Consider the following 144,179-nt stretch of genomic DNA (forward strand, 5'->3'; position numbering starts at 1 on the left):
GTCTTTTCCATCATCAGCTGATTTATTGTTAGTGGGTGGGAACGAGAGGAGGGGAGACGTTTCAGGTGCTTTTTGTTTTGAGGAGCATTTTCGGGTCTGCTCCAACCGCCACGGAAATCAATGGACTTTGCTGGATGTAGTCCTAGTACAACTTTCTACTCTGCAGCCGGCAGTTCAGGAACTCAGCCAAACAGGACGGCTGATGTGGCTTCAAGGACAGTGCTTTGGCTGGTGAGCTGGGTATGTGCATGTGACGCAAGGCCTCAGGAACAGTGTGGCCTGCTACATGCTCAGGATGCACTGGGTTAAGGCTGCCACTACCGATTACCCATGGACACAGAGTTTGTGTTAGGGCGAAATCCACAGGGTCACTTTGTAATTTCCTGCGCTGGGCTCCCAGATATGCTGGTTTCCTCCTCCAGCTTCCCAGGCACTCCCCTTCATATCCTTGTTCTGTTCCAGGCCTCCCCATCTCTCCTTTGAAGTCATCCATTCTACTTCTAAAAGAAAGGGAGACCTCATCAGCTACAGCCCTGTCTCTGTGCTCCTGCTCTAGGCACTTCCCCGCCCTCCACCCGCACTGGCAGCAGCATGATACTTGTAAGCCAGCGGCCACACTATAAGGGCCTGTTATTTTGTCAGATCTTGCTGGCTAAGCAGGTTCAAACTCAGTCAGTGCGTCAAAAGGGAAAACAGGTGCTATGAGAACTAACAGTAACAATTCAGTAGGCAACATTCCTCCTTTTCAGTGCCTTTGTCCAGTGGTCGAGCCAGGTGTTGGGGGCACTCGGGGGACAGATGAACCATCAAGTAGGTGTGAAGACGATCACTTGTCCCTTCTGGAGCTCACAGCACTTTTCACAAGGGTGGAGGCGCTAATCCTCACATCTGGCCAAACTCCGGTGGTGGAATAGAATTCTGCCTACCTAAAGTGTTCTCTGTATCTTCATTGGGCAAGGTTCTCTGCTGCTCTTGGCCTGCTGCTCTCTGTTAGATAGCCTTGGCCAAAACTTCATTTTTGGGGCAGGTGATGAGGTAAAGGTGAGCGGAATAAGATCTTCGGGTAAACACTATTCTGTAAAGGTCAGTCTTTGGTATTGTTAGGCAGTGGGATATGAATCAGGTTATGTCTAGACTGCTGCTTTTTTTCAGAAAAAGGTATGGAAATTGCGCTCCGCAATTTGCGTACCTTTTTCCTATTGTTTTTTGGAAGAGGCTTTTCCAAAATTTGGCCCGTCTGTACTGGGCCAAATTTTGGGAAAAACTCCTCTTTCGGAAGAGCCCTTCTTCCTCATAAAATGAGGAATATAGGGCTTCTGAAAGAGTGTGTCTGCTCTTCCGCAAAAAATGTTGGAAGAGCAGATGCCGTCCCTGGACATGGTGGAGTTTTTCCGGGATACCTCCCGTATCCCGGAAAAACTCCATAGTCTAAACATAGCCTCAGTTTCCCTTTGCATCCAGAGTGGTTCGAAAATAAACACAACGGGAGGAAAATAAAGAATAGTACATAGCGCCTCTGCGAGTGATCTGAACATGAAACTGCCCAGCCCAACGGCGAGGCTGGGATTATCCTTTCTCTATCAGCAAAATGGAAACTGAGGTTCAGAGAAATGGAGGCGCTTGCCCGAGGGGGCACAGCAAGCAGTTGTGGCCAGGACCATCCCTAGGGGAATGTGGGGCCCGGGGCAGTTCTGCCCCACCCCTTTCTGTCCCTGATCCAGTCTTTCCTGTGCTCCCTGAGGCCATCTCCCCAGAGCTACGCTACGTGGGGAATTCTTGGAGGGAGGGAGCGGCAGCAGGAGCTGTTCCCCTCCACTCACCATGGAAATGGAAGCCCGGGAAGCACCATGAAGATGGGAGCCTGCTCTACTCTGCTGGCCTCTCCCAGCTGGGTTGCTCCTTCAGGGGAGCGCAGTCGAGGTGCTCTAGGGTCGGCACAGCAGAGCAACCCAGCTAGGAGAGATGCAGGCTGATGCATTGCTTTCCTTTGAGGGCTCCTGCTGCCACAGTGTGTGTGTGTGTGGGCGACTCCCCCCCAGGTAATCCCCCAGGCTGCCCTGAGCCCCACCGCCTCCCATCCAAAGCATGGGGCTCAGAGCAGCCACCACGTTCCGTGGCCGGGCAGCTCTGGTGGCAGATCAGGTTACACTGGTCAGAATCCTTGAGGACATTGGCTGCAGCAGGAGTCAGGGTTAAATGACCCTGCCTTTGCCAGAGAGTTGCTGTCTGTGCGGAAGTGTGTTTCCGGTAGTGTGGGGATTATACTCCCTCCCTACCACACGGGGCTGGTAGGTGGGCAAAGTGGTCTGAGATCCATCAGTGGGGCAGACAGCAATAGATCACACTCCAGTTAGTTTCAGGCAAGCGGTGTGTTTCTGCCCTGGCACTGCTACACTTGCCGGTGTCAGACCATCTCTGACAATGTCTTCCAGGAAACGGACTCTATCAGGGGCATATTGTCAACCTATCAGAAATTGGACCTATTACACTAATTGGCTGCCTCCTGCAGCTACTTCTTTGCTCGCCATGATTATGCCGAGCGCCTCTCCAAGGAAACTAAATATGAGCCAATGATTTGATGAAGTTGCGCAAAAAAAAAAAAAGGCTAACCTCGTTTTGGGGTGTTTTGACAGGAGTGTCGCAGGCAAGACCCGAGAGGCTCTGTTACGCGCTGGTGAGGGTCCTCGGCTGGAGCCGTGTCCATTCTGGGCACTGCACTTTTGGAAAGATGCGAACAAATTAGAATCCAGCAAAGAGAAAAAAAAAAGAGAGAGAGACTGCGAAAACAAGACTCATGAGGCAAGGTTAAAACACCGGGCAAGGTGAGTGGTAAGAAACAGAGACTGAAGGAGCAGTGGTAAGGGCTGACCTGTGAAGGGCCTGTGATCATTGTTCTCTATGTCCAGGGGAGGCCCAACAAGAGGTATTGGGCTTGTTCTGCAGCCAGGGAGGTTAGATATTCGGAAACACTTTTTGACTCTAGGCCCTGAAAAGCACTGGAACCGGCTTCCAAAGGACATGGCGGAATCTTGGTCACTGGGAGTTTTTCAGAGCAGGTTGGACAGACACCTCCCAATGATGCTCTAGGCTTACCTGCTCCTGTTACAGTGCAGGAGGCGGGAACAGATGACGTCTGTCTTCCTGGGCCTGCAGACAGCAGGGGGGGAGGAGGGAGCAAGGGCACAGTTGCCTGGGGGCCCAGCAATTCAAAAGGACCGAGGGGTTTTGGCTGCTCCCACTGCTACTGCAGGAGCCTCTGGAGTTCCTGGCCCTGTAAATCACTGCTGGACTACAACATGGCCATACACAACATGACACAACATGGCCATGCACAACGTGGCAGTGATAAGGGCTGCCTGGGAGGGAACGCAGGGCGGGGGAGTGGGAGGAGGAGGCCAGTGCAACATGCTCCAGACATCAAGGTGGGCTGCCCCAGTCTTGCCCCTTCCACCCAAGGCCTTGCCCCAGCCTGGAGCATAGAGCCAGGCTCTGCACTTACCTTGCCCAGAGGCCCAGCAAGTCTATCAGCCCCCTATCCCTTCCAGCCCTACCTTTCCATGAGTGTGTGAAATTTAATAGTGACTGCTTTGTGTAGCACTCTTAGGACTCAGTGCGTTATGTGGAGCGCCACCTAGTGTCTAACATGGAAATAACCATTTTCTTTTAGGAGCACTTAAGCACTTCTGTGTTTCACTCCGCAGGCCACCCAGAGAAGGTAGCTTATCTGAATGCACAGCCATTCCAATATGAACGAGTTAGAGTTGCCCAATTACAATAGCTTCCAAGCTACACATTAACAAATGACAAATCCAGAGGAACATTATGTCAAAGACACGACATAGCAACCAGACAACACTTTATGGAGAGTGAACTCTTCCTGTGGCCCTATCCAGAACTGATGGATGTTGCCTTACATGCATAAATGGGGCATGGACATAGGCCTTGCCTATTTGGGGCATTATATACGTAGTCAGAACTGATTAGGGTAAGCACACTGTGAATATAACAGGACTTTCCAGCCAGGTCTGTATGTGCTATCTGGGCTGAATTAGACTGTAAAGCCCTCACAGGACACTTGTATCACTCTAGCTCTAGACAAGTAAAAATGTGCATGAGAAAGAGAGGTGATGATGGGCCCGGCCATTGCGAATATCTAACAGGGTTTCCTTTCGTTCCAGGCTTGTGTTTTTTAAGCTGAAAGTCCCTGGTTCCAGTCCTTGCTCCTCAGGCTAGGGATGTAAAGGAGTAGTGGAGTATACAATTAACTGATAAGCCTAGGCTTATCAATTAATCTTCTCCACTACTCGCCTTTCCCCCCATTGCTGCCTCTATATCAGAGGTGCTGGAGGAAGCTGGTTTAAAAGCTTTGTGGCAGCTTCCCCTGCCCCCCTCCCCGCAGCAGCCTCTGTTCGTGGGGAGTTCGGACCCCTCGCAGACAGGGATTGCTGCCATCCTAGGCCTGTATCAGAGGCAGCAGCGTGGGACGGCCGGCAGCCAGTGTGCAGAGAGCTGGTTTTTAAACTGGCTCCCCTTGCAGACCGGCTCCTGCCTGGCACCCTGTGCTGCTGTCCCTGGTACAGAGGTAGCAGGGCAGGGAGGCAGGGGGCTCCCTGGGAGTGGGGCCAGACCACACTGGCTGCTGGTCCTCCCCCGGGGACTATAGAATAGCCGAGTAACCGTTAGGAATGAATGCAGTTACTCCACTATTCAGTTAACCGATATCGAACATCCCTACCGCAAGCCGGGGGATATGTGGATATTTTCCCACAGTCAGAGCCATCCCATCCTTAGGACAGTTCAGGGTGGCCACCCCAGGCCTTCTATTTTGAGGGTCCCCACAGCAGCTGCTCCAATCGTCCTATGGATGGGACAGTCCCCCATTTTGAGTTTAATCTTCAGGGCCTAAGGTGGCCTCAGGGGATTATCTGAGGGGGGCCTGGAGCAGGGTGATAGCAAGGGTCAGGCCTCACTGCACTCACTGCACACGGCTGGAGACATGAGCGACTTCTCCCTTCCTGGGCCTGCCGACAGTGGGGGGAAGGGGAAAGTGCAGCTCCGCTCCAGTCCTCCCCAAGCTGGGTCGTTCCGATTCACCAGGCCCTGGCTCTGGCCTCAGCCCACTCTGTGGGCTCAGGGGACTAGAGCGGAGTGGGCTGGGGCCAGGCATGCACTCCACTTCCTGTCGCCACAGAGAAGCAGAGCAGCCCAGCTTGGAGATGGGCAGCAAGACGGAGCAGGCTGCTGGTTGCTCCACTTCCTGTGGGTTTCTGCCACCATGGCGAGTAGGGGGGGAGAGGCCCAACCCCTGTTGCCACCTGTGCCGAGCCCCCCAGTAATCATCCAGGTCACATCCCTTGGGGGAGGAGGATTCCGGGAAGGGGTGAAATGGGGGAAGGAGGAGTGGAGTGGGGGGGGGGGGAAAGGTGGGGCAGCGCTAGATCAGGGGTGGCACTTGGGGCAAAGGATAGAGTGGGGAAGTTGTGTAGGGGAGAGCAGGGACTGAAAGAGGTGGGGGGGGGGGTGGAGGATTACCTGGGGGGTGGGACCTAAGGCAAGAGAGTCTTGCCTTGGGACTCACACCTCAGGGATGAGGGTTGCCACAGGCCCTATGTGACGTAGTGCGGGTGCTGTCTGCTCTGTAACCCGGTGCCCCCCTGTGTTGTGATGTGTGATTCCCACTGACTCATCCACATGTTGTGATGCAGTGTCAGTTCCTTGTTGGTTGCTATGCTGTGGGCTGTGGGCTGTGGGCTGTGGGCTGTGGGCTGTGGATGACCCCTACTGGCCTCTGTCTGTGAGCGCTGCCCAGCAGGTGAGCTGCCTAGGTCACGGAGACAAAGACCCAACCGGTCAGACCGGTTGAGGGCAGCAAGGGAACTAAGGAAGTGAGTGTGTGGGGGAAGGGGCAGTCTTGGGCTGGAACCATGAAGGAGACAGACTAAGGAGGGGGCTAGAAATATAAGGGCCTAGGCACCCCATCTCAAGGGGGTCTGAGGCATCCTGGCCCAGACTCCTGTAGCCACATCACATCTATGCTGTGCTGTATCCTGGAGAAGCAATAAACCCTCTCTATTCTACTGGCTGGCGGAGTCTGTTCTTGCTGCTACGGGGCTGCAGGATCGGAGGAACCCCAACTCGCCATCATACCCTACACCCTGTTAGGGACAGTCACACCCACGGTATATAACTATTGCATTAATCCAATGGGATAAATGAGCCATAACCAAATCACTGTCCAAAATTAAACACTGCCTTTTGGGAAAAAGAGGGGGTGTCAGCTAAAATGGGCTGGAGCTGTTGGTAAAGTGCCATGGTAATCTCTCTTAAACACTGAATTGATAGTTTGAAGTTAATCACAGTGGGTATGTCTACACTACAGCACTAATTCAAACTAACTTAATTTGAATTAGTTAATTCGAACTAAGCTAATTCGAACTAGTGCATTTAGACCTAAAAACTAATTCGAATTAGCGTTTTGCTAATTCGAACTAGCATGTCCACATTGAGTGGACCCTGAACCAAACTTAAGGCTGGCCGGAACCAGTGTTGGCAGGGCATCAGTTTAGGACTTAGAGCGTGGAGCTGCTGCCTCGGGCTAGCCGAAGGCTGTGCTTAAAGGGACCCAAACCCCACTACGGACAGACAGTTCTCAGGGTTCCCCGCTTGCTTGTCTACCTCAGTGAGGGACAGCAAAGAAGTCCTGTCTTGGAGTGCCCCAAGTGCCCGCACTCGGCACATCACAGCACTCAGCCATCAGCCCAGCTGCACTTGCTGCAGGCTGCCATCCAGGGTGTGTGTGTTAATCGGGGGGCTGTCAGGATCCAGGAGGCCCTGCAGGAGAGCTTCCACCCCGAGGAGCCCACAGAGCCACCCCAGTCCTCCCCATCGGGGGCTTGTACCCCATTCCTCTCTCACTTCCTTCCACTTACCCCTCCCTACCCCCCTTCCTGATGTAAAGAATAAAGGACACGTGTGTTCAAAAATAGAAACTCTCTTTATTTAACAAAACTGAGGGGGGGGAGAGATTAACCTCCGGGGAGACTGGGAAAAGGAGGTGGGAGAGGGGAAGAGAGAGGGTGGGAAAGGGGAGGGGGAAACCTGGGAGGAGGGAGCTGGAAGGGGGAAGCCAGGGGAAGAAGGAGGAGGGGAAGTATAAAACTATGATACGCCATATCTTCAGTACTGTGTACAGATGTGGTCTTCTCATCTCAAAAGAGATGTTTTGGCATTGGAAAGGGTTCAGAAAAGGGCATCTACAATGATTAGGGGTTTGGAAGAGGTCCCATATGAATAGATGCTAAAAAGACTGGGACTTTTCAGCTTACAAAAGAGGAGACTGAGGAGGGATATGATAGAGGTCTATAAAATCATGAGTGATGTGGAGAGGGTGCATAAAGAAAAGTTCTTCACTAGTTCCCATAATAGAAGGACTAGAGGACACCAAATGAAATGAATGGGTAGCAGGCTTCAAACTAATAAAAGAAAGTTCTTCTTCACAAAGCAAATAGTCAACCTGTGGAACTACTTGCTGCAGGAGGCTGTGAAGGCTAGAACTATAACAGAGTTTAAAGAGAAGTTAGATAAAGTCATGGAGGTTGGGTCCATGGGGTGATATTAGCCAGGGGGTAGAAATGGTTTCCCTGGCTTCTGTTTGTGGAAGGCTGGAGATGGATGGCACGAGACAAATGGCTTGGTCATTGTCTTCGGTTCATCCCCTCCGGGGTAGCTGGTGTTGGCCACTGTCGGCAGACAGGCTACTGGGCTAGACGGACCTTTGGTCTGACCCAATACGGCCAGTTCTGACCCAGTTCTTATGTTCTTATGTTCTAAGCTCAGGGTCTGGGGTCTCACTGGACCAACCTTGATTTTCATGCAAACCTGCTCCTGGGTTCTCATGTGGCCTTTGGTGGCCAGGCTGGCAGCTACCCGGCCCTAGACGGCCACTTTCCTGTGCCTAGTGCGGAGATTGTGGACGTTGGAGGCCTCCTCCCAAACTTGGATGAAGTTCACAATCTCCACACTAGACCAGGCGGGCGCCCGCCTCTTGCAGCCTCGGGCAGGCTCCTGGGAGCCGTCAGCCTGGTCCTGGGAAGAGGCAGAGGGCTGGGTGGCAGCGGGTGGCTGGCTCATGCCGTGCCAGGTGCAGGGTCTGCTGGCTGGGTGCTGGCAGGCTTGCACCTGGCACGGGCACCGTAGCCAGACCGTGCCCCTTTAAGGGCTCCGGGGCCCGGAGGGGGGCAGAAGAGTTTCCCTGGCTTGGTCCAGAGTGGCCACCAGGGCAAACTGGGAAGGGGTAGCCTTCAACTAGTTCGAATTAAGTGGCTACACAGCCCTTACTTCGAACTACTTAATTCGAACTAGGTGTTAGTCCTTGTAGAATGAGGTTTACCTAGTTCGAATTAAGCGCTCTGCTAGTTCGAATTAAGTTCGAACTAGCAGTTTGCATGTGTAGCGCCTATGAAAGTTAATTCAAACTAACGGCTGTTAGTCCAAATTAACTTTGTAGTGTAGCCATACCCAGTGTCTTTAGTGAGTGAGTCTGGCTCCTGTGTGGCTACAGTTTTACCTCAACAGGATGAAAGTTACCCTCACCTTATTGGATTGGGAGGCTCTAGGAGCTCACAAGAAATAAGGACAGTGACCACAAACACAGTTACAAGTAAGAAAGCTTGTGTGTGTTATAAGTTATACTCACATACACATCTACAAAACCTGAGGGAGTGCATGCACTAGCCAACGCAGTATTCATACTCACAGGCCCAAAGTTACCACGGAATCTGGCAGCTCTCTCAACAAACGGCCATTGTTGAACCCTGGTCCTTAGGTTCCCCACCCCTGCTTTACAGTAATCTTGTAACCTGGCTGTTTCCTGGGTCACTACTTATGTTAAGCCTTCATAAGCCTGAAGCCTGGTATGGCTAAGCTGAAATCTTACAGGCCTCAGCCTGTAGGCCTTGCATTATCACTTTACTTCTATACTTAATACACAATCATCCCTATTAAATATTTACCAGTCTTACGCTTCTTACCACATCTTCTATGTTTGCACAGTCCCATGCTCGCTTCTGATGCTCCAGACAGAATACTCAGATGTTTTAATGTTAAACTGGTGGCTTTATTTGCGGCTTGTTGCCCTTTGGTAAATATTATTCTTGGTTGTTTTTTTGGCAAATGCTCATAGGTAGGAGGCACCAAATCTGCAAACGTGTGTTTGTAGTTACAGGGAATTTCTCGAGTGCCTTGGAAACGGAAAGTCTGACTGTGCCAGGGACAGCTTTGGAGCGGTGGCTCTTTGCCCAGAGCACAATGTTAATTCATCTCCACTTTCACAGATAAAAAAAGCCTGTATTAATTAAAGGATGGAATGGGAATCACTTTGATTTCCAGCACAGCCAACGCTCCTCATTATAACAGCTCCCACAAGTGTCTCTCTAACTAAGTGGCTAGCAGTGTTTCCAATTGTAAACCTGGTTTTTGGAGGAATTTATAAACGAGCAATAAACTGTTTGGTAGACTAGGGTCCAGATTCTGAACTCGCTTATATCTTTGTAAATTAGGGGAATGCCATGAAACAGCTTCACCTGTTAGAAATCCACAGGGTCCAAGGGCAGCATGCTGCAGACAGTGTCTGCTCTCTAGTTATAAGCTGACACCCCCACCTACAGAGTCTTGCAGCCAGTGTGTGGAGGGGCTGAGTACCAAACTGCAGAGAAGGGGGAGGGGGGAGGTGAGACATGCACATCTTGGGACTGGTGGCTCCCCTGTCTCACCACTCTTTGCGGTTCCACTCCACCTGTGTAAATGCAGAGGAACACAGGCCCCCGAGTCAGATGTGTAGCTGAGGGGTAACCCTCCACCCTGTTCCCACCCTGTTCTACTTCTTTCCCACCCTGCTCCGCCCCCGCTCTGCCCTCTTGTCCTCTCCCATGAGCAATGTGGCCTGAGAGTTTATGGGGACTTGGTGCGGCGGCAACACGGGTCACCCCCATCACCATGCGGACGGCAAGAGCCAGAGCGGCCCCTTAGCCTGCTCCGTGCTGTTGCACTGCCCTCTCCTGGCCCGCTGCACCCCACTTCTCTGTGGTGGCAGGAAGCAGAGACTCCTAAGGCTGGGGCGCTCTGTTTCCCATCTTTGCAGGGCAGCCGAGTGTAGCGGGCTGGGTGGGTGGTGCGGTGGGGTGGAGCACGCCCTCAGCTCACTCCAGCTCCCACCACCCGCATGGTAAATGGGGACGAGGGTGATTCCTGCTGCTGCCCCACACCATGCCCCCGTAATCCACGGGGGCCCTCTTGTCCAAAGGAGAGTTGGGGCAGTTTCCACGGGGCCCCCAAAATCATGGGGCCTGAGACAGCCACCCCGATTTGTCCTATGGACAGGACAGCTCTGCCTGCAGTTGAAAAAAGCTTACAAATGATTGGGAACCCTTAGGAAAGGGATAGACAACAAGACTGAAAATATAATATCACAATTTAAAGTCATAATATGCCCACAGCTTAGATACTGTATGTAGTTATGGTCTCCCCATTTAAAAAAAGATATATGAGAATTGGAAAAGGTAGGGCGACAAAAATGATTAAGGGAACTCGGAGGGAGAAGAACCGGTTGCAGGAGAGAAAAGTTTGGAGGAGGCACTAGAAAGTCACTCTTTGTGCACATGGCTGGAATGCTAGCTAGTTTTCTTCAGAAAGCTCCAGTTTAGTTTCAGAAATGTGAGGTCCTTCCATGTTACTGCTCAACACATGGCACTTGAAACACTGTGGCGATTGGATAGCAAGCGTGAAAACATCAGGATGGAAGGCAATAAGGGAGGTACCAAAAGACTGTCCTTGCCTTGCCTAGAAATGTGAGCTCCATGTCCACTAAAAACTGCAAGCACACAATTAGAAACCACTTGAAAAAATGTTTAAAAATGTATATTATACACAGGGCTCTAGTTTATGAATAGAGAAGAGTAAAAATAAATAATCCATCTTTTAATAAACAGTTTAAGGCCTTATAGAAGCTGCCAAGTTCTTGGCAATTTGGTCACAGTGCAGTAAATCAAAACCAGGGAGATTCATTTGGGACTTTTTGCAAAACAGAGGGAAGTTAGCTTTCCTTTAATTCCGTGATGACTTATCAAGGCAGAAGGCTTCTAGATGTGCACCTATATTTGAGTTTCGGGGTCTATTTAAACAACTCTCATTGCACTTGGGTAGCCATAGCTGCCATATGTTAATTAGATGCATTCATCCAATAGAAAATAGATTCCACCTCTAACCCTCTTTAGTCTTATTATTTATATGTACATGATGCAAATTATATCCAGATAAAGTTTTGCTGTCACCACTGAACTTCTGAAAAGTGCCCCACAGAGCCGTTAGAATTGGAATACTAGAATGACAGTTTGATCTCTCCCAGAAGATGGTCTTTTTAAAGCAATATATCTTCCAATTAAAAAAAAAATAAAGGGACAAATACGAAATTGGTCTCTGCTCTGAATTTGCAATGCAGAGAAGCAAAGGAAGTTAAGAAGATCACAGACAATTGAATTTAATTGAAAAAGAAGATTACATAAAATGAGACTTGCATATGAAGAGCTAATTTGAATGAAAGAAACAAGCCACTTGCCTGAAGAAAGAAATCAGAGACTGAAAATGATTTTATTTCACATCTGGATGTTAGTGTTGTTTCGATCACTACGGGTGAGATAATCTCCCCAGAAAGGGTTCTTTTTACATTTGAATTGTAATGTTTGGAACAGCATTATAAACTGCAGGTAGCAGGCAGTGTTCCCTCTAACTTTTTTCATCCATGTGTGGAATAAATTTTGTTATGTGCATTGAGGTATGTGTAGATGTGTGCCACTAGTAGAAACACATGCTGCCCTCTGTAGGTGCTGTGGGCACTCTTCTAATCAGCAGGGTGGCACCTGAATCTCTCCTGATTGGCTGCCCAAAGGAACACTGGGTAGAGATCTGCTTTGACTTGTTAGGGTGAGGAGATATTTCAAACACACATATAGTGGCATGGGAGGGCATGATCCAAGGCCTAAGATGTTCTCAACATTGTTCCATATGTGTCAGAGCCTGTGAGAGAATGTCATTTAGTTTCTAACAAAATAGTAGGAGTTGGGCATTTTGATTAAATATATTGGGGAAGCAGGGAAACATTGAGTTCTAAATTCTCTGTACATGCAGGGCAGATATTGCAGTGATGGTAGCTAGGTCAGTGTAGGCAGATGCGAGGGTTCTGTTTTTCTGTCTGCTGGGGAACAGGGCTGAGGAAATTCAAAATGGAAGGTGAAGTTTTCAGAAGTGCCCAAGTCATTTAGAAGCCTAAATTCTACTTTAAGAAGTAACGTAAGGCTTGATTTTTAAAGGGGCATCATTGATTTCAGTGGGAGTTAGACACCTAAATACCTATAAAGACCAGGCCCGTAGATAATTTAGGAGTCCAATGAGACTTAAATTCATAGGTGTCCAAGTCACTTTTTGAAAATGAGACATGCTTCTGAATTACTTAGGTACTTTTGAAAATGGTCTCTGGCAAAAAATAAAATGGAAAAAAAAAGTTGAAGCAAAGAATTATATTTCCAGGATCATTTTCTTATGTGCGTGCCGTTCCCCAACTCCCATATACACATTTCTGACACACATGCAATATAGAAAGGCCACATAAACGTCGAGGAGGCATTGTCAACACAGAGGAGGATCTGAATATCAGACTGGAGGAACTGGATAATCTTGAGGACTGAAGTTGCAAAATGAGATGAAATTAATAGTACAAAGTACAATGCCATGCACTGAAGGACTAATAAAAAGAATTTCTACTACAGGCTGGCTGCTCATCAGTTGGAAGTGACAGTGGAGAAGAAAGATGGGGGTGCATTAATTGATCACAGGGTTACTGTGAACTACAAATGTGATGCAGCTGGGAAAAAGGCAAATGCAACCCTAGGATATATATCACGTGAAACCAAGTCAAACATCTTATAGAAGTCTAGTACCTCAATCTTTTTCATCCAAACTTGTAATGCCATCAAAGTAAAAAATCAAGTTAGTTTGACAGGATGAATTTTCCATAAACCCATGTTGATTTGCATTAATTATATTACCCTTCTTTAGGCCATTATTAATTGAATCCTGCATCAGCCACTTAATTATCTTGCCTGTGAGCAATGTAGGTTTGGTAGCCCAATATTTATCCATGTCATTCCATTTACTCTTTTTTAAAACAGGCAAAACTTTTGCTTTCTTCCAGTCTTCTGGAACTTCCCCAGTGATTCAAAACTAACATTAAACGGTCTAGTGATTTCCTCAACCACCTCTTTTAAAACTCTTGGCTTCCATAGAGTTCTCCATGTATCCTTTGGCTTTCCTTATCAATTATCTACAGAGTCCTAACTTCTGATTAATATTCATGACTATCAACTTCCTCGTTTTTCAATTTGTATACATATATTTCACTTCTCCTTTAATGAGTGTAGCCTTTTTGTCAATTGGGGTTTGTAGCTTTTGGGACATCTAGTAAAGCAGTGTTTCCCAAATGATGTTCCGCGGAATCCCGGGGTTCCACAAAGTGAAAATAAGGGTTCTACAGGAAAATTCAATTACAATAACATTTTATGCTTTAAAAAAATAATAATTAATATTTAACCATTTATGAATTTTATTGAAAACAATTTTCATTTGTGTTTGTCACGATAAGTGTCCCTGTGTAATGCCAGCCTAGCCATTGGGACAATGATGTCAGTACTCAGTGCTGTGCACTCAGTCAATCAGTGGTGTGATCACCTGTTATCTACCACCGTAAATCACCGTACTCACACTCAGGGAGCGTGGATCACATGGGTGTCTGAATATGATAATATTAGCACTCTGTCGGACAAAGTCAAAGCTTCAGCTGTAAACCAATTGATCATATATATGACTGCTATTAGGAGTTCCGCAAAATTCTTTTGAGTTTAAAAGGGTTCTGTGGCTAAATAAAATTCGGAAACACTATAGTAAGATGATCTGAAATGATTCCCAATTATTCACATTTTTCTGAGTAAACTCTTCCTCCCGGTGGATTTGGCTCATAATTGTTTTCACCTTTGTCACACTGGCCCTATTAAAGCATCAAGTATGTATATTTCTGATATTCTGCTGACACATTATAAATGTGTGCAGGGCATGATCACTTGTACCGAAGCTATCACAAATGTTTGGTTCTGTGATCAATTCCTCTTTCTCTGTTAGGACTTGGTCTATAGAATTCCTGCATATTGGCCGTGACACTTTGTGAGTTAGAAACATTTCACTTATAATGTTTAGAAATTCTAAGGATGTTGTAGTACTGGCACCAGGAGATCTCCAGCATGTGTCACTCAAACTGAAGTCCCCCATGATCACACAGGTTTTTTTCCCTACACATTTTAGACAAGCTGTGTAAGGAGGCAGCTGTCCTGTTTATTCCCTAGTAGGATTTGGTGCTTTGTAGCCAGGGCCCCCAGATGGGGAGGAGCAAGGGCAGGAGGGCACACTTTACTAGGGCCTAATGGCAAGGCTGGCTCTAGGTTTTTGCCGCCCCAAGCAAAAAATGTTTGGGCTGACCCTCCCCCCTTTTTGTTGGCTTTTACACACGTTTGCACTTTGGCCCACCCAGGCTGCAAACTGTGGTGTGTTGGAGAGGGCCCATGTTACAAAATTGTAGTGGGCCCGAAAAAATTATGCTTGGGCTTAGTAGCAAACATCAAGTAATACTGTGCTCCAGCCTAAGCCCAAAAGTCTACACAGCAACAAACAGCCCAGCAGTCTGAGTCTCACAAGCTCAAGTCAGATGGCACTCGTGTGTCTCATTGCTGTGCAGACCTAATCAAGGAGTCAGACTTCCTGGGTGCTCTTATCAGATCCTCTACTGAGATGTTATGTGACATTGTTCTAATGTAGCTTAGATCTGCAGGAGCCAATCTGGCTTGGGAGCAGAGATATAACCTGGAGATAAAAATCACACGAAATAATGGATATTAAATCATAGCATTGCATCATATTCTTCAAGGCTAAGTTATAGTTTGGGTTTAAACAATTTTACATTGGCTCTTCAAATGGTCTTTGGATAAAAAACACAGGGCAGTAGACAACCTGGATTTCTATCAGTCCCTTCTCTTGTGTAGAACAAAACTCACCATTGAATCCTGCATCTGCAAAGCAAAATTCTTTTTGCACATGTTCTTCATAATGAGGTTTTTTTTAATCCACATGTATGGAATGAGGGATGAGGAGAAGTGATAGCATAAGATATCCAGGACTGGGGTGTCTCACTGCATAATCTTTACATTTATCATTCTATTTTGCCTGTGTAATAAACAAATCCGTGTGTTCTGAATTATCAATTCAAGGGCTGAAATCTATGGATTGTAGGACTGGGCTTATATTCATTACAAAATGGTCTTGACTGGCTGCCTTCTCTGGTTTTCATTTCCTGAGGGGGTGGAGCCAAAAAGAACCCACAAGCCAGAATTTGCTCTGTTATGCCTAGGCAATCCCATTGAATAGAGATGGATGGGTGTAAATGAGCAGAATCTGGTTTAATGTTCTCATTCGTGCAATACTGGGATGGCACTAGATGAGAAGGGGTCTGTTCTCTTTTGATATGGAAGAAAGGACACACAAACCAGTGGTTAGGGTACTAGTCTGAGTCTGGGGCTCAAGTCTGGGCTCTTGCATGACCTTGGGCAAGTCACTTAGCAGGCCTGGCCAAAGAGTTGTGGGGCCCAAAGCAGCACACTGTGTTTGGCTGAGCCGCACAGCCGTGTGGCTCCCAGTCTGGGCAGCGAGTGAGCCGCTGGGTGGGCGGGGTTGGGAGGTGGGCAACGCAGGGCCCTGAATGCAGGGCCGCCTTGCTCACCTTGCCCAAAGGCTGGGCCTGTCACTTAGCCTCTGTGTCTCAGTTCCCCATGTGTAAAATGTGGGAAGACTGTGAGATGCGCAGATACTACACAAATAAGGGCCAGATAGATACTGTAGATTGACTGTTTTTCTCCCGAGATGCACAGTGGGGTTTACACAAATACACAGCAGCTATATCAACGCTTGAAGGGGGATTCCCAGCTTCCCTAGATATACTCGCGCTAGCTTTTATCAACAGGTGTGCTAAAGATAGCAGTGCAGCTAGCAGCAGTGACCCAGGCTAGCATACATACCTATGGAGCCAGTGGCTTTTACTTAGGGTGGCTAATCTGTGCTGCTGCACACTGTAACCCCTGCTATGTGGCTACACTGCTATTTTTAGGGTGTGAGTTTCTTGAGAGCTAGCACGAGAGTGTCTACACGAGCTGGGAATCACACCCCTAACTCCCAATGCAGATTTAGCCAGAGGGTGGAACAGACCCCTATGACTTCATATGGGGGCTAGTGAGAGCAGCCCAGGAGAGGTAATCAGCATGGCTACGTCTACACTGGCATGATTTTCCGAAAATGCTTTTAACGGAAAACTTTTCCGTTAAAAGCATTTTCGGAAAAATCATGTCTAGATTGGCAGGATGCTTTCCACAAAAGCACTTTTTGCAGAAAAGCATCCGTGGCCAATCTAGACACAGTTTTCCACAAAAAAGCCCCGATTGCCATTTTCGCGATCGGGGCTTTTTTGCGCAAAACAGTACTGTGCTGTTTACACTGGCCCTCTGGCGCAAATGATTTGCGCAAAGGGCTTTTGCCCGAACGGGAGCAGCACAGTATTTCCGCAAGAACACTGACGATCTTACATGAGATCGTCAGTGTTCTTGCGGAAATTCAAATGGCCAGTGCAGACAGCTAGACTTGCCAGTCTAGACACAGCCCACCTGTTTAGTTCTGACCCAGACGCACACAAATACCCATGTTGGCTCAGGGCTTCCGAAGGACAGTAAAGAGTTAAGTGCACATGTCCCCCTGAATCGCACTTGGCCTCTCTGGCTTCAGTTTTCCCACCTCAGGGCTAATGATTGCAACTTGAGCAAACGCAGGGATATTTTTTCATGATTATTTCCTTGACTCAAATGCCAAAGGCCAGGTTGTATCTCTCCCTTCCAGGGAACTGCACCCCTGTCTGGCACTAAGGACAGTTATGACCAACCAAAGGATGGTCAAACAAGGGAGATTTCTTCCTTCTCAGGATTCTCCCCAGCTAACGGGAAAGGAAATTAGGGCAGTGGTAGGAATGGAAGCCTTACTCAATGCTTCACATTTCAAACACTTCACTGTTTTTCCTGTGTTAGAAAAAGCTAAAAGGGATTTAGACTAGTGCTAAGCAGCCTGAAGCCTCTACACCAAACTTCAAACCTTGTGTAACAATAATTAATATTGGGCAGTGGTGGGGACCATATTAACTCCTTCGACTCGTTAGGGGCAGATATTCAATCCAAATTAATACCACAGCAGTTCAGGAACAGGGGAAACGAGATTTTGCACAATCTATCACATTTTGTGCACATTAGACCCTCAGAGGTCCGAACACTTCGGGAATGGAGGTTGTTTGAAACTTGGAACAAAACCTTATGATGGTTCTTTCAAAGGTTTACAACTGAGCACTGATTTAATACAGCTTTGAAACTTTACCAGGCAGAAGATGTTTTACCATCTTAGTTGAAATGAAACAAGCACAGAAACAGTTTCCTTACCCTATCAAAGCTTTTTTTTTAAACTTTCCCTTTGTTTTTTAGTAGTTTCTGTTAAGCTATGTTGCTGTACTGTATTTGCCTTGTGTGTGCGCGTCTCTGCTGCTTCCTGATTGTGTACTTCCAGTTCTGAATGAGGTGTGTGTTTGGCCAGTCAGTTTGTAACTGGTGTTCTTAATTCTGAGGTTCTAACAGCAAAGATCAGCTTTGTCTAACAGCAAAGATCCTGACTTTTGTTGTAACCCTCTCAGCCCCGTTCATCTGTCCAACTTTTACACTGCACTTGCCATTAGATTGTTAGCTCCTGAGAGCAGGGCTTGCTTGCGTGTTCTGCAAGGCAGCTTTTCTCAGTGCCTGCCCCAACTCTGGTTTGCCCTGAGGCTGCCCCACTCTGCCCGGTTCCCAAGGCCACACCCTCACTCCGTCTCTTCTATCCCCCACCACCTCCTCTCTACTGCTCGCTGCTCACTGCCATCCCTCAAGCACCTCCCACCAGCAGCCAAACAGCAGATCAGAGGCTTCACCAAACAGCTGTGGTTGGTGGGTGATGAGGACCCTTTTTTCCCAGGGGTGCTGAAGCTCCAGAGCCCCCCAGAGATGGTGTCTGTGCTGTGGGCAATGGTGACAATACACTAGACCCAATTATACCTCAACCCAGAATAAATCTGTCAGTGCTGAAGCGGAATCTTTGTTTCCTGAGCCCCAAGTGGTCATGAAAATGTCTGGGGGAGAACCAGGAAAGAGGTGATAAAATATGTGAATCAATGTGCCCTGAGCAGAAAAATTGCCCATGCAAATTAGCAACATGTGAAGTAATGAAGGGGAAAGCTGAAAAGAAAGGAGAAGAGAGACACTGTATTTCAGAATGAATTTTGCCTAAGTCAGGAATATGCAGTGGGGCTGTGATCCAGCAGAGAACTGAAGCACATGTGTAACATTAAACATGTAAGCAGCCCCACTGACTCTGAAAGGGCTAAGCACATGCATAACTTTGAGCATGTGCTTAAGTGCTTTGCATTATGGTCTGGGAACAATTTCAGTGTGATGCCTTTATACCTATGGTGATGGGAACTATGGAGGTATATGTTGTATTGATTTTTATTAGTGAATTTCTCTCCCTACACACAAATCCTTATCTTACTATATATTAGAAATGCGCATCTATCTGCCTATCTGTCTGTCCATCTATGAGTCCATTTGTTTAAGAACTCCTACAAAACAGTAAGAGCTAGGACCGCCAGATTTCTTATGTAGTTTCCTCTTATCATAACTTAAAAGCAAGGTTAGGATTTGGTTGTGCCAGGACAATGGGATGTGCCAGGAATGTGATTGTTTCTCATAAAATGGAAAGGGAGGGATCTGGCCGGATGGACAGTTATACTGTAGAATGACCACATGGGGGCAGCAAGGGGCCAGAGAGGGGGACCAGGACATCTATAACCCCATAGGGCCAGCAGGGGGCAGGGGTGAAGAAAGGGGCAGTTATCTACTATATATTTCAGAGAGTTTGTCTATTTGTGCATTTGTTTGTCTGTGTGTCTGTCTGTCCCCAGCCCAGGGGACACTCACCCATTCCCCAGCTGTGCCCGCTACATCTGCAGTGGCCTGAGACAGGCACATTCCACCTGGCCCCAAGCTGCTGTGGTGAAAGAGGGCTGGGGGTGTCCTCTTTCCTCAGGGCAGCCTGAATACTGAACCCCTCCTCCCCAGCTCCACCCCAGAACAGTGATTTTAAATGAAGAAAAACAAAACTTATTTGAGTTAAGGACCTGAGCAACTCTGAGTTAATCTTCTAGTAAAAATAATAATGGAAGAAACATGTCAGTTCATGATAACTTATCTTGCAGTTGCTTAAAATGTGGCAGAAGGACAGTAAACTTAGCAGACTATATGAATGTTAAATAAGAGCTATTAAATATCATTTTGAATATGATATATAGATATATAGATATATAGATAGACAGATAGATAGATAGATTCCTTGGTATTAGCAGTTGCTATTTTTCAATTTATATGCATCCTGTCATATCAAATTTGGCCTGGAGTTAAGATTTGGTAACATATAAGCCATCATGACAAAACTGAAAACAAATAGGAATATTTCCATGATTTTAAAATGCCACTGTAAACAATTTTGAAAACAAATGATCATGTCCCTGCAGCGTCTGCAATCTATACACTGCTTTTTTTTTTCTAAAGCTAGTGCCTGCATTTCTGAAAGTGAAATTTATGAGAAACTGGTTGCAAACCAAGAGTGGAGCTGCAGGCTTTGCTTTCATTGTGTAAGATGAGAGAAATGTAATAAGGAATCAAAAAAGTATAAATAAATGGAAAGTAGTTTTTAAAAACAGCTTTAATTGAAGGTGTTTTTTGTAACATAGGAAAATGATTTTTAAAGAGATTCTGATTTCAATTTTTCTATAAAATAGTGAAGTACTTAAGTACAGCATGGAAAAAAACTATTCCTTTTAGTTTCAGGTATTATGCTCTTCTGTGGTACTTGTGTCCCTTTGAGAAACTTGAAGTAAATTGTATTGATATTGAATATATAAAGGAGGGTTATTAGAACCAGGAATGTTTTGTAATCTCTGACTTTGTCCTATTTTTCCATGACTGTTGCTCACTCCATGGGCATGTCTAGACTACAACCCTCTGTCACCAGAGGGATGTAAATTAGACATACCGAAATTGCTAATGAAGCAGGGATTTAAATATCCCGTGCTTCATTAGAATAAAAATGGCCATCGCTTTTTGCTGATGCGGCAATTTGCTGGCAAAAAGCAGCAGTCTAGACGGAGATCGGTCGACAAGGAAAGCCTTTTCTGACTGATCCTGTAAACCTCGTTGCATGAGGCATAAGGGATCGGTTGGAAAAGGCTTTCCTTGTTGACTGATCACCTTCTAGACTGCCGCTTTTTGCCGGCAAATTGCTGCGTCGGCAAAAAGCGGCGGCCATTTTTATTCTAATGAAGCGCGGGATATTTAAATCCCCGCTTCATCAGCAATTTCGGTATGTCAAATTTACATCCCTCTGGCGACAGAGGGAAGTAGTCTAGACATACCCCATGTGTACATGAACAATAGCACCTAAGGAAACATGCAGAGAGGGTGTGAATGGGTCCCAGGGAGAAATGTAAGAAGCAAATCTCATTCTATGACATGATAAGAACACAACACATGTAGTAAAGGCAGGGTTGGTTTTCTGAACTTGCACAGAAGCTGGCTGTTGTCTACACCAGGTAAAATGCATGTGATGTTCCTGGTATGCTGTGCTAAACATAGTATTTCTCTGTTGTAGGGTGTGTAGCGCAACATGCAGAATATGGAGACAAAACAGCAAAAAGGTCATTTCCAAGTCATGACTCTTAACAGCATTTAATCCCTTGAGCCTGTCACTGTGTGATTTAGGGAAAAAAAACAAGTCACTGACACACTGGAGGCCTGTCAGTGTAATAGCCTTTGCCTACCTTTCAGGAATATTTTGAGGCTTGGTGAATGTGTGAGGCCTTTGAGCCAATATGAAAACTAGTTGTTGATAAAGCTGGTCAAGAAAAAAAAGTTTTTTCCCCCCAAAGCTAGAATTTTGAAATATTGTCAATGTTAAAAAAAAAAGTCCAGTCTAATCGTTAGTGTTGGTGTCACTAGTGGGCCAGAGTCTATCTTAGTGTAAATGAAGGGCAAAAAATTAGTGCATCATCTTCCTTATACTAGCTAGCCTGGAGCTACAGTCATGCTGCGTGTAGTGAGTAATGGTATAATTTTGGTGCACCCCTTCCCTTTCCTCATCCATTCCTCTCCTCTCTTTATCTTCTTCCTGTTCTCTGACTCACACTAATTTGTGCCATTCATGTGTATGCTGGGCCCACCAAACAGCTATCTTGTACACTTATCATGGCCAGGCCGGCTGTACCTTGGATCTGCCTGGACTGTCTGCTCCCCCTGAGGCTGCGCTGGTCGCCATGATGGAGGAGTGGCTGCTGAATGATGCAGCACCCCCATGCACCGGGTCACAATGCCATTGATCCAGATCTTGCTGGGCTGCCTCTCTGCCATGCTGAGCAGCACAGAATGGCCAGCCCGGCTGCAGCGAGTGTGCTCTCTGGCTAATGGTTCTTATCCACGAGAAGAGAGTGCCGAGGCCAGAGGTGCGTGTTTACATACAGCGGAGCTGACAGCCACTGGGGGGCGCCAGGGCAAGGTGCGCTGTGCCCCCACAAGGGGCGGGGCCAAAAGCAGTCAGTCCTTAGCACCTCCCAGATTATGGAGCATCTCTCTCCCCCCAGCTCTCAGAGTTCCCTGGCATGATGCTCTGGTGGTGATTCAAAGGGGCCTGGGATTCTGGCTGCTGATGTAATAATGGTGGAGGCTGCCAGGAGCTCCGGCCCCCTTTGAATCGCTAGTTCCCAGGGTAATTGTCCCCTTTCCTCCCCTTCTCAGCGGGCCTGTTTGCATAGGACCCAGGGGCAGGTTAATCTGGCCCTGCCTCTCCCTGCAGTTAAAAAAAAAAACAGACCCCCATCGTGTGAATGACAACACGGTTCTCGTCCTCGCTGCACTCCTCTGCCGCTGGGCAGGGTTATATTCCCATCCCTGCCCCCCTGTCTGCCAGTGACTTTGGACGTCTCTTCAGTGGGCCCTTGAGTGCCTGAGGATGTAGCTTCGCCGCATGCTAAGCACAGGCAAGGAATTATAGAGTCAGCTAAGCTGTGGTAGCCTAGCTTGGCTTGTGAGAGGTTGGCCCCTTCCTGTGCTGCCAAGCCCTGTGTTCAGACTGCTGCTCTCTGTGGCCCTGGCAAGCCATACATCTCTCTGGGCACCTATCCCAAGATTCACAGTGCTCCCACCTGCTTAGCCTCTCTGTGTGCATGTTTACTGGATAGCCTATCTGCTTTCCACAGGCAAGGCTCATCCACGCACTCACTCCTGGGATCCAGTTACCCAGTGCCAGGTGGAACATGCCCTCTCTGGCATCTGTCATTGTCCGTGAGCTGCCTGTGTGACCACCACCAGCCAAATTCAAACCTGGGACCTCTAGAGCTTAGTGTAGGAGCCGCTATAGCTTGAGCTATAAAACCAGCTGGCTCTCAAATTAGGCTGTAGAGCTCACTTGTTCTTATCTCTTACTGTAAGTAGGCTAAGTGCCACTACATGGGACAGTGAATCACACCCACTAGGTGTGTGGGTTACACATGCATCTGAGAGAAAGAATCTCCCCTTTCTGGGATAACTCTATGTTCCTTCCCCAGAGACAGATTGCTCTCTGTCCTACTTCTGTGTGGGCTGTGAGTCAGGGTCCCTTGAGTGAGGTGTCTCCTATATCTATAGCCAACCTTTGAAAAAGGATCTTTTACTATAGGCAGTGGCCTAGTGGCTACTGCATTCATATCTGGGGCTACTTAAGTTTGCAGATGACACCAAACTGGGTGGGGTTGCAACTTCTTTGGAGGATAGGGACATAATTCAAAATGACCTTAGCAAGTTAGAGAAATGGTCAGAGGTAAACAGGATGAGGTTTAATAAAGAGAAATGCAAAGTGCTCCACTTAGGAAGGAACAATCAGTTCCATACATACAAGATGGGAAGCGACTGTCTAGGAAGGAGCATGGCGGAAAGGGATCTAGGGGTCATAGTGGACCACAAGTTGAATATGAGTCAACAGTGTGATGCTGTTGCAAAAAAAGCAAATATGATTGTAGGTGTGTTGTAAGCAAAACTCGTGAAGTCATTCTGCTGCTCTACTCTGCACTAGTTAGGCCTCAGCTGGAGTACTGTGTCCAGTTCTGGGCGCCACATTTCAAGAAAGATGTGGAGAAATTGGAAAGGGTACAGAGAAGAGCAACAAGAATGATTAAAGGCCTAGAGAACATGACCTATGAAGCCAGGCTTCATGAACTGGGCTTGTTTAGTTTGGAAAAAAGAAGATTAAGGGGGGACATGATAGTGGTTTTCAAATATCTAAAAGGGTGTCACAAGGAGGAAGGAGAAAATTTGTTCCTCTTGGTTTCTGAGGACAGGACAAGGAGTAATGGGCTTAAAGTGCAGCAGGGGAGGTTTAGATTGGACATTAGGAAAAAAATCCTAACTGTCAGGGTGATCAAATATTGGAATAAATTGCCAAGGGAGGTGGTGGAATCTCCATCTCTGGAGATATTTAAGAACAGGTTAGATAGAACATCTGTCAGGGATGGTGTAGATGGAGCTGGGTCCTGCCTTGAGGGCGGGGGGCTGGACTCGATGACCTCTCGAGGTCCCTTCCAGTCCTATTATTCTATGATTCTATGATTCCCATCCTTAGGTAAGAACTGCACTGCACGGTAACTTCTTACTGCCAGTTTCCCCTTTTCAAGATGGGGTCTTAGCAGGGCCAAATTAAGACATCCTGGGGCCTTAAACGATATCAGATTTAAGAGGTTCCATAGCATTACCAAAAAACCGTGTGTTAGTCTAACAGAAAGGACAATAAAAACAGAAATAATAAAGTTTTATATTTGCATATGTACTGGTACAGAGGTGAGGATGCAACTAAAAACTAGTCATTTTTTTTATATTTAGAGGCCTCTCGTAATCTGAGGCCCTAGAATGTAATTTACTGCACTTGTGCATAAACCTGGCACTGGCCCCTAAGCTGCAGCAATACTGAGCTGTACCTCAGTTTGCCCAGTTTCAGCTGCCCCTTCAGCAGAGGGGAAATCTTTGCTGACGCACCCCTATCCTTCATGCCCTGCTACCCTCCCTGCACAGCCCCTGTTGCAAAGTTTATATGGCCTTGCATGAGTGATCAGCACCTCAAATGAACAGTGGGTGGAAACATACCCAGGCTGAAAGGAACATCTCCATGAGCAAGCAAAATAGCATGTTTCTGGGGTGATACGGCAATCCGTCCCATGACGTGGGATTCTAATCTGACCCTAATACTGTATATGTGGGTTTGGAATGAAGCAAAATTATGCTGTAATTTACTTACCAAGGATCCGATTTCCTTGTGCTCAACATTTAATTCAGTGTGTGTGTGTGTGTTGTAAGTTCAGGGTGTTGATTAAGCATGACTCCAAGGAGGAAATTATTAATGTAAAAAAAGTGCAGTCAGTGCTTCCCGATAAAGAATAATTGAGCTCACAGTTGACATATGGCATCGTGTGGGCAAACTAATTAAATTTTACATCTTCCCAAGCATTTGTGAATTTTAGACGCAGTTGCTCTATGTATTAATTACACCTCAGAGCGCAAGGAAGGGGCTGTAACTATTTATACACGAATGTGTCTCTCAATAGGAAGTGCTTTGGTGTATTTAGAATCACGCACAAAAATAACTTCATGAAATCCTGGGGGTCAAACCTGCCTCTGCAGCATACAGCTGGGGACCCACCCAGGACAATTCATCACGGGGCAGGATCTCTCTGTTGCAGCTGGCAAGCTGTGCTGATCGTGGCTTTTCACTGGGCTTGTGCTTACAGAATGCAGACGGCATGGCGCATGTAATCATATGGTTGGTATCATGTGATTAATATGGAACTGATTCTGTTAAGCCTTTGAGTGCATTCAGGATGAATTAAGCATTTCCAGAAACCTGTAGACGTGTCCTGATGCTAAAAAAGAAAATGCTGTCCCTTCTCGCTGTCTCTCCTGGCGCCTGAATGGTCAGCACACCCCCAGTAGGGCCACCCTTTTCAGGTGATGGTGTTACCTGTTGCTGTATGGTGCATGTCCGGCTTTCTTGAATGGCTGCAGCACACAGCACACTTTTTTTGCTCTGGCTCTTTCCCCCGCATTATATGACAAAGTGACCACGTCTGTTCTCCTGCACTCTTCTGCATTATCCCCTTCCAGGACAGGGTAATGTCTTAAACCCGTTTTAAAAATAGAGCGATCACTGGGACACCAACCAGGAACATCAGCATTCTTATCTAAGCTCTGCCACTGATGAGCTGTGACCTTGAGCAAGTCACTTGACTGCTCGTCCCACTTTCATCACCTGTAAAAGGGGGGCTAATGTGACTTACTTAGCTAGCTCATGGAAGTGTTGTGAGGCTCAGCTGGGTAATGTCGCTCCAGTGCTTTGAAAAGTGCTACGTGAGAGCGGAACACTGTGATTGCATGGATCTGGGTGCATTGCATGTAGCTAATGCAGCATTTAATAGGCAGTTTAAATATTTATCTATCCCCTTAGTGAGGCCTTAGAAACAGTTTCGGATTGTCTTGGGTGAGCTGCCTGTGAGATATTAGGAGGCCTTCTAAACTGTCCTATTAGTGTGATTTCATCACTAAAGGGAACATCTATTGTGTCTGTTTAACAGCTGAATGGAAGAGCATGCAGAATGTTTGGTGATTAGGAAAATCGTTTTCTGCCTGATTGCTGCTCTGACAGAGAGAATTTCCTCAGATGATGGCAGTGGTCTCCAAACTCTTTACCTCACCCCCCTTTCTGCTGTCTGTGCCTCCCCTTACCCCTCAGAGCCAGGGCCAGGAACATGGCTCCGAAATTGAGGGACACAGACAGAGGTAAGGGGGCTGAAGCTGGGACCCTAACTGCAGGTGGGACAGGAGTCTCAGTTGGGGGTCTTGGCCAGCAGCTTGGGCCCTGTGTGTGGGACTAGCAGCTGCAGCAGGAAGTGGATCCCCGGGAGCAGGGGCGGTAGCTGGGACTGGGGCCAAGGAAGAGGGCTGAGGGATGTTCCCTCCTGGGCCAGACCTCAGCTGCACCCCGTGAACATTTCTCCATGCCCCCAGCAGTGCACGGATTTGAGACCTCTGGATTATGGACTCTGTTCTGCCCCCTAGGAGCATGCACGGTGATCTCTGACCTGGACCTCTAGCCAGCCCCCAACAAATGCGTCCACTGGGGTGCGAAGAACCGAGGAGGCCACGCAGCAGGCAGCCCAGAAGCGCTAAGGAGGAGCGAGAATACCCAGCAGCTCCTCAGCAAAGTCGCAGGCCAGCAGTGATCTGGTCCTCTCTTGGGGTACGTCTACACTACAACGTTAATTCGAACAAAGCTAATTCGTACTAACGCATCCAGACTAAAAAACTAGTTCGAATTAGCATTTTGCTAATTCGAACTAGCATGTCCACATTAAGTGGACCCTGAACCGGGCTTAAGGATGGCCGGAAGCAGTGCCGGCAGGGCATCAGATGAGGACTTAGAGCGTGGAGATGCTGCCTCAGGCTAGCCGAGGGCTGTGCTTAAAGGGTCCCGACCCCCACCCCGGACAGACAGTTCTCAGGGGTGTCCCGCTTGCAAACCAGTCCTGGCTTGGAGTGCTCAAAGTACCCACACTGGGCACATCACAGCACTCGGCCATCAGCCCGGCTGCATTTGCCGCAGGCTGCCATCTGGGGAGAGGGGGCAATTGGGGGGCTGCAGGAGAGCTTCCGCCCGCAGAGCCAGCCCAGTCCTCCCCATTGGGGGCTCGTGCCCCATTCCTCCCTCACCTCCTTCCACTTACCCTTCCCTAGCCCCTCTTCTTGATGTACAAAATTAAGATAATGTGTCTTCCAAAATGGAATCTGTCTTTATTGAACAAAACTGGGGGAGACTGGGAAAAAGAGGTGGGAGAGGGGAAGAGCGAGGCTGGGAGAGGGGAGGGCAACTAAAATGATCAGGGGTTAGGAACAGGTCCCATATGAAGAGAGGCTAAAGAGACTGGGACTTTTCAGTTTAGAAAAGAGGAGACAGAGGGGGGACAGGATGGCGGTCTCTAAAAGCAGGAGTTGGGTGGAAAGGGTGCATACAGAAAAGTTCTTCATTAGTTCCCATAAAGAAGGACTAGAGGACACCAAAGGAAAGGAATGGGTAGCAGGCTTCAAACTAGTAACAGAAAGTTCTTCTTCACAAAGCAAAGAGTCAACCTGTGGAACTCCTTGCTGCAGGAGGCTGTGAAGGCTAGAACTACAACAGAGTTTAAAGGGAAGTGAGGTAAAGTGATGGAGGTTGGGTCCATGGAGTGGTATTAGCCAGGGGGTAGGAGTGGTGTCCCTGGCCAAAGTTTGTGGAAGGCTGGAGAGGGATGGCATGAGACAAATGGCTTGGTCACTGTCTTCGGTCCATCCCCTCCAGGGTCCCTAGGGTTGGCTGCTGTCGGCAGACAGGCTACTGGGCTAGATGGACCTTTGGTCTGACCCAGGATGGCCATTGTAAGCTCAGGGCTCAGGGTTGGGGGTCTCAGTGGACCCCCTTGATTCTCTTGCACACCTGCTCCTGGGTGGCCAGGCTGGCAACTCTCCTGCCCTAGCTGGCCACTTTCCTGTGTCTAGTGCGGAGATCGTGGACGAGGTCCCGGGAAGAGGGGGAGGGCTGGGTCATCGGGTGGGTGGCTCTATCCGTGCCAGGTGCAGGGTCTGCTGGCTGGGTGCTGGCAGGCTTGCACCTGGCACGGGCACCGTAGCCAGCCTGTGCCCCTTTAAGGGGTCCGGGGCCGGGAGGGGGGCATAGAGTTTCCCTGGTGTTGGCCAGAGTGGCCACCAGGGAAACCTGGGGAGGGCTAGCCTCCCACTAGTTCGAATTAACGGGCTACACAGCCCTTAATTCTAACTAGCTAGTTCGGACTAGGCTTAATCCTCGTAAAATGAGGTTTTCCTAGTTCGAACTAAGTGCTCCGCTAGTTCGAATTAAGTTCGAAGTAGCGGAGCGCTAATGTAGCACCTATTAAAGTTAATTCGAACTAGCGTCCGTTACCAAGATTTTGGTAAGTGGTCAAGGAACACACTTTTCTATGGAGAAGTTGTGGGGTCTGGGATGGAGGTTCGGCTCAGAAAGAATCTTGGGGTAGGGAATTGGGGTGCAGGAGAGGGTGTGAGGTCCGAGAGGGAGTTTGGGTAAAGGAGGGGGCTGTGACTTGGGGCAGGGGACTGGAGTGCAGGGTCCAGGAGGGGGTATGAGTGCAGAAGAGGATTCTGGCTTGGGGGAGGGGTGTAGGGTCTGGGAGGAAGTTGTGACCTGGGGCAGTGAGCTGGGTTGTGGGAGGGGGTGGGGTACCAGATGCAGGCTTTGGCCAGGAGGCGCTCCCCCAGGCAGCCCCCAGCTAGCAGCCAAGCGGGACCCTCCAGTAGACTCCCTGCCTATCCTCAAAGTGGCTGGCTGCTCCATGTGCCACTCTGTGCCACATGCACTGACTTCACCCCCAGCACAATCTCTCAACTCCCATTGGGTGGTTCTGGCAGCTGAGCGATTGAGCTGGGGTGAAGTCAGTGTGTGATGCCTCTCCTGCCCCCGCTTCCCCCAGTGTGCAGCACAGAGAGGCACATGGCACCGACAGCTGCTTTGAACGGCTTAGGGCTGTTTCCTATCTGAGGATCCCAGCAGGGTGGGACAGATTTATAGGCTTTGCGGGACGGATCTGGCCCACAGGCTGTTTCTTGCCCACCCCTGTGCTAGTGGAAGTCCCCGTCTCTGTGGGTCTCAGGCGGAGAGGCTAATTACAGACATAGGTCATAGCAGACATCTCCTTTACTATGTAATGAACCATGGGAGCTGGCTTTGGGTCGTGGGGGGTAAGCCTGGGGGCTGCTGCTGGGTGCAGGAGCATGGCGGTTCAGAGGGTTGTGGCTGCCAGATGCAGAGGAGCAGTGCTGGGGGATCAGAATGTTTTCTAATCACTGGTGCTAGACCAGCGCTCGCTGCTCCTGAAACCGGTTGTGCTGGTCTGCCAGTGTTCCTTGTGTGGGCAAGTCCCACACTACAGAATGTGGCTGCAAGGATGCCATCCGATATGTGGCATTGCTTGTCCCCACCTGCTTATTTCCAGGTTATTTATTGTGATTATACAACTTCAGTAGTTTCACAAAATAGAAAGAAATACTAGTATTTGCTATTCTGGTGTTACTCCTTCTCCCAGCAAAGTCTGAAGGCTCAGGTAGGTCCCACATCTTCTGTATCCATAGTAATGCTCCAGCAGCCTGATGAAGTTAAAATATGGAGCTAGTCTTTATTTTCTAATTCCAGTCTTTTCTCTTCTGAACATCACTGGCCGCTTTGGAGCATCTCTCAAATGAGGAATGGCTATGACATGAGACTGAGGGTGTGTCTACACTGAAGCATTTTTCTGGAAAAATATCTGTTTTTCCAGAAAAACAATACTTGCGTCTACACTGCTATTGAGTTCTTTGTGTGTGTGTGTGCTCACCATCAGAAATTAGGGGCCGCTTTTAGAAATGCTGACAGAACTCATTGTAGTGTGCAGGGAGGAGCAGCACTCAGGGAATTAATGATCCCATCATTATTTGTCTTGAAAAAACTTGGAATAAATGCAGACTCACTAAAGATAAGGTTACAATCCAGAAAAACAAAACCATGTCAATATCACATATAGCAGAGCCTCAGAATTTTGAAAACCAGAGTTGTGAATTGACCCAGTCAACCACACACCTCATTTGGAACTAACCTTTAATCGGGCGCAGCAGAGACAATCCCCCAACAAAACAAAACAAACCACCCCAAATACAGTTCTCTGTTAAAAAATAAAGGGAAGGCGTATAAAAGGATTGGCAGGGCAAGGAAACTTCCTGTGCTTGTTTCATTTAATAAAGATAGTTACAAGCAGTGTTTTTATTTTGCATAGCTGTATTTTCCTCCAGGGTAGATTGGCAGAGGCCCTGGAGGTTTTTCTCCTTCCTCTGTAGCATGGGGTACAGATCACAGCTGGAGGATTCTCTGCATCTTGGGGTCTTTAAACTATTTGAAGGCTTCAATAGCTGAGATATAGGCGAGAGGATTATTCCAAGAGTGGGTGGGTGAGATTCTATACCTGAATTGTGTAGGGGGTCAGACTAGATGATCATAATGGTCCCTTCTGACCTTAAAGTCTATGAGTCTATTGGATTGCATTGCAAAACTGTATTAAGTCCACGTGAAATTGTAAACTTGTGAAAGAACAACCATAATGATTTGTTCAGCGTTACAAACATTGCAGAGTTACAAACCACTATCATTCCTGAGGTGTTTGTAACTCTGAGTTTTTACTGTATATGATTCCAAGAGAAATTAGAAAACAACTGTCTTCTCCCCCTCCCCCAGTTCAACCTGGAGTCTAACTATGAACTCAGCTGAGGACAAACGCAATTATTTTACATTGTATTATATTTTATTGGCATTTTAGTTACAATGTACAATGCCCCATCAATTTGTGCATTTTCCATGTGTAAATCAATGTTGTTAATACAGTGCCCAGCAGCTTATCCTAGATGGCTCTTGTTGTTTTGCTGACAGTGCAAATATATTTGCATTTAGAAATGTATCCAATATAATGCATTTTAATATAATGTAATAATGGGACTACTGCAGATCTCCTTGGTGCATGGATTAGAATGCAGCATTAGAATACAAAGCTATTAAAATAGCAATACAGTGTGCTTTGCAGAAGCATATGGAACGGATCACCTTCAAATGGATCTAATTTAGTGCTATTGGCATAACAGAAATTATCCTAACAGCTCTGAAGTCTGTTGAAAACCAATGGCAAATAGTGATAGAAATGTAGCCGTGTTAGTCTGGTGTAGCTGAAACAAAATATAGGACTATGTAGCACTTTAAAGACTAACAAGATGGTTTATTAGATGATGAGCTTTCGTGGGCCAGACCCACTTCCTCAGATCAAATAGTGGAAGAAAATAGTCACAATCATATACACCAAGGAGTGTATCCTTTGGTATATATGGTTGTGACAATTTTCTTCCACTATTTGATCTGAGGAAGTGGGTCTGGCCCACGAAAGCTCATCATCTAATAAACCATCTTGGTAGTCTCTAAAGTGCTACATAGTCCTGCATTTTGTTTCAATGGCAAATAGGGACCCATACTGAACACAGAGAATTAAATATAGAACATAGTGCAAATTCTTGGACAAAACCGATCACTTCAAACCTGAACTGCATCAGTGGTTTGGAGGGGGATATGCAAGGCTGCTCCTTGAGTTTTCTCCATTCTAGCCACCTTGCTTACCATTGGTTGTACCCAAAGTGACCATGTGACCAGGTACCTCCTGAGCTGGGTGTTCGGCAGTTAAGTGATTTAGGTCAATACCAACAGGTCATACCAAAGGGATGCTTCTATCTTTTGTTTCTCCTACCCTAGGATGACATTCCTTCAACTTCCTAGCATTCCTTCAGCAATGCCTCACTGATGTAGACCAGGTCGATGCCGGAGGAGAAATTCGATATAAACATGCAACACCAGCTATGAGAATAGTGAAGCTGGAGTGGCTGAACATTAAATCAGATTTCTGCAGTAGTCCCATTTCTAGAAGTTGACGGGAAAAGCTCTCCCGTTGACTTCCCTTACTCCTCACAGCGTTGTGGAATACTGGGGTTAACAGGGGCACAATCAGCATTTCATTTAGCAAGTCCTGACTAGACTCACTAAATCAAACCCCAGGAGGTAATCTCTGGAGTGTTGATTTCCAGAATGTTGATCTCTGGTAAGTATAGGCAAAGCCTGAAAGTAAATGACAAAACAGACCTTTGGAGCCACATAGCTTGCACCATTCTGGTACAATTAGATGTAAATGAGAAGTGCTAAACTTACTACAGAATAAATTTTCCCTGCAGCAAACTTAATGTAAATGATAAAGGACCAAGGTTAAGAAGATATTTCCTGGATGATGATCAGATTTTTTTCGGGGGAGGAGGTGTCTCATGACCTCATCTAACCTCTTTGATTTGTTTTCTCTCTGGATTTTGATGATGGAATTGTCAGACATCATTTATCTAGATGTCTACTGTGCAATTTTAAAAATGGTACTGACTTCCCCCATGTCCACGCTGTATCGTCTTCAAATTTGCAGTATATTTTTGTGTTTTATAAATTTGTCTTTCAGCCTAGATCATATATAGAGTACATCTTGCTATTGATATGTTGGATAGCCCTGGCAGTCTTTAGTAAATTTATGAACTAGTCCTGGCACATTTGACAGATAACACTCGAAATACAAATGTCAAAACATATTTAGATTTTTCCCTTTTCCTAACTAGCCCTGAAGAAAATACAAACCCTTCTTGACAGAATCAGTTCAGTCATCTCCTCTAGGTCATGCCTTAAGTGTTTGGGAGAATCTGCCTCTTAGAGCCATATAGATCCATCACTGCTATATTAAAAAAAAAAAAAAAAAAAAAGCTCTGTATCCCGAGGCAGAATTATTTAAGAAAATCTCAACAAGGTTAGATAGTGCTGTATATTGAGGACACTTTTAAAACATAAAAGGAAATTGGCAATATTTGAATTAATTTATACTACATTCTTGGATTGTACTATGTGATGGGGGAAGCCAGTTACTTTGATTTTTCTGAGTTATAGTCTAGTCTGTTAATTTACACTTATGTTTATTCACTGCAGCGTGAAAATGCTGTCAGTTAAAGCTAATATTTATAGCTGCTCTCTAAATGGTAATGTCAGTGTGGGGTATATTTAGGACCTTGTTCAATAAAATACACAAGTTTAATCCCATTGACTTGAATTATCATTATTGTTATGGGTTAGGCTAAACCTTCTTTAAACTGGTGAGTGTATCAGCTACTATTTATTACAGATACATGTAAGAAACAATTAAGGTCCTATAAGAGACCAGATAGCTGACGCAGCAGCAGCTTCCCCTCAGATAGAGCCACATGTCACTCTGCAAACCAAACACCCATGCAAATCTTATGTCTGAAGAGAGGTTTTGCTGGCTATTGTTTGAATATAAATGCATGGAAGTGTGTGTGTGTGTGTGAGAGAGAGACAAAGAGTGTGTGCATGCCCATACACATACACCCCCCCCAACACTAAAAAGGAACTGCAAGTCAATGATGCAGCCAGAATAAGCACTGGGTGCATGGCCTTTAGCAAAAGAGAGAACTAGTTTTTTGGGACTAAGTACTGTCTAAGGAGGCTTGGAACTGTGAGCAAAGAAACTATCTCCTGCTGTTTGATGTCTGCTGTGTTTAGGGAAACGTGGTTTTATAATAAACAAGATTGTCTCAAACATACCCAACTCCAACATCAGTTTCTTCTCTTAACTGAAATCATAGGACCCCAAATGTCCACTAACCTGCTGGGTCACAAAGGGGTAACATTTACTATATATAATGCAGTATCCTGTAGGGCAGTAGTGCCCAAATTTTTCGGCATCATGCCCCCTTTTTGATTTTTGAAAACCCTCATGCCCCACCCCTCGCAAAAATAGCAGCAAAACTTGTTGAGCCCCTCTCCCCCAAAAAGGAGGGACTGACCAGGGCAGCAAAACTTGTTGGGGAGCGGGGAGGCTGGATCGCCTTGTGCCCCCCTGGAATTTCTTCACACCTCCCCCAGGGGAACATGCCCCCCAATTTGAGAACCCATGCTCTAGGGACTCTGAATTAGAGAGCCGGACCCCACTGTGAGTGGCCTTGTAAACACACAGAGTAAAACATCAGTCCCTGCCCCAAGTATCTTACACTTTAGGTATAAATGAATAAGACTGCTCACAGGCTTGACGTTATCCTCATATTCAAAAGCTTTAGAGGGGTAGCCAAATTAGTCTGTAACTGGAAAAACTTAAAAGACAAAAACAGTCTTGCAGCACCTTAGAGACTAATAAAACATGTAGATGGTATCATGAGCTTTCGTGGGCACAACCCACTTCTTCAGATGAAATTATAGTCATGCATCATTTATACTAAAAGATGCTTGAGGCATGGACTGTCTTTTCCTTTGGGGCTGTGTCTAGACTACATGCCTCTGTCGGCAGAGGCATGTAGATTAGGGTTGTAGGCAAAGGTAAATGAAGCCACGATTTAAATGATTGCGGCTTCATTTACATTTACATGGCTGCCGCGCTGAGCTGACAAACAGCTGATCAGCTGTTTGTCGGCTCGCTGCTAGTCTGGACGTTCCCCCTGTCGACATCAAAGCCCTTTGTCGGCAGCCCCGTTATTCCTCGTGGAATGAGGTTTACCGGGGATGCCTACAAAGGGCTTTGATGTCGACAGGGGGAACGTCCAGACTAGCGGCGAGCCGACAAACAGCTGATCAGCTGTTTGTCGGCTCAGTGCGGCAGCCATGTAAATGTAAATGAAGCCGCGATCATTTAAATCGCGGCTTCATTTACCTTTGCTGAATAAACAAATCTACATGCCTCTGCCGACAGAGGCATGTAGTGTAGACGTACCCTGGGTGTTTACAGTGTTGCTGGTCCTAGATCATAAATTAAGCATATGCCTAAGGGTCTGTGTAGTTATAGCGTTATTCTGCAATCTATTTAGGCATGATCTTAACTTTATTAAATCAATAGAATTTCAGCAGATGCTTAAATGCTTTGCTTACTCAGGGCTCTAGTCAGAGATGTAGCTGAGATTATAGACTCTCTACGTGATTGCAAATTATTTTTAAAAATGAGAACTTTAAGTCTCAATATAATATAGTGGGTGTTCAAATAATGCTTTTGAAAGAGAAATAATATTGTGTATTTGTCTCTCTATTGCATGCCAACACTGTAGACTTATTTATCGAAAGTCTACATCATTTAGCCTTTAACAAATATCAGGCATAAAAGACCAAAGCTGCCTTTCTTGAACACTCTAAATTCCCACTGACTTCAGTGGCTGTTTTGGGAACACTGGGATTATAGCATTGGACTCAAAGGCTATGTCTACATAGCAGCATTATTTTAGTATAACTGATGTTATTCTGAAATAATATAGTCACACAAGCAGTTATTTTGACATAATGTTGTTGAGCTGGAAGACTGCTTACTCTGACTCCTGTAACCCTCATTGTACGAGGAGTAAGGGAAGTCGGGAGAAAAGTGCTCTATCTCAAAATAACTGCAGTGTAGACAGCGCAAAAAGTTGAAATAAGCTATTTCGACTTAAGCTACATAATTAGTGTAGCTCAAGTTGCATAGCTTATTTCGAGTTTAGCCATGCTGTGTAGATATACCCCTGAGTGTGACTGTGGCTAAAGAGGCATCAGATTTCACATCAAAGCAGATCTGATAGCTCCAGGGAAAACATACCTGTGATTAACCAGTACAGCCACAATATGTCACCAGTACTCCACACAAGTTATATTGCTAATGCAGAGTGAATAAAATCTTTGTGCTGGTGAAGGAAAAAAACATCATGCAGACAAGTGAGAAGAAAGTAAGTGGAGTGAAGGAGAGAAGAGGAGAAAGAAATTCCTGCTAAGCCAAGAGTGGAGACATGATCCCTAGATGGTGACAGTAAGGAATCAGATTTCACAATGCTCTTGCTATGAGAATTAGCAGTTGAAGACTCTGTTCTCTATCAAGCATGTTTAGCCACAGTAATCAGGGAATGGTGTGTAGGCAGGGCCAGTCATTGGAAATGCACCTAGACATTATTGGACTTATCTGAATATATTGCCCTGCTACTTTGAAGAGGTGGTCGCATTCTCCAGGCGTGTGCATCAGTCGGGACTGAAAATCATGCATTCATGTGCCCCCACTCTAGGGATCTTTCCGCAGCACTGTCTTGAGACATTTCCTTAACAGCACGGTGGGTTGATTCTGTTCTTTCCAGCAGCAGCAGCTGCAGGGAGTAACGGAGCGAGTAACATGCAGTAGGTACAGTGAACTTACTAGCAAAACAACATTGTCAAAAATGAAACGAATGGCAGTAACCGCACCTTAGCCACTGTTTATAAGTGAAAAGAAAACAAATCCAAAGGAAAAGGGTGGGGAAATGCGATAACCAGCCAGTGATGTAGGTCATTGTCTATCACTCCTGGAAGAGTTTGCTTGTGGATTGAGACTCCTGTGCAGTCTATTAACCTGGACTGCTCTGGTTCTTCCTGACTGAGCACTGTAAGCCTGGAATAGCCACAGAAGTCCAAGCAGTTATTTGGTTCATGTGTCAAGCCTCTAAGTGCTGCTGGGGATCATGCTATCTGACCAGGGTTTTCAGTCAAGGTCCTTACAGTGTCCATCAATGACCACAGCTCTTGGCTCATTCTACCCACGTCCAATTTCATTTCCTACATATTGTGCAGAAGATGTTCCTGGAGAGGCGTTTTTAGCTGCTTATAGAATCATAGAAATATGTCTGGAAAAATCCTTAAGAGGTCATCTAGCTTAGCAACCTGTGGTGAGGCAGGACCAAGTAAACCTAGATTATCCCCGGCAAGTATCTGTCCCACTTGTTCTTCAAAACTTCCAGCGATGGGGCTTCAACAACCTCCCTTGGTAACGTATTCTAGTACTTAGCTGGTCTTATAGATAGAAAGTTTTCCTAATTTCCAACCTAAATCTCTCTTGCTGCTTATGAAGTCAATTACTGTTTGTTCTACTTTCCATGGACTTGACTCCAATCGATCACTGTCTTCTTTAATAACAGCCCGTTACTTATTTGAAGATGATGATCAGGTCCCTTCAAGTTTCTTTTCCTGAGATTAAACCTTCCAGGTTTTAAAACTTTTCCTCATAGGTCAGGTTTTCTAAACCTGTTATTATTTTTATTGCTCTCTTCTGGACTCACTCCATTTTATCCACATCTTTCTTAATGGGTGGTGCTCTTAACCGTGCATGGTGTTCCAGGTGAGGCCTCACCAGTGCTAAGCAGAATGCAACAATTACGTCCTGTGTCCAGAGGTCCCTGTGAGCTGTGCACTTGTGTGGCCACTCAGGAGAGATTGAAATGCTGCCCAGCTTATTAGCAGAAAGACCACAGCTAGGTCTGTGTTTCTGTCGGTCATGCACATTTGCACATGCCTCAGTGCACACAAAAATTATTCCACACATGGATGGAAAAGATCTGCATGTGGATGGAAAAGATTAGAGGGAGCATTGCTCATGTCTTACATCTGACATTCCTAATAATACACCCCAGAATGATGTCAAGTATCAGCGGGATAGCCATGTTAGTCTGGATCTGCAAAAGCGACAAGGAGTCCCTGTGGCATCTTATAGACTAACAGATGTATTGGAGCATAAGCTTTCATGGGCAAAGACCCACTTCGTCAGATGCATCTGACGAAGTGGGTCTTTGCCCACAAAAGCTTATGCTCCAGAATGATATTAGCCTTTTTGGTGACTGCATCACACTGTAGGTTCATACTCAATTTGTGGTCCACCAGCTCTTTTTCTGCACTGCTACTACCTAGCCACTTATCCCCAATTTTGTAGTTTTGCACTGATTTGAGTTTTCCCTTCCAAAGTGTAGTACTTTGCATATGTCTTTACTGAATTTCATCTTGTTAATTTCAGACCAGTTTTCCAATTTAGCAAGGGTCTCTTTGAATTCTAATCCTGTTCTCCAAAGTGTTTGCAACACTGGCCAGGTTCGTGTCATCTGCAAATTTAATAAACAAACTTTTTACTCCCTCATCTAAGTCATTAATGAAAATATTGAATAGTACCAGTCAGAACCCTTTGGAACATAATTAGGTATGGTCTCCTACTTTGAGAGTGAACCATTGATAACTACTCTTACTTTCTCCATACCAATCATGATTTTATAGACATCTATCATATCCACCCTTAGTCTCCTCTTTTCTAAGATGAAAAGTCCCAGTTTTATTAATCTTTCCTCATACGGCAGCTGTTCCAAACCCCTAATCATTTTTGTTGCCCTTTTCTGAACTTTTTCCAATGCCAAAATATGTTTTTTGAGATGAGGTGACCACATCTGCATGCAGTATTCAAGATGTGTGTGTTCCATGGATTTATACAGAGGCAATAAAATATTCTCTGTCTTAATCCCTATCCCTTTTTTAATGATTCCTAACATTTTGTTTGCTTTTCTGACTGCTGCTGCACATTGAGTGGATGTTTTTAGAGAACTATCTACAATGACTCCAAGATCTCTCTCTTACATGGTTATAGCTAATTTAGTCCCCATCATTTTGTACGTATAAATTGGGATTATGTTTTCCAATATGCATTTATCAACATTAAAATTAATCTGCCATTTTTTGTTGCCCAGGCACCTTGAACTTTTGAACTTAAGTCTGCTTTCGACTTAACTATTGTGAGCAGTTTACTATAACCTGCAATTTTGCCACCTCAGCCCTTGTCTACACTAGGGAGTTATTTCAAAATAACTCCCCTTATTTTGAAATAACAAGCAGAGTGTTCACACTGCCAAGCCTGTTATTTCAAAATAAGGGGCTGGTTATTTTGAAATAATAACTCCTGCTTTCCTTGGGGTACGTCTTGACAGCGGGGCTATTTTGGGATATGTCTGGTATCCTGAAATAGTGTTTTCCACATCTTAACAGCACTCCTGTTATTCCGAAATGCAATTGAAATAATGGGCTTGTTGATATCCCAGTAAACCTTGTTCTATGAGGATTAAGGGACTTGTCGGAATAGGGTTAATTCAAAATTAAAATAGACTATCTCAAAATAAGCTCGAAATAAGTAAATTTTGTCATTAGCTTAATTTGAGCTAGTACCACTATGTAGACACACCTTTGGAGAATAAGCTTATTTTGAAACAGTTATTTTGGGAGTTATTATTTCAAAATAAGTTCTTTCAAAATAATTAACCTCACGATTAATCCCTTTCTCCAGATCATTTATGAATATGTTGAATAGGACTGGTCCCAGTACAGACCTTTGTGGGACAACATTAGTTATCTCTCTCCATTCTGAAAACTGACTATTTATTCCTACCCTTTCTTATCTTTTAACCAGTTATTAATCCATGAGAGGACCTTCCCTTTTATTCCACAGTAGCTTACCTTGCTGAAAAGCCTTTGGCGAGGAACCTTGTCAAAGGCTTTCTGGAAATCTAAGTACACTGGATTCCTGTTGTCCACATGCTTCTTAACCCTTTCAAAGAATTCTAGTAGATTCGTGAGGCACAATTTCTCTTTACAGAAACCATATTGACTTTTCCCCAACAAATGATGCTCATCTACGTGTCTGGCAATTCTGTTCTTTATCAGAGTTTCAAGTCATGTTTCACATGCCCACTGTGTTTGCGGCGAAGGGGAAGGTTCCCAGTGAAAATCGAGACATTTTTACAGGGAAATAGTTTGGCTGCAGTATGTTCCAAAAGGCACCTAACGACCTGGAAAAGCAGTGCATTGGAGAGGCAATGCAATGTAAACTGTTCAGGCTTAGCACCACATCTGAGGCCAGGCTATATCTGAAAAAAGGCATCCACATTTGCAATGGATAAGATGCCCTGAGCCAATAAGTGTCACTGATAGATCCAGGGCACAGTTCTGTGCACAAATGGCTCCACAGGGTTTAGCAAGGTGGATGCTGAACTCCTCTACTACACTAAACCCGGCAGCTCGGCTTAAGGTATGCAACTCCAGCTATGTAGAATAGGTAGCTGGAGTTGGCTTTCCTTAAGCTGAGCTTGGCACCATCCCCACAGCAGGAGACAGCAGACACTCCCATCGGCTTCCCTTATTCCTTGCAGAAGGAGGAGGGTTGGATACCAGCGGGAGCTGCTCTCAGTGTTCGATTTAGTGAGTCTTGACTAGATTCACTCAATTGAACTCCAGAAGATCAATCGCAGCAGCGGTGATCTTCCTTTTAGTGTAGACAAGGCCTCATCAGTTGCCTTGTCTTGCCCCCAGCCAGAGGAAGGAGACATCTGCCAAGGTTCAGCCCTATATCTGGCCAAACTGAGTCAAAGTTAAATGGAAAAGGTGCTGAACTCTGATCCACCAGGTCCAGTTTGGGTGTACAAAGGCAGTTTGCCTCTTAGAAGCAAACCCTGTAAGTAAGCAAGTAAGTAGTATTCACCACCTGACTGGCTGACCCCCATTTCATTTGACATAACAACGAAGCATTAGGCGAAGAGCAAAGCCAGCTTATGGTTCTGAATGACTGCAAAGTAAAACCAGTACTTTATCTGATTGTATGTACAGTACTCCAGGGCCAATTAACTTGGAAAAGGATTACACTGAGCAGCCTTTGATACATTCAGGAAGCAATGTACTTTCTGAAGGTCATTGATTAAAAGTCTGGTTTTGGGGTTACACAGGTTGAAATATGCCAATATCTGGAAAGTCCATAAATTCTCACTAGCTCAGTAAAACAGTGGGTGAGGATGCTAGTGATTTAGATGTTCTAAAGCAATGTAAAGTTAAGGAAACCATCCCCTCTTATAAGCAACCAAGGAAGGGGAAGGAAAGGTGACAGCTTAGTTTGATACGTAGCCATGGCAGGGGTCCTACTGAGAATGGACTTATAGATGTAGGAAGGCGCATTGCCCTGTAGGCAGTGACTCCCACTTCTTTAATTCCTTAGGGGAACTTTGCTTATGGCAACTGGAAAATTTACTTTGTTCTACTTTTGGGTCCAGATTGTGCAAAGAGCTGTGTGAACATAAAGAGAAGCAAGACAGTGCTTCTCCGTGGCCTCCCTGAAACTCGAGTCTGGGAATGCAGGAGTAAGCAGGTGCTGGGATCCTGCTACTCCCCACCAGGAGTGGGTGTGTGAGGAACGGGATAGAGTATTGGCTAGTGTGGTATGTTGAAAACTGTGTTTAAATTAGGAGCTAGCGTTTTAAACTCCCAGGGGCTGTCCTGGCCCTGCTTACAGGCTAGAGGCTCTGTAGAGAAGGATCCAAAGAGCCAGCCTAGCGCAAGAGAGTGAGTGAGCCTGTCAGCGGGCTCCAGGCAAGGTGTGTGTGAGAGGGCTGAGAGGGGAAGAGGCACTCACTGAGGGTTGTGAGCCTTTAGCACTGCCCAGATCACAGCGCCCTCCCCCCTCCCCTTCAGCTACCACAGTAGTAGCAGCAGCCGGGAATCCCAGCCCTTTTGAATTGTTGGGCCCCGAGTCGGTGGGCCCTGTTGCTCTCTGCCAAGGACCCCTGCAGGGATCAGTTCTGTCCCTAAAGCCTTCCTCAATTTGCCTACCTCAGACCCTTCCCTTACCTCAGACGTCCTTCCCTGCCTCTTGTTTTGCTCAGCTCAGCTCTGTTTGAGTCTCCCTTTGCCGCTGAGGTCCGTCACTCGAACTCTGTTACACCTGATTATGGTTCTAAATGGCCCCTATGTGACTATATCAGGGGCAAGGCAGAGGGGTAGCTGCTAGATCTCGGCCCATCTTGCCTTCAAGGTTTCGCCAGCCAGCCTGTGACAGACAGTGACAAAGCTGAAGCACTGTGTTTACCTTTTCCTGTCTGTGTTGACAATGTCTCGTGCAAGTTATTTCTTCATTGTAGGCCTGTCACTCAAAGACAAACGGAGCATTCCTTGCACCACTTTTTATACAGGGTAGCTGACACAAGCACCTGTCACTTGCGTGCAGCTTTGAGACGCATTAAAGCCTCTCTGCACAGCGTACATCACTGTTTGGTTTTAAAGTCTGCTTAAGTTCAATGCAAATTCTTCAGCTCTGACTCATTAATAAATAACAACATTTTGTATTTCTCTTGTACCTTCCATCTGAATATCTCACAGGGTTCTTATAGATATTAATTGATGCCTCATAACACGGCCATGAATTAGGTGTGATCTGCAATTTGTATATGGAGAAATGGAGGCACAGAGCGGTGAATTGACGAATTCCAAGTTGCACAGGAAATCTGTGATCCATCTGTTGCCTCTTGTTTTATACTTAGCTTGCAAGCTCTTTGGAGGGCAAGAACCATATGTTTGCTCTGTGTTTGTAGCACTTTTGCCCACAACCGGGGCTCCTAGGCACTACAATAATGCAAATAAGGCATAACAATAATGATTCTTAGATGATAAGGGACCATTGTAATTATCTGGTCAGACCTTCTTTAAGGCTCAGATTACAGGAGACTCCCTAAATTAGTTCCTGTTTGGACTGCAGTGTGTGTTTTAGAAAAAGAGCCAATCTTGATATAAAAATTGCCAAGGATGGAGAATCCATCAAAATCCTCAGTAAATTGTGCCGAAAGTTAACTAACATCACTGTGAAAAATATGTGACTTATTTCTAGTCTGAATTTGTCTAGGTTGACTTCTAGCCATTGAATCATGTGTTCCTTTGCCTGCCCTCCAGTATCGTTTTTCTGTTCCCTACAGAACATGAACACCGATGGGGGCGGGCAGAGGGAGGCAAAGGAGGTAGTTTCCCCAGGGCCTGGCAATTCAAAGAGACCCCAGGCTACCAGCCACCGCCACTGTTACTGTGGCAACAGTGACAGCCAGAGCCCGGGCCCTTAATCACCACCTGGAGCATTGGGCAGCGCACTCTGGGCGGGGGGTGCACCACGCTCTGGGTGGTGCTGAGGACTGGCTGCCTCCACCTCCACCTCTTCTAGCCGAGGCAGGCCCCACGTTTTATGGGAGCGCGGAGTCAGCCCCCCCCCCTTACCCAGGAGCCCATGGAAGCTCTTGGTGCCCTTGTAAGTGGATTTAGCAAGGGTCTCTTTGAATTCTAATCCTGTTCTCCAAAGTGTTTGCAACCCTGGCCAGGTTGGTGTCATCTGCAAATTTGATGAACAAACTTTTTACTCTTGGTGCCCTTGTAAGTGGATAAGTCTGGACTGTAATCAAGTCATCCCATAACCTTCTTTTGTTAAATGAAGCACACTGCCTGCCTCCAGCCTTACACTTTAAGGGATGTTTTAGAATCTTTTAAGCATTCTTGCTCTTCTCTGCCCCTTCTCCATGAAACCATCTTTTGTCTTTTAATTTAAGGCTGTGTATTGCTTGATTTGCCATCCAAATAGGGTGCTAGAGGAAAATGCTGAAAGTTCTTGACAGTGCGGTGGAATTTAACCCATTTTCTTCCTCTGTCTTTTTTTTTCTTGCCATAAAGAGATTTATAGGCCAGGAGATTTTTTTAAAAAAAGGCAAAAATCACTGCTTAAAAGTACTGTTTTGGAAATAATCATGATCAATTTATAGTTTTCTCTGCTTTTTCCTCTCTCCAAAATATAAATAAATAAAGCTGTTCCTCACTTTTTGAGCTGTCATGTGAAACTCACCATGTGCAGTGAGCTAAAGCAAGGTCTGTGCACAACACAAGTCCCGTGTAAGCCCTATTTTGAGATCTTTAATAATGCATAGGCTATTTGTTTTCCCTATGCACAAGGCTGAATTTCACCCTTAGTATCCTCTTCAGCTTTAACTCTGCACACAGTATGTCTGGTAGAACATATTACTGAGATTTGGTCAGCAAAGTATCATTTTTCTTTCATTGTGAGGATATTCTTGTGTAGATTGTTTCTTTCTGTTCTTTTCTCTTCCTAGAGAAGCAGCAGTATTTAAGGCTGCAAGCCCAAAGAAACGGGTCACTATCAGTTCGGAAATAAACATGTGTTTGCAACAACTGGCAAACATGGAGTGCCTGCAGGACTGGATCAGCTGGTGCAGAAGACATCGCAGACAGGAATTTGACAGCAAATCAAAACAGTGTGATCATAATGAAATCTAGTAGACAGGGGCTTGGCAAACGGGAAGCTGAACAGCAGAGCATTTGAATATTACAATAAGATGCAGGGCAAACCATGTAGATTCATAGATGCCTGTCTGATTAATCTGGTGGTGGCCAAAGACATCATTTAAAAACTCTTTGGAAAATGTTGTTATTTTCACTGTAGCGATGTATTACATTCACATTGCTCCACTCAGTTGTTGTTGTAGATGCCCTCCAATGTGATAATAATGACTGAGACAAATCCTGGTGCCTCGCTTGGTTTTTGTAGTGCTTATTCAGACAAGTTGGGAAACTCAGGCTTCAGTTAAGAACCGATGTCATGTCTACACTACTGGCAAAATGGGCACTGCTGTGATCAATGCAGCGGTTTCGATTTAGAGGTTTGGTGAAAACACGCTAAGTGGATGGGAAAGTGTTTTCTCTTCAACCTCTGTATCCACCTCCCCAAAAGGCGGAAGTTATGTCAATGAGAGAGCATCTCCCATCAAGAGCGCAGTATAGAGAAGGCTGTAAATTAACTTACATTATGCTGATTTCTAAGATCAATTTATAGAATCCATGTAGACCAGCCCTGAGTGATGTCTTTAGGATTTGGCCTATTAGTAGTGTAGAACATTGACATTTACCCAGTACATAACAGAACATGGGCAAGACATGTTCCCTGCTCTGTAGAGATTAACAGTCTAAATAAAAGCAGACAAACAAAAATAAAGCCTAAGTTCAAGAATACAGCAAAGCCTAGTTGTGCAGCTTTCGAGCACTCACGCAGTCTCATTGGAATCACTGGGACAAGTAGCATAAACAATGTGAGCAAGGCCCTCAGTTTTAACTTAAGCAAACTCCTAAGGTGTGTCTACACAGCACGGCTATTTCGGGATACCAGAGGTATCCCAAAATAGCTATCCCCTGTCTTAACAAGCCACTAGTTATTTTGAAATATTTTTCGAAATAACTGGCATGCTATTTCAGCATCCCTGTAACCCACGTTCCACGAGGGTTAAGGGATGTCTCGAATTAGTGCATTATTTTGAAATTTGGCGCTGTGTAGATGCACCAAATTTCAAAATGAGCTATTTTGAAATAGAATTGAAATAAGATATACAAATTGCATATCTTATTTCAAGTTTAGGGTGCTGTGCAGGTGCACCAAGTAAGTCAACAGAAGTTCCCCTGAATGAAAATGGAGTAAAGCCCTCAGGATTTGGCCCAATGAGAAGGAGGCATCAGGAATTTCCTGGGGAAACAGGATGAAAGGAGGAGAGAGAAGGAGCATGCCATATGAAGACCATGAGAATGGCAGAAGGAGGCAAAATAGAGAGTAATGTGTGGGGATGGGACATAGGAACCAGTAGCGATGGGGACCAATGAGAGAGGAGAAATATGTAAAGCCTTGTTTATTGTCTTGCTGGAAGGAAGCATTGGTGGAGAGATTTAAAAGGAAGAAAACCATCTTACTCAGACTGTGTCTACACTACAAATTTCTGTTGGAACTACAATTTGTGTATCTTTTTCCACTTTTCTTCTGAAAGAGGCTTTTCCAACAATTGGCCCGTCTACAGTGGGCCAAATGTCGGGAAAAAACATCTTTTGGAACATCCCTTCTTCCTCATAGAACGAGGTTTACAGGGACGCCGAAAAAACGTATCTGCTTTTCCAAATTTTTTTTTGGAAAAGCAGACGTATTCCTTGGACATGGCAGAGCTTTTCTGGGTTAGTTCCAGTATCCCGGAAAAACTCTGCAGTCTAGACATACCCTGAGAGTAGCCTTTTTTTTAGCAGCTTATCTTTATCAAATCCCAGCATTGCTTATTTTATGTATACCAGTTCTCAAGTGTAGACCTAGTGATGTTGCTTCTCATTTGTTTTGTCTAACTTTAAAGAGCTTTACAAAGAGTTAATAACACTGAGAACTGGTTAAGATGTCCCTTGTGGGCTTGATCTTGCAGTAACAGTGCAGCCAAAACAGCCATTGAAGTCAATGGCAGTACTAGCTGTGTTAGGATGACAGGATCAGGCCCTATGTAAGGGTCCAGTCCTGTTCCATTGAAATCAACAGGAAAATTCAGTAGGCACAGGACTGGGCCTTTAAGGTGTTACAGTGTTTAGTACGTAAACCTCAGATTGTTTCTCAAGCAAAGCTTGGTATATCCACTCTGTATTTTGTTACATGCGCTTCTCTTTTAATGGGGACAGGGATTCAAAATGGATTTCACAAAGGCTCCACAGAGCTCATTGACTTGGCTTCTGCAGTAACAAAAATGTACTGTCTCTGAGCAGCCACCAGATGTGATGTGCAAACAATTAAAAACCCACAGTAGTGCTGCTGGATTGCTGATATTATTTCCTACCATCTTCTCCTCTCCTGTTTCTAGTAGGCAAAAGCAGATTTTGCAGAAGTCCTTTTGTGGGAGGCTTGAAAAAGCCATCTGGCCTGCACACCTGTTTAGCTGGGTTTGTAGTGAATCTGCCTCTAGTGCTTCTTGTTTGAATGGGAATCCTCTAGGCAACTTCCACTAAATGGCATTTTCAAAGGCATACATACAAGCACATCACATCCAGCATCTGGTAATCAGGACTCTCGGAACATAGGGTTGTCTAGCAGCCATCGATGGGCCTATTTTCCACAAACTTATATAATTATTTTTTCATAGTCACCTTCACAACATCCTGTGGCAATGAGTTCCACAGGTTGACTGTGCCCATGAGAAAATGAGTAATTCTGTAATCAATGGAGCGTTTGGATGGGGTACGGAATAGCGAGGAGAAAATAAACACTGCATGGCTTCCCAAAAGGTGAGCATCATTACTTCTGTGACCTGAGGGTATGTCTACACTACCCCGCTAGTTCGAACTAGCGGGGTAGTGTAGACATATCCTGAGTGAGTAAGAGCTACTGAGCAAGTACGTAACCATGTAATTAAAAACTATATGGTAAAGCATACACACAGACCCTTAATTCTGGCATTTCTGAGCGTTTGGCTGTGCATCATTAAGGATCTTTTAATGTAGACAGGTTTTTTTGATGTGATATGAATTAAGGGGCCTGGACTTGATGACCTCTCGAGGTCCCTTCCAGTTCTAGAGTTCTATGATTCTGTGACTTCAGTGGAGTTATTCCTGATGAACACCAATGTAAGTGAGAGGAGAATCAGGCCATGCCAGTGTGTGAATAACATGGAAATTGGATCAGACTGCATTTATAGTATTTTTCTGGCATTTGCACTGCATGAGTTAAGACATTTCCATAAATAAAAAGAAAGCTTAATAACCCTCAGCAAGATTAACTGGCTTCCACTGGATTTTGTATGTCTGTTGAGCAAATCCTCCAAAGTAATGAAGGCAATCTATTTTACACCAGAAATTTCATTGCCATTCTCATGTCATACATGAAGTATATTTAAAACAAGTAACATCTTGTATTCTGGCAAATCACAGACACACATTTGCCCTTCCTGAATCTAGTTGGGATGGGACCAATAACCTAACACGGTGCTAGGAGGCGCTGCACTGATCCGATGCAAAGCTCAACTCTACCTTGGACATGGTCACTGCATCTCTGGTAGCACAGCGGATCTCAGGATACGGGCTGCCAAGCACTCGCTCTCGCTCCATGGAGAATGGGAGAGTCATGCTGGCTGCTCCTCATTTCTAGCTACTAGTAAGACATAAACTGACATTACAGAGTTGCTTTTCCATAGGAGTAATTGCTGCAGTTGCCATGGGGATGCTAGGTGAGGATGGGAAAATTGATCTTTGTGGTCTTGAGTGTGATGCCAAGTTGGGGTTAAACACCCCCCAGAGAGGGTATGGGCTATGGGCCTGCTATGCTGTGGCCGCAACCCTCCCTGGGGTGGCAGTGGATGTGGCCTCTTTTATGTACCATCTGCTGAGCTGATGGATAATCACTACCACCCATCCCCTAGATCACCAGTCCCAGACTTCAGGCAGCCTGGGCTCCATCCCAAAGGTGGGAGGTCTCAGCCCATCCATGCAAGCAGAGCAGTCTGTGTGTAGGAACCCCTGCTGTTATGAGACCATTGGAGCTGCGATGGGGTAGCTGGAGTGAATCCCCTTTACCCAGCTCCCTGCCCGGCACGCACACAAAGTCCCCTGCAGGAGTGCTACTAATGAAGGGACCCCGGAGCAGCAGCTATCTGAGTCAACGATCCAGTTTCACTCCAGCAGTGACGGATGAAAGGATCCTTATTTCAGTGGCGGATGAAATGATCCTTATCCACGCCCCTCAGAATGATTTCTTAGCATGACTGCCTACAGCACCGAGCACAGTGGGGCCTGGCGGTGCCAATGTAATGTGAAACTTGCAGAGAGAGCTATATTCAGAAAGTTGCTTGTCTGGGAGAAGATAAAATGCATCTTAAAAAATTAAGACCAGGATCCCAGTTGTCAAATTCCTGTATGTATGTGTGGGCCCCCGTTCCATATTTTGGCACCCGCATTGCACTTAAGCGCCTAAAATGGCTATTTGGGCACCTAAGTGCCTAGCTGAATGTCAAAACAGGTGCCAGATTTTGAAAATTGGGCCTTAATGTGCCAACTCAGAGGTTCCAGAGGCTAGAACCATGCAACTTTATTTGGCCAACCAAAACCAGACCCCCTCGTTCTAGGTGCTCCGGAAAAACACAGAGCTTGTCTACATGGCATGGCCAAGCATGCCAGAGGTGTGAAGTGCGCTAATGTGCTGCTCTTTAAATGCCAGAGGTGAAAGGAAGCAGATGTGCCCAGGTGTGCAGCTCCGGCAAGAGCTGTCTGAGCTGCAGCAAAAGCCGGCAGGGAGCTATTTAAAGAGCTGGCAGGGACCTGGGTTGCAATAGGACAGTCCCTGTAAGAAATTTTAAGTTACTTTTGCTGCTGCTAGATGCCCAGTGTAGACCCTGCTAGTGCGTTCTGAAAGGTACCTAGTTTGCATTAACTTCAGGCTCGTTGGCCATCCCCTGTCTTTGTCAAGCACCTCTCTTCCTGTTTGAGCACAGTATCCAGGCAGCACAGTTCTCTGACTTAACTGTGCGTTTACAGCAAAAGGCAGATGACCTACGTAGGCCTGCTTTGCTTCTCTCCGCAGAGATGGAACCCAGGGAAACTGCCCACAGTGAAGCTATCATGCAGCTCTTCCTAAGCAAGTACATTTATTTATTCTTACAGTAAAAGCTTTACAGAGAAAACATATGAACCCTGGTAAACACTGGCTAACCCTGTTTATAAAACAAAGAATAAATAAAAGGAATCTGTACCCAGAGTGGACAATCAGTAGTCCACAGGCTGGACACAGTTCACCAGGGTCAGCCCCTGGCAGGCCTCCAGATGCTTTATTAACCAGTACTCACAGCTCCCATTGGCTGTGGCTCTTAGCCAATGGGAACTCTGGGAAGTGGAAGCCTGGCCCACACCGCTTCCCACGGCTCCCAATGGCCGGGAACGGTGAACCACGGCCAATGGGAACAGTGATTGGCTGGATCTGTGGAGGTGCAGGTAAATAAAGCTTCTGGAGGCCTGCCAGGGGCTAACCCTAGTGAACTGCATCCAACCCTTGGGACGCTTTTTGCCCACCCCAATCTACACCCCTGCTAACAAGCTTAGCAGAGACACCTCCCCCACAGCTCCAACAAGGGCTCTGGCTGGTGAACAGTCCTTCAGACCCCACTACTGGGCTTTTCTGCAGCCACGAGTAGTTTGTCTTGGAACTGTCCTCCTGTAAGAGGAGACAAAAGATCCCTCTCTCGGGGTGGAGCTTCCGAGGCTGAGTCTGTAGGTGGGAGTGCAGGACTCCCTGGCAATCCCACGGCCTTTAGTGTGCACGAGGCACCTTGTGGCGCATGCCAGCAGGGTCTGCATGGGGCAGTTGGAGCGCAGCACCATAGAGCACTTTACAAAATGCACCCTTCTACGGTGCTTTGCCAGTGCCGTGCAGATAAGCCGTAAGAGATGGCTCCTGGCCAGAAGTGTTTACAATCTAAAGGCATTCTCCTTTCTGTCTGAAAATCGAAATGCTGTAAAAGATGATCAAGCTTCATAACTCATCCCTAGCGCTGCCATGACTGAATGCCTTTTGAAAGTGGTTTACAAAACGGACAGCGCACCCTTCCAAGCTCTCAATTGCTCTGCCTTGCAGTCTCATGTGTGAGACTCCTTTCTCATTCACTTCACATAGCTATAGTCTTGCCATTTTTCCCCCCTTTTGGACAGCGTTCTCAGCGTTCAGCCTGTTCCCAGCAGCCCCTGCAGTGTTTATGTCACCACGAGACGTGTCACTCATACAGGAAACAGTCAGGCTTGGAAATCCGGGAGCTAGATGACTTGCATCTTAGGAGGAACAGACAGTGAGCAGACAACAAAGCTTATATAGAGATATGAGATCGCCTTGCCTTCAGCCAGGCTTAATGTGGGCAGAAATCGAGAACTGCATAGAGCTCTAAAAGGCACCTCTGGCACGACACATGGTTTTAAGCTCCTGTTTGAAAAGAGGTGTCATCCAAGTTTTGTAGTGACAAAGCTTTTTACAGGGAATACTTTGCCTCTTCTAGAGAGCAGGTATTGAGTCTAGTCTAGTGGGAGTTGGTATTTCATTAGAAGAAAAATGTGGGCTATTTAGATTGTCAGATCTGAGGCAGGGATGGGGGATAGGTACAGAAACAAGCACAATGAGGCTACAACTCAGTGTGGGCCACTAGGAGCTGCATTCATTCAAAATAATCAGAATAATGAAAGAAAGTGGCCAAGGTCCTGTGACAAAGCCTTTTCTGTCCAATATGAATTGGATGGGGGGGGGGATTTATTATCAAACTCAGAAAGTTTTGATAGATGACAGCCTGGGAAAAGGGGCTAGACCTGTTTATGTGATACGACAGTCAACAGTCTAGTGAGATGTTTGGGCATCTCCCAAATGTCTTCTGGTGGAGGGGAGAGAAGTCCCTCTTTCAATACACATTATTGTAAATATTGTGACAGAGACAGGAACTGAAAAGTTCGCTTTTGCCTAGGTTTGGAGGAAAGAAATGTTTGAGTTTATTGTTCAATATTTAAGGCATTAGTCCTGAGTCCTGGCTACAGATGATGCCCTAAGTCAGTGGTCTCCAACCTGTTTAACCACAAGAGCACTTTTTCAACTGAAGTGCAATGTAAGATCTACCTCAAGCCTAAATACTCTGGCCCCTCTTCCTTCCGGCCCCTTCTTTGAGGCCTTGCCCCTGCTCCAACCCTTCTCCGAGGCCTCACCCTGCTCACTCCATGCCCCTTCCTCCCCCATCCTCACTCACTTTCACCAGGCTGGAGTAGGGTTTGGGGTCCAGGCTCTGGTTTTGGGCCAAAGGGTTTGGAGTGTGGAAGGAGCTCAGGGCAGGGGATTGGGGCCCAGGAGGGGTTTCAGGGTCCAAGCTCTAGGAAGGAATTTGGGTGCAGAGGGGACTCACATCTGGGCAGGAGGTTGGGTGCAGGAGAGGGTTCAGGGCTGGGCAGGGATTTAGGAAACAGGCTCTGGCTGGGCACCATTTAACTGAGACAGCTTCTGGGTGGTGGAGCAGTGGGGTTAAGGCAGGCTTACTCCTGCCCTGGCCTTGCAACGCTCCTGAAAGCAGCTGGCATGTACAGCAATGGCTCCATGGTGCCATGTCTGCCCCTCATCTACAGGCGCAGAGCCCACAGCTTCTCCTGGCCATGGTTCCTCATTACTAATCAATGGGAGCTGCAGGACTGGTGTCTGCAGGCAAGGACAGCATGTGGAGACCCGCAGCAGTTACCACAGGGATAATGACTCCAGCCACGACAGGTTAGGATTTTAGAACTCACTCCTCAAAGAATTAAATGGAAGCATAAGAGACAAGTGAAAATGATGAAATGCACAGACCAGGCAAAACCCAAAATGAACCCACTTTGCAAGAGGTAAAAGAAGTAACAACAACCCCTCACGTATGTGTTGGGTCAGGAGATGAGAGTGAAGGACAGTTTGTGTTTGTGAGAATGACAGAGACACGCACAGTGTGTGAGGGTATGTCTACACTACAAAGTTAATTCGAACTAACGGACATTAGTTCGAACTAACTTTCCTAGGCGCTACACTAGCGCTCCGCTAGTTCGAACTTAATTCGAACTAGCGGAGCGCTTAGTTTGAACTAGGTAAACCTCATTCCACGAGGACTAAGCCTAGTTCAAACTTACTAGTTCGAATTAAGGGGTGTGTAGCCCCTTAATTCGAACTAGTGGGAGGCTAGCCCTCCCCAGCTTTCCCTGGTGGCCACTCTGGCCAACACCAGGGAAACTCTATTGCCCCCCTCCCGGCCCCGGCCCCCTTAAAGGGGCACGGACTGGCTACAGTGCCCATGCTAGGTGCAAACCTGCCAGCACCCAGCCAGCAGACCCTGCACCTGGCACGGCTCGAGCCAGCCACCCGATGCCCCCCAGCCCTTCCCTCTTCCCGGGACCAGGCTGGCGGCTCCCGGGAGCTTGCCCAGGACCGCAAGAGGCGGGCACCCGCCTGGTCCAGTGCAGACATCGTGGACCTCGTCCACGACCTCCGCACTAGGCACAGGAAAGCGGCTGTCTAGGGCAGGAGAGCTGCCAGCCTGGCCACCCAGGAGCAGGTGTGCATGAAAATCAAGGTGGTCCACTGAGACCCCCGACCCTGAGCTTAGAATGGCCGTACTGGGTCAGACCAAAGGTCCATCTAGCCCAGTAGCCTGTCTTCTGACAGTGGCCAACACTAGGGACCCTGGAGGGCATGGACCAAAGACAGTGACCAAGCCATTTGTCTCATGCCATCCATCTCCAGCCTTCCACAAACTTCGGGCAGGGACACCACTCCTACCCCCTGGCTAATACCACTCCATGAACCCAACCTCCATGAATTGATCTCACTTCTCTTTAAACTCTGTTCTAGTTCTAGCCTTCACAGCCTCCTGCAGCAAGGAGTTCCACAGGTTGACTATTTGCTTTGTGAAGAAGAACTTTCTGTTATTCGTTTGAAGCCTGCTACCCATTCCTTTCCTTTGGTGTCCTCTAGTCCTTCTATTATGGGAACTAATGAAGAACTTTTCTTGATCCACCCTCTCCACCCCACTCATGCTTTTATAGACCTCTATCATATCCCCCCTCTGTCTCCTCTTTTCTAAGCTGAAAAGTCCCAGTCTCTTTAGCCTCTCTTCATATGGGACCTGTTCCAAACTCCTCATCATTGTAGTTGCCCTCCCCTCTCCCAGCCTCTCTCTTCCCCTCTCCCACCTCCTTTTCCCAGTCTCCCCCAGTTTTGTTCAATAAAGAGATTCTATTTTTGAACACAATTGTCCTTTATTTTGTACATCAGGAAGGGGGGCTAGGGAGGGGTAAGTGGAAGGAGGTGAGGGAGGAATGGGGTACGAGCCCCTGATGGGGAGGACTGGGCTGGCTCTGCGGGCTTCTGGGGGTGGAACCTCTCCTGCAGCCCCCCAATTGCCCCCTCACCCCAGATGGCAGCCTGCGGCAAGTGCAGCCGGGCTGATGGCCGAGTGCTGTGATGTGCCCAGTGTGGGCACTCTGGGCACTCCAAGCCAGGACTGCTTTGCAAGCGGGGCACCCCTGAGAACTGTCTGTCCGGGGTGGGGGTCGGGACCCTTTAAGCACAGCCCTCGGCTAGCCTGAGACAGTCCTCCTCTGATGCCCTGCCGGCACTGCTTCCGGCCATCCTTAAGCCTGGTTTAGGGTCCACTTAATGTCGACATGCTAGTTCGAATTAGCAAAACGCTAATTTGAACTAGTTTTTTAGTCTGGATGCGTTAGTTCGAATTAGCGCTGTAGTGTAGACATATCCTGAGTGACAGAAATCTGCATTGGCAAGCTCCCTCCATCCTCTTCTGTCTCTGTGGAGATAGGGTACAGGAGTGGGAGGAGGAGGGACACCCTGGCATCCACGCCCTCCTTCTTCCTCCCATGTCCTGCACACAAGCAGGAGGCTCCCAAGGGAGCAGCTCCAAGGCAGAGGCCGGGAGCAGCATGACAGTGGGTGGAGGGACAACTGAAGTGCCGGCATGTGATAGCTTCCTGGCCAAACCAGTCAGGATCCCCTGTCAGAGGCTCCAAGATCTACTGATTGATCCCCATCTACTGGTTGGTGACCACTTGCCCTAATTTCTATCTGCATATTGGCCAGGAACATGAACACAGGGCTCATAGGAGAATTACTAATTTAGAGTAAAATTTGCCTCTTTATAAATACCGTGCCAATCATGTTCTTCACTTACATCTTATTCTGAAAATTTACAAGGTGCATAAACTTCTGTGTAGGGATGAATGTGACCCTGAGGGGATGTTTAAGTACTACTTAATAAGGATTAAGGAAGGAGGCAGATTGGGTTTTTCAGGCTATCTATAATGTTGCAATTTTTAGCCATTGTTTTAAATAGGAGGGTCTAATTTACCACTTCTGCTCCAAATGTACACCTATGCCACTCCGCTATCAATGTTTGAAACAAAGCAGAGTTGAATCAAGTTCAAATTCTCAGTTCATTTTTGGCTTCCAGATTTTTTCAGAATTTTCAGTTTGCAATTTTCAAGGCCAAATTCTATTCCTATTCCACCACCTTTTCAGAAACCTGTTGTTTAATGCAGTGGTTTTCAACCTGTGGGCATGGTCGCTTGGGGGAGGAAGGTCTGCAGACTCCGTCTATAATTTCCAAAGGGGCTTGCACCTCCATTTGAATTTTTTTAGCGGTCCACAAATGAAACAAGGCTGAAAACCACTGGTTTAATGTGTACCTCTCTGGGTTTGAAATGTTACCCCTCCTGCGCTCATCTTCTGGCTTACTGCAGACCAGAGGGGTTCAGATCCAAAAGCCACTTCAGTCAATGGAAAGACGTGTGGGTAACAGGATGAAACCACATTGTCTGGGAGCATTTCCCTAGTTTGGGAATCCCACCTGTATTACCAGTTATTCCTTCAACCACAGCGTCACACAGTGAATACAATCTAAGACGTAAACAACTCTCGGTGCCACCTCAGCACTGGCCATTCTTTGCTCTGGGAGGCAGCCTTTGAAGGTTAATTCACATGGGCCATGTCTTACATCAGTAATTACTCCCAAACGCAGCCAGGACAGAATAGGATTTAAAGCTTGGGTGAGGCGTTGCTTCTTCTCTGCTGCTCACAGAGGGAAGTGACCAGCCATTCTTTATATTGATTGTCTTTACCAGCCCCTTATTCCAGTTCTCTGCAACTGGCTCTGTGCCTCCAGTTTTTGGAGGGGAACATTGACCTGCCTCTCATCTTCCTTTCACTTTTTCACCCCCCAACTCTGCTGCTCACTGTCTTTACCCTGGAAGTGGTGATATGAAGGCTGAGTCATAGACATACCACCTGGCCGCTGTCAGCATCAATCTCGCTTAGAAGAATCCTACAAGAAAGAAATAGAAAAGACTTGTAAGGGCTTCTCATCTGTCTTCATGCTTGTGTGGGATTGATCCCTGCGGTAAACTCGCTCTAATGCTTTGCTCAGCATAGTTTAAATCTCCCAATGTGGCTTCCATTGCTTCCCTTGAGAATCCACTCCACAGCCTAATAAATCTGTCCTTCTGGAAGGTTTTCCTGGTATTATTTAGCCTAAACTTTCCTTGCCTTTCCTTAGTTCTATCCCCTTGTACCGACCAATAGACATGCTCCTACCACTGAAGTCACTAGGGCTAGATGCAGAGGAAGGGCCCGCCTATCAGCTACTCATCGCAGGATTGGGGTCTACACTGTAATTTGTATGTTGTTTATCCCACTTCCAAAAGCTCTTCAAAAAAGTGGGGGAAAAAAAAAGATTTTTCCATGTCTTGAAGAGCTTCTACGCTGCATTTTAAGAGGCAGTGACAAGGAATGGAAAGGAAAAGGGTTGGATATGAGAGAGAGTTTACGGAGTTACTAAGTGAAGCTCTTAATCATGTTTTTAATTTAACATCTCATCGATGCTTATCTATTTTTGGAAGATTAACAGTGTGGTAATTCAATATTTATTAAATAAATGAATACCAAATTATGGATTAATCAACAACAGGTACATCATGTGATGAGGGGCAAGCTAAGGGGACTCACACCAAGGGTCATCTATTGAACAAAAACCTTAGGAGCAGACTGAATAAGGTGCTCTCTCCCCCGAGATCTATGCATGCTTACTGGTATGTTTGTCTCTTGGCTGGGATGACATGCATGCAAGAGGAGGAGGCTACTATACCCATTGGGTATTTTTCAGTTTTTCACTGGAACTTGCATTTTTTCTGTCAGTTTAAAGCTTCTATCCACTCCTCTCCTGGGTCAACCATGAATTTCAAAAATAATTGGCAATGATCCAGAACGTTTGTTAGCTAATTCCCTGGAGAGCTGGCGAGGCGTAGTGAGTGCATGTTATCTGGACCATCTGTGCAAGGATTGGCTTAACTTGACTCTAGGCCTCAGTTTCCCCAGTGTCAATACTATCAAATATGCATAGTCCATATGTTGTACATGGGGCTGTTTACTGGAACATACAAGAATGAACAGTCCAACTCAACTCCATACACATTTTCCAGCTCTCTTCTTCCAGGTGATCAGTTCCTTCCATGTGAGCTTCCGCAGTTCTTTACACCAGCTTCCTTCTTGACCTTCCCTGAACACTTTCCAAGCTGAGGCATCTGTCCCTGATTCTGACCTGGCTGGTGCATACAAGCCCCTCCTGGCTCAAGGTCTCCTTTCTCTGTATCAACTGGCTCCCTCTTCCATGTCTGTGGGACACTATCAGGTGATGCATGGTCATTCACACAAACTTTTGGTCCAGAGCCTTGAAAGGGGGCTCAGGAACATGTACATGTGGCCCAGGAGAATGTAACTGCCCATGTACCCAGCACCCACCCTTTGATAATAGCGATTTGAAGTTTTTTTACCCATATGTCTCATTGGATTACAAGGCGCAGCAGGAGCTGGGGCCCGTAGAACACCATGGGGCACTGTAAACAGACCCCTGGATCACCAGTGGAAGCTGGGGCAGTCAGGTGTCAGGGCAGCTCCATTGTTGTGCAGGCACAGTTTAGCCATCCTGCTCTTCCCATTCACTGCCACCTTCCACCCGACCCTGCTGCCGGGCTCTGGGTGTAAACAGAGGGTGGGTGGGAGTTCTGGCCCAGGGTGAGTACCTGTGTGCAGAGCCCCCAGATCAGCTTTCTGGATTTCCTGAAGTGCTGCAGTGGGGGAACTTTTTGCACAGCATGTCCCTTCCAGGAGCGCGAGATGAAGTACGGACAAGGAATGCCTGGAGTGGGATCCCATTTGGCCACGTCATGCATGTGTCTCAAGATGGGAACCAGCTGGTGTGAGCTCAGCACTTCCTCAGTGTCAGTTCTGCCACCAGCACCTGGAAACAATCCCGGACCCTCCCAGGGCCCCATGACTGCTCCCATCCTGAGTGAGCTGAGTTGTTTTCACACCTGACCCTAATCAGACACTTGGAGTTGGGCCTCATTGGGTTCCATTGGCCTTCAAGTCTCTAATATAAAGGTACGACTGTTTCTGTTCCAATTAGACGGAGACCCAATAAACGTCTGTTCTGGCTTGTGGCTAGATAGCTTTATCAGCAGCCCCACACTGGTGATCTGTTTCCCCCATCTCTCTGGGACAGAGCCATGTCTTTTATTTGTCAGGTGCCATGCACCACTATGGGGCTGTGTGGTTAATGATAATAAGAGAACATTTATTCATACAAAAGTTAGATACAGTTCAGCAATGTGAAAGAAAATAGTACATCGGATGCCCGGATACAGCCATCTGTTACCCTGTAGATGTAATTTTTTAAATAACGTTGTGGGACTCAAGGGGAAAATTGTGGTTGGCACATGAATACAGGTGTAGAGAACTCCCATATGGAAGCAAATATACACTACAAAAAGAATTACTCTGTATGCCTGATTTCTGGCTAAACCCAGCCATTCCTGCACGGCATCCCCCTGCAGCAGCATATACCTATTGCTAGCAGAAAGAATCCTCCTAGGAACTGTGTGTAGCAGCTTGACTAAATCAGGGGAAAGAATGGAAATAAATATACTGGTTGTGTGTCTCGACCCCAAAGCCAGATCTCAGGACTACCTTCCGATGGTCCCAAGAAGAAGATTCTCCAAGACATTTCAGAGGGATAGGAAGAAAGATTCCTAATTGCCTGCCTGAGTCTCTGTCATGAGTTTCCTAGCACAAATATACCCACAATGCCAACCACACTAGCCAAATATAAATCCAGTTTGTTCTGATGGTAATAGGTGAATCCTACTTTATCTCTATGAGCAAAAATGCTGTTAGCTCAAAAGCAGCTACTGTGCTATGTAATTGAGTAGCTAGGGTTTTCGTCTTACACTGAAATTGAGCTCAGACTTTTAGAGGGTGACTCATTCATTGAAAATCACTATTATGTTTTCCATAAGTGCACTTGCATTCACATTGACCATTTTTGTAGCAAAATCTCCCCACCCCAATTAGAAAATTGTTGTTGTTCAATCATGTAAGAGCCAGCTCAAGAGACACATTTAGAAAAGGGTAAGTTGTCTGAATAAGCAAATTGAACCAGACAAAGATAGGGCTAGCCGTTTCCCCCCACCCAATTATTCATAAATGCACGTGTTTGGGCATTGGATTTGGAAAGAGGACCCTAACTGTGGCCTAAATTCTGCAGTCTTGCCTTGATTAACAACTGCAGAATTTGGTTCAGTGTCTTGCTTTAATTCCCCATTTAATCATCAAACCTTCTCTAAGCCAGAAGTTGCCACAGGAATCATGGCTCAGATCCTGCCCTCTACTAAGGCAGCTTTCCACCACCTGAGTGGCACTACAGCACTGAAACTAGTCTAGTTGTGCACTGAAGAGTCCTTTTGCACATGAGAATTCCTCAGGAAGTACTAAGCTGCTATAGCAGCTCCTTTATTTCCCCACAATTGCCAGTTTAGGAGGCATGGCCAGAGGTCCTTTATAATGCCTTGGGGTGGTTGGCAGCTTGCATAAATTTATGCCAGGGATCAGGCCAATGCCAGGACATCCCTAGGCTCAGAGGACCAAAGAAGTGACTTAGAGCCACATTTGCACATGCTCCCCTTAGCCCTGAGCTATGCTTGTGAGAGCTGAGCCGTGCTCAGTGCTTTTCACCCGCAGCTGAGGATCTGGGGCTGTAGCAGAACTGTTCTTTTTTTTCCCTTGTGAAACATTTTGGATCAATTATTAACAACTAATGTCTATGTAAAGAAAACCTATCTACAGTCCTGTGAGGCTTGACTGCTCTTATGCTGTATTTCATGCCCTCTGGTTATTTCATTTGGCACAAGCTTTAACAATTATGTAATATCTATTCCCCTTATTCCTATGAGAGTTTTGTGTGCATCCATAGACATTATAGACATTGATGAAGTATCATCAAAGGGGCCGATCCTGCTATGATACATGGCAATGGCAAAACTCTCATAGGTTTAATAGAATGAAAACTGAGTTTAACTTTTCTGACTAGCCAGCATGAATGTGGTAAAGAGAAGTTATAATAGCTAATATTTGCTAGTAAATGCAATAATGTGTGTAATTGGAATTATAGCTCATTTTTGGAACTTACATGGAAGTATTTTCATATCAAACTAAATCTGTAATAGAAATTATGTTTAAAAATAGTGGGCCTGATTCTGACCTCACATCTTGGCTTTAAACTATCCCGACTATTTCAGGGGAGTTATTCCAGGTCTGCTCTGCAGACCTTAAGATGCGAATCATGAGACCATTTGTACTGTTTAATGAAAACCTTGGCCTTTCCTACTGTGCAACCACATCTACCTATAGGGCTTCCATAATGGTATAAACTGGAAATTACTCTATTAAGCCTGTGATGTCAGAAAACCCTGTGTAAATGAGGTCAGAATCAGGTGCAAAGGATTTGTTAGGAATGAGGGCAGTTAATTTAATAGCCCCACTGTTTCTGGTACCTTTATTAAGCAAAATTAATCAGATCCATTGTCTTATAACAGATTTGAATCAGCATTCAGCAAGAAATTTGAAAACTTTAAGATAAAGACTAAATGTATCATTGTATTAGCTGCTGAATATATTGAGTTCCAGACAGTTAATTCTAATAGTGAAAAGGATCTAAGACTGTGATGGGGGTTGAGGGCAAATGAAGCGTTAGGAAGATTGGTGGGAATATTGTCCAAAACATTTATCTATTGCAGTAAAGGAAAGAAAAGCAAACAAATCACTGGCATACATAAAGTAGTATTTTACTCCACAAATAGTCTCATTGGCTGCCATGGGGTGACTCCCAGAATAAGCTACTATTCAATTTACCCTTGGCAGCTTCTGGCATGATGACAGTGGTAGTTACATGCAAAAGATGTATTAAATCACCCAGGCCACATCCCATAAAGTGCTGGATTTAACCCCCTGGGTTAAATATATCAGACCTTAAACTGATACTATGCTAATCTTAGAACAATTTGGTTTGGAAGGAACCTCTAGTGGGTCATTTAGCCCATCTCCCTGCATCATGGAAGAATAATGAAATTATTCATAAAAACAAATCCCTGTCTAATCTAACTGTTTGACATGTCTGCTTCTTTGATTGCTTAACTGACTTTTATAAAAATTTTGCTACAGTTCACCTGTTTTTTCCTTGCTGCAGCTGTAAGCCTGTTCCTACTTGTTCTGTCCTTGTTGACTTGTGGGAATAATTGATCCCTGTCACAGAAAATTATCCTAGCATTGTACAACGGACTAAGTGAAGCCACATTTGGAATAGTGTTCACAGTCCCTGTCACCTTATTATGAAAAGGATATAATGCCAACAGAGAGGACAACCCAAATGACACGGGAACTTAATTATTCAGGAAGGGTTAGACAAACTACCGTGTAGTTGCATTCTTTGGAAAACGAGATTAAAGGGACATTTCAGTGAGGGATACAAAACTCTGAAGGGAATATAGAGACTTCATATATATGAGGGGATTTGAGCGAGTGACAAATACCAGAACAAAAGAGAAAATAACTGAAGCTTAAGATGGGCTGATCAGCAAAGGCATTTAAGCAGAATTTATTTAGTTAATATATAGAAAAAACAACCCTGTACTGAGACAGTAAAAGGAGCAACTCATGGAAATAGATTTTACCAGACTTTAGACAAGTAGGTGGAGTAAAAATAATATTGTGGGATATAACTATTAACTCAAAAGAGGGGAAAGGAACCTAGATGAACTTTGTGATCTCCTTTCTTGAGACGTTTTGCTGCATGTTCCTGGAGAAATGGACCTGGTTCCTATCATTTTGTGGCCATCATTGATTATCTGTAGTTTCCAGGGAGAGGTTTTCTGTTAAACCTATGTCCCTGGAACTTTACATGTGGGCTACGTCTACACTGGCCCCTTCTTCAGAAGGGACATGCTAATTTTGAAAGTGGGAATAGGGAAATCCGCGGGGGATTTAAATATCCCCCGCGGGATGTAAATAAACATGGCCGCCGCTTTTTTTCCGGCTTGGGGAAAAGCCGGAAAAAAGCGTCTAGACTGGCCCGATCCTCCGGAATAAAGCCCTATTCCGGAGGATCTCTTATTCCTACTTCAAAGGAAGGACTTTGAAGTAGGAATAAGAGATCCTCCGGAATAGGGCTTTATTCCGGAGGATCGGGCCAGTCTAGATGCTTTTTTCCGGCTTTTCCCCAAGCCGGAAAAAAAGCGGCGGCCATGTTTATTTACATCCCGCGGGGGATATTTAAATCCCCCGCGGATTTCCCTATTCCCACTTTCAAAATTAGCATGCCCCTTCCGAAGAAGGGGCCAGTGTAGACGTAGCCATGGAGAGATAAGGGGACACTCATAGAATCATAGAACCATAGAGCTGGAAGAGACCTCAGAAGGTCATCAAGTCCAGCCCCCTGCTCTAGGCAGGACCACTGTGAGGGCTTGGGCCCTGATGCTGATCTCAGATACAGCACCATAAATCCAGAGTAACTCCATTGAAGACACTGGAAAAATTGACCTTATGTGACTAATTCAGTCTAAATTCCTAGCCTACATCTAGAGAGCAACACTATTTCAGGATACTGGAAGTATCCAGAAATAGCCAGTCCACATCTTTAAACATGCCCATTATTTTGAAATAGATTGAGAAATAATGGGCATGCTATACCAGCGTCCCTGGAACCCTTGTTCCCCAAGGGTTAAGGGACATTTCAGAATAGCGCTTTATTTCATAATTAGATCGAAATAAGATACACAGTTTGCATAGCTCAAATTGCGTATCTTATTTCGACCTATGGGTGCAGAGTAGATGCATCCCTAGTGTAGACCAGGCAGAAGTTTATTCAGGATTCCTATTGCTGTAATTGGGAAAAGACTCCAGGCCATAAGTGTATGCATTCGTTTGAAAGACTTTAATCCCCCCTTCTCCACCATCCCTTTACATTGCATAAAAAGCTAGAAGGAATTGTATTCTTTGGGGGGAGGGGAGAATTTGTAATAACTATACATACCATCATTTGCACATAATAACTAGGGGCTGTTGACTTCAATGAGCTTTGGATCAGGCCCTAAAGGACTTGCTTCCTTTGACTTACTAGTTTTACTGTTAATTTAAAACAAAAGAGTCTGCCCTTAACTGTGTTGAAACCAAAGCAAATTGATTTTCTTTGAGGACCAAGAAATTGGGACATGCTGAAATCTAGCCCTTAGGAAATCGATGTAACCATCCCCTTAATAAAACCATCCCCTTACTTTCTCTTCCAGCTGTGGGATGGGTGCCCAACAGACTCATATTAGATGCGTAGATAGAACATAACTTACTGCCCAGAGGCAAGAATCCCATGCACTTTTAATGATGCAAGAGTTCCCATGACAACATTGTCATTCAGTCAGAAAAGCAAAAGGAAATAATGGCAAGCTGTAGAAAGGGGAATGACCCAGGTGATTGGCATTGGGCCAACTTAGGCACCTTCTCTTGTTGCACTGAAATAATAATTTGAGAATTATTACTGTATTTTCCGTAAAATTGGATCTGCATTATTTGTTTCTGGACATTTGTGTTACCTCTTAGGCCCTTAAGGAAATTGTTATGGGTGTAGCTACATCAGTATAGTTATACTGGTGCAAACCGCTGACATAAATCTACTGTTGCTGTATTAAGCTCAGAAAACTCCACATTGTATTGACCTTTACAACATATCAAAGAGCTGTTCACACCTCTGTAATTACTACAGAGAATTTCCTTAATTTAAGGAATGTCTTTACAGGTCTGCTTTGGACAACTGTCCTGGTGGATCCATTAATATTTTCTTCTTTATAAAATCAAGCTATTTGTATTTCAAAACTGACAGCTGAATGGGGTAAAATGCAGTTACAGCTGTTACATAATACCTTTTGTCCTGTGAATATAATTACGTGTTTAATTGGAATTAAAAACATTTTGGAATATATATTCAGATTATGCTCAAGATCTTCAGTTGATGTAAATTGACATACCTCCACTGAAGTTAGTGCTGATTCACACTAGATTTCCTCTCAAAGGAAATATGTAAATAATGGTATACCTGATTCTGATCCTCCATCCTGAAAATCCATTGACTGGAGTTACTCCTGATTTACACCAGTGTGAATAAGGTCAGAATCAAGGCCAGTGTTGGAGAGTTTTTTCCTCCACTGGACAAAATCACATGCACATATTGGGCTTGCTTCTAATCTCACATCGTGTAAAAAAAAAAAAGAAGTAAGTCTGGAAGACAAACATCTGTGTGAGAACAGAACCGGCTTCACCGAAGAAGTGGGGAATGAAAGTAGTTAATGTACTAGCTCAACCATTTCTAGTGGCTCTATTAATCATTATCACTGTTTGATATTTTGTGAATGGAAAGAGTGTAACATCTCTTCTGATTGCTAACAGATTGGAATCCGCATTCAGCAGGCAGCTTGAACGCTTGGTCATAGCAAACTTATCATATTTTATTAGCTGCTGAATATATCGAGTTCCAGAGACCTAATTCCGGTAGCCAGAAGGCTCTAGGGCTGCGGCGTGGGGGAGAGCCGCACACAAAACGCAAGAAAGATCTGGGAAAACCATGTCTAGAAAACTCTGAAAACCTGGCCAAGAGCCGCCAAGGAAAGGAAAGTAAGGCGATCCCTGGGATGCATAAAGGTACTGGATATACAGGGCCCTGGGTTTAGGGAATGATGGAAAAGACCAATTCAAGGAGCCAGTCCCTAGCCGGGCAAACACCGGGGCTAGTTAAGGGGTGACGGAAGGAGCCACGAGGGACTACAATTGAGCTCAGTTTTCATTCTCAGCTCGGTAGCCCCCGTCGCTGCCTCTGGCTCCGCGCGGGAGATCGCAGCGTGGCTAATCCCTGAGCGCAAGTCCCCCCCGGCCGGGCCATGCGGGGCTCGGCGGGCAGGTGTGAGCATCCCACCGCGGGCAGGCTCCGCGTGCCAGGCGGCCCCTCCCGCTCCCAGCTCTGAGTCAGCGCGCCGCGGCGGAGCCTCGCCCGCTGCTCACTCGGCAGGGAGGATGGAGTCACCGGCTTGAAAAGTCCCTGCCCGGGGAGCGCGCGGAGGGCACCCCCGGTGCGGAACGGCGGCGGGGGGCGCTGCTGGCTGCCCGCGGAGCGGCCCGGAGGCGGCGGCGGGCGCCCTTGCTCCCGGCGGGGCTGAGCTGGGCACTTGGGGGAAGTTCCCCCACCTGTTAGCCCGCGTCCTGCGAGCCGCCCGCCCGCCTGCCTGTGAGTCCCCGCGGGCGCCTGGCGGGGGAGGGCTGAGGCTGCGGGCTTGGGGGATCCCGGCCGCTGGGCTCTCCGCCCGGGGCAAGGCGGGGAGGGGGGGCCAGGCGGATCGATGGCAGGTGCCCAGGGGCGCGGCGGGAGGCTGGGGCGGGGGGTGGCAGCCGCTTTGCCCCGGGCCGGGGGCTGATCCGCTTCTGTGCCGTCCCCGCAGGGCGGCCTCGGCACTGAGCCACCATTACCTCGCCCAGCAGCAAGGAGGAGCTGGTCGCGCTCGCTGCCCGGCTCTGGCAGAGGAGGAAGCGGCTGCTGGCCGCGGCCGGGCTGGCCCTCGCCATGGGGCTGGCGCTGCTCATCGCCGTCCCGCTGCTGCTGCAGGCGGCCCCCGAGAGCGCGGCGCACTACGAGATGATGGGCACCTGCCGCATGATCTGCGACCCCTATAGCAGCGCCAGCGCCAGCGCCCGGGCCGGCGCCCCCAGCAGCACCGCCGCGGTGGAGGCGCTGCAGGACCTGAGCGCCAACCCCCCGCCGCCCTTCCTCCCGGGACCCAAGGGGGAGCCCGGCCGGCCGGGCAAGCCGGGGCCCCGGGGCCCTCCAGGGGAGCCGGGGCCCCCCGGACCGCGAGGGCCGCCCGGGGAGCGGGGCGACTCGGGCAAGCCGGGGCTGCCGGGGCTGGCGGTGGCCGGGGCCGGCTCCCCCGGGGCGGCAGGGGGCGGCGGCGGGCCCGGGGCGGGCGGCGCGGGGGAAGTGAGCGGGGCGCTGAGCGCTGCCTTCAGCGGGCCCCGCATCGCCTTCTACGTGGGGCTGAAGAGCCCGCACGAGGGCTACGAGGTGCTCAAGTTCGACGACGTGGTGACCAACCTGGGCAACCACTACGAGCCGGCCACGGGCAAGTTCAGCTGCCAGGTGCGGGGCATCTACTTCTTCACCTACCACATCCTCATGCGCGGCGGGGACGGCACCAGCATGTGGGCGGATCTCTGCAAGAACGGCCAGGTGGGTCTGGGGGGCGGGACCCCCACGCCGGGACCCTCCGGACTCCCTCCCTCCCTCCCTCCACCGGCCCGGGACCCGCGGGTCTCCCTCCCTCCACCCCGGTCCATATCCCCCTCGCCCTCCACTGCCACGCACCGAGACGTTCCCTTCCTCCGTCCCGGGACCCTCGAGGATCCCTTTCCAGTTCCACCGCTCGGGGACCCTCTTCCATCGCACGGACCGTGACCCCCCCGCCCTCAAGCGCTCCGGGCCGGGACTCTCCTTCCAGGCCCTTCATCCCTCTTCCATCGCCCTGAGCCGGGACGCTCCGCTTCTGCTGAGAGTCCCCTTCCACCGCTCGGGGCCGCGACCCTATTCCGCCGGGCGGGAGCACTCAGCCCCCAACTGCACTGCCCCGGCCGGGACCCCAGCCTTTACCGCCCCCCCCACCGACCTCACGCCCAGGGCTGCTGGAACAATCAGTATAAAAGCGGTCCTGGGAGCCACTGAATCAAACGGGAAAAACTGTGTGTGATGGAAAGCACTACAAGGGGCGGCAGCTCCTTAGTTAGGAACATAAGGGCCAGACTGGGTCAGACCAAAGGTCCCTCTAGCTCAGTGTCCTGCCTGCCGACAGTGGCCAATGCCAGGTGCCCCAGAGGGAATAAACAGAACAGGGAATCATCCGTGATCTACCTCCCTGCCCCCATTCCCAGTTTCTGACAGAGGCTGGGGCACCATTCCTACTAATCCAGGCTAACAGCCATTGATGGATCTACCCCCCATGAATTTATCTAGCTCTGTGTTGAACCCTGTTAAAGTCCTGGTCTTCACAACATCCTCTGGCAAGGAGTTCCACAGGCTGACTGTGTGCTGCTTGAAAAAATACTTCATTTTGTTTGTTTCAAACCTGCTACCCATTCATTTCATAGGGTGACCTCCTAGTTCTTGTGTTAAACATTGTAATGCTTGTAGTTCCAGCACCTGTGTCGTCACCCCAGTATCCTTTGTCCTCTAGACCCAGGACACTAGCACCCATGTACTGTGACTATGTCCCCCTCCCCCTCATGCCAGTCTGGACCCTCAGCCCTTCCTCCCTCTGCCTGGGGTGGGTGCCCACAGCCTTTACCAGGACACCTCCCCCACCTACCCATGAGTTGGGACCCTCAGTATTTACCAGGACCCTGAGCTCTGGCTGGGACCACTAACTGCTTTATGCCTGGGACCCTCACTCCTCTGTGCCCCTCACCCTCTGTGCCCAGGATCCTGGGACCCTCACCTCTCCCCATCCCTATCCCCAGAACTTTCAGCTCTGTCTGGGACCCTCTGCCTTGGGCTGGGGACTAGGACCCTCCCCCTGGCTCTCCCCATGCTCCTCAACCTATGTACCCAGGATGCTCAGCCCTGTGCTCAGGCCTGCTCCTCTGTGCCTGGCTCCTTCACTCTGTGTGCTTAGGAACTTTACACTCTCTGCATTGGGACACACACATTCCCTTCCTCATTCCATGGGACCCTCTCCCCTGTGCCTGTGACAAAAGCAACTTCCACCTCTTTTCCCAGGACTCTGACCCGACTGTGCCTTGGGCACTGGCACACCTCAGTGCCTAGGACTCTCACCCCGCATGCCCCAGACCCGGGCACAGTCATATCTGGTGTCTGGGAACCTCAGCCTGTGCCAGGGACCATCACCCCTTCACTCTCACCCCCCTGTTGCAGGAACACTCACCTGAGTGCCCAGGGCAGAGGAACATTCAGCCCCTGTTCCTGGGACCCTCACCCCTGTGCCTGGGACCTTCACTGCTGGGCCAGGTCCCTTCACCCCTGTTTCCTGGCAGCTTTGCCCCTGTGCTCGGGTACTGGTACCTTCACCCCTCCCCCATTCCTATCTTCTAGCTCTCCTGGCTCTAGGACTCCCTCTTTGCCTGCACTCACCCCTCTTGTGTGTGTGACTCTTTCCCTGCCTTGAGTCTCTCTCCCTCTTTGCCTAGAACCCCACTGGCTCCAGGCCAGTCCACACTGGCTTCTGGGGAGGGCGTGGGGTACAGGGGACCTGAGCTTTCTAATGTCACTTGCTGTTTCCAATGTAGTGATTGTCCACTTCTGAGAATAGCCTCCTGCCCCAATTTCTCTCTATCAGTCCGGGCAGGGCCACCCATTCCCACATCCCCCAGGATCCAGGTGACAAGTAGTCCCTACTTAGAAACTCCATGACATTGAACAAGGGAGAACGAGGTTGAGAAGTGCAGGAAACTTTTCCCGGCTGCTCACTGGCTAGTGAATGGCCTGTCTGGCCGACACACTGCGTGGAGGGGAGCTCTCTGTGTGCCTGCCTCTGAGGATGGGGTTAAGCTCTGGGTGTGATTGTGCAGAAGTGAGTGAAAGGAAAGTGTGTGTGTGTGGGGGGGGGGTCTGAGAAGTGGAAGAGGAGGAAGAAAGAAGATGGGAGTGATGAAGAGGAACAGAGTAGGGTAAAGGGGATGAAGCAGGAAAAGGGAGAAGAAGGGATGTTAATCAGGAAGAGAAATGGGGGAAGAGGCCCTGGTGGGGAGGGCTTGCTCAGTGCTTTGAGCATTGGTCTGCTAAGCCTAGGGTTGTGAGTTCAATCCTTGAAGGGGCCATTTAGGGATGGGGCAAATCTGTCAGGGAGGGTGCTTGGTCCTGCAGGTGAGGGCAGGGGACTGGACTGGATGACCTCACAAGGTCCCTTCCAGCTCTATGAGATGGTATCTCTCCATACTTATTAAAGAGGAGGAAAGTAGATGAAGGAGGCAGGTGATGGGTTAAAGAGGAGAAGGGATGGAAGGAGATAGGTTAGAGGGCAATAGATAAGAGGAGGTGGTGAGATAAGGGCCCAGAGGAGAAGGGGGTAGGTGGGCTTAAGGAGTGGGGCAAGGGAGGAGATGTGTGGGATTTGGGGCAGGGCTGTGATGTGGAGGCAGCATCTGAGCCCCATGGTTGCTTGGTTTGCAGGTGCGGGCCAGCGCCATCGCACAGGATGCTGATCAAAATTATGACTATGCCAGCAACAGCGTGGTGCTGCACCTGGACTCGGGGGACGAGGTCTACGTCAAACTGGATGGAGGCAAAGCACACGGAGGCAACAACAATAAGTACAGCACTTTCTCTGGCTTTCTTTTGTACCCCGATTAAAAGGGTGGCCAATTGCATTATACCCACCTCACCGCCACTGTCTCTACGGGCCAGTTTAGTGTCGTTATCAAGTTGTACATTTTATTGGTGGGATCCAAACAAAACAGGCGAGCTCCCTTCCCCCTGAGCCCTTGGTGTCTCTCTGCCCTTGTGTGTGTTACACTATGAGATCCGCTGTGTGAAACTGACCAGCACTTTCCATGAGTGCATAAAAGATTCCAGGATAAAACTGTCACTCAACTAATAAGCTAAAACTCCTCAGTCTTGATACTGTTTGCTTTGTGGCTATCATCAGGATTGATTGGTCTGAAGAGTGGGACTGGATAATAACATGCATTGGTTCTTCTTATGCTGTTTGTTTTGTATGGGATCAAGTGTAACTTTTTTTCTTTCCTTTTCCATGCAATGCAATACTTGTGTGAATGATGATGTAATGAACGTCAAGTCTCTGTTCCTGTCTGGCAAACAATCTAACAACAACTCATATTAAATTATGTTTTTAGACAATGGCTTCTTGCTGTGCGTCTGTTCCAAGGTTGCAAAGGGGGGCAAGGGGTGGGGACTGGTTGTTGTGGGAACGCTGACCTTTGGTTTGCCACAGAATTAAGAGTTAGTAAGGGAGACCCTACTCTAGCCTCCGTCGTTGTTAATAGAAAGGGGAAGTCGCACCTTTATGTGATTTTATAAGGAGAAGTTACACACCCTCGTCCAGATTTGAAAGGGGATGGAAGTCGTTCACAATAGATTGTACGTGGTTTGTAGACTTAACCCAAAGCTCACGGAAGTAAGTGGAAAGGCTCCTATTGACTTCAGTGTGCTTTGGATCGGATTCTGTGTCGATAATTGAGTGAAACTGTATATTTATGGTATGATTGCCCATGTAAGAAAGCTTTAAAGGAAGAATGGGGTTTATATAAAAAGAGGCAAGGTGGGTGAGAGAATACCTGTCTTGGGCCAACTTCAAGCCACACCGAGCTCTTCTTCTGCTCTGGGAAAGGGACTCCCAGCATCACAGCAAAATGCAAGTGGAGCAGATTGTTTAACACAAGGGTGGGCAAGAAGTGGCCCGTGGGCCAGATGTGATTCACCAAGGTTAACCCCTGCCGGGCCGCCAGATGCTTTATTTACCTGAGCAACTGTAGGCATGGCCACTTGCAATTTCTGTTGGCTGTAGTTCTCTGTTCCTGGCCAATGGGAGCTGTGGGACATGGCATGGGCCTCGCATATAAATAAACACCTGGCAGCCCACCAGTGGCTAACCCTGGCGAACTGCATTGGGCCCATAGGACACTTATTGCCCAACTATGCACTAAGCAATCTCCACTTGCATTTTGCAGCAACTCTAGGAGTACTTTTCCTGGACTGAAGAAAAGCTCTCTTTGGCTCAAAAGCTTGTGTCTTTGTCTTGAGTACCCCAAGTTTCACCCCACAGGCTCAGTTTCTTCCCTGGGCCGCAGCAAGTCTAACACTGGCCCTGGCCACCTCATTAGAACAAACTTGCCCACAGTTTGAGAACTGCTGATGTAGCATGTAGAACAATATAAACAAACCATTGTATGAAAATTCAGTTTGTACCGACTTCACTAATGCTCTGTGTGTGGGCCTCAAGTGGAGTATTGTGTCCAGTCCTGGGCACCACATTTCAGGAAAGACAGGGACAAACTGGAGAAAGTCCAGAGAATGATTAGCAAGGCCTAAGGAAACATGATGATTACAAAAGTCTAAGGAATCATGATGATTAGTGGTCTAGGAAACAGGACCTAGAAGGGAAGATTGAAAAAGTTGGGTTTCTTTAGTCTTGAGAAGACTGAGAGGGGACATGATAACAGTTTTCAAGTACAGAAAAGATCATTACAATGAAGAGGGAGAAGAGTTGTTTTTCTTAACTTCTGAGGATAGGACAAGTAGCAATGGGCTCAAATTACAGCAAGGGAGGGTTAGGGGGGACATCAGGAAAAACTTCCTAGCTGTCAGGGTGGTTAAATACTGGAATAAGTTGCCTAAGGAGGTTGTGGAATCTCCATCATTGGAAATTTTTAACAGCAGCTTAGACAGACATCTACCAGCGATGGTCTAGTCTAGTGTTTCCGAACCTTTTTTTTTATGAAGTACCCCTTTAAAATATATATATATATATATATATATATATATATATATATATATATATATATATATATATATATATATATATATATATATATATACCCCCAGTACCTACAGTTTTCAGATGCACACATTTTTTTCTATCATTGCAACACATTTGTTTCAACAACTTAATCCTAGTTGGGTGGGCGATGAAATTTTTGGGTGTAAAAAATACAAAAATAATAAAGTGCTGTACAACTTAAAACAGAAATTCAGTTTTCTCCATTTCAGTTGTGTTGATGTAACCCTCCCCCCGACTTCTCTCGAACTAGTACCACTGGTACCACTAGTTGAGAAACACTGGTCTAGATCAGTGGCCTCAAATCACTCTTTTAATTTAAGTGCAATCTCCAATCTACCTCAAACCCAACTACCCTTGTGCTGCCTCCCTCCCAACCTCTTCTCCAAGTCCTGCTCAGCTCGCTTTATCTGTCTCCCTCCCCCATCCTCACTCACTTTCATCAGGCTGAGGCAGAGGTTTGGGGTGCAGATGGGGGGGGGTTGTAGGCTCTGATGTTGGTCCGAGGGGTTCAGAGTGTGGGAGGAGCTCTGGGTTGAGCCTGGGACAGTGGATTGGGGTGCAGGGAGGGGAGTCAGAGTGCAGGCTGTGGGAGGGAGTTTAGGTGCAGGAGAGGCTGGGAGCTAGAGCAGAGGGTTGGGGTGCAGAAGAAGAGTCAGGGCTGAAAGAGGTGTTTGGGATGTGGGCTTGAACTGGGCACTGCTTATCTCCGGTTGCTCCTATAGGTGGTGGCGCAGTGGGGCTATGGCAGGTGTGCCCCCATCCTGGCCTGGCACCACTCCTGAAAGTGGTTGGCATGTCCCATAGTGGTTCTTGGGGGGAGGGGCAGGTGGCTCCACATACTGCTGTCCATCCGCTAGCATTACTCCCACACCACCCATTGGCTGTGGTTCTCATTTCCCAGCCAATGGGAGCTGTGGTGGTGATGCTTGCAGGCAAGGGCAACATGTGGAGACCCCCTACCCTGCCTCCACCTGGGGCCGCTGGGATGTGCCAGATGCTTCCAGGAGTGGTGCAGGGCCAGGTCAAGGGGGAATCTGTCTTAGCCCCAATGGGTTGCTGGACTGTTAGCAGCTGATCTCCTGATCTGGTTGCAGAAGCCTCCAGGAGATTGGTCCTGATTCCAGGAGACTGTCAGCCAGTGTTCTGCACATGGATGGAAAAAAATTGGAGGGAATGAATTTTGTTTTGTGCGCTAATATCGAGGTAATGTGCAGATGTGGTACCACCAGTAGAAACCAAAAACCTAGATATAATCTGTTTTTTTAACTACTCCAGCTATGACAGGTTACACATTTCAGAACTCACTCCTCAAAGAATTAAATATTTAAGCATAAGAAGGAAATAAAAATTATGGAATGCGTAGAGCCAGCAAAACCCTAAGCCCTGCCTACAGTAGGGAGTTATTTCAAAATAACCCCCCTTATTTCAAAATAATAAGTGGAGTGTCCACACCATCAAGACTGTTGTTTCAAAATAACGGGCTGGTCATTTCGAAATCTGTGCTCCTGCTTTCCTTGGGGAATAGGGTTATTTCGAAAAAGCTATTTCAGGAGTTGTTATTTTGAAATAATTTCCGAGTGTAGACATGCCCTTGGATACCACACTTTGAAAGAAAGAAAGAAGAGAAGTAAAAATGACAGCTCAAGTATGTGTTGGCTCAGGTTGGGAGGTGAGTGTGACAGTGTGCTTATGCGAGTGACAGAAATACATATTGCGTGAGAGTGACAGACATTCCCATTGCCCCTGTGAGCACATCGAGGCATAGGAGCAGCTGCCAGCAAGCTCTCTCCATCCTGAGCCCTGTTCTGTCCACCCTCTCTGTGGAGAATTGGTACAGGGGTGGGGAGACATTTGCACTCCCTCCTTTCCCTCTCCCATGCTGCATAACAAGCAGGAGGCTCCTGGGGGGAGTAGGCCAGCTCCAAGGCAGAGGGCAGGAGCAGCATGACCGCAGGGGGAGGGGAAGCTGAAGTCCAGCCCTTGAGAGCCTCCTGGCCAAACCAGTGAGGATCATCTTTCAGAAGCTCCAGGACCTATTGGTGATCACTTCTCTAGGCAATACCTACTCCTGCTGTGAGGGCAGGGGACGGGACTGGATGACCCCTCTAGGTCCCTTCCAGTCCTACGATTGGTGACTCTATGAAAACAAGGCAAATAGCTAGATGAGTTGATGTACCCTCAGGAAGATCCCTGCGTATCTCTGCTTGAGAACCACTGTTGTAGTGGAAAGGGGTCCATTGAAGGTAGAGTGACAAATACAATATGGTATGTTTGTCTCTCTGTTTACTCCCACATACACACACAACATTTCAAGCATACATTAAAAGAAGGCAGAGCTAAACCCCACTGAAATGAATAGCAAACTTTCCACTGATTTCCATGGACTTTAGACAGGCTGATCATCCATGTAAAAAGCTATTGTGAGCTCTTTTCTGCTTCACCACCACCCCTTGTTACATCTCCTTTTACAGCTACACACACTTACAGAATCTCACCCACAATCCTGGGCATGTGATTCATGACAGATCCTCAACTGGTGTAAACTGGGGTTGTTCTCTTGAAGCCAAGAGGCAGGTTGATTTGCAGCAGCTGAGTTTCTGGCCCTCTCTTGCCCTTGCTCTTTCTGTTTTGTCCCTGCTCTAACTCCAGGAGAGCAAATGGATCATTGCTGTTCTGAATTTGTTCCAGCAGCGGTGCAAGGTTGCACACAGATTGTCAAACTGGAAGGCTGTTCTGCCCCCTGTTTGTGTACATTGTATCTTTACTAACTGAGGGCGAAGAGGCACATTCAGCCCTAGGGTGAGACAGGGTGTTCCTCTCCTCACCCCACCCCCAAACACTTCTTCTGCCGTGGCGAGAGCAAGAGTTCAGGACCAGGTACATGTGTTACGCTCTTACCAATCTCTAATGCCGTGTCAATCGTATCATCTAGAATATGATTTAAACCAATGTCTGAAACCCAAATGAAGTATAATTGCTATGGATCTGCAATCCCCACTGGATCCTTAATCCTTTTTGACTATTCCTCCCTTCCCTCTGATGTGATGGAGCTTAGACACAAAGCCCTCGGTTTAAATTTCAAAAATTAAAATTGACATTCAGCAGCATTACCAGGAGCCACGAGGAATTCTAAGGAGGTGCTGGGACTCGGCTTTATCCTTTGCATTAAGAAGCAATTTGTACTTCTAACAAAGACCCAACTCTTCCCCCTTGGCGAGAGGGCAATGAAGATGCCTTGCCAGGGAATTGCTGTTCACAATACTTAAACAAATTTGAATCTGAGATTCTAAAATCTGTATTCCCCGGTGGAGCTTGTGCCTTGCAATTCAAATGCAGGGCTGGCGGTGAGTGCCTGCCAAGGTGTCAGCCACTAAGAGGATGATGGATTGATGAGGCAATAGGAAGACACGGGCTCGCAGCGGCATGCTGTCCCGACAGTGATCTATGTATCTGCACATTATCAATGTCATCAGAAGGCTTGAACCACCCTCGCCAAACGTCCCATTTGCCACTTATCTCCCCTGTACTAATTATTGGGCCGGATTACTCCCTGGGATGGAAACGAAAATACTTATTGCCATTCCAGTGGCAGTTTACACAATCGATACAATGAATGTCTCCCTCTGTTCTTCTCAGCTGGTTTATTTCCCTCTCCTCATTGCGGAGCCCTGTGCAATTGCTTTTGGAAGGACTTGCATGGCAATCGCTTGACAACTGCTGTAGTGACAATTGTGCACTGGGTTCTAGTCTATTCAGGTTCTTAGACTGTGAGGAGGCCTTAGGTATCTGAGCCCAGGGCTTTATTGTCCCTAAGTAACTGCACTGAGATTGGGAAGTAACCTAGAGCCAAAAAAGTTAGCTTAGTGCTTGTGTAATCCCCGACAGGCAGAACCAAACCTGGGACTGCTGGAGTTTAGTGCATGCACTTCTACAGCTTGAGCTAAAAGTCAGCTAAAAGTCTTTCTCTTTGTATGGGTCTGTCTATACAACAACATTATTTAGAAGTAATTTAGTCCGCGTTTATACAGCAGGCAGTTATTTCAAAAATAATGTCAAAATACTATCAAGCTGGAGGACTTCTTATTCTGACACCTGTAACCTTCATTGTACGAGGAGTAAGGAAGTCAGAGGAAGAGTGCTCTGTTTCAAAATAAGTGCTGTGTAGATGCTTCCAATTTTGAAATAAGCTACGCAATTGACGTAGCTCAATTTGCATAGATTGTTTTGAGTTAAGCCCTGCTTTGTAGACGCACCTTTAGTGATCTAAGTGCTACTACGTGGGACAGTGAACCACACCCAGTAGGTGTGTGGATTACACTTGCTTATAGCTAGCACCACTGCCTAAGGGCATGTCTACACTGGGGAGTTATTTTGAAATAACTTCCCATATTTCGAAATAACAAGGCGAGCATCCACACTACACCGAGCCTGTTGTTTTGAAATAATGGGCTTGTTATTTCAAAATAACAACTCCAGCTTGCGAAGAGGAATAAGCTTATTTTGAAATTGTTATTTCGGGAGTTATTATTTCAAAATAGCTAATTTCAAAATAACCTGGTAGTGTAGACATAGCCTAAATCACCCAAAGCGGTGCTGCCTGCAGGAATGGCAGAGCCGGGCAAGTGTCCATATACTTGGTGCATCTTCTGGTTTGTGCTGCTTGCAGCAAGAGCTGCGCTGCAGGGGGGAAATCAAGCAGAGGATTTACAGCCTCAGAGATCCTGTCACTGATCTGCCAGGCCCATCTGTTTCCTACTCAGCTCAGAACCTGGGAAACCCCAGACGGGAACATATGTTCAATACACATAATCATGCACGATGGTGAGGGAGGCACCCAAACCCAGGAGTTTGATAAGGAAGGGTGGGCCAGTGGTTAGGCTGCTCAGTGGGGTTCAGTTCCCTGCTCTGTGAGGGTACGTCTACACTAGCCTCCTCGTTCGAACTAGGGAGGCTAATGTAGGCATTCGAACTTGCAAATGAAGCCCGGGATTTAAATATCCTGGGCTTTATTTGCATGTTCCCGTCCAGTCGCCATTTTTAAATGCCATTAGTCTGGACTAACTACCTGCGGCTACACGTGGCAGTTAAACGGTAATTCGAACTAAGTCCTTAGTTCGAATTACCTGTTATACCTCATTCCAGGTATAATTCGACTTAGTCCGAATTACTGTTTAACTGCCACGTGTAGCCGCGGGCAGTTAGTCTGGACTAGTGGCGTTTAAAAATGGCGACCAGACGGGAACATGCAAATAAAGTCCAGGGTATTTAAATCCCGGGCTTCATTTGCAAGTTCGAATGCCTACATTAGCCTCCCTACTTCGAACTAGGGGCTAATGTAGACGTACCCTGACAGAGTTCCAGTGTGGCCTTGGGCAAGTCACTTCTTGTCTCTGTGCATCCGTTTCCTGTCTGGAAAAAGGGGACAACAGCCCTTCCCTACTTCACTGGGATGTTGGTGAGGATACATACATTACAGATTGCAAAGTCTTATGGTAATGGTGGCTGTATAAATGCCTATAACAGCTGGGAGATAGGGGTGCTCAGCAATTCAGAAAAATCACGAAGAAGGGCTCTTTCAGTGAAGTGCTTGTCACCTGTGTCCTGACTGTGAAATGATCAGCCCTTCTCAGGATTGGGCCCAGGATATGTGCCTGAGCTGTCCCTGGGCAGACTGGCTTAGTAGGGAAGGGAGCATGTAAGATGGTTTCCTTTTGCCTTTATGCTGACTAGTTTTACACATGTTTTATTGATCCAATCTCTGCTGAGAAGCCTAGTGTTTTTGAATCTCACTTTTAACAGTGTACTTGGTGAATTAATGTTTGTTTGTTTCTTTGTACACATGAATGGATTTCGTTTATCTGTGACGAGCAATAAAATCAAATCAGGGAGGTTGGTTTTGGTGAATACTCATTCTGTGGTTTCCTGTTTATTCCATGGAATAAAAACTCCCCCAAACTTTTAGCCCTGGTCTACATTAGGGAGTTATTTCAAAATACCCCCTCTTATTTTGAAATAATAAGCAGAGCGTCCGCACTACCAAGCTTGTTACTTCAAAACAATGGGCTGGTTATTTAGGATACGTCAAAACTGCAAGCTTATTTTGGAAAAAAGCTATTCCGGAATGTATCTTCTGGAATAGCTTATTTCGAAATAGAGCATCCACACAACAAGAAAGCCTCAAAATTAGTCCAAGACAGGACAGATTGAGAGCCCCAGGAGGTACTGGGGAGGAGTAATTTAGATTGCCCCTGGTGAGGAGCTATTTCGACATAGCAGAAGTGGAGCTTCCCGACACCCCCTCTTCCGGAACTGCTTTTTCGGAAGAAGCATTATTCCTCATGGAATGAGGTTTACCAACGTCAGAAAAAGCCCTCAGATCTTTCGATTTTCTTTCGAAATAACACAATTGTTATGTAGACACTAGTATTGTTTTTCTGGAATAATGGCTATTATTTAGGAATAACGGTGCAGTGTAGACACACCCTTGGATATCTGTACTCCTGCTTTCCTTGGGGAATAAGCTTATTTTGAAATACAGGCAGTCCCCGGGTTACGTACAAGATAGGGACTAGGTTTGTTCTTAAGTTGAATTTGTATGTAAGTCGGAACTGGTACATATTGTAGGGGAAACTCGAGCCAAACATTTCTCCAGAGCTCAGTTTTATTCTCCCACACCTCACTTCCCTCAGTCCTTTATTCTCAAGCTGAGGTGTATGCTGAGAAAAGCTGCTCCTCGTCTCCCTGGTCTGCTGGGGGGGCACTAGCTTCGCGTCTCCCTGGTCTGCTGGGGGGAAGCAGCTAGTGCGGGGTTGCCTCACCCCATTTGTAAGTAGGGATCCAATGTAAGTCGGATCCATGTAACCCGGGGACTGCCTGTAGTTATTTTGGGAGTTATTATTTTGAACATAGATACTTTGAAATAATTTCCTAGTGTAGACATGCCCTAATTAGAGGCCCTTTACAGACAGAGGGAGAATAGCATGTAAGGGTGCGTTTACACTGCAGTGAAGCTTCAAAATCAGTCCGAGGCAGGCTTCCCTAATGTAGATGTGCTATCTTGATTTAGAGCCCCAGGAGGCACTGGGGAGAAATAACTTAGAATGGCCCTGGTGAGGGGTATTTCAAAATAGCAGCAGCGGAGCATCTGCACACGCTTTATTTCTAAAGAGCTATTTTGGAATAGGCATTATTCCTCACAGCATGAGGTTTACAGATTTCGAAATAACCTGTCTGTTATTTCAAAATAACAAAATGGCTGTGTAGACACCCACATTAAAAAATCTCTGTTTTTAAGTCTACACCATATATTTGTCATACATTTTGTAACAAAGCGTGATTGTTACCTTATTCTGAGCAGACTGAACTCTGGGGACGTTCTGATCCAGACTAAAATTTGTGTCTCTGAACTGTTTTTTCTCATTACATGGGAGGATTGACTCAGTTAGAATAAACTAAAGATGGAATTGATTCTTCAGCCTAAACTTGAACCAAACCAGCCCCAAACTGTTGAGATTCAAAACAGTTTGGTTACTTTGTTTTGTTTTTGTTGAGTTTTTGCATTACCTAGTTGGAGCTGGTTCTGAAATGTAAATAACAGAATAGGGCAAGCTAAATTAGGAATTTCCCGTCCAGCTGATGCACAGGAATTCACATGAGAGGTCCTGTTCCTAGGAGATTTTGCACCTGGTGATAAAAAGAGGCTTATTTACTAATACAGTTGAATACTCCTGCCAACTTTAGCATGTTTCCCCAAACCTGGTCTCTCAAGATCACCTCCAGTACTCTGTTAATATTAAATATGTAGATACTCAGCAAAAAGTTGGTAGAGTGGGTATTTGTTGCACCCTTTTGGAAGAATTTGTAATGTGGAAGTCCAATTTCTCAGTGCGGCATATGGTTCTATGAAAATACCTCTCATTTACATTTCACGCTCAAGCAGGGCAGCAGCACAGCTGAACAGGTGATTTATCAACCCCGCCTAGTCAGAGGCTCAGGGCTCTGTGCAGGAAGCTGACTGACTGGGCAGGGCCAATTAATCGCCTGTGAAGCTGTGCAATATATATATATATATATTTAGACAACAAAAGAAAGAGTTACTCATTTACTCAAGCATCTTCTTTCTTTCGTTACTTGTGTAAATGTTACTTCCTTTGTTTCCCTAACATACATACCCATGCCTCTGTCAGCTCTACTCTAATTCATCTGATGAAGTGAGTTTTACCCACAAAAGCTTATTCCTTAATACATTTGTTAGTCTCTAAGGGCATGTCTACACTAGGACATTATTTTGAATAACTAAATTAAAAATAATAACTCCAAAACAACAGAATTGAAATAGTGTGTCCCCACAATGGGGGAGCCTCAAAATTAGTCCGAGGCAGGCTCCATTATTGTGGATACGCTACCTCAACTTAGAGCCCCAGGAAGCATGGGGGAGCAATTATTTTTAATTACTCTGGGGAGTAGTTATTGCGAAATAGCAGCAGCAGAGCATCTACATTAATGCTATTTGGAAATAACTATTTTGAAATAAGCGTTATTCCCCGAGGAAAGCAGGAGTACAGATTTTGAAATAACCAGCCCATTTATTTTGAAATAACGGGCTTGGTAGTGTGGACGCTACACTTGTTATTTCAAAATAAAGGGTGTTATTTTGAAATAACTCCCTAATATAGACCAGGGCTAAGGTGTCCCTCTGTGAGGAGCAAACATGCATTAGAATCAATTTAGCTCCCCTCTGGTCTTGTGTCAAATGCAGGAAACTGGGGGAGCAGATTTTTAAAGATATTTATTTCAGAGACTATTAAGCACCTAAATTCCTTTAAAAATTTGGCTCTGAGTTTTTGAGGGCTAAATCCTGAGAGTTACTGAGCAGCTACAAATCCCATTATAGTCAATGGCTCATACCTCTCAAGATTACTGATTAGAGCCAAACTGAAAGAAAGCTAATGAAGTCTAAGATTGTAGAAGTAGGGGTGTCTGTACTGTGAATTATGGCAACATTTGTTTGCTGCAAGGGCTATACATGTCTGGTATCCAGTGCTTCTTTGGGCTTCTCCAATTATAAAGTGGTTTCAGTACACAATTCAAGTGATCTATCCCATCCCATCCCATCCCATCCCATCCCATCCATCACCTCTCTCCCATTCCGAACCCTGACATATAGAGGCTAGGGACACCATCTCTGCCCACCCTTGCTCATAGCCATTGACATCCATGAATTGACCGAGTTCTTTTCTGAACCCTGTTAAAATCCCGACCTTCACAACATCCTCTGGCAAGGAGTTCCACAAGTTGACTGTGCATTGTGTGTTGAAACACAGTAATCCTTAACCTCTCTCCTTTATTTTCTGATCCATTGAGAACAGTTTTCCTCGTCAGTGCTGTGATATTTTGCTCACTGAGTTTGGTCTCACTTCATTTTATGGAATGATTCATGTTAAAAACCTAAAAAAAAGTCTGTGTGCTCACCCAATCTGCATCCCTCCCAGTGCACGATTATGTCTGACAGTCCATTTTTAGGACATTTGTGCGTAGTCCACAGAGAACTGTCCATTTGCATGATTCCCAGCTTTCCTTTTTGTTTGAAGTTGCTGAATCCCATTAAAAGAAATGAAAACCAGATTGGATGTTTTCTTTATATTGTCCCACACAACCAATTGGTAGATGCTTGATTATGAGAGGGAAATGAGGTGATACTCACAGAGTTTCAATGTAGGGGACTCGTATGTGAGAAGAAACTGGGAGGTGTCCTGGAGATTAGCTTCCTATGAAGATGTGGCTCATGCTATGAAAAAGTTTAAGAATCAGCTTCATGCAGTTTTGTATTAAGACTCTATTTAAATATTATGATCATGCAGAGATTGTTCAGTTCCTTGGGGAGGAACCTAAGATTTGGAGATGCACTTCTTTACTTTTTATTTTGTGTCTTGCATTTGCTTTATAAAGGTCAAGTCTGTTTCTTAAACTTCCTGTTCACAATGAATTGTTACAGGCTGTGAATGCATAAGGTAGAGGAGCTGAGATCCACAGGGGGTTTGCTTTTTAAAAATTGAACATTGAGTTTTTAGGACTGGAAATAAACTACTTTGGCATTTAGGTGCCTATAGAGGGCATTTATGTGCCCCGGGGCCAAATTCTCCTCCTAGCTATGCTGGCATAGATTCAGCAGAATTCCTATTGAACCGAATTACATGGCATTTACACCTAAATGCAGTGGATGTGACACCCGCATTTGACAAATAGCAGCCTCAGTGTGCTGTGTAGGCATAAGAAGCAATAGCTTTTTAGGACCATACTGTACCCAATCCTTTCCTGAGTGTACAAGAAAGGGCGAAGGTTCAAAGAAGCTCTGCTCTCCTTATGCCCAGCTCTGCACAATGAGGCCAGGTCTACACTAGACCCAGCAGCTCGGCTTAAGGTACAAGACTCCAGCTACATAGAATACATAGGGAGGCTGATGGGAGCAAACACTCCCATTGGCTTCCCTTATTACTGGCAAGAGCAGGAGTACTGGATGTTGGTGGGGGCACCCTCTGAGTTTGATTGAGCGAGTCTTAGCTAGACTCACTAAATCGAACTCTGGACAATCAATTGCGGCGGCATCGATTTTCTGCAGCATGAAGACATGCCCTGAGAGTCTTTGCATTCAAAGGATGCGACAACTCCATATTTGCAGAGAGTCGCATAAGTTCCTCGCACCAGCTAGCTAGCAGCCTCTTTAGGAATGGTTGGAGGCCCTATAAGTCCTTGAGGCACATCTCGAATTTTTTGAGAGCATTGGTGCATCATTGCTTTGTCCAGTGAGGGGCTTGGGCTGTATACTCTAGTGTAGTGGTCTCCAACCTTTTTACACCCATGATCACTTTTTAAATGACAGACCAAGCCAAGATCTACCGCCCCGCCCCTTCCTTGAAGCCCCGCTCTCTCTATTCTCCTCCTCTCCATCACTTGCTATCCCCAATCCTTATACTGCTGCTTATTTTTTATTTATTTTTTATTCTTCTGCAGGAAGAGGTTTTTCCAACATTTGGCCTGTCTACACTGACCAAATGTCAGAAAAAAACCCTTCTTTTGGAAGCCACCTTATTCCTTGTGGAAAGAGGAATATAGGGGTGACCAAAAGAGCCTGTTTGCTCTTCCACTAAAAAAGCGGAAGAACAAACGCAATCCTGGATGCAGAAGAGTTTTTCTGGGATATCTCCAGAATCCTGAAAATCTCCTGCAGTCTAGCTGGACCCTTGCTGTGTTGAGACAGGATGTGTAGGCTCTGGGGTGGGAATGAGGGATTTGGGTGTGGGAAGGGGTGAGAGGTGCAAGCTCTGGGAGGAAATCTGGATGCAGGAGGAGGTGGAGAAGGGGACACTGGCTCGGGGAGGGGGCTCCAGGCTGGGCAGTGTTGGGATACTAAGCAAGCCACAGGCTTGCGGATGTGAGGGTGCAGGAATTTGGGTTGGGGTATGTGAGGGGCTGAGGGCATGAGGTTCCAGTGTTTGATAGGCTCAGATCTAGGGTCTGGGGAAGGGGGAGTGCAGGAGTGGTTGTGGCCAGATGGGGGCTTGGCCCCAACTGGAGGGTTTGTTGGCCAGGCTTCATTTTTAAATAGAATACTATGTTAAACACAAAAAGTTTCTTCATTGTCTTTATTTATGATAATAGCAGGGAACCTGCCTTGAGTCAGGGGTCATAGAAAAGTCATTTGGGAGCAGGGGACACAGTACTGGGGAGGGGTGCTAGTGGGTTCTGGAGCAGGGAACAGGGTGCCAGTGGGGGCAGGGGAGAGGGGGCAGGGTGCCAGGACAGGTTTCTGCAGAGGGGAGCAGGGGGACAGGTTTCTGTAGTAGGAGACAGGGTGCCAGAAGGAACTGGTTTCTGCAGGGGGGGCAGGGTTCCAGGGGACAAGTTTCTGCGGGGGGGGGGGGCAGGTTTCTGCAGCGGGGCCGGGGGGGCAAGGGAGAGGGAACAGGGAACCAAGAGGGCGGGGGACAAGTTTGGGGCAGAGGAGAGGGAACAAGGTTGGGGGCAGGGAGTTCCCTACACCAGCCACGGAGGGAAGCCTCCGACCCGCGCTCCCTCCGGACTGACCGCAGGGCAGCCGGGCTGGAGCAAAGAGAAGCGGCTGCCCGGCCAGCTGGCCATGGTGCTCAGCCAGGGTGCCACCAAGCTGAGTGCGGTTCAACTGGAGCGCAGTTCAGCCTTCTCTGGGCTGAACGCCACAGCCTGCAGGCCAGGCAGCTTCTCCTCTGCGCCAGCCCACGTGGAGCGTGGTGCACCCTGGCTGAGCGCCGTGGCCAACTGGCTGGGCAGCTGCTTCTCTTCCCTCCAGCCCGGCTGCCCTGTGCTCAGCCCAGGGAGGCTGCGCCTAGCTCCAGCTGTGAAAGCCACAGTCAGCTGGCTGGGGTGTTTCAGCCCTCCTGACCTCCCAGCTCCCACCATTCCTCGCAGCTACTCACCTGTGTTGTTGCTCAGTGAGTAGCTGCTCCTCAAATGAGGAAATCTAATGTAAATGTACTGCGCAGGTGCGCAGTTCAGAGAGGGCTCAAGAGCTACTCTTAGAGCCCCTGAAATCTACCGGTAGCTCACGATCTACTGGTTGGTGACCACGGCTCTAGTGTGTCACTTTGAAAAGGAAGCATCATGTATGAGAGCGATAGCAATGTCATTTAGCTATTTATATGTGAAATAATAGAGCTAATTAAGCCAACAGGTTCTTATGCCTTTTGTGTGTGTGTGCAATTAATATGCAAAAATCCGCTCGATTCCCACAACTCCGTATTTTACACTGCATAGCATTCTTATTGCGTATTGACAGCCTACGCTGTAACGTCGCCAGAAGATGTTGTTATGCATAGTAAAACTACTACACTAATCCCAGTTAAACCTTTACAGGTTGAGTGAATCACAGTGCTGCACCCAGTGTTAACAAAGCATTCGCTGTCAATGTGCAATCAGAGACCTGTGCAAAAGCCGGCCGATCTGCTATACGCTCGGGCCTATAGGGTACGCCTACACAGCAGCATTATTTCAAAATAACTAGCATTATTTTGAAATAATGTCAAAATACTGTCAAGGTGGAGGACTTCTTACTCTGATTCCTGTAACCCTCTGTGACGGCGCGTTGGGGGTCCTCCGTCTCCTGCACCCCGAAATGGCACAAACAGACTGCACCAGCCGGTGAAATAGAGGAAGTTTATTGCCTCTCCAGGATACAGCACAGCACAGATGTAGTCTGGTCACAGCTGGGCTAGGATGCCTCAGCCCCCTTGAGATGGGGGAGACTGGGCCCCTAAACTCCAGCCCCTTCCCCTAGGCTCTCCTCCATGCTTCCAGCCAGCAACCCACTAACTAACTTCCAGCCCTGCCCCCAGCCAGGGCAGCATTCCACCTTCCTTTGTTCCTCTCCATGGGGGTGTCTGGCCACTGGTTTGCATAGTGACTCATCCTGTTTTGCTGGGTCGTGGTACCCACGGCAGCCAGTGGGGGTTACCCCAGAGCCAGCAGCATAGAAACCAGCCAGGTACCCCCACTACGTCACACCCTCATTGTACAAGGAGTAAGGGAAGTCGGAGGAAGAGTGCTCTATTTCGAAATAAGTGCGGTGTAGGTGCTCCCAATTTCAAAATAAGCTATGCAATTGACATAGCTCAATTTGCATAGCTTATTTTGAGTTAAGCCCTGCTGTGTAGACGCAGTTATAGAGTCCGTCCTGTGTCAACTTTATACTGGGTTGCTTTTAAAAATATTATCAGGCAGAATTCCAGATGAAATGGAAAAAGAAACATCTCCCCACCCTGGGACCTAAGGTGTGATCAGTTACTCTATTTTTAACTCATTCCCAATGCAGGACACCATCAGGACTACGTACCTCCCAGGAGCTCTGTCAGAGGAGGCTGATCCGGCAGAGAGGGGGACTGCTGCCCCAGCCTTTTCTCCACACTCAGTGGAGGCCTTTTTGTGGGGAAACCTGGTTCTACAGCTTAGGTTGCAATGGGGGATGAGACAGAGGAGAGCCCACCGGCACTATCAACCCCTGTGGAGATTCCTGGTGTTTCCTGATGCAGCATCAATTTAGATGTCAACTGCCTCTAACAGTGAAACCCTCCACTTAGGGGGGAGAGGCAGGAAGGGCAATTGCTGGTCGTGTGGCACCACTTTTGATACCCTTCTTTCTCTCAGGTGGATTGAAGCTGTAAACCAGGGAAATTCAGTGAGGGGGTCCTCGTAGGCCTATGTGCAGATTATTCCCACACAAGGAACAATATAGTCACCTAAATATCTCACTGAAGAGACAGTGCAGTTGCAGCCATGTCAGTCCCCCAATATTAGAGACAGTGGAGAAGAGGGGGGAAGGTAATATCTTTTATGGGACCAACTTCTGTTGGTGAGAGGACAAGTTTTCGAGGTAAAGAGAGCTCAGGAAAAGACACTACCCCATTTTACCCCGGTCTCATTGAGAAGGGTAAATGACTAGGCTATGTCTAGACTACATGGCTCCGTCGACGGAGCCATGTAAAATAATTTATTCAGCATAGGCAAAGAAGCGGGGATTTAAATAATCCCCGCTTCATTAAAATAAACATGGCCACCGCGCTGTGCTGATGATCAGCTGATCCGGCACAGTGAGGCAGTCTAGACGTGCCGCGGTTGACAAGGGAAGCATTTGTCGACAGCTCAGGTAAACCTCGTTTCATGAAACACGCGTCTAGACTGCCCCGCTCTGCCGGATCAGCTGATCATTGGCACAGCGCATCGGCCACGTTTATTTTAACGAAGTGGGGATTATTTAAATCCCCACTTCTTTGCCTATGCCGAATAAACTATTTTACTTGGCTCCATCGACGGAGCCATGTAGTCTAGACATAGCCACAGTGAAGTTTATTTACATTTGATTCTTTCGTTAAGGCGATTTGCCTATTCAGCCTCGTTTGTCTCGGGCCATGCGGTGAGGCCATTTCTTCTCTCTGAGCTATAAGGAGAAGATTATTGGCTAATGTGCCGTGCTTGGCCCTACCCTATTGGGAGTCAATGGACAAGTTCTCATTGACTTTAATGGTGTGGATTCAGGACTTGTTAAGTGTGTGACTGTACTGGAGCATTGGCAGGCTGGTTAATTTTTGTAATGCTGTCACTGAGTCATTTGATTGGATCTTGGGTGACTGGTGAGTCTGTGAATTCACAGACTTTGCTTGCTTTTTAAAAGCAAGTGTAGGGCTCAGCAGTGAAAGTAACATTTTTTACAGGTACTGTCCTATTGCAACTCCGGTCCCTGCCAGCTCTTTAAATAGCTCCCTGCTGGCTTTTGTCACAACTCAGCCAACTCTTGCTGCCGCTGTGCACCAGGGTGCACCCTCTTACTTTCACCTCTGGTAGGGCCCCAAAGCATTGGATGGCTGTTCTTTTACTGCAGAGGAGCCCAAATCCAAATAAATGCCTTTGAATTAACCGGTGAATATCATTTTCTTACACTATAAAATCACGATATAAAAAAGCTAATGATGTGAAACATGGAAAGAACTACTGTGAGCCCCATATAAACCTTAGGTGAAGAAGAATGTATATTATTGGAGAAGCAGAGGCAGAAATCCAAAATACTGCCTTCTTTTTGAAGTCTAATGGCAGAATGCTTGATAGGTGTCTCAACTAATTTCCCTTTGAAAATTCGTGCAATAACTCCTTTCCACTGACTAAACGCTGTCTGTTTTTCTCCCTATTACTGTACGAATAGGATCACCAAGTGTTACTTTCTTACGTGGACCTTAAATGGCAAGTAACAAATAATTCATCTTGGCTTGTAGTCAACCTAACCAGAAGTCTTTTAACCAATATCTCCAGTGGCTGGTGATGGGACACTAGAGATACGTCTAGACTACGTTTTTTTTCTGAAAGGAGCTCTGCAAATTGGGCGCTAATTTATCTTCTTCCGAATGCTTTTTCGAAAGCAGGTTTTTCGAAAGTGAAAGTAATCTGGATGCATTTTTTTTGGACCCCCCCCTTTAAAAAAAACCACGCTTTTCCTAAAAAAAGGAGGTTTACATGGTTTTTTCGAAAAAGGTTTTTTTCCTGAAACCCCCATGCGGCCAGACTACTTTATCTTTCGAAAAAGCGATCAGAAGAAGATATGCAAATTAGCACCAAATTTGCGTATCTCCTTTTGAAAAAAAGCTGTAGTCTAGACGTAGACTAGATGAGCAGGGTTCTGGGGGCATATCTACACTAGGAAATAAGTATTCTTCTTCTTGGAAAGCAGGGGTTATTATTTTGAAATACAGGCAGTCCCCGAGTTACTCCGCACTTACGAACGGGGCTTTTCTCGCCCCGAGGATGTGGGCGGTGGGACTGCCCAGACGCGCCGAGGTCCCGCTGCCCTCGTCCTCCAGGGCGAGAAAAGCTGCTTTGCGTCTCCCTGGTCTGCTGGGGGAGGGGGGACCAACAGACCAGGGAGATGCGGAGCAAAGCCACGGAGGACCTGGGCGTCGGGACTGTGGCGCGTCTCGGTCCCGCCGCCCGCGTCTCCATGGTCTGCTGGGTGGGGGGGGGGGGCGCAGCTAGTGCGACCCCCCCCCCCAGCAGACCAGGCTTTTCTTGGGACTCCTGGGGCAGAGCAGCTGGGGTGCTGCTGGGTTGGTCCAGTAGCGCCGAGGAGCGGCGCTACTGGACCAACTCAGCAGCATCCCATCTGCTCTGCCCCAGGCGTCCCCAAGTCAGCCGCTGCTGAAACTGACCAGCGGCTGACTACAGGAAGCCCGAGGCAGAGTTGCTCTGCCCCGGGCATCCTGGAATCAGCCGCTGATCAGTTTCAGCAGTAGCTGACTTGGGGACACCTGGGGTAGAGCACCTGGGGTGCTGCCAGGTTGGTCCCCGTAGCGCTGAGGTGCGGCACTGCGGAGACCTACCCGGCAGCGCCCCAGCTGCTCTGTCCCAGGCATCCAGATTCAGCTGCTGTTGAAACTGATCAGCAGCTGATTCCAGGATGCCCGGGGCAGAGCAACTCTGCCTCGGGCTTCCTGTAGTCAGCCGCTGGTCAGTTTCAGCAGCGGCTGAATCTGGATGCCAGTTCCGACTTAAGTACAAATTCGACTTAAGTACAAACCTACAGTCCCTATCTTGTACGTAACCCGGGGACTGCCTGTAACCATCTCTTATTTTAAAATAACAGTCTTGGTAGTGTGGACGTTCTGCTTGTTATTTCAAAATAAGGGGAATTATTTGAAATAACTCCTTTGTGTAGACCCAGGCTCAGTTACAACAGAGAATACAGTCCCATGTGCCTGGGTGGTGGGTCTTGCCCACCTGCTTAGGGTTGAGAAGCAATTTTCCACTGGGTCAAATTGGCAGAGACGGTGGGTTTTTGTTTTTTGCCTTGCTCTGCAGTCTGGGCCACATGTTAGCTGCAGGATTAAACCAATGTAAATGGTGGCGTCTCCTGACATGTCTTGAAATCATGAGTTGAGGAGTTCAGTAACTGAGTAAGAGCTTAGGGGTCTATTACACCAGTGGGTGGCTGAGGTTCTGTGACCTGCGATAAGCTGGATGTCAGCCAGATAATCATCATGGGCCCTTTCTGACCTCTAAGTCTATGAACATCTGCCTCAAACTGAACAGTTTAAGTTGCTCTTCATATTTGATTTACCAGCCTACCTGCCTGGGCAATAAAAAAAGAGAAGCTGCCTGGTAAATATGGATGCTATTTTATTTTTTCAGTCACAGATTTTCTTAGCTATCTGGCTGTGTATTTGTTGCCTCACTCACTCTTGTGTGAAATACTATGGCCTGTGTTATACAGGAGGCCAGACTGGATGATTATAATGATCCCTTCTGGCATTAAGATCTATGAACAGTGCTGCTGAACTCTGGGTGATTTGTTTGCACAGTCAACTTAAACTGTAGTACTTCTGGCTCGGTCATTTATGATACCTCATGGGATTGCACAAACAACACAGTGGATATGCTGCATGGTGACTGGTACGAGCATAGGACTGGGGACCAGGCTTCCTGGATCTACTGTGATTTGGGGCTGGTTATTTAACTTATCCATCTTAGTTTCCCAGCTTAGCCGCGGGCATGGAGTTCGGACTAAGGGGGATTTAAAAATGGCGGCGCCCGTGAAGATGCAAATGAAGCCCGGGATATTTAAATCCTGGGCTTCATTTGCAACCCCAGTTGCCCGCATTTGCCTACCTAGCTCGAACTACTGAGCTAGTGTAGACATAGCCTTACAGTGGAGTGAGTGGGCCAGATGAAAAAGGATGTGTTGGGGTGATGACTTACTATTGAAATTGTTCTTTGGACCCTGTAGTACACCTCCAAAAATCAATGCTAAAGTTTATCAGGAGCTGAAGTATCATTTGCATCCCTCCGGATACACCACAGGATACTAGCTGATAGTTTTAAGTGCATGACCTAGTCATACCTGCATCATATGCACACAATGGCTTTAAAGCGGTGCAGTATGCTGATTTCCCCACAGTGGTTCCTTCTGGATCACCACTTTTGCTTCTTCTTGAGAAACTGTTGCTCAAGAAAGCACCAGGGTCAATATCATCATTACTGTCCTTATAATCCATATGCAGCATATAACCAAATGCAGCATCAAGGGTGTTCTTCTCACTTCCCGTAGCATTTTAATGCAACTTTAAGGGAAACACAATTTCCCTTACATGTTTCCAGCTCCTCCCGTCTCTCCTTTCTTTTCCTGTTTGAAAACTAGTAACAAGAATATTTGAAAAGTACACTTATATTAACCTGCCTTTCTGGGGAGCAATGTGCAAAACAGTTTGGTAATTATAAGGTATGTTCATCATCTAGCTGAGGGATATGAAATGTAAATTGCTTCCCTGCAAAAAACGGAAATAAATGAGCATAAGGTAAAAAAGTCCCTATGCACACTCGAGACAGTAAAGGAACCAGGGAAATGCCTAAGTGACCATATGCTTGTCTTAGGTCAGTAGGTATCTGAAATTTGGAACATGTCCAACGTTTCAGAAGCTTATGGCAACTTCTATACCAAATTGTTGAACTTCCTGTATTGTGCTTTCCTTCCAAATCTTTACGATCTGTGTTTGTGATGGTCACAATCTGAAAGGGGGTAACTTTGCCTCCCAAGTGGGAAGCTTTTGCCAAACTTTTATCACCTGCAAAATCTGGATCTGGAAACAATTACAAGTTTTCCTTGGCATGCAGAACCCACTGACCTTATTGAAAGTTCATGGAATCATAGAATCATTGGGTTGGAAGAAACCTCATGAGGTCATCAAGTCCAGCCCCCTGCTAAAAGCAGGATCAATCCCAAATAATCATCCCAGCCTGGGCTTTGTCAAGCTGGGACTTAAAAACTGCTAGGGATGGAGATTCCTGCTCTTCCCTAGGTAACCCATTTCAGTGCTTCACCACCCTCCTAGTAAAATCATGTTGCCTACTATCCCATCTAGATCTTCCCCACTGAACAAGCTTTGCCACGATTTTTTAACCGCTGTGTAAAAGTTTTAGCTCATTTGAAACGTTGGGGAATTGGGGGCGTGGGGGCTTTGCTCTCTTTCAGTCAGAATTGTTTGGACAGCCCTTATCTCAGACCAAGTTCTCTGTATTAAAAACTTTACATCTGCAAAATGGGGCTTACAGTGGAGCTGCTGGCTTGCCCTCTCTTAAGCCCGGGGTTGGTACTAAATGCTTTCAGGCGACAAACGAATCGCTGAGCAGCACTTAGGGAGGGTGACCCCCACAGAGGGGTACGCGCCTTTCCTGACTACCTCCAGCTTGGCATTCCCCGGCGCAGCAGTCACAGACTCTGCGATGAGATCAGTGGGAAATGAAATCCGATTGGATTGCATGAGAAATTCATGTCATACCAAACCAGCACAGTGACTCCCGCTGTAGCAGACCATTGCTAAGCTCACTATGCACCTGGCTAATCTATTTCTTGCATAGCCGGCTCACTTTGAAGAGGATCTTAAATAACAATGTCCTTTCCTTCCCCCTGCTCCTGGGCTGGTTTGTAATACTGGCTCCTTCCTTCGAGTGGATGATTGAATTTGTGATTTGACGGGGGGAGGAGGGGGGCATTGGTGGGATTCAAGTGAGCACCAGCCTCACAGGGATTGACCGCCAATTCAGCTGCCTAAATCCTAGAATCAGGCCCCCGTGGAGCCACAAGACCCTCACTTGGCTGCTTCCGACATGCTCAGGAGCTGCTCAGCGTGCTCAGCAGCACTGCAATGTCTGCAGTAAATGTGCTGTAGGCACCTATGTGTTTTCCTCTGTGCACCCAGGGGTCTGGACTCCTAGGCCCCAGGGTGATGCACAGGCTGGGTGATGACAGGCATCCCTCCCTCGAACTGGCTTGTGGGGGTGGAATCAGAGCCTGCCTGTCAGCTTGGGCTCCTCTTACACAGGAACTTACACACACTTATCCGGGGAGGGCAGGATTCTCCTAACTTAAACCCCAATGGCTAGGATGCAGGAGGTTCCTGCTTCGAGTCCTTGCTCTGCCCAGGGGGGGCAAAGGGATTGCATAAGGAGCTGCTGCAGAATGCTCAGGGGAGGGTGCTAGTCACAGAGCTGTTGGATAGTCTGTCGTGGCCTCCCGCCGTCTCTCCTGTTGTATTGTAGCCAAATCACTTTAAAAGGCCTTGCAGCAGGGGGCCAGTTCTGGGGGCTCCCACACGCCAGTTCTAAGCGACAGCATCATGCTCCGGCATGCTCGCTCTCTCTCGGGCCCAGCGAGACGTTCATTACTTACCCCTCGGTGCAACTGCTATAGCAGGAGAGGCAAAATGAGCCCTGCATCAGAATAGCTGAGCCCGACAACTTAGTGGTTAGAGAGCTCAGCTGAGCCCCGGCACAGCCCCGTGCAAAATCCTTCCTTCCTTCAGGCAGGGAGTGGCCTTGAGCCGGGAGGTTTCCTGCATCCCGGTCCAGTGCCCTGACCACTGGGCTTAAGCTATAAACCCTGCATGTTGGCAGCTGAGAATTCCAAACCGAGGGAGGCCTCTCCCGCAGCCTGACCATAGGGGATAGCTCGGAGAGTGGGACAGGGCTTTGCATACAGCCTTCAGCACCTCATCTTTGGCTAGTTCAGCCAGGAGTCAGCTGGCATGCTGGCTGCTGTGAAGCCTGTCCTGACTGGGTGCTCATCTCTGCCCCCTTTTTTACATGCCTACCTCAGGCTTTGTGAATCCGCGGTTTTCTAGGCGCCTAAATATTAGGCCTGGTGGCATTCGGCAGCAGCTGTGTTCCAGTGAGGAAGAAAGGAGAGAAGATGAAATCCACACCAGTGTATCTATTTAACCATCTTTGCTAACAGCCCCTCTGCATGCTCCGTTATGGTTTGGCTTAGCTGTGCCTGGCCTTTGGCCTGGAAGCTCTTTGAGGCCGGGATCGACTTTGCTGGTACAGCTCCGAACACTTCAGTAATAGCATTCTTCACACGGGCTCTCGGCAGGGTTAAAAAAGAATGAAGCACCTGTCAGTGGAAAGAAAGTAGGACAGAATATTGCGTTCCTTTGTGAAATTTCACAGCCTGGAAAGGAGGCAAATGGGTACCATTTTTTAAAACTTTTATATTGGCCTTTGTGGGAAATGCAAACCACCATATTGAATGTGCAAGGGGGTTGCACTAGTTTGACCACAGTGGAAAAAGTCCTGGCTCTGCTGACATAGGTGCAGGAAGTAGGAGGTTGGGCTTCCAGGCTTTGTGGCCAGCGTGGCCCCATGCCAGTGTCCTGGCTGCCAGCCTGTGCCCGGGGCCTCCATTGCCACCTGGATCCCAGCTGTCAGCAACACACTGGGGGGCGCCATTCTTGGTCCCCTCTGCTGCCCCCTGGGGTCCTAGCTTGGGGTCCCACCACTGCCAGGCTCTGTTCCTGACCCTGAGCTAGGGCTCTGCAGCCACCCCAAGCCATGGGCCCAGTGTGGAATGGTGAAGGGCACAGACTGAGGTAAGGGAGGGTGCAACTTAGCACCCCCACCTTAAAAATTGTTCCAGTGTCACTGCCCGCTGAAGTCAATGGCAGAGCTGCCAAAGGCTTCAAAGGGATCAAGCTTTCCCCCTGTGCGGTTGACTGTAGCTTACGATAATATTCATTCATACTATGCTCAATGGACCATAGTAACAGGCTGCATACTAAGTGGCATTTTGAGACACCCCCGCCCCGTCCCTCAGCACAGAAAGCAGGAAAGATCGAGACAAAAATGGTTGTTAGTCCAGTGAGTCTCCACTTTTGGTCCATAGAGCAAAGCGATGACCCACATCAGCCTTCAAAGAGTGATTGTTCCTACCTAGTGCAATGGTTGGGGCAGGGCATGTCTAACGATTCCAGGTAAGTTTGGACCAACTAAACTAAACAACGAAAAGTCCAGGTACATCTCCATACACAGGCACTGACTTTCCTTTGCCCATCCCCTCTCCTCCATGCAAGCAATGGGCAGGGCGTGCGGGAGGTGGGGGAAAGGGGGAGGGGGAGACCGGGCAGGGGTAGGGCCTTAGGAGAAGGAGCTGAGTGGGGGCAGGGTCCTAGGGCAGGATGGTAGGCAGGGCCTTGGGGGAAGAGGCCTAGAGGGGTGAGGCCTCAGGGTGGAGCATGGATAGGAGCTTGGAGGGAAGAGGCTGAGAAGGGACCCAAAATAGATTAATCCATCCCCACAGGTGCTGGGGACCCCCTATATTTCTTGGTGGGAGCTTGAGCCCCAGAGCTATATAGTTATTTCATACTGGGTATTTGGTGCATATTCAACTGTGCTCTAAAATTTTTGGACAGCACCAAAATCAGCCAGGTGAAAAACATGTCCGGGTAGAGCCAAACAGAATGAACGGGAGTGATCAGAGCAGCAGGAGTAGCAAGCAACACAATAAAGCTCTCTATCCAAGGAGAAGGAAAGAGCACAGAGACGATAGGGAGCCTAGGGAGAGGGAACTCAGGAATCAATTTATCTTGGCTCTGGAATGCCAAACCAATGTTCAGTTCTCTTTTTCCATGTGTTAAGATATTATACACTTAGCATCTGCAACACAAGTTCTCTTTCAACTAGCACTGAAGTTCAAGTGACGATAAGCTGTGGGGAATTAAAAAGGTCTGAACTTCCTCCTGGACCCAAGCAGGCCTCCTGGACTTAGCTGCAGGGAGCGTGTGGGACTGGCCGGCTGGGAGTGTTGTATTCATTTAGATGGAATAGTTACGCTCACAAAGGCCTTAAGTGAACCCAGTAACTAGCCAGCAGGAAACTGAAACAAGCATCAGGTTTGGTTTACAGAGACCTCAGCTGGTGTTGTACCATGGCAACAGACCATTAATTGTTTCTGTTCTGTATTAAAGCAATTAAAACATTTACAGTGTAAAGTATTAAATCAGGCATTTATTATAACAATATCCCTTGTTCCCTTCCCCTGTTGCTGAAAAGAATTGCTAGAAAGCAACCCTCACCCTCCTTGTTTGACAGTCTCTTTATTACTATTAAAGGTGGTACTAACTATATTTGATGGGAAAATAGAATACATTCATTCAATGGATTGAAGCTGTTGTTAAGGTCCAGTTCTGTTTCCTAAAAGGCAAGACAAGGCAAACACAAACATAGGGGGAAAGAAAAGAACAGTAACAATAGAAAATACAGCTTCTGGCTTTGGTGTTGTCTATCACTGCCAGAGAACCATAGGCCCATCACATGGTCTTATTAGCCATGCAGGCAAACTTGTACCAGAACTGGGCATTGCTTTTAACTGACTCTCTGGGCACTGGCTTACAGCAGCATTGAAAGGCTAAGCCACGCTCTTAAGCCACATCTTCATTTGCTGCACTAGAAATCAATCCTCTGGCATTCGATTTAGTAGGTCTAGTTAAGACCTACTAAATTGAATGCTGAGGGCAGCTCCAGTTGGTGCTGGTACTCTTAGCGGTTGTGTGGAGTAAGGGAAGCCATTGGGAGCATTCACTCCCATCAGCCTCCATCTGTGAAGATGGCGCCACACTTGGCTTAAGCTAAGCTGACTCCAGCTATGTATTTTATATAGCTGAAGTTGCGTAATTAACCTGATCTTACAGGTCAAGTGGAGACCTGGCCTTAGTAGATTGAAGAAAAAAGACAAGAGATAGGAAAGGAAAGAAAGTGGGGAAGGAAAAGGACACACCAGGAGGGGGTCCTCATGTTCCAGAACAGAATTTAGAGAAGCCAGTGGAGGTGGCAATGCCATCTAGGTCTGCCAATCTGGCCTGATCCGGTCAAGATCTCTCTTGGGCTCTGGATGACAAAGGTCCAATGGTATCACACTGGATCCTAAGAGCTGTGGGGGGGGCGGGGGAGGGGGAGGGGGAGGAGGGGCAACTTTGATGGTGAAGCTTGTCCCTTTCCCATCTCTTGTTTTTTTGTTAGCCTTGGTTTGTTTTTATCCCTCTTTCATTTTCCTTTAAAGAGCTCAAGTACCCTCAAAGGAGGGATGGGTGCATAGCATTAGGCCTAATTTTTGACAGACCACTTTTGGTTTACTGATTTTTAGTTTTACACTTTTTTTTTGCTTGAAATACATGGTTTTGTCACAGTCATTGAATTATAGCAGTTGGTGTTTTCATTTGGCCTGTTTTAGTGCCTCTGTCTTCCTTTTGCATCTTTTTCTGTTACCATCATTATATGTGATTGGAACATTTTGTAATCACTTTCCCACCACTGAACTTATGACTGGGGCAAATCTGTACTTCTAATTATTACAAGAGGAGGGCAGGTGTCTGCAAGAACACCTCTATTTAATCACAGCAGCTGGGAACTGAAGAGTCACTGTGTTAACCCTGCTACCATCCAGTAAATGAGCACTGATGTCACACTAAATGTATATAGAGCGGTGATACATTTTTTTAAAAATAAGATGCCAAAGCAGTGTCTGTGTATGCTAGAGCTGAGCCATAATTAAACACCTCCAGGCAGTTTCAAATGAAATGTGCACATTTAGCAGAGGGTTTTAGTGGTGTGTGTCATCAGCTGATTAACAAAGAAAACAAACATGTGTGCCAGGAGCCAAAAAAAGCTGAAGGGGAAAATGTAGTTAAGTAACTTTTTATAAGTTATTGAGGGCCTGGATCTTCCTGCCATTGGCAGTTTTGTCCTTTACTTAAGTTGGAGTAGTCTTATGGCCGTCTCCCAGCAAAAAATTTAAATACAGACGTAGAGCCATTGATTTCAATGGGAATACTCACATGCAAAATTGAGCTTATGCCTAAGTGTTTGGCTCCATCAAGGCCTTACTTGACTGGAAAACCATGGACTGTCCAAATAGCAGCTTAAGCAGAACATATAAACAGGAGATTCTTGACTCTCCAAGTCTCACTGTCACATTGAGGGTACGTCTAGACTACATGCCTCTGTCGCCAGAGGCATGTAGATTAGGCTACCCGACAGAGTAAAATGAAGCGGCGATTTAAATAATCGCCGCTTCATTTAAATTTACATGGCTGCCGCTTTGAGCCGACAAACAGCTGATCAGCTGTTTGTCGGCTCAGTGCGATAGTCTGGACGCTCCCCTGCCGACATCAAAGGGAGCTGTCGACAACCCAGGTATGCCTCCTGGGATGAGGCATACCTGGGTTGTCGACAGCTCCCTTTGATGTCGGCAGGGGAGCGTCCAGACTATCGCGCTGAGCCGACAAACAGCTGATCAGCTGTTTGTCGGCTCAAAGCGGCAACCATGTAAATTTAAATGAAGCGGCGATTATTTAAATCGCCGCTTCATTTTACTCTGTCGGGTAGCCTAATCTACATGCCTCTGGCGACAGAGGCATGTAGTCTAGACGTAGTCTCCTCCAGCAATGGAACCACAGAACCTTTCACATAATGTCTCTGTTACAGGAGCAGCACAGGGATCGCTTTGTCAATGAGAGCACCATGCAGTCCTTTACTGGGATCGCTAGGCTCAATTCATGGCATGACAACACCTTAATTACAATCTTCCTTAAGCTGTGTCTCTCCCTATTATGGCTAGCTGATAGTGGAACCATCATTATTTGTACAGGTTAGTCTGGCACTCTCTGGTCCAGCAACATCCATGCTCTGGCATGGTTTTAGCTAGCCAGATGGCCACTTATCATGGATATTCCAAGTTTCTTGTGGTCCCATAAAGTTTGTTTCCAGCTACCAGTCTTGGCTCTCAGTGCTCTGTGCTGTTATTTAGCTCTAATTACCCCTACATGTCTTCTAAGAGCCCAGTAAGCAGAGGAAGTGTTGGTTTTGCTGCTAGACAATATTGACCTCCTGTGGTTCAGCAAATTCTCTGGTTTGGCCCCAGTCAGCTCCCCAGGGTGCCGGACTAGAGAGGTTCAAACTGTATCAAAATTTTAGCCTTAAATCAAAATCTAATAAGTTCTGAAGCATCATTTTTCTTATGTTGCCTATCAGTCCGTTTCGACGATTATTGGTGGAAATACCTTTTCATTGATTTGTGTTCATATGGCGACGTTAATCAACATTTACTGATGAAATTTAAACCCGAAAAGCACACACTGCAAAGGACCTGCAGCAACCCCCTTTTGTTTCTCTTTCAGACAGGTTTTGCGACCAAAGCGCTGGCCAGAACTCGAGTCTAGTCTGACAGTTCAGTCTGTTGAAGTGACAGTTGTACCCTGGGTGCTTGTAGTGTGTTGTCCTTGCCCGCAGAGACAAGGGAAAACATACTGGTCCTGAGGCCTCGGTTTTAAATGCCGACTAGAGTTATAACTGGCTTGATGGTTCCTGATAGCAGGAGCAGTGGGGAAGCCTGCAGGGGATTAACTGTGCCTTTGCCCTCACTGCTGTGGCTTTAATGCGATCATAATGTGCTTTGACTTGTGTTGTTATTTAAGAAGCAGATCTCTCTGCTGCCAGGCAGTGTGGTCTAGTGATTAGAGGCGGGACTGGGAGCCAGCAGACCTGATTTTGCCACTTATCAGCTCTGTGGCTTGGGGCAATTCATTTAACCTCACCAGGCCATAGTTTCTCATTCGTTTGTTGGGGACAATAGAAACATTCACCATGGAAAGTGTTTTGAAATCATTAACAGCAATTGCTGCTACAGAAATCTCCCCATCTCAGCCATCAGGATCTTTGGATACAGAGCCCTTTGTCTCCTCCAGCAATAGGATTAGAATAGGATGATGTTACTGCTGCTGGCCTCCATTTTTAGAGGACAGATCTCCACACAAGAGACATGGCCATAAATGGCACCGTTGTTGGAAGGCTCAGCAGGAACGCCAGGGACCAAACTGGCAGGGAAGCCCATCTATCTGTAACCCCTAAAGTTTGTCCCTCCTGTTTGAACGGGGGTGGGAGGTAGGGAGGTGGAGGCAGGTGAAATAAGGAAATGGCTCTGTGCTCTTTGGGGTTGTCTACATGGGGAAATGGATTAACATTGCTATTTTGGAGCATTGACATTCCATACTAGCTATCCCTGTGTGGATGTTCTGGTTCAGAATAAAAGTGACTTCATTCTTGACTAGAGAGCCCACACAGAGCAGTTATTCCCAAATAGCTAAATTAAATTGGAGATAACTATGAAGGTCACAGTCAGAGGCTTGCTGAGTGAAAGGGATAAAAAAAAGTTTGAAAAACACCGCTTAAGGTGAGGACCTCATCAGAGGCTTTCTGAAAATTTAAGTCCTGGATCACCCTTGGCCACATATTCTGGAATAGCTACACTTGATTAGCTATGCTGGCCAATTTGCCTTTTGTAGACATGAACTGTGGGTAGACAGAACTTTTGCTTCTCTGAACCTTTCACAGGCTGATGCCCTACTCACATCAGTGCAGTAAAGATAAGTTGAACCTCTCTAGTTCAGCACTCTCTGGTCTGGCAACTTCCATGGTCCAGCCTGATTTTAGTTAGTCCAATGTCCCCTTTCTCATGGGTGTGGCCAAGTGTCCTGCGGTCCCATAAAGTTTGTTTCCAGCCACCAGTCCTGGCTCTCAGGGTGCGTCTAAACTACACCCCTCTGCCAACAGAGGGCTATAGATTAGGCACATCGCTATTGCAAATGAAGTGGGGATTTAAATATCCCGCGTTTCATTTGAATAGAAATGGCCGCTGCTTTTTGCTGACGTGGCACTTTGCTGGCACAAAGCGGCAGTCTAGACGGGGACTGGTCAACAAGGAAAGCCTTTTCCGACCAATCCCTTATGCCTCGTGCAACTAGATTTACAGAATCGGTCGGAAAAGGCTTTCCTTGTCGACTGATCCCCGTCTAGACTGCCGCTTTTTGCCGGTAAAGTGCCGCGTCGGGAAAAAGCTGCGGCCATTTCTATTCAAATGAAACGCGGGATATTTAAATCCCCGCTTCATTTGCAATAGCGATGTGCCTAATCTATATCCCTCTGTTGGCAGAGGGGTGTAGTTTAGACACACCCTCAGTGTTCTGTGCTGTTATTTAGCTCTAATTTACCTCAAATGTCTTCTAAGAGCCCAGGGGCGGCCCATGAGTCTAGGAAAACTAGGCAGTTGCCTAGGGCACCTGAAGATGATGTCACCACGGGGCGCCGGGGCGCCCTGTGATGATGTCATGGCCATTGACGGCCGTGCAGGCGGGGGCGCTGATTGCACCTCTGCCTAGGGCGCCAGCTGCCGCAGCCGGCCTCGGGCCACTCCTGTAAGAACCCAGGAAGCACTGGAAGTGTTAGTAATGCTGTTAGACAATACTGACCTCCTGTGGTTCGGCAAATGCTCTGGTTTGACACCAGTCAGGTCCCGAGAGGTTCAACCTGTAGCACAAATTCTATGTTAAAAGTAAACACTTGCAGCAGCCATTGTGACTATTTTGATGGCGACACACATGTACTATCTAGCGTCCTTTGCGAAACAGTTTGTGCGGGTGTATAGATTCACTCGCAATCATTTTTGAAAGATTAGACAATACAAACAGTATTAATATTTATGAACCACTGTTGTTAACTTCTGCTTTGTGACAAAGGATGAGACTCAGATAGCACAATTTGTTCTCTTTGCAATGTCTTGCTCTCCATTTGTGCTTGAACGTGATTTCCTGATGCACTTTTTTTTCACAACAGCAAACAACAAAGGTGTAAAAATAAATAAATAAATAAATAAAGCCACTTCCTGCTTCTTCCTGCTTCATGGATTATTCTTCAGTGGCTATTTAATTTCCACTTTTAGGAAAATCTCATTGGGATAAAGATGCTATTATCCAATCTCTCAAGCTCACTGTCATCTTAAACTTCTTCCTCTTTCTTCCTGTTTTCCTCCTCTGCCCCAGCTACGCATAAAATAACTTGTCTACACAGGAATGCTTGGCCAGTTAAACTGCTGCCATTATAGTTAAAAGGATGTGAAATCCGATGAGGATAGTCTGATAGAAAAGTGGCTTTTTGTATTTTAACTATGCTTCCCAAGAAACATAAATTCATCTGAAAAAGGCACTCTAATATCAGAATAAGTGTGTCCACACAGGAGGTTATACACCGTTTTAGCTACATCGGTTTAAATTCACACCTTAGTTTGTACCGTCCCTTATGGACAAACCTTAGTATAGAGGAAAGGTTAGGGTCATGTTGTTTATATATTGCACCATTAAACATCAGGCGTTTCTCTGTCTGTCCACTGTGGGGCAGTGCTGTGAGTAAATTCAAGTTGAGTGCTGCAAAGAGAACTGCATACTTGGTTCTTTATCTCTCCAATGGAGATTTATGGGCAGATTCTTTGTTACTCTCCTTAATCACAAATCAAAATAATTCAGGATGAAAGGGCTTTCTTTATTTTATTTTTCTTCTGGAATGGTCCAGAATGCACCAATGGAAAGTTAATAAATGCATAGATTAAGATCAGATAATGATTATTTATTCAGACCTCCTGTGTCGAGCTGCGAGATTAACTGATCTTTCTGTTTGGTTGTCTTGGCAAAAGAATTTTCAAAAATTTATGACGGGCAGCCGGAAATGACACATTTTTCAAACTAACATGTACTATTAACATTTTGTTTCGGGTCATATGAAACATTCAACCCAAATGAGAACTTTTCATTCCGTTTTTTAGTTGGTTTTAAAAGTGAAAAATAAAATTGATGTAAATTTTGGAAGAAGAAGAAGAAATAATTTTGAATCAAAGGTCAAAAGATTGTTTGAAAAACATCAAAACAAAACATTTGGACTTTTCTGAACCCACTTCCCCCAACAAAGAAAATTTGGTGAATTCAACACTAATTCACAACAATGTTTTGGCTAAAAATATTCACACAGCTCCACTCCTGCTGCCCCTACAGCCTACTGCAGCCTCTTGCCCCTTTCTCATTACTCAAGCTAAACACTGTGCTAGGCTGCCCAAGTACTATTACATTTTTCTGGAGCAGAGTAGAGGTAATCCCCTCAAATGCACTAGAAATGTGCTTGCTCCATGGTGCTGCTTTTCTCCGTGTGTCAAAAAGAACTAGATTCTCTGGTCCTCCCACTTCTTCTCTGCAGGTACAAGCACCCAGGTATATGGCATTTGTCACAGGTTGAAGGACAGAGTGTTTGGGGAGATGCTTTCCGGCTGTGACCTTCTTGGGGAAAAGAATCTTTGCCCAATCCTGCTGGGGAATGCCTATGGAGGTGAATGGGGCAGCTTGGGAACAAAGAAAGCAGCATTTGACACTGTCAGTGTTTGTGAATCACTGTGGCTGTGTCTACATTGGCACCCCTTTCCAGAAAAGGGATGCTAATGAGACACTTCGGAATTGCAAATCCGCGGGGGATTTAAATATTCCCTATGGCATTTGCATGAACATGGCTGCCGCTTTTTTCCGGCTTGGGGTTTTGCTGGAGAAAAGCGCCAGTCTAGACGCGATTTTCCGGAAAATAAACCCTTTTCCGGAAGATCCCTTATTCCTACTTTCAAGGGATCTTCCGGAAAAGGGTTTATTTTCCGGAAAATCGCATCTAGACTGGCGCTTTTCTCCGGCATAACCCCAAGCCGGAAAAAAGTGGCAGCCATGTTCATGCAAATGCCACGGGGAATATTTAAATCCCCTGCGGATTTGCAATTCCGAAGTGTCTCATTAGCATCCCTTTTCCGGAAAGGGGTGCCAATGTAGACACAGCCTGTGTGTATTTAGAGCACTGAATTCTAATCCCACACACAGTGTGAAATTAGGGGCCTGATTCTCAGTTAGGCCATTTTTGTGCTTGGGGAGTGAATCAGGGTGTGTGTGGAAAGGGGGTAATGAGGGCTTTAATCCACTTCTGTGCTCCCACATGTTAAGCTATTCAAAGGCACCTTAGAGCAGCCTTTAGTTTTCCAGGAATTGTGGGAAGCAGAGACTAGCCACAATGTAGGGCACTGCAGCCATGCCTACTATGCCAAGGGGTGGACGGAACACTTGCACCATCTCCATGTCAGTCAGTGAGATGCACACCTAGCTCCATGTGAGTCTGTGAGGCCCACACCGCCTCCATGTTAGTCAGTGAGACGCACACCTAGCTCCATGTCAGTCTGTGAGGCCCACACCGCCTCCACGTCAGTCGCTGAGACCCACACCTAGCTCCATGTCAGTCTGTGAGGCCCACACCGCCTCCATGTCAGTCTGTGAGGCCCACACCGCCTCCATGTCAGTCGCTGAGACCCACACCTAGCTCCATGTCAGTCTGTGAGGCCCACACCGCCTCCATGTCAGTCTGTGAGGCCCACACCGCCTCCATGTCAGTCGCTGAGACCCACACCTAGCTCCATGTCAGTCTGTGAGGCCCACTGAACAAGGTCTATTCTGAGGGGGCTAATTCTAGCCCCTTTGTGCTGCCAGATTGGTGCCAGAGAATAGGCCTTAACCCCAGAATTGGGGTGAGTAAGCCTTGGGGGAGGGGGGGCAGGTGGGAATCTTAGGAATTCTCATTTATAGCACTGGGCTAACACTTCCTTTGACTGGAAAGATCTTTCCTAGTTTTGTTGGGCTCCCAGAAACAGAGCAACTTAGGAATGGACACTGTTGCATCTGCCCTCCCCCCCAGCTGCAAAAGCGATATGGTGGGTGTGCATTTAGTGGCAAGTATTTTTCATGAAGTAAGAAATTTTAAAACAAACCCACAGGGTGTAAGACTCAGGCACACAGTTTGTCACATAATTACGTGATAAGAAAGTACAACTGTGAGGCACGGTAGCACACAAGTGGCAATTTGAAAACACATCCCCTGAATTGTTATCAGCTGTTCTGTTTCAATTAATATCCCCCAGTTTCAGCATCAACAAAAGCCAGTGACACTCCCAATGACACTTTCAAAACAATTAGCACCACGGCAGGAAGGAGAAACCAAAAGCCAGAAAGAACTCAGTACATCATGTGATGCATGTCCACGATATAACTAGTCTGGCTGCAGGATCTTTTCCCAGAATGATGATCGGAGGAATAGTTTACATTAATGCAACATGTCAGCTTTTCTACAAGCTATCTTTCAGATCAGAAACTCCAGCTGCCCAGACGCCTTCTGGATCAGGAGTGCTAGGCTGATTAAGCTGCATATTAGGAAGTGAAGGAACTGTTATTAGCAGAGTAAGGCACATGAACAATGGCTAATGCCTGTAATTCTCACAAGAATATAATGACCCATCCAATGGTAGATGATTCAGTATGAGTGCTGGCTAATTTGTAGGTTTGTCATACACAATCATACACACAATGTGCATACACATTGTGAATATCTATATAAATGCAGGGATGTAGCGCTATTATTTCTTCTCCACAAACCTAGAATTCAGTCAAATGTTACTAGTACCTTAAGCTGGGCAGCTGAACTGTGAAACTATGGATGATACTGAGGCACCGCAGCCTGTCAGTTGTATGCTGCATGAGAAACGCGATGTTGCCAGTGTGGGTGATTCTAGATGTTTTTTTTAAAGCGCCAGTGCCTGAGATTTTCTGAGAAAAGCTGGAAAGAAGGCTGGGAAGCCCAGGATTTTTAAGTGACTCTCATGAGTTTTGGTGACCTAACAATGGTTGAACTCTTGGCATTGGCACTATTGCATGCATAGCCCTTACTTTCCTCTCAGAATTTCTTCCTGTGTCAAGAGTCATTTCTACCAGGAGGGAGAGAGACTCTGAGTAGGGACATATGGTTGTTTGACAAGAAATCTCCCCTCCCCCAGCCAGCACAATAGCTTCGATGAGCTGGAAGAGAAAGAATGAAATGGAGTGTTGCAACAAGACACTCAGCAAAACATTCCTGGAAGGATTTTCATACGTGCTCGGTAGTGCCCTGACGTTGCCCCCGCAGAACTCAAGGGTATCAGGTCTCTTGGAGTCAATGGGAGCAGAGTTAGGCCAACACGGAGTATCTTTGAAACCCCCCACATCTTTCTTTAGAAGAGAGAAAAACTGTGGTGCAAAAGGGGTGGGGAGGGCAGATAAAAGAGACGGGACAGGTCTGGGCTTCAGGAAGTGGGGCTGACAGACTCACCAGGCCCTTGGGCAAGTCAAGGAGGGTGCTGGCTTCACACCCCTGGAAGAGGCAGGGGCCTCATGTAGAAGGGACGGGGCTAGGGCTAGCCTCCTCTCAGCAGTCCACAGAGCTGCCCAGACTGTGCCACCTCTACCTCAGCCAGCCCTCAGTGCTGCCTGGCCCCACACGGCATGGGGCTCCGGTGGTGATTTAAAGGGCTTATGCCGCTGCCACAGCCACAGGGGTCAGAAACTCCAGGCCCTTTTCAATCACCAGGTCCCGTGCAGTTGCCCTCTGTGCCCACCCCCCCTTTGATAAGGCTGGCTTCTGGGGCCAATGTCTATTCTCAGGTATGCTGGTGTAAATCCGGAGTAACACCACTGACTGCAGAGGAAGTTCTCCGCCACTGTGGGTCCCAGGCCAAGATGTGTGTCTGTGTGTGGGGGGGAGGGAGGTAGCTCTGAGCCCCCCAAAGAGGTGGGACCGAGGGGGGAAGGGGCGCGACTGAGGGCAGTTAGCCCATAATGCCACCCAGACTGTGGCATGCTCCCTCCCAGCCCTCAGAGCCACGCTCTGGTGGCAATTCACCAGGGCTCCAGCCACTGCTGCTGCTGCAGTAGCGGTGGTGGCAGCTGGGAGCTCCAGGCCCCTTTGAGTCTCTGGGCCCAGGGCAATTGCCCCCTTGCCACCTCCTATCAGTGGGTCTGTCTCTGCCCGTGTAACTCAGAACAGAATTTGTTACTTGGTTTTCCAACTGGAAATTTGAACCCTTTCACAATCCTCACCGCTGTTCTACTACAAAGACAACGGGTGAGATTCTCCAGCCTGATCACAGAGGGGCTGGATTCAGGCCATAAGTGGCTAGAGAGCAATCCCCTTGCAAAAGGAAACATGGCTATCCCACCATCCCAACACATGGGGTGCCTTGCGGTGCCTCTGCTACACTGAGCCTCCAGAGCAGGGGCGGGGAACCATTTCTGGGTCAGAGGCCACTGATCCACAGAAAAATCAGCTGGGGGCTGCACACGAGTGAGAAGGAGAAAGACACTCGGCACATTCCCCTCACACACCAGAACATAAGGGGGGACCCAGCCTAGTAGATTTTGTATGCTCCAGCTGTGTGGTGGGGCAGCAGGGAAGGTGGAGTGCCAGCACAGGCTCCCCAGTGTGGGGAGAGGGGAGCTTGAGCCTCAGGGGCAGGATCCAGTCAAACTGGGGGCCACATTGGCCTCCGGGCCTGAGGTTCCCCATTCCTGCTCCAGAGACGTAAGGGACCTTATGCAAGTGCCATAAGATAGACACTAACTGATAGTGAGACAAGGCTGGCATATAACCAGGAAGCTGTAATTGGCTACCTGATTAATGTTACCCCAAAAATATTCTCACTGGAGACCACCCAGGGTTACACTAGTATGGGTTTATTTCCACTAGGTAAAACTAAAGAGGAGAAAGCAGCCACCAAAGGTTTAAGCTAAAGAAGATAGAACACTCTCTCTCGCTCTCTCTCTCTCTCTCTCTCTCACACACACACAGACAAGCAAGCAAGCACACACCCCTCCATTCATTCACTCATTCACACCCATTCATTCCTGCCCTCAGTCAATCACACACTTACACAGACATATAGGTTGCAGAAGGAGCCAAGGCATCTGGATCCTGGAGGGTCTGTCTGCTCATCATGGCTTGGGAAGCTGGTCAGGAGGAAAGACACTGGAAGGGAGCTTCTCAGGATCGGTGGAAGGAAAAAGAGAAAGCCTCATATGTGCTTCTTCTTTTTATAGTATCTGAATGGCTCCTGTGACTCATTCACCTTGTCATCAGGGAGCATGCCCAGACTTCTCTTTATCCAACAGGGAGCAAGCCCATACTGTGATGACTCATTGCCATGTGGTCCATTGTTCCAAGCCTTCTTCAAACACACTCACAGTCACACTCTCTCTCCATTCACTCAGGGGAGAATGCAGTTTAGGGAAAGTTACAAGCAAGGTGTCTGCATGTTACAAAGATTTCAAAGTTGCAGTTTACAGTAAGTTTGAGAGTTACACAGATTGCAAAGATTGACCAGGATCACAATAAGTTGCTGTTTAAAACCTTAGACCTTACAGTTTGGTGTAGCTTTAGAAAATCCATGTATATAAATCTAGTGAGCTCAGGCGGAGGCTTTTTTATGCAACATTAACCCTTCTCTTCTGGACCCCACTTGGGACCCAGATGCAGGTGAGAACTGAGCCTGTAATAGGACACACAAGCTGTAAGATGGCTTACGAAGCTTGCTATACCAACTGATTCGACGCTCAGTGAGAACAGCGGGTATTTGACCACTGAGTCTAGAGGATGCAGGATCAGGCCCAAATATTCTAGCAATTAAATGTCTTGTAGCACCAGAAGTGTGCCAGGCCCTTCACAGACATTTCCTTCCTATTTAGAGTGCCTGCCCTTGACTGTCAGGCAACCCGGAAAGTCTCTTTAGTGCCAAGTTGTCATTTTTGTTTGAAATAGCTGGAGAAAGGACGCAGGAGATAAGAGGGAGAGAGTGTAAAACATATGAGGTCAAGCTCATGACCCTGGCACTGTGTAAGGACACCAGGACAGAAGCTGAGTGATTGATAAATACTCTGGACCAGCACAGCGGCCGATGATTCATGAGGCGACTTCTTCTATTTATAAGGTTGGTGTTTGTTTTTATTCAAGTCCTTTCAGCTGGAAGCGTAAATGCATTAATATGGAAATCAAAAGCAACGTGGCTGAGGTCAACTCTTCCAGTACAAAATGGTTCCCAGTATTGTACCATATAGGCAGTTAGCCCCTCTATAGTTCCCTGTAACTTTCTCAGTTTAATAGGGACGCACACACTAACACATTACATTTCCAGATCAATTTTAAAAGTAACCTCTTAAATATTGAATTATTCCTGATCTCTATTGTCATTTCGAGTTGATTAGTTTAAGGATTGTGCTCTATTTGTTTAATAACCTCTTGACACTAAACAAACAACCTTGAAAAGGGAGTAATTTGCACAACAGAAAGAAAACAAATAACCGACAAGGACAACTTCGGCAAAATAGCAAGACTGATTACATTAAAATGGCAAAATAATTTCAGACATTAAAAGAAAGCATATAGATATTGGCTTATCTACATTCAAGTGAGATTTAAACACACAGCAAAGTTAAAGATTTCATTAACAATACAGCAATATCTCTTAATTAGAATTCCTGAAGCATATTAAATGATATTTAGTTTCTAATTCAGTGCATCATTTTCTGTTAAATAATTGATCAAGGTGCAGAGATTGTGTTTGTGTAGTTTAAGAAACTGATTAGACCAGAGAACATTTCTTAGGAAAGCTGCATCAATAACTCAGACCTTATGTCATCATGACTCAGTTGGTAGCGCTGACACAAGTGGGCAACAGGGTACTGGGTTCTAGCCACCAATATGAACTTGGGTCGACATTGAAGAATAACGCAAGGCAAAATGAACGTTGTCTTAAGCAACAAGCAGCTATGGCTCAAGCAAAGTGCATTATTATGGCACTGTACAAACACATAGCCCCTTAGCAGAAGAGCTTGTACAGAGGAGACAACAGTCTCTGCGGGCCCCAGGCAAGGTGTGTGTGTGTGGGAGCATCCCAGCTCTGCACTTCCGGAATGGGTGGGGCCTCAAGTGAAGGGGTGGAGCCAGGAGCAGCCAGCCCTCAGCACTGCCTGGACCCCAGCCTTCAGAGCTGCACAGAGTGCACTGTGCTGTGCTCTGATGTTGATTTAAAGGGCCCAGACCTCTGGCTGGCACCTCTGCCACAGTAGCAACAGCCTGGAAACCTGGGGCCCCTTCGCATCACTGGGCCTCGGGGCAACTGCTCCCTTTGCCCCCTCTTCCTCCATCAGCAGGCCTGCCCTTATGGCTTAAATAAGCACAGATAAAGGATAGGAGGAAGGAATCATTATTATTTACTTGTTTCCATAATATAAGAACTAGGGGTCTTATAGGCAGCAGGTTTAAAACCAACAAAGGGAAGTTTTTCTTCACTCAGTGCACAGTCAACCTGTGGAACTCCTTGCCAGAGGATGTGGTGAAGGCTAAGACTTTAACAGGGTTAAAAAAAGAGCTAGATAGATTCATGGAGGTTAGGTCCATCAATGGCTATTAGCCAGGATGGGTAGGAATGGCGACCCTAACCTCTGTTTGTGTAGAAATGGATGACGGGAGGGGTCACATGAGGATTACCTGTTGTGTTTCCTCCCTCTGGGGCATCTGGTTTTGGTCACTGTCAGCAGACAGGATACTGGGCTGGATGGACCATTGGTCTGACCCAGTATGGCCGTTCTTATGCCCATTGTAAAGATGAGGAACTGAAAACTGAAGAGCCCAGCAGAAAGACTACAATGGACCCTAGATTAAGCCTTGACTTGTCACACACGAACCAGGAATTGAACAAAAGTCTTACAGGTTCCAGGGCACCAGGCTTAGCCCCAAGACTATCCTTCCCTACTAAAGGGCAGAACTAATATGCTTAGTTTGTTACCTGCAAGAGCTGAGTCAATTGTTGTTGCCTTCTCTGTTACTTTAATGCACAAAAGTTTCAAATATAGCAAACAAATCCATATTACTTTAATGCTGCATTCAGGCATGGATACTTAAATATCACAAAACAGGGTATAAACACGTGGGCTGTGTCTACATTGGCACCCCTTTCCGGAAAAGGGATGCTAATGTAGACTTCGGAAATTGCAAATTCCGCGGGGGATTTAAATATCCCCCGTGGCATTTGCATTTACATGGCTACCGCTTTTTTCCGGCTTGCGGATAAGCCGGAGAAAAGCGCCAGTCTAGACGTGATTCTCCGGAAAATAAGCCCTTTTCCGGAGGATTTTTTATTCCTATTTGAAAGTAGGAATAAGAAATCCTCCGGAAAAGGGCTTATTTTCCGGAGAATCACGTCTAGACTGGCGCTTTTCTCCGGCTTATCCGCAAGCCGGAAAAAAGCGGTAGCCATGTAAATGCAAATGCCGCGGGGGATATTTAAATCCCCCGCGGAATTTGCAATTTCCGAAGTCTACATTAGCATCCCTTTTCCGGAAAGGGGTGCCAATGTAGACACAGCCTTGCTGTGACGTATTTCTTGGTTCTGTCTGAGCAAGACACATTTTAATTTTCTGGAATTTAACACCAAACACTTAGTAGGTGAAATCCTGGCTGCCCTGATGACAATGGCAAAGCTTCCACTGACTTCATTGGGATCAGGATTTGACTCATGCTCCTCAGACATATGGACTGATTTTCCGTTGGGCCACTTGAAAAGCTCAGTCTTAGCCTGGCTTAATGCTCCTGAAAGCAAGGAGGGAGTCCAACACACCACCATGTGATAACAGGATATGGGTGATGGTGCGAAGTGGTTCTAACAAGCAATCTTTATCAGCCACATGGGCTAGATTTTCAAAGATGCTTAGTTCCCCAGCTGCGGGCAGAACTTACCCTGTTGGGTGCTATAATGTCACAATAAGAGCTGCTGGATCCTGCACAGTTCTGAAAAATCAGCCCCCAGGGTCCTTATTTAGGGATCTAAATGTGAGCTGAGCACACTTGAAAGTCTGGGTCCAGTTCTAGCTATTGAAGAACTGGCCCTGGGCTCTTCTGGACATCTGACTCCATGACACCTCGCACAAGATGGCTTTGTTCCTGTTTGGAGCCCTTCTATTCTACTAATGGAGGAAGTCAGCTATGGGAATCATCATTCCCTCCCTGCTTGTGGGCTAGATGGCCTATCAGAGATCTTGCTGCCTGTATTTTCCATTATTCTGTTTCAAGCGGCCAGGAGCAGAGACAGCCAGGGAAAAGACAGAGACTGCTGACTCAGCGCTTGTCTAGCACTCCGCTCCTTGCCAACACTCAGGGCTGAGACATTTTTTTCTTTCTAGCTAGGAAAAGGTTGCTCTGCAAATATTTGCAGAAAGGTGCTTGTCAGAGGCAGCCCTGGACTTCAGTCCCTGCATGCCTAGGAGTACTCTCTACAAGGCTGATTCTGGTTGGTTTCTCGATTCTGAGGTTGTTTTTTTTTTTTTTTTTTTTTTTAAAGAGGCTTCTTGTTCCAGATCTATCTCGGTTATAATTCCCCTGGCTCAGTGCAGTTATTGTGGATTTGCACCAGTCTCCGTGAGATCAGGATTTGGTCTCTGGATCTCACAGCTGTTGGTTAGACTCCGCCTCTCATTTGGTGTGTCATCTAGTGCTCACAGACCCTAACCATGTGGTCCTGAGTCAGGAATATATCAACGAGATCTTTCCTACCCTGGCAGTGTTTGGATGAGTCGTTTGAGGAGGGAAATCAATAGGGGAAATACACCGTCCTTTCCATGTGTGCCAGGCTGACTGCTTCTGCAACACTCAATCCCAAACTCTTTGGGTCTTCGGGGATCTGCAGGAGGCCAGAGACTGGCTGTGTCTTTGCACTAGCTCCTGCTTGCAGCAGCTTGATGCCACTGGGGCTTCATGACCAGGGACTCCTTTTGAACATAAGTTCCCTCCTTTGCAGTAGGAGGACATTGGAAAGATAATAGAGCTCTAGGCTGGGTCCTGCTTGCATGGGGAATCTTTGCTGGGGTAGTGGAGAGCCAACGTGTGCTCACCCAGCCTGCTCCTGTGGGACCCCTGAGATTCCAGACTCACAACACTTCTCCATGGGACCTTTCAAAGGGGAGGACTTTGCACCAGAGGCAGCCAACTCCTTGGTCTGCACTGGAGGAGACACTCTGGGAGTGGGGGGATCCATCTGCACATAGATTCTAGGGGCAGGACCTGCTTTGTACTGTTTTCTAGGGAAAATGTGTGCCGTTTCTTTGATGCACTTAGTGTTACAGAAGAGAGGGGTCTTTCCAATGCTTCGCTTGACTTACAAAGGACTTGATCCCAGATAACGGATTCAAGGCCATCTCCAGGCTATTTACAAGGCAGAATTAAATTCTCTCTAAGACACACCAGAATTCCTCTCCCTCCTTCATGCTGCTGGCAATGCTGCTCATTAATTAGGGGAAACCTCACTGGTCTGCTGCTTGGATAGTAGCATGTTTTGCATATTGTGGACAGTGACTCTAAATGACAAACTGCATGAAGGGGGCTGGTTGGCAGAAAGCAACTGAACTGGAGAATCCAACCCTCCCTAAGCCTCTTATGTTCTACAATTTATGTCACTTGTTTTTGCTTTTCTTCATTTTTGACGGCTCCTGCTGGGAGCTCCATTGTATATGGCTATTGATTCATCTTGCATAGAAAAATCAAGAGTGTCTGTTGCCAACATGCCACATTCAAAAGTCATCAGCCAGGTTGCTGATAAGTCATGAGATTGGCTTAAAGACTGTGACATTTTAAAAAAGGATACATGTTTTTTTTTTTTAACTGTGGCCTTCTTGGTTAGGAGCCTTGTAAAGTCATATTTTCAGGCTATCTTTGCATTGTGGAGGGCTAAAATAATACTTAAAATAATAAACCTGAGAGTCTCACATATTCACTTGACTCCAGGTGCTGGAGCTTTATTAAAATACCAAGTCATGTGAGACTTGCAAAAACAAAAAAAACCATGAGACTTGGAAGCACCAATGACCAGATTCTCAAAGATACTCAGGTTTCACAGGGATTTTGGTGCCTAAATACTTTTGAGGATTTCTGGGACTGAGTCACTCAACCTACTTATGCTTTTTCACTGTGGGAAGTTTTTGGTTCCCATGATTTGGCCGACTTGCTCAGCTGTCATTTTTGTAACAGCTCTGCATGCCTATCTTACAGCTCTGATCCAATGGCTATTGAAGCTAGCGGAAGTCGTTCTACTGATGTCAGTAGGCTTCAGATCAGTCGCCTTCCATACGCCCTGCATGGATCACCCCAATAGTCAGGAGCACCCAGTTCCATGTGTTAGCTCCCATTCCCCTCTTTGATGATCCTGCACCAAACTTATTGCAACATTGAAACCCACTGATTTGACTTCCATCTGAAATACTCCATGCATAGGTGACCAGTGGGAGGGAGATAAAGGGGACACCAGCTGGGGGAAAAATGTACCCCCATGTGACCTTCCCATGTGACCCCTCCATGTGACTTGTTTTCATACCACCCTGGGACCCTGTTCCCTTCCTATGGCACGTTATCTGGTGGAGACTGAAGGGCGCTTTGACCTCTCCTAGGCACTCTTCCAGGCAGCCTTTGGCCATGCTACCTGCCTAAGGCACTGCCTGGTGCTTGGCAGAGAGCAGGCCGTGTGGCTGGAACAGGAAGAAGAAAGGGTCTGACCCCTCCTCTTTCCTTCTATGGTCACATGACCCATGCCTGCCTTTGGAGTTTAAGGGAGGGGCATGTGACCAAGCCCAAAAGGCCCAGAAAAGAGCAACAAAAACTATTAAAGGTCTAGAAAACATGAGCTATGAGGGAAGACTGAAAGAAGTGAGTTTGTTTAGTCTATAAAAGTGACGACTGACAAGAGACATAACAAAAAAAAATTATTCTCTGTGGCCTCTAATGATAGGACAAGAAACAATGGCTGTGTCTAGACTGGTATGTATTTCCGCAAAAGCAGCTGCTTTTGCAGAAAAACTTGCCAGCTGTCTACACTGGCCGCTTGAATTTCTGCAAGAACACTGATGATCTCATGTAAGAAATCAGTGCTTCTTGCAGAAATACTATGCTGCTCTCGTTCAGGCAAAAGTCCTTTTGTGCAAAGCTTTTGCACAAAAGGGCCAGTGTAGGCAGCTCAGATTTGTTTTGCACAAAAAAGCCCCGATCGCGAAAATGGCGATCGGGGTTTTTTTGCGCAAAAGCGTGTCTAGATTGGCATGGACACTTTTCCGCAAAAAGTGCTTTTGCGGAAAAGCGTCCGTGCCAATCTAGACGCTCTTTTCCACAAATGCTTTTAACGGAAAACTTTTCTGTTAAAAGCATTTCTGGAAAATCATGCCAGTCTAGACATAGCCAGCGAGTTTAAATTACAGCAAGGGAGGTTTAGGTTGGACATTAGGAAAAACTTTTAAACTATCAGGATGGTTAAACCCTGGCATAAATTGCCTAGGGAGGTTGTGGAATCTCCATCACGGGAGATATTTAAGAGTAGGTTAGATAAACATCTGATAGAGATGATCTAGATGGTGCTTGGTTCTGCCATGTGTGCAGAAGCCTGGACTCGACCTCTCAAGATCCCTTCCAGTTTTAGTATTCTATAATTCTACATTTGCCCCTCCCACATATCGTCCCTGACTCCACAAAAACCGTTGTGTTTAGTTGGAAGATCTGTATTGACATGACTGCTCCATAAGAGACAGTCAAGACAGTGGCTTAAGTGTGATAACATTGGCAAAAAGTCTGCTGCCTTGTGACAGATGTAGCCTGTGGCAAGCTGTTGAGTGGTAAATATTACCAGCACCCATTATTCACATTGCAGTGGCTCCTAGGAGTGCTTAGTCAAGGCTGTGGCTCCATGGTGCTAGGTGCGGTACACTCACAGATCAGATTTTCTTGCCTCAGAGAGTTTATAATCTAAGTATATAGCTATGAAGTTCTCATATTGGATCCCTTAATATAGAAGCTGTCAATATATATATCATAGACAAAGCCTCAGAATAAAGGTTAGAAGAGAAATAAAGATGAAATGCTGTAGATTTCACCTTTATTCTTTCACTTTTACTCAGTATGATATTTTATATTAAAAAAAAAGTCTGAAAAGATTTAAAATACAACCTCTTAATTGGGACAGTCAGTTAATTGGGATGATGGGCCATCTATCAAGGTGCCCCAATTAAAAGGAAATGACTGTCCTGGCTAGACAAATGGTAAACTTGTGAGGAAAGCAATGAAAAGGCAGGAGCCAAAGAGCTGAGCGACACACGGGGAGAATCCAAATGAATTGCACGGGGGCAGACAGGGTACTTTATGGTTATGAAAAAAAGAGGCATGAGCTAGCATGAGTTTCACGGCTAAAGATTAAAATATGGCCCAAATAAAAGCCTCTGTGAAATGAGCCCCGGCTTGTAATGTTCCTACGCACAAGCAGAAGAGATTTTGGAAGGATTTTCCACAGCTGACAGCAGAGATCAATTACGAATGTGTATTTCCGTAGTGTCTAATGGTCCCAGCTGCGATCGGAGCTCCATTGTGCAGACCCTGTCCACACACACACAGTAAGAGAGTCTCTGCCTGAAGACACTACAGTCTTAATGGACGAGACAGACTTAGGACATCACGGCATAGCTAGGATGGGACACCTGGGTGGTCCCTGACTCTGGGTGGGTGGGCAATGATGGGGGGAGGAAAGATAGGGCAGCCGGGATTGGGCTGCCTCCCCCTCCCCCTTTCAGCTGGCCTTGTGAGGGCGGGGGATGGTGGACACTCTGGCCAAAGACCTCTGAGGTGCACACCCAGGGAGTGGGGTCACAGCATGGGAGCTTGCAGGTAAGCCCCTGCTCCCTGACCCTACTTCCCAGCTGGTGTACTGGACAGATAGAATGGGCAAGCCCTCAATCTCGCTCCCTACCTCGAACATGAGGCGGGTGGGTGGAATGAGGCAAGTACTGGGGCCAGAGGAGAGATGGGGTGAAGGGTGGGGCTGAATGCAAAGCCTTATGTGTGCTTTGGTTAAAGAAAAAGGGAACAGGAGGGAGACAAATGGTGGGATCTCCAGTTGGAGGAAAGATAAAAGAAATTGGTGCCCTCTTGGGTGGTTCCCCCACGCCCTCTAAAAATATATATAATGTGGTTGAGACTTTGAGACCAGCCTCCCCAGGGTGTTTGGTCACCAGGTTCTTCCAGGTTTGTCCAGGTTCTACTGGCACCATCAAGGGTAGAGTCCTGGGAAAACGAAGGCTGGAGTTTTAAAAGCCATGTAAGACATTTGGAGGCTCAATGGGAATTGGGCATTAAATCCCTTAGGCGACTTTGAAACATCTTTCCTGAACAGTATTTATTTTAAGATCACTGAACTCGATCCAACTTCAGAGAAGATTGGCGGCAGGCACTGGGTTCCTTAAGCCAACCCAGTTTGTTCATCTCCAGTCCTGACAGCACCTGGGTTTGAAGCACCAGCTGTTGCAGAAATGTCAAGGCTGTTGTTCTGGGTGCTCCTGGACTGGAGAGCAGTCAAAACGTTTCCCAGACATCCTGATGATGATAACTAATTTTTCTATAAAATGCACAACGCACCCACTGTGCAGTGATATACACTGTCACAGGATTTAAATATAAGAGTCTCTGCTTTTAAAATGAAAAAAGCCCATTCAAATGTGGAATCAGTTCTTCAAAGTCATGCCCGTCTGTCTATTATTCAAGACAAATTACTTTGACAGCACTATCTACTCTTGACATCTGAGTTGTCTCTATAGCCTATTATATTTTAGAATAGGCATAAAATATTGTTCAGACAGTATGGTTAGTCTAAAGGAGTAAATCTAACTGCTTTGAAATGGCCTATTAGGAAATGAACTCTCAGGGTACGTCTACACTACAGCGCTAGTTCGAACTAACTTAGTTCGAATTAGTTAATTCGAACTAAGCTAGTTCGAACTAACGCGTCTAGAACTAAAAACTAGTTCGAACTAGCGTTTTGCTACTTCGAACTAGTAAGTCCACATTGAGTGGACTCTGAACAGGGCTTAAGGATGGCCGGAAGCAGTGCCGGCAGGGCATAAAAGGAGGACTTAGAGCATGGAGATGCTGTCTCAGGCTAGCCGAGGGCTGCGCTTAAAGGGTCCCGACCCCCACCCCGGACACACAGTTCTAAGGGGTGCCCCGCTTCCAAAGAAGTTCTGGCTTGGAGTGCCCTGAGTGCCCACACTGGGCACATCACACCACTCGGCCATCAGCCCGGCTGCACTTGCCGCAGGCTGCCATCTGGGGAGAGGGAGTAATTGGGGGGCTGCAGGAGAGCTTCCACCCCCAGAAGCCCGCAGAGCCAGCCCAGTCCTCCCCATCGGGGGCTCGTACCCCATTCCTCCCTCACCTCCTTCCACTTACCCTTCCCTAGCCCCTCTTCTTATTGATGTACAAAATAAAGATAACGTTTCTTCCAACATTGACTCTGTCTTTATTGAAAAAAACTGGGGGACACTGGGAAAAGGAGGTGGGAGAGGGGAAGAGAAAGGCTGGGAGAGGGGAGGGCAACTAACATGATCAGGGGTTGGGAACAGGTCCCAGATGAAGAAAGGCTACAGAGACTGGGACTGTTCAGCTTAGAAAAGAGGAGACGGAGAGGGGACAGGATAGAGGTCTCTAAAAGCAGGGGTTGGGTGGAGAGGGTGCATTCATAAAAGTTCTTCCTGAGTTCCCATAAAGAAGGACTAGAGGACACCAAAGGAAAGGAATGGGTAGCAGGCTTGAAACTAGTAAGAGAAAGTTGTTGTTGTTGACAAAGCAAATAGTTAACCTGTGGAACTCCTTGCTGCAGGAGGCTGTGAAGGCTACAACTAGAACAGAGTTTAAAGGGAAGTGAGATAAAGTGATGGAGGTTGGGTCCATGGAGTCCTATTAGCCAGAGGGTAGGAGTGGTGTCCCTGCCTAAAGTTTGTGGAAGGCTGGAGAGGGATGGCACGAGACAAATGGCTTGGTCATTATCTTCGGTCCATCCCCTCCAGGGTCCCTAGGGTTGGCCGCTGTTGGCAGACAGGCTACTGGGCTAGATGGATCTTTGGTCTGACCCAGTACGGCCATTGTAAGCTCAGGGCTCAGTGTCGGGGGTCTCAGTGGACCCCCTTGATTTTCATGCACACCTGCTCGTGGGTGGCCAGGCTGGCAGCTCTCCTGCCCTAGACAGCCACTTTCCTGTGCCTAGTGCGGAGATCGTGGACGAGGTCCACGATGTCCGCACTAGCCCAGGAAGGTGCCCGCCTCTTGCGGTCCAGGGCAAGCTCCCGGGAGCCGCCAGCCTGGTCCCGGCAAGAGGGGGTGGGCTGGGGGGCATCGGGTGGGTGGCTCTGTGCCGTGCCAGGTGCAGGGTCTGCTAGCTGGGTGCTGGCAGGCTTGCACCTGGCACGGGCACCGTAGCCAGCCCGTGCCCCTTTAAGGGGTCCGGGGCCGGGAGGGGGGCATAGAGTTTCCCTGGTGTTGGCCAGAGTGGCCACCAGGGAAACCTGGGGAGGGCTAGCCTCCCACTAGTTCGAACTAAAGGGCTACACAGCCCTTAGTTCGAACTAGCTAGTTCGAACTAGGCGTTAGTCCTCGTAAAATGAGGTTTACCTAGTTCGAACTAAGCGCTCCGCTAGTTCGATTCAAATTCGAACTAGCGGAGCGCTAGTGTAGCACCTATTAAAGTTAGTTCGAACTAACGTCCGTTAGTTCGAACTAACTTTGTAGTGTAGACATACCCAGAGTTTAGCTGCCGGCAGGGAATTAATCCAATGCTTTTCTTAGTTCTTAAACTGCAGTCTTTTCTCCTCCTCCCCGCCTTCTGGCCCCTCCCAATTAAATGCTCTTCTTTATTCTGGCACATGTAAAATTTCAGTCATCTTCACAAGGAAAGAGGCAAATTAAACTGCAATTGGAGAAGAAAATGCAATTAAGAAATTAGGACACATGAGAGAGTTAAAGGATGATCATATTGGGTACTTCATTCATGGCTGAAATATATTCAGGGGATACAAATTTGGAGTCAATTCTGCAAACAATCACACAAATACTTAACGTGTATTTATTTAGGTTTATACAGTCACTCCATCAAATGGAATCTCTATCCATTGCTCAGGAAGCTGCTTAATAGATTTATACAATATATTTATACGAACAGACTCCTTCACCTAGTAATGAACATCCATCAGAACCCGGCGGCTGAAAACAGATGTAAGAGCTTTATAGTTACCCATTGGAGTTTCCCCAGTTCCTCAGAACACAGGTGAGCAAATGGGCTTTGCAGAGTTCACTGAAGGAAACAGTCATCTACTCGATCAAGTGCTAGACTGGGATTCAGGAGACCCTAAGTCGGTTCCTGTCAGCTCCAGACTTCCCAGATCTTGGACAAGTCACTTTATCTACTCTGTGCTCGGGTTCTCCATCCGTGCAACTAAGAAGGACACAGTCAAGCCCTTTGCAGTATATTTACAGCCAACCATGCATTAAACTGGTGACGTTCTTGATCTTCAACTATGTATTCACAAAGGAACAATTATCAGAGGCACATTACCTGTGGGATCTGACCCCACTGAACGCAACGAAACGCAATATGATTAAAATGCATTGAAAAGCCACAGGAAAATGACAAGTCACCTTCTAAATGTCTTATATGTCACAAACCATGCAAAAAATGTTATTGCTAAAGGTGTTTTAAAACTTTTATCAGTATCTTCTTATATTTAGTTAGCAAATACAAGAATACTTAAGGAATATGGGAATTCAGTCTGTGAATAGTATGTTATCCAGTTTTGTCATTTGACCGAATATTCTTCTGGCATAGAAAGGCCTAACTCAGGTACTTGTTGAAAAAGTAAATATGAGAACTTGGGAAAGGCCAGGAAAGTCTTAAGAGAACTCACGTTCTTGCATTAAAAAGCTTTTTTTTTTTTTTTTTTTTTTTTTAAATCTGGTAAAAATTTATCTTACAGAATAGAGATTGGACTAAATTCTCATTAAATCAAGGTGCCTTTGCTCCACTCTGGGGGTGTGTCTAGACTACAGCGTTTTGTCGACAGAAGTGGACTATTGTCGACAAAACTATACCTGCGTCCACACTGCCTTTGAGCTACGTCGACATAACGTCAACAAAACTCAGCAGTTTTGTCGACGTATGTAAACCTCATTCTACGAGGAATAACGCCTTTTGTCGACAGAGTTCTGTCGATAGAAGGCACTATTGCATCTACACTGTCCTTTGCGTCCACACTGTTATGTCGACAAAGCGGCTTGCTTTGTCGACAGAACTGGATGTAGTCTATACGCTCTTTGTCAACAGAAGCTTTGTCGACCGTATCTGTCGACAAAACTTCTGTCGACGAAACACTGTAGTCTAGACGTACTCTGGCAGAATAAATAGATAGCTGAGTGACAATACATTTACACCCACTTCAGGTCCCACTGCCTGTTTGGGGAGAAAGGGGCTGTAGTCCTACCTTCAATGCAGGGGACTGAACTAGCTGACCTACTGATTTCCCTTCCAGTCCTGCACTTCTAGGATTCTATGATCTGACACCCACTGAGCAACTACACAAATCCACAGCAATAGTGAATCAAGCCCCATGCTTGTAGATCTTTATGGAAGAATGCACGTAATAAGCATTAATAGCGTTATTTCACGGATGAGTCAATTGAAAGGCAGAGTGACTTGTACTAGTGGGAGTTAGTCACAAAACTGCGTGATGATCCTCAGTGTCCTGATGCCAAGTCTCATGCATGATCCACTGGGCTATGGAGAAAGCACCCCCTTTCCATTGCTATTTCTACCACTGACATTTGCAGCCATTTCTATTCAAGCCATGCTATTCTTATCAGATCTTGTAAGAACCCTCTTGAGGTTCTGCAGTTGATAACTAAAAGAAACTCCTTTATGTTTGTAATGATAAAACAAAGCATCAAGTCATTTGAGTTGATTTTACCCAAGACACTTACTGAGTTATTGCCCTCTCACAGCTGTCAGGGACTTGAAGCTTTCAAAAGCCCATTTTGTTTCTGCTCAGAGCTCTTTCATTGTCAAAGGCTCATGCTTTACTCATGGGTTTGCCTGTGGAGCTCAAAGAAAATAAGTTACACGGCGCCGCAAAGTTAAACAGAAAATGCTGATGGTTAATAAACTTGTCTGGTTTTATGCAACAAATGTTGCTATTTCCTTTTCCAAGCTTGTTCCAAATTACACTTTGCTACTACTGATGGGGGAGTTTTTCAAAAGGGCCTAAAGGCTTTAGGAGTGAAAATCCCATTGATTTTCAGCAGGCTAGCACTCTTAAATACCCCGGGGGAGAGATTGTCAATGATGCCAAGTCATTTAAACTGCATTGCAAAAACCTATGGACTCATGCCCTCAATTAGTGAATATTCCTGTAGCTCCATTCAACTGAGCTATGCATGTTTACACTGCCCACTATCTGGCCCTGTGACTTATTACTGGAAGAAAATAAGGGCTATGTTGTGTATTTCTGGAAGGGTCTCCAAACAGCTTTTGATCTTCCTTCACAAAATACATTTTGCATATTCTTTGTTGCTCTTTTTGGAGTCTTGTGTACTGAGCGTGAAACGAAAAAAACCCCCATGCACACAAAAAGATCTTAAACGCGGAATGACTTGTCAACATGAGTATGTAGAACCGCTGTGTTGTCTATTTTGAAATCAAGGGTACATCTAGACTACAGGGTTTTGTCGACAGAAGTTTTGTGGACAGATACTGTCGACAAAGCTTCTGTCGACAAAGAGCGTTTAGACTACATTCAGTTCTGTCGACAAAGCAAGCTGCTTTGTCGACAAAACCCTGTAGACTAGACACAACCCTACATGCAATAACACCTTCTGTTGACAGAACTCTGTCGACAGAAGGCGTTATGCCTCGTAAAATGAGGTTTACCAGCGTCGACAAAACTGCTGAGTTCTGTCGACATTATGTCGACAGAACTCAGCGGTAGTGTAGACACAGGTATAGTTTTGTCGACAAAAGTCCACTTTTGTCGACAAAACTCTGTAGTCTAGACACACCCCAAGACAAAACTCCTCTCTGATTTCAGATGCTGAGGTTAGAGTAATAATGCCTGCACCGGCTACAGTAATTTAAAACCAAGATGTGGGTAGGATCCTAAACCTGTTTTCTGACGCAAAATTTAGATCATATGGATTGTTTCCTAATAGAGATGCAATGAATAAAGATCTCTAGAATGGTTTTATTCTGCATGGCGATGTCACAATGGTGTACTTCTCTATTCAAGCACCTGGCACGTATTGATTCTCCCACCAAAAAAATCATAATCCATCAAGTTTTTCTTTCAAGAATACCAATCAATGCTAAGACCATGACTATTTTATCCTAGGAGTTCGCAATCATTTTACTTTCCACTTCATGTACGTATACGGCATGGTGATATTTTAACATTTCAATTTGACATATAATCATTAGACATTTTAAAATGTCTCATTCAGTTTGTGTCATTTCCTGTGATGATATTTGCTTACAATACTTCATATTTCATGATTATGCCATTTCTTTTTAGCATGTAATGGACTTAATACTGTGTTGTAGTTAGGAGCAGAATTATCTCAATTTCCTGACAAATAAACGGGACTATGGTATTGGGGAGTTGAAACTAAAACTAATTTGATATTTGTGCTTGCAGGGGATTTAAAAATAAAATAAAACCTCCCTCTCGATAGATTTTTCTTGAAATAACAAGCCAAGTTCATGATGATCCTCATAAAACTTGTGAGATGTCACTTCTTTAGAATCTTCTGAACTGCAAGAACCTCTGTCCGCTAATAATTGATGTCTCTGGTATTTCTTCATTTTTAACCACTTTCCTCATCAGGATAGACGTAAGATTAAATGATATATCTGCACTGCAAACTATGTTTGGCTTTCGCAGCGGTTGCAAAGCTCCATCCATGCTCTGTGGGTCCCGCACTTCTGATGGACAGTGTTTTGCTTGAGACCCTCCACATGGCCTCTTCTTTTTCTAGAGGCAAAGGTCACAGCCTATGGAGCGATACTTATCATAGGCTAGTCTACAGTTTGGAGTGAAAACCCCTCTGTACTTTTGGTTTCTGCTCTCAGGGGCAGACTGTGGGAGGGTTGGCGGGAGCCTGGGCCCACCCACTACTCCAGGTTCTAGACCAGGGACCCTAAGGCAGTGGCAGTAGACACGATTACTTTTACTTCTAGTCTGGCAGCTTTTTCCCTGGGCCAGTTCCCCAAACAATCCCTTCCAGCACCTTTTCTCTGGTACCTGACAAGTCAATCCTCTTCTCACACCCTCAGTTCTCCAGCAACTGCACTTCCTCCTTTCAGCCCTTCACTCTTTTCCTTTCCCCTTACTTATCTGGGGGAAAACTTTTTAAAGTAGCTGCACAGGTCTTAATTGGCTGCTGGTGTCTGACAGGCTTGCGGCTTCCAGCAAGCGCTAATTGACCTCAGGTACTGGTCTGATTATGCTGCACTAGGGTCGGCCCTGTTTACTCAGGGAGGAGAAAACTGTTCACTCAGATCCCAGCCTGTCTTCCTGCCATTAGTTTGTGGCATCCAGCTTATCCAGGTCTGTCCGGGTATGTCTACACTACAAAGTTAATTCGAACTAACAGCCGTTAGTTCGAATTAACTTTCATAGGCGCTACACAGGCAAACCGCTAGTTCGAACTTAATTCGAACTAGCGGAGCGTTTAATACAAACTATGTAAACCTCATTCTACGAGGACTAATGCCTAGTTTGAATTAACTAGTTCGAATTAAGGGCTGTGTAGCCACTTAATTCGAACTAGTGGGAGGCCAGCCCTCCCCAGCTTTCCCTGGTGGCCACTCTGGCCAACACCAGGGAAACTCGTCTGCCCCCCTCCCGGCCCCGGAGCCCTTAAAGGGGCACGGTCTGGCTACGGTGCCCGAGCCAGGTGCAAGCCTGCCAGCACCCAGCCAGCAGACCCTGCACCTGGCACGGCACGAGCCAGCCACCCACTGCCACCCAGCCCTCTGCCTCTTCCCGGGACCAGGCTGGTGGCTCCCAGGGGCCTGCCCGGGGCCGCAAGAAGCGGGCACCCACCTGGTCTAGTGCGGACATTGTGGACCTCATCCACGACCTCCGCACTAGGCACAGGAAAGTGGCCATCTAGGGCAGGATAGTTGCTAGCCTGTCCACCCAGGAGCAGGTTTGCATGAAAATCAAGGTGGTCGAGTGAGACCCCGACCCTGAGCCCTGAGCTTAGAACATAAAAACATAAGAATGGCCATACTGGGTCAGACCAAAGGTCCATCTAGCCCAGTAGACTGTCTGCCGACAGTGGCCAACACTAGGGACCCTGGAGGGGATGGACCGAAACAATGACCAAACTATTTGTCTCGTGCCATCCATCTCCAGCCTTCCACAAACAGAGGCCAGGGACACCATTTCTACCCCCTGGCTAATACCACTCCATGGACCCAACCTCCATGAATTTATCTAACTTCTCTTTAAACTCTGTTCTAGTTCTAGCCTTCAGAGCCTCCTGCAGCAAGGAGTTCCACAGGTTGACTATTTGCTTTGTGAAGAAGAACTGTCTGTTATTAGTTTGAAGCCTGCTACCCATTAATTTCATTTGGTGTCCTCTAGTCCTTCTATTATGGGAACTAATGAAGAACTTTTCTTTATGCACCCTCTCCACACCGCTCATGCTTTTATAGACCTCTATCATATCCCCCCTCAGTCTCCTCTTTTCTAAGCTGAAAAGTCCCAGTCTCTTTAGCCTCTCTTCATATGGGACCTGTTCCAACCCCCTGATCATTTTAGTTGCCCTTTTCTGAACCTTTTCCAAGGCCAAAATATCTTTTCTGGGGTGAGGAGATAACATCTGTACATAGTATAGAAGATATGGTGTACCATAGTTTGATACTTCCCCTCCTTCTTCTTCCCCTGGCTTCCCTCTTCCAGCTCCCTCCTCCCAGGTTTCCTCCTCCCCTCTCCCACCCTCTCTCTTCCCCTCTCCCACCTCCTTTTCCCAGTATCCCCGAGTTTTGTTAAATTAAGAGAGTTTCTATTTTTGAACACACGTGTCCTTTATTTTGTACATCAGGAAGGGGAGCTAGGGAGGGGTAAGTGGAAGGAGGTGAGAGAGGAATGGGATATGAGCCCCCGATGGGGAGGACTGGGGTGGCTCTGCGGGCTCCTCGGGCTGGAAGCTCTCCTGCAGCCTCCCGATTGACCCCTCCCCCCGGATGGCAGCCTGTGGCAAGTGCAGCCGGACTGATGGCCGAGTGCTGTGATGTGCCGAGTGTGGGCATTCAGGGCACTCCAAGACAGAACTGCTTTGCTGTCCCTCATCGAGTTAGACAAGTGAGCGGGGAACCCTGAGAACTGTCTGTCCGGGGTGGGGGTGGGTCCCTTTAAGCACAGCCCTCGGCTAGCCTGAGACAGCAGCTCCACGCTCTAAGTCCTAAGCTGATGCCCTGCCGGCACTGCTTCCGGTCATCCTTAACCTTGGTTCAGGGTCCACTCAATGTGGACATGCTAGTTCGAATTAGCAAAATGCTAATTCAAACTAGTTTTTAGGTCTAGATGCACTAGTTCGAATTAGCTTAGTTCGAATTAACTAATTTGAATTAAGTTAGTTCAAATTAGTGCTGTAGTGTAGACATACCCTCCCATAGTCTTATCCCTACATATCTCCTGCTGAGCAACTATTCTAGCTAATTGTGATGCAAACAAAATGGAGAACTTTGCTTGAAACCTAACACATTGCATGGCTTTTAGTCGTGCTTGGAAGCAAGGGGAAAAGAGTAGGTTTGAAAATATACTATATCAGGAGATAAGACAGGATGGGACCTCTGTGGTGATTGAGTCCAGTCCCTTGCTATGTTAAGCAACCTCACTGTATAATCCTGTTCATGAACCTATCAAGATCAATCTTAACGCTAGTTCTGTTGTCCCCCTTCCACTCACTCCTACTGGAAGGCTATTCTAGAACTTTATATTTTTGATGATCATAATTGCAGCAATGCCCAAAAGGCTGAATTGGGTTATGAACCCCATTGTGCTAGGCACTGTAGAAATAAACAAGAGCTAGCCTCTTCTCCAAGGATCTTACTAGCTAAGGCCTCCATCCTGCAAAAACTTACACATATGCTTAACTTTGCTACTCAGAGCAAGTGCCCTGAACTCAATGTCACTATTCCTGGTAAAGTTAAGCATGCACATTAGTATTTGGTGAACCAGGGCTTCATTTAGGACAAGACACAGCCACTGGGTGTGGAAACAGTAAGGATGGACGAAGAGTGTGTAATAATAAAATATGCTTTACACAGGCTGGTTTTGTGCATACTGTTTATTATATTTGTATATCCGCTTCACAGTGCGATCAAAAACAATTTGTGTTACATCAGGCTGGTACAAACATTTCCCCTTGTCCTGGTATGAGTCACAAAAACGAGTGCGGCCAAAGTGCCTTGCATGGTGACCTTCTCTTACAAGCTAAGCAGGGCCAGGATGTGGTTTGGAGATCTCCACAGAGCACACTGAAATACTGCCTGCGCCCAGTGTTTTGGATCACGGTGTTGCTAAGATCCTGACCATTTTTTGTCATAAAAATGGCATCTCTGGGACATAGAGGATTGTTATCCCCCGAGTCTCAGTCTAACTCCAGCTCAGGTTAATTACATTGTGTTTACTAACGTCCTCCTCTAGTTTTGCTTGGATGCTGTGTCCTTCACTACCTTCCCTAAATGGGTTCAGATTAGAAACAGTGGCTATGATGTAACACAGAGGAGGACAAAAGTGACTTTTACATATCCCTTACATGCCACAGGTATATGATGAAATGTAATTGAAGTGCTTTGTCAGAGACCCTGGGATAAGGGATAGTGCAAAAGTGAAAAATCTTATGATTTAGAAGCAGGCTCTACAATACGGAAACTAACGCGCTTCAGCTCTAGTACTCATGGGCATGTAGCTTTTTTTACCCTCTCAGTAAATATTATTTAACCTTCATACAGCAGCATATATATAACTGACTCTTTCACAGGGGATGAAAATAAATGGGGCTGTGTCACAAAACAATAGGCTGGAAGCAGGTAGCATCTAAGGGGTTAAAACAAGAGCCCAGATCTATGACTAAAATTAGCACTGCAAGGTAGGCAAATTAAACAGTTCAGCCTTGCAAATGTGTTTAGCAGAATCAATAGCCAGCACAGCTATCCAGCATGGACAAAATACGGCATGTCTGTTGCCTGCCTGTACAATAATACGATATAGTGTAGGTGTGTGGTGCTATTCCACCTTGAAAAAACATTATCTGCTGGTGCAAATTCGTGTTACTCCTTTGAAATCAGAGGAGTTGTGCCAGTTTATACCAGCCCAGAATTTGGTTGAAAGGCACTGTTTGGTACACCCTTACTAAACATTACATGGGAACACCCACCCACCACTGAATATGCTGTTGGCCTGTCTATGAAAGTCCATCAATGCTGAATATATAATTCAGTCCCATACATGCTTTTTCAATGGAGAATCCACTTAAGCAGCTGTCAATTGATCCGCTCACCTGAAGTGTGCTACCCACCACCAGATCAGTTAGACATGTGCATGCTCCTCCGCACAATGAGCAGGTAAGAAATTGTCTTTTTGCAAAGTGTCAACATTTGTTACTGGCAATGGAATAATGAGGAAAGCTTAGCACAGACTTTTTTTTTTTTTTTTTTGCTGAGGGTTCCACTTAATGATCTTTGCGAATTTTGTTTGTACCATTAGCTAACTATAGTAAAGCATTTTGGATAAAAGCGCTATATAAAAATAACCCTTAATACTAATCATGCTACAGTTGTAATAATGCTCTTCTGTTCTACAAATCAAAGCACGCAACTCATATTTTAATATCAGTAGGGGTTTCTCCCCTGCACAGCAGCCATAGAGCTGAGGCTCAGAAGGAGAGCTGTCTTTCCTCAGCGGCTGCAGCCCTGGAGCTGAGGAAAGTTGCCTCTTTCTCTGGCCACCACAGTCCAGCATGTTCCAAATACCCTGCACTGTCCCTCACCTACCTCCTATTTCTCCCATCTTACTCCACTGCCCCTCCCAACTACTCCTTATTCACCATAAGACCCTCCCCTCACCTTACATGTGAGGGTCCAGGCACCTATTTAGTCGAGCTACACCTGTGAGCCACTATTAGGTGGGCAGCCTTTCATTCTCTTGTTTGTGGCCACCCAAGTGTGGCCCTTAGATGGAACTAGCCATGGGCTTCCTGAATGGAGCTCCTGGACCACTGATGGTCCACGGGCCACAGACTGAGAAACTCTTATCTTAGGGAAACTCAGTACGAAAGGCAGCTCTCTGAATGGCTCAATGAAAGCTGCTTGCTGCATTTAATAGATTTGCTCAGACACCTAGGGACAGAATGTGACCACTCACTAAACTAGCAATGATAAATGTAAAGGGGGTAAAGGGGAGAATTTCATGGCTTGTCCATAAGGTCGCCTAGCTACATTAATTGGAAGCTAAAGGTGGCCGAGAAGCACTTGTTCATGCAAGGTCAGAACCAGGTGACAAAGATATTTTTCTTCTCCTGCTGGCTAGCATAACAAACGTCAAGAGGGATGCAATGTATTATTTTGCTGATGAGCAGTATTGGATGCTTGGCGAACAGCATCTGGCAGAGCAACACAAATTAGTGGCAATCATGACAGGAATGGCCAGAGACTTTGGGAAAGACAACACGTTTGAAAAAATCCCTGGAAAAAGCAAAGTGCAGTTTGACATGGATGTTGTATAAAAGTGATTCAGCCACACCTAGGCTATGTCTAGTAAGCAGGCTTCTTTCAGAAGAACCTATTTTTTGGGAAGAGATCTTCCAAAAAAACTTCTTCTGAAAGAGAGTGTGCACACACAAAAGCACACCGAAAAAGCAATCTGCCTTTTCGAAAGATAGTGTCCATTCAGTGTGGATGCTATCTCACATTTAAGCTGTGATTACGATGAACCGAGTGGCCACCAGGGCACCTGTGCTTTTTCCTCTTTCCTCTTCTTTCGAAAGAACTCCCTCTTCACCATCCACACACGTCTTTTTCCGAAAGAGCTCTTTTGGAAATAGGCTTCTTCCTCATAGAAAGAGGTTTACTAATGACGGAAAAACCCCTCTGTTCTTTCAATTTACTTACGGAAGAACACAATTGCAGTGTTGATGTAACTCATTTTTTTTTAAAGGCCATTTTTCTGACAAAACTCTGTAGTGTAGACATACCTCCAGTGGAATCTGCCAACGCTGGCAGTGATAAGTTATTTTCCTGGATCCCTTGGAGATTCTGCTAACCAGTTGGCTTGTTTTCAGTTCTGTGACTGTGTGTGTTTGGTTTAGTGTAGCAGAGTCTGGTTTGAGGACAAGAAACCTGTCAGAATTGAGCTTTGCTAACTGATCAGTGAAGTGGGTTTCACTCCACAATGGATGTGACTAGCTTCAGGGAACCATAAACTATAGAGGCTAAGGCTCCTTGTAGTGTTCCCTGTAGAATGCATGTGTTACAAAAAATCATCTTTTGGAACTAGTGTTCTCATCGGATATTATCTTCTGTGATCCAGCTAGACATTTGGAAATGAGAATGTCTAAATGCAAGTATCTATGTGAAGGGACTTCAGATGGAGGGCTTGTTTTCATTACTCGGAGATTGACATTCCGGAGATCAGTCTCCCAGGGTTCAATTTAGTAGGTCTAGCAAGGACCTGTTAATCGACTGCTGATAGCACCACCGTCGACCCTGGTATTCCACTGGGTCGCGAGGAGTAAGGGAAGTCAATGGGAGAGTTTCTCCCATCGACCTCACATAGGGAGGATGTCACAGATAGAGATACAGGCAGTCCCCGGGTTACGTACAAGATAGGGACTATAGGTTTGTTCTTAAGTTGAATTTGTATGTAAGTTAGAACTGGCTCCAGATTCAGCTGCTGCTGCTGAAACTGACCAGGGGCTGACTACAGGAAGCTGGAAGCAGAATTGCTCTGCCCCCAGCTTCCTGGAATCAGCAACTGATCAGTTTAAACAGCGGCTGAATCTCAAGCCTGGGACAGAACAGCTGGGCTGCCAGGTAGGTCCCTGCAGGACCAACCCGGCAGCACCCCAGCTGCTCTACCCCAGGGTCCACAACAAAAGCCTGGTCTGCTGGGGGGGGGGACGCATAACTACGCCCCCTCCTCCCAGCAGACCAGGGACACAGGGAGCAAAGCCGCAGCGGCGGTGGGGTGCCACGCCTCTGAGGCTTTGCTCTGGCAAAGCCTCAGAGGCGCGGGACCCCGCCGCTGCTGCGGCTTTGCTCCCGGTGTCCTTGGTCTGCTGGACACAGACCCCAGCAGACCAGGGACACCCGGAGCAAAGCCGGGGAGGCGTGGGACCCCGCCGCCGCTGCGGCTTTGCTCCCGGTGCCTCTGGTCTGCTGGGGACCGTCTCCAGCAGACCAGGGACACCAGGAGCAAAGCCACAGTGGCGGCGGAGTCCCGCGCCTTCCCGGCTTTGCCAGAGCAAAGCCTCAGAGGCGCGGGACCCCCTCCGCCTCCCCGGCTTTGCTCCAGATGTCCCTGGTCTGCTGGAGACGGTCCCCAGCAGACCAGGGGCACCCGGAGCAGCTTACGTCGGATCCGCACTTATGAACGGGGCTTTCTCGCCCCGGAGCTCGCAGGCAGCGGGACCGCCCAGAGCGCAGCGGTCCCGCCACCTCGACCTCCGGGGCAAGAAAGCCCCATTCGTAAGTGTGGATCCGACATAAGTCGGATCCGCGTAAGTCGGGGACTGCCTGTACTCAACTTCAGCTACAAGAATAGCATAGCTGGAGTCAACATACCGTAGGTTGAATTTCTTCCTTAGATCTGGCCAGAGGGAGACAGGTGGGGTTTAGACACCTAAGTCTTAATGCCAACCGATACCAGCTCCTGGGCACAAGCAGACACACTAAAAGATGCAGCCTCTAATTTTAACTTCCTCCATTGCTGGGTGCTGAGGATTGGTCACTAATCGGCAATGGGAGCTGGGGTTTTAGATGCTCAGAACTTCTCAAGGTTGGACCCAAGCTGCCTCAAATCAAGGGCCCAAAATTAAAGGCTATTTTTGAAAATCTGCCCCAACCTCTTCTTCATTGCCTGCTAACTTGAGATAATAACAGTCACCTATCGCACAGGGCCAGCTGTGGGGATTAAGTAGTCAGAGGCAGGCTTCTCTGCTGGAAGAACTCTAGTGACTGCAATACATATGCACAGAGGAGAATTTGCCCTTTGTGTTCAGAAAGACTTTGAAGGTGTAAACTGCTTTGTGAGCACTAAGGAGGACAAACATGAATTCTGTCCACACACATGTGTTCCTGAAGTTGGGGCTAGCCAGGTGTTGCCCTGGGAATGACCCATCCTCATTGAATCTGTGAGCAGTTCTGAGATGATCTATGGTTATAAGCTTACCGTTCATTTTAGAGATACCTCCAAGGAAAAGATCAAGTCATATAAACAGGAGAATAATTAAAAAATAAGCGTTTCTAATCAGAAATGTACATACGGATGTAGTCCTCTTCCCAGGCCTCACTTTGAAGAGTGTGCATAGGGACACATATAATAAAAGCCAGTCAAGCACAGTGCCCTGCCTGCGCGGTTATGCTCTGAGCAATATTGGCAAGGATTTTACCGAAGGCAGGTAGGAAGTGACTCTTCATGCTTGTTATTCTCAGGTTCCTCTGACCACATTTTCAGGGTTTAACCTCCCCTCTCCTTCGATGAGAGGGCATTTTCTGAGCAAGATCCTTCACTCGGTGAAATGTGGCATTTTTTTGTCCAGTGGTTTTACTGGGGACAGTTTCAGGTCCTGTATGAGTGAAGCAGAGGGCTCAACTGATGTATGTCCAGGAAAGTCAATTGAGCAGAGTTACACCAGCTGAGGAACCATCCCTTTACATTTTATTCTCAGTTGTTCTTTGTCAGCCCGATCCTGGGAGTCAATGGATCATGTGGACTCTATCAACCAATGAGATGCCTAGTTAGGATCTTTCTCCACACAACACATACTCAAATCTCTTTATTTCTTTCAGTAATTTTTGCTATAGGTTGGATTGAAGTAGGTGCTGACCCTATTAATAATACTTATTAATAACCACCACCAATGAATGGCTCAACATTAATTTTCCTATTGACTTTCAATGGGAGCAGACGCTACCTCATACTCTTTTCATCCTTTGATGTTGAGTGGATGATGTTTATCTATCAGTTTTCCCCCAGTTTCTCACGTTGAGGCTGTATCTAGATTACAAATATCTATCAGCAAGATCTAGATTACAAAGATCTTTTTCTGCTTTTCTTCTGAGAGCTTTTTCGACAATTGGCACGTCTACACTGGGCCAATTGTCAGGAAAAAAAGCCGCTTTCAGAACATCCCTTCTTCCTCGTAACACGAGGTTTACAGGGATGCAGAAAAAATGTCTCTGCTTTTCCGATTTGTTTTTCCGGAAAAGCAGACGCATTCCTTGGACACAACAGAGCTTTTCTAGTATCCTGGAAAAGCTTTGTAGTCTAGATGTACCTTGAGTGTGAAAAAAGGCTAATTTCATAAGATACTGATAAATTCATTAATCCTGCTATTCATACTGGGCTCGTAAAACTCAGTGTCCACTTTGATTTTGGTAATTCACATTAGAACTGTGATGCATGTTATAACTGCTGATTGTTCAAAGGGGCTGGTATTTTCTGCATTTCTAAAATGATCACCTAGCCAGATCAAGAGAACACTCTATTTTCCCCAAATACCAAGGCCAGACATATGCTTTCAGCCACGATGACCTTTAGTTTTGATTAAGAGAAGAAAAACAAGAAAGAGTCAAAATTAAGTTTGCAATGGAGAGTACACGGTGTATTTTGCCTCTGAGTTCAACACAGAATGGCCACCTGACATTGTGGATAGCTGAGACCTAAGTGATTTATGAGCAAGATTTAAAAAAGCAAATATAGGAGATTAGCACCTAACTCCCAAAGGGTATGTCTATACTACCCTCCTAATTCGAACTAGGAGGGTAATGTAGGCATACCGCACTTGCAAATGAAGCCCGGGATTTGAATTTCCCGGGCTTCATTTGCATAAGCCGGGCGCCGCCATTTTTAAATCCCGGCTAGTTCGAACCCCGTGCCGCGCGGCTACACGCGGCACGGAGTAGCTAGTTCGGATTAGGCTTCTAATCCGAACTAGCTGTACTCCTCGTGGAATGAGTACAGCTAGTTCGCATTAGGGAGCCTAATCCGAACTAGCTACTCCATGCCGCGTGTAGCCGCGCGGCACGGGGTTCGAACTAGCCGGGATTTAAAAATGGCGGCGCCCGGCTTATGCAAATGAAGCCCGGGAAATTCAAATCCCGGGCTTCATTTGCAAGTGCGGTATGCCTACATTACCCTCCTAGTTCGAATTAGGAGGGTAGTGTAGACATACCCATAGGCACTTTCAGGTTGGGATTTCCAAGGTGCAGATTTAACAAGGTTAAGAAAGCAAATACCAGTCATGTTGAAATAGTGACGGAGACTCACAAAATAAGAGCAGAAATGCAGTTTTCCTGTCAATGACAAAGAAATTCTTGCCTTCCCAGTACCTAGTGGAGCCACGTTTTGCCCTCAGATATGCTCTTGAAACGGTCATTGAAGCCAGCTGGAGCTGGATTCACATAGCTGAGAGCAGAATCTGGCCCGTAGGTTGCCCGTCTTTTCATGGCAAGGGCGTCATTCCACATGAAGCCTGCTGCAGTGCATCTCAGCTGAAAGCACCACTGGCCTAAGTGTCAACTAAATGATTTTCACTACAAAAGAATATTTTGGCACCTTCTTTTAAGCATGCTGCTGTCATCTATGAGGCTCTTTTGGAAACAGCCCAGTGCTGGCCAATAAACTTTGCTGCGGTGAAGTACCATAGAAATATCAGACTGGAAGGGACCTTGAGAGATCATCTAGTCCAGTTTCCTGCACCTGTAGATGGATTCAGTATTATCTTAGTACAGGCTTGGGGAGCCTAAGGCTGGGGGCTGCATGCAGCCCTCCGGCTTGCCTCAATCTAGCCCCCAAGCTCGGGGCTTCCCTCAGCATTAGGGAGGCCAACTGATGCCTCTCCCCCCCCCCCCGCTGATCCCCTGTGGGGCTGGAGCATACAAAATCTACTAGCCTGGGCCCCCCCTAGGTTCTGTTGTGCGAGGGCATTGCCAGGAGTGTTTTTCTCCTCCGACAGGGGTCATGTCAGTAACGATTTGTTGGGGTTCTTTTTTTGCTTCTCACTTGTGTGTGGCCCCTCACCCCCACTGATTTTTCTGTGGGTCAGTGTCCCCTGACTCAAAAATTGTCTTAGTAAAAGGCAACAAAAATGGCTACAAAACAAATAAAACAGATTTAATCACTGTCCAGAGCTGCTTGCCAGTTGCTTTGCTTTCGCTAGGTGAGTATTTCAGTTCTGTATGCACCTTAACCCTTTGACAGGCTATGGCTTCATCCAGGGGAGGGCAAAATATGACCCGCAGGGAAGATCGGACCTCCTTGACTGCCCCACTCCGCCTGCTGTTCAGCACAGCTCTCTGTATCTGCGAGCTCAGCAGTGTTCCCTCTAAGATTTCCCATCCATGAGTAGAGTGAGTTTTGTCTTGTGCACCAATATAGAGGACCGGTGTGCTTGTTCAGATGTGTGCCACCATGGCACCCACCAGTTACTAACAAAATTATATATAGATACACACACACACAATTTAAATTGTTACATAAGAAAAATACTAAAACAAGTGATAATTAACAGGGTACATGACCCTACACCCATCTACACTGTAAACCACCCAGCTTGGGTCCCCCTCTCAGTCTTCTTTTCTCAAGACTAACCATGCCTGTTTTTAACCTTTCCTTTTAGGTAAAGTTTACAACCCCCTTTTTCTTTTTTTAAACTTTCCTCTGGACTCTCTCAGTATTTTGTCCTAAAGTGTGGAGCTCAAAATTGGACACATTACTTCAGCTGAAGCCTCTGATTTCAGCTAGTGGACTCTTTTGTTGTATTTAAGCCTTTAGTTGGTCATTGTTACATGTATTATATTATAATTAACAAGGGCTGGGAAGGGCTGAAGCTAGGGCCAGGGCGGTGTGGTGGCTGCCCAGATGCTCCTGGGGTGGGGCAGCAGCCAGTGTGTGGCCCTGCGGAGGAGGGGGGCAGAGGGCAAACTCATGATGCACACCCGTTCAGGTGTGCACTTTAGAGGGAACCCTGGATCCCAAGGGAGGAAGAAGAGAAGCTTCACATGCTGCCCCCACCCCCAGCACAATCTTGCAGCTCCCATTGGTTGGTTTCCAGCCAATGGGAGCTGCCTGTTTGAAAGACCCCGCACCTCCTCCTGGGCTTGCAGCCTTCAGAGCAGCATGCATGGACCCTGCAGCCAGTGCAGGAGTGTGGAAGGCAGGCACCCTGGCTGAGGAAGCTGATGGGTTACAGTCTGGGAGTTGCCCAGGTAAGCTCTTCCTGGCCAGAGCCTGCCTCTGGCACCCAAGCACCTTTCCCCCCAACCTTCTGCCCCCCCCTCACTGCACCCTTACCCCCTCCCAAATCCTGCACCCCAACCCTCTTCACCCACTCCTGCATTCCTGCTCCAGGTTACAACCCCCTCTCAGACCCTGCACTCCCTCCTGCACCCCTCCTCCAGGTCAGAATCCTCCTCTGCACCTATCCCCCCTCCCAGACTCAGCAATCCCTTCTGGACTACAGTCTCCTGCCCCAGGTCACAACCCCCTCCTCCATCCAAACGCCCTCACAGATCCCACGTCCCCTCCTGCACCCCAGTCCCTTACCTCAAGCTCCCTTCTGCACCCAGCCTCCATTCCAGATCTCACATCTCCTCCATTCATATTATGGAAGAGTGCTGCCCTTGACCACATACCAAATTCTTGGAGTGCCCCTCCCCCCCATCAAAAATTATTGCCCGCCCCAGCTTAGTCTTACGTGTCTACAGTGAGCTAATGCATTTGGCTGTGGAGCCTTTTACAAGTGTCATAAAATAAGATGGCAAATGAAAATTGGGCTAAGAGTAATCCAAGTGGGCCTAATCCATCCACCTGCTCTAAAATTACACAGTATACGTATAAGCCAGGGTAGGGCAACATTTTCAATATGCCTCTAAAGAGAACAAAATTGCTATAAATAACAATAATAATAATAATAATATATGCTTGAAATTAATGGAATCGTTTAAATAATTAATTTGCCTCAAACTCCGAGTAGAACCTTCGTTCAAGTTCACCTTTCTACCCAAGTTTTCAGCAAGTGGATTGAAGTACAAGGTCACAGTTTTTTTCATTTATTAATCTCAGAGCCACTGACGTCAAGGGTCAGTGGCTCTGAGATTAATACCGGGTCTGATTCAAAGGCAAAAATATTTCTTCTAGATCGTAAGGTCAAGACTGTGGTCTGCCCCATGTACTCCTGTTCAGGGGAGGAAGTGGCTGTAAAGTGACCCCTGGCTATTCCTCAGGGGATATCTGCATTGCAGGTCACAGCAGGCGTGAGGGAAAGGGGAAGTGAAATCGCTACAGAGCTATTAATATTTCCTCTCTGGTGTGGGCGGGGGAGAGTAGGGAAGCAAGGGTGAAGCCTTGATCCTCTCCTCCTGCACATCCTGGACTGTTAATCACTGTAGTTGAGGGTGTCTCTACACTGCAGTCTGGGATGTAATAGCCTATCAAGTGACCATACCTGAGTTAGCATTAATTCACCTAAGCTTGGGTCAAGTCGATCAGGTCAGCCCATAAAGTGACATGGTAGCAGTCAGGACCAGGAGTTAGTCCTCTCAGGTTAAGTTACTCTACTCTTGCACAGTGATGCAGGCAGGGGCGGGCGTAGGAGTCTGCTGCCTCAAAAAGTTCTGTGAGGAAGGGGAATATTTTCGGATCACCCAGTCTCAGCCAGAGGGAGAAAACTGAAATATTGTGCCTGGAAGCTCAGAAGCCGTCAGACTCGGGTAGAATCAACAAGCCATTTGTGCTGAGGGAAGAGGGAAAATATCTACATATGTTCTCTTGATGTGCTCAGCCTCATTGCTTAAAAAATAACAAGGCTAAATGGATAGGGGAAAGAAATAGTGTCCATGTCATGATCTTCCCCGAGTAAAAATAGCTACAGCAGTAATAATAATTACACCTGGCTCTTATACAGCATTCTTCATCTGTGGGCCTCATGTGCTTTCCAAGAGAGGTCAACATCATTCACATACGCGAAACTGAGGCACGGGGAGGTGACATGACTTGCCCAAGATCACTCAGCAATCCAGTGGCAGGTCTCCTGAGTCCCAGGGCCATGCTCCTTACAGATCAGGTGTTGATTAGCTGGGCAGACACCTTGGCTTGTGTCCCAAGGCCATGCTTGGCTTCCAATGGGGGTGGGGGTGGGGAGAAGGGGCCAAGGAAGCTGGGTGAGGGGAGGAAAACAACTAGGGAACTCTACAGTGCTTGGAAAGTGAGTCAGGTGAGCCCTTCATTTCTTATCACTTCCATTAATTATCGGCAAGGGAATGCTGTGCTTAGAAAAGGGGCTGGATTAGCAGCCCGGGAAACTGGGCCTCCTGTAACAACACCCGTTTTATGGGAACCCTCCACGGAGCCTGCTGGCAGATGCCCTGTCAGTTAGCTGCCCATCCCCTTTTACTCTGCCTCTTGTCTCTCACTGCCCCCTTTCTGTTCGTTTCCCATCACCTTTGGTCTTTTTTTCCTCTCTCGTTCCTTTTTGCTTTCAACCCCCTACTCTCAACCCCACCCACTTCATCCCTCCTCTTTTCTGGCATCGCTGGTTCAAAAATCATGATTTAGGCTCTCCACACATAATGAGAGATGATTTTATAGCCACTTATGATTTTAGAATCAGAGATTATGTCCAAATAATAGACTTGGCCTGCTTTTTATTTGCCGTCTGCTTTCTGAGCCTTTGGGACGCACTGGGGGCACATTTTGAAGCTTTCTCCACAGCTATGAAGAGCAGAAACACGTTTTACCCACGAAAGCTTATGCGCTAATAAATCTGTTAATCTGTAAGGCTTTGCAGGGTTTTTGTGCAAGAAGCTTTTTGTGGAAGAGATCTTCTGCAAAAAGCTTCTTGCGCAAAAGCGCATCCACACCTCAAAAGCGCATCGCAAAAGTGATGTGCATTTTGTGCATTCACAGAATGGCCATCAGAGCACTAGTGCTTTTTCTGATAGGCTCTTTTTGCTCAAGAAACCCCTGCGGAGCATCCACACCTGCCTTTTTGTGCAAGAACTATAGCGCAAAAAGGAGCTATTCCTTGTGGGAAGAGGAATAACTCTATTGGCAAAAACCTTATGTCCTGTCAATTTACTGTATTTTTTTGTGTGCAAAAACATGCTTGAGGTGTGGACGCGCCACTGGTTTTTGCACAAAAACAGTTGTTTTTGCACAAAAACATTGTAATGTAGACATAGCCTAAGATGCCGCAGGACTCCTCGTTTTTACCCATAATGGAATAAATCCTGCAGTTCTTACTCAAGCACAACTCCCCTTCACATCTGAAATCAGGACAATCATTTCTTTCCTCAACCCATATTATTAATGTGTCAAATGAGCTACATGTCTGGTTTTCTACAACCCTGCTAGCATGCTGCACCCCCAAGTTTCTACCCAGAAAAAGGGAGATGAAAGGAGTAGGATTGTAGCCTTAAAGTCAGTCTTAAAGCACAGGTAAATATTTCAGAATGAACAGAATTCTGTCACTGCAGCAAAACACACACACAACCTTCTCAGCACACTAGCTTCGTGGGGAATTCTCCATGGAGAGCAAATGTTCAAAATATTAATTACCTAGGTACGTTAAAAAAGGAGAAAAATCACTGCAGTCACCAGTTGAGTGTCTGCTAAGGCAGCAATCTGACACACATACCGATGTGCTTGGAGGAGTCTTTAGGATGAGAGGAGCATACCTGAAAAACTATGATGTTGTGCTCTATCAGGCAAGATGTTTAATTTATTTGAAAGTTGCCTCACCCTGCCCAGCCTTTTCTGTTTCTGATCACTTAGCAAAATCATTTCTTTCCTCAACCCATATTATTAATGTGTCAAAAATCAGCTTTTGATCACAAAGGAGCCTGATGCAAAGTCTATTAGCACCAACCGGGCATTTCCCACCTGACTTCAATGAGCATTAGAAGCCTTCAGAGCCCCAATTAAGAAAGAAATGCTGGGCACTTGATCACCCCAATTCTAATTGAAGTCAGAGGGGCTGCAGGGTCTTATCCATTCTGGAAAATCTAGCCCTAGCCATCTGAAACTTCCTTATGGTTTTTTAAGGAAGGGATTTTAATTTGTCTTTGACTTGTTAAGAATGGATGCAAAGAGCTGCACAACAGAAGCCATTTGCCAGGCACAAATGTTATCAGTCCTACAAAACTAAGGGACTCTGCTATGTACTTCTTATCCCCAGCCCCTGGCATCCCATTAACTCTTTCCAGGTATACAGATGTAACCCTTCTGCCCGGTAGGCCTGGCAGTAACCAGGGCTGGGTTCAATATCTTGGGGTCCATCTCACACAGAACCGGCTCGAGCCCCCACCCAGTAATCTGGGAAATTCACACACCCCTGGGTGCCTCTGAGAAGCAATGCTTCCCCACTCGCAAGCATTGTAGGAAAGAAACATTTGATGAAACAGAGAGAGAAGTCATACGGCATTAACTTGGGGGAAACACCACAAACAGAGTTCATAACCCAAACATGAGCTAAGCCCCCCCAGCCAAGAATCACCTGAAGTCCAAAGAGTCCGACACCCCAAAAGTCTCTGTCCCTGGTCCGTGCCACCCAGAGTCCCAAAGTTCACCTGCAGGGTATCACCTCCCAACCTGGGTAGAAATGGGGGTGGCGGGATAGATAGGGAGCACCTTACGACACTCCGCCACACTCTACCAGCTGTCTTGTCCCACACCACCGGACGCTCCGCTGGTCACCTGCTGCCGCTGGTCGCCTGCTGCTGCTGCTGGTTGCCGCTCCTCGTCTGCTGCCGCTCTGCACCACGCCGCTGGTCACCGCTCCTCGCCTGCCACCGCTCCACGCCACGCCACTGGTCGCCGTGCCACGCTGCTGGTTGCCGCTCCTCACCTGCCGCCACTCTGCGCCATGTTACGCCACCAGCCAGTGATTCCTACCAGCCACTCTGCTGGTTGCCGCCATTTCACTGGCTGCAATGGGTCTGGCTCTCAGCCAAACCAGTGATTTCAACTCTTTAGCCACCTGCTGGACTGGCAAAGGAATCCAGCTTCCACTGGACTAGCAAAAGAAAAGACTCCTCAGGCAGTCTGCTTTAGGTCTGTCCTTAAAACAAAGGGGGAAAGGGGCAGGTTGGGCCAGTCTTATAGTTCACACCTGGCAGGTGTGAAGCAGGATGACTCAAGCCCTTTAACCCTTCCCCCCAGCTCAGTTCACGCAACTCTGGAAGGGGGGAGGCTTGTTCCTCCAAGACCTCTTACCAGGATGGTGGTGTCTCTCCTGCAAGCACTGGTGGCATGTTTGACAGTTCCCACATTTAGGGGTAGCATGATTAGTGACCCCCACAACAGTCCCAACTTATTTACAATTCTCCACATTCATTCCAACACTGACCCTCCATCAGCCCTGGCTGAATGGGATTTACATAGCCACACCTCAGATTCTCTCCTGAGCTGTATTTACATATCAACAGTTAACAGTCAATTACTTTGCAGAGCTAAACAATTGTAGTGGGCACACCCACCCCTTCTTTTAGCTGGCTGATAGCAAGCAGCAGTTCAGCCCCTGCTTACACAGACAAAAACACTGCCATCGCATCAGACGTCCCATTTCTATTGGAAGTCAGCCAGTGAGCTTTGGGTACCTAACCTCTAGTTGTGCCCTTGGAAATTCCCCCCTGGATAACTGATGTGCTGCGAGATTTGGCCATAGAGCATTTTTAATGCATGTAAGTTGGCTAAAGAATCTTTCAGCCACAGAAAGAGCAATTTTTAAGACCGACTCCAAGGCAAGTCATGTGGGAAGAGGGAAGTGTTTCTCCTGGAGCTATTCAAGAATTTCTTCTGGTACAGCAACAGCAGCTGGCGGCATCCCTGGTGGCATTTCCGCTTTTGTTGGTTAATGAGATACTGTCCCTCCATCAAGATCAGCTCTAAAATAAGGAGGAACACCACTGACAGGACTAATAAGCATCAGCTGATATTTATCCCTTCATTGTCTCATTGTAGAGCTTTTAAAAGAGAGGCAAGATAGTTCAGAGGGGTGGGTACCAGCCTGAACTTTGGGAGACCCGATGGGACTTTTCTGAGGGTGTGTCTAGACTGCAGGGTTTTTTCAAAAAAACTTCCCCTGCGTATAGACTGCTGCTGCATTCTTTCGAAATTAAATCAAAAGAACGCAAAGATTTTTCGACCATAGGAAACCTCATTTTATGAGGAAGAATGCCTTTTTTCGAAAGTTTTCTTTCGAAAAAAGGTGTTCTTGAATGCAAACAGGGCTTTTTCAAAAGAGAGCATCCAGACTGCCTTTCGAAAACACATTTCACGTTTTTTGAAAGACGTGTTTGCAGTCTAGATGCTCTCTTTCAAAAGAGGCTTTTTTGAAAGATTCTTTCGAAAAAAACCTCTTTTGAAAGAGGCTTGTAGTCTAGATGTACCCTGAGTATGTATCCCATCCCACCTTTGTATGCCTTGTCTCTCCAGTCTGAAAACACAAAGACTGGCTTACTCAAGTGAAAATACAATGCCTAGACCAGTGAGGCCCTTATCTCGGTGGGGGCAACTGTAATACAAATGATGCAGGGTTTGCACACTTTTAGTTCTCTTTTATTATGGACAAAAGCACAACTTGTTTGTTCCTGATTGCAAGTTTGTCTGAATTTGACAAACATTTGATAATTCCAAATCATCATTGTCAGGGTCCTAGTCCAGGACACATGCATGTTACTTCCTGTACCTACAGTAAGATCAGCCTTTATACTTGCTGGCTTTGTTGCCTGGAGATCATGCATTAAAGATAAACCTCAGGAATCTGAATATTACAAAGTTTAAGAGTATTTATCATGGACCAAAACAAAACCCCATTTTTAATGAGAGCACATTTGCTAGATTCAGCTTCAGGTCTGGGGTTGGATTTCAAAATTCATCCTCAAAATTCATGTTTTTCAGATGCAGAGTTTAATTGACGGCCAATCTGTTATCTGTATCCACATTGCTAGGAGATTTAAGGTTTACCTCCATTACGAAAGTTTATATCAGGGTTATTTCACTGATGCACATGCACAAGTGAAAACCTTCAGTGTAGATGTGCTACCCTAGCACAACATGGGGCTTGCACCAATGTAGCTTAATTCAGATATTTTCTACAATGTAGTTACATTGGTGCAATCATTCTTAATGTCAACAAATCTATAGTAAGAATTGGCTTTTTGCATATGTGAAGAAATTCTATAAAGTTGTAGCTGTTTCTTTTAAGTACCTAGAGAAGAACTCCATGAATTTCTGCAAGCAGGTGGTTGCTTAAAGGTCTACCTCGGACATACTGGGTCACTTTAAAATAGGCTGTAAAACATCAAGTCCAGTGAGTGACTTTAGAAGCTTGGCCTATTGGCTAAGTGCCATGAAACAAACTGTCTGATAATTACGGAGTTGGAATCCATGTACCTTGATTCGAGTTTCCCCGTCATCCTCACAGAAGCAGGAGTACTGGCACTGATGGTGGCGCCTTCTGAATTCAATTTAGCGGCTCTTAACTGGACCTGCTAAATTGAACTTCGGCAGATTGATCTTCTGCTGAGTGAAGACATGGCCGTCCATTAGACCTCAAATAATGGTTCCTTTTATACCTTTCTTCACATATGTGATCCTTATTGGTAGGTAAGAAGAAGAGGAGACTCATTTAAAAATTTGGATCATGACTCAACATTTACTTTATTATTCAGGCAGCAAGGTTTGGGTGTGTGTGTGGGGGGGGGGGGGCAAGAGCTGGAAAGAAACAAGTCTTCTTCAAACATTTCAAAGTGGAAACAACTCGAAAGTTTTTGTGAAGCTGTGTTTTCATTGAGTATCCTATAATTCTCTTTTTGGCCATTTATTACCCTTGACACGTAACAGTGCTGTCTGAGTTGCGTTTAGAAACTCGTCTCCTTGGATGGCCTTGTGAATTTCTAGCAGCTTCATGTTCTCACAGCGATGATAAATGCTAAGCCCACAAAACTTGGTTCCCCCTCAACATATCACATTTGAGCAATTAGCTTAGAGGATATACCAGTCCAGGTTCTGGTCCTTTGGATCTCTAGCTTACTCTGCTGGTGATGTCTTTTGAACCAGTAAGTACCTTTGTCATTGGGTAAGCAGTGTTTTGTTAGGGATGGGGATACTGGTTCAGAAAAATATACAACCAACCTCCCCATGCTGCAAGCCTTCATTCGTGGCTATGACCAAACTTCCTGCCATGGAGGAATGTTTACTATTAAGCTCTCACATAGCTCATGTCAACAGTAGATCTCAAAGCACTTTGAAAAAGGAGCTCGCTTAGTATCCTTAGCCTCACCTCAGGCAGGAAACTAAGGCTGTGAGAAGAGAAAGTGATTTGCTCCAGAGTAGCCAGCAGATGAGCAAAGATCAGCTCCCAGGTCTCTTGATTCTCAGGGCATTGGGCCAATAAGACATGCCTCTTCCCTGCATCTCAATCTTCCTACCCTCAAGCTCTGGTGAAGAGGAGCTCTATCAGAAATTACCATCAACCTGGACCATGACCTGGGGGAGCCAGATTAACAGAGATGATTTTGACCGCAGTTTTGAAGTCAGTTCAGGCTGAGACAAATACTTTTCAGCAAGGGCTAAGGCCCATTCACAGCCAGTGGACACTTCTTTCAACACTACTTGGCCCTACCTACTCTGTCTGCAGAGCTATAATCACGCTGATTTAGTTAAGAAGGGTCCTCATGGTTCTGCTCTTTCTAGATGTAATTTCAACTTTCAAGTAAAGACAAACCCTTGGAAGGAGGCCAGAGTTTTCTCTCCCCGCTTCCCCTGCCCTACTACAGGTTGGACCTCCCTGGTCTGGCACTCTCTGCACCTGACTGGTCCCGAATGAGGAATTTTGCCAGACAAGGGGAGATCATTTCTGGCCCCCCTGTTGCTGGCCCCACCAGACTTCCCAGCTCCCACAGTGGCCCAGCTGGGTCGAGTGCCAGGCTCCCTGGCTGTCCTCCTTCCCCACAGCCTAGATGAGCTGCAAGCACCGGGATTCTGCCCTCCCCACAGCCTACTTGAGCCACATGCACCAGGCTTCCCAGCTCGCCCCCTCCCTAAGCCCACTGGGCTGCCCACAGGGCTTCTGGTCTCTCCCCACAGCACCTCAGGACTCTCTGATCCTGGAACATCTGTGCCGGACTATGGATGTTGCCAAACCAGAGAGTTTCAGTGTATAGAGGTGCAACCTGTGCAACCCGCTGGGGCAGATAGGAAATGGACACTGAAAGGGGCTTGCCCAAATCACACTGCAGTTCAGTCAGCAGAGCTGGGAGGAGAGCTCAGGGCACAGGGCTGGGCAGCAGGAGAGATTGTCTTTTTTCACCCTTCGCCCGTTGCTTCAGAGGTCATGTGTGAGTTCAGATGCAGGCCCAGGCATGGGAATGGCAGTGGTGGAGGCTTAATTCATTTTTTTCCTGAACTAGTTTATCTAGTCCTACTTATCGATGTAGGATGAAAGGTAAGTGAGTATGCACAGCTTCTCTTTGGCTCATAGAGTCATGGGTGTCTATCAGCAGCTGGTCAGAATCGGTAATGTAGCTACTCTTGAGTGACAGATTTTAACCAACCTGCACCCAGAACTTCATGGTTGTCACTATGCTAAATATCAGGGGAATTTGGAATGACACAGGCCACACCTTCACTTGGAAGGACAAAAAGAGGGTTAGTGAACTTGAATTAACTAACACAGTCAAATCTTCCTGAAGGTCAGCCTGTTTGTATTTATCACATGTTAGCAGATGGGGCAAGAGGCTGAAGCCTCAGCTACAGAACTCCAAGCTTTCCTTTGAGGCTCCAGATACAAGGCACTTACACACCTACTAGACTTACATTTGTTTCAACAATGAGGAGTCCTGTAGCATCTTAAAGCTTTCACGGGCAAAACCCCACTTCATCAGCTGCAGTTGTCAAAGTGGGGTTTTGCACACAAAAGGCTGTGCCCAACTAAATCTGTTCGGGTATGTCTACATTGAAAAGTTAATTCAGAATAACAGCCATTATTCCGAATTAACTTCCATAGCGTCTACACAAGCAAACCACTCTGGGCCAAACCAGGAAAACTCTTCTCCCTCCCCC

The 144,179-nt window shown here is 46.7% G+C and overlaps 1 protein-coding gene and 2 long non-coding RNA genes across 6 annotated transcripts; 2 read left to right on the top strand and 1 right to left on the bottom strand.

The window, feature by feature from the left end:
- Positions 1-21,552: 21,552 nt before the first annotated feature.
- On the top strand, positions 21,553-44,157 carry LOC149524036 (uncharacterized). Its single transcript, XR_016350125.1, has 3 exons — positions 21,553-21,763; positions 26,397-26,577; positions 43,713-44,157. It is a non-coding gene; the product is annotated as an uncharacterized LOC149524036 (long non-coding RNA).
- A 19,582-nt stretch (positions 44,158-63,739) lies between these two features.
- On the top strand, positions 63,740-69,233 carry C1QL2 (complement C1q like 2). 4 transcript variants are annotated; one of them, XM_075933228.2, is made up of 3 exons: positions 63,740-64,021; positions 64,813-65,597; positions 68,547-69,233. In XM_075933228.2, exons 2-3 carry the CDS (start codon positions 64,935-64,937, stop codon positions 68,724-68,726), a joined length of 843 nt encoding a protein of 280 aa, XP_075789343.1. In that variant the 5' UTR covers positions 63,740-64,021; positions 64,813-64,934; the 3' UTR covers positions 68,727-69,233. The 4 variants fall into 4 exon arrangements, with proteins under 4 accessions (XP_075789343.1, XP_075789345.1, XP_075789346.1 ...); XM_075933230.2 differs by having other exon boundaries at positions 63,740-63,994; XM_075933231.2 differs by lacking the exon at positions 63,740-64,021 and adding an exon at positions 64,138-64,446.
- Positions 69,234-92,113: 22,880 nt separating this feature from the next.
- LOC142830284 (uncharacterized) lies at positions 92,114-105,984 on the bottom strand. Its single transcript, XR_012905434.1, has 3 exons — positions 105,866-105,984; positions 99,534-99,591; positions 92,114-92,350 (listed from the first exon to the last, which is right to left on the bottom strand). It is a non-coding gene; the product is annotated as an uncharacterized LOC142830284 (long non-coding RNA).
- Positions 105,985-144,179: the final 38,195 nt, after the last annotated feature.

Source organism: Pelodiscus sinensis, chromosome 7 (genome assembly GCF_052426305.1).
Source record: "Pelodiscus sinensis isolate ZL-2025 chromosome 7, ASM5242630v1, whole genome shotgun sequence".
In the NCBI taxonomy this organism is placed as follows: domain Eukaryota; kingdom Metazoa; phylum Chordata; order Testudines; family Trionychidae; genus Pelodiscus; species Pelodiscus sinensis.

Coding starts and splice junctions, on each gene's coding strand:
- C1QL2 (XM_075933228.2), top strand. CDS start 64,935: ATGGGGCTGGCGCTGCTCATCGCCGTCCCGCTGCTGCTGCAGGCGGCC. Junction 65,598..68,546: donor ATCTCTGCAAGAACGGCCAG/GTGGGTCTGGGG, acceptor CTTGGTTTGCAG/GTGCGGGCCAGCGCCATCGC.